Raw genomic sequence first — 144,179 nt, forward strand, 5'->3', positions numbered from 1 at the left:
GACCACTTTCTGATAATGTCACTGTTCAATGTATGAGCAGAATTTCTTGCCTTACGGTTTATACTGATGGAACAAGGTGCTGCCCATTCTTATTCAATATTCCCTTTGGTAGGGGTTTTCATTAAATAAATATTTATTTTCTTAATTACAAATTTCCAACTTTACCTAAGTAGGGGTCGAATAAATAAAAGATAAGAAAGATGGAAAAAAGATCTAGAAAAGTCCAGAAAAAGGTCAAAAATTCTGGATTTGCTATTTTGGTAGACACCCTGTTATTGAACTAGAAACTACCCAAGATGAAACTGCTCGAAGCATTTTAAATTACGGTAATTGCTGAGTATTTATTTGTCATTACAGGTCATAATTCAAATGTTGAGAGAGTACTTTCATTAACATCAGCACAACAGACTCACGAGAGAATTTTTTTTTCATAAAGTCTGTAAAATGTTTGTTTGGTACTGGTCCCTATAATTTCAAAGAGTTTGACTGTCCACTCTAACATAAACATAGTTTGTAGTTTGACTAAACCTGAAATTTTGATAAAAAGTGTCTCCTCTGAGAAGTACCACTTAAAACATGTAGTAAGAGGTGCATTGATTAGTATGATTGCAAGTTTTGAAATTTTGCATTTAAAAATTCATTAGGAATTCATTTTTTAAAACTGATAAAAAAAATGTAAAGTGTTCCCTTGTGCATAGCACCACGCCATGAAGGCGTATAGGGGGTGTGGGGGTAACGCCCCACACTTTCTTGATCCGGTCGTGAGTGGGGGTGATGTGATCAGCATCACGCCCCTGACCGCCTTTACCCCCCAGGGTTTCCCCCAGGTACCCATGTTATTCGACGCTGGGTAGGCGCCGGGGCCGCTTCCACCATTAAAAAAGTTCCCGGATTTGAACCGGCCGGGGATCGAACCCGGGACCTTGAGCATGGTAGTCAGACGCGTTACCGACTTTTTTTTTATTTACAATATAACTATTACATTCTACTACTTTTTAACAAGGTTTAACCATACTTCATTTGTGGTTACATTCACAAATGTTACATTATTGTTGAGTCATACAGTGTGTGTTGAATATAGTTTGCATATAACCTTTTTTTTTTACTAGGTAAAATTTTCCCATATTCACTTCGGTAATAGTCCCTCATATCGTTTCCTGTTTGTCCACTGAAAAAAATATATATCATGTACGTACCTATAATCCACTGTATCGCTCGATGCTTTGTAGCAGGGAAAAAATTAAATTCCGGAAAAATTATTACTTTCGGAGTAATACACTGAACTGATGATCGACTTATATGTGCTATCATTTTTTGGAGTACCGGCCAGTCTTGTTTTGCCTTTCCACAGTACGTCATCCTGTGTGCTATTGTATCTTCTAATAAACACTGCTCACAATTAGGGTCTAAACTAAACCCCAACCGATGTCGTTTTGCTTTATTATCATTAGTTCGTGAACAACTTGGTACCATTGACTGCATTGTCTATTGGATAAATGTTTTGCCGAGATATTGGTAAAAATTCTGTTCCAATTATATTGTGGGTGTTTCTTCACTATGTGCGGCGTATCCATATTTTGAGTAAGGTATTGATTATACAAATCTTTCACTGTTAGCTGATTATAGTCTATTTTCTTTATAAGTCCATATAAATATTCCATTATAGCTTCTTGATATACTTTTTGGGAAGTGGGAATTTTGATCTCATTCACTGGTGCTTCTAATGGAATATCTCTTATATATGTATACCCTGGAATGTCCTCGACATTTTCTTTAGATTGAATCATTGAAAAATATCGATGATTAAACAAAGCTTTTGTTTTTTTACCAACGTCCACCAAACTCATTCCTCCTTGCTGTTTTTGTAAGCTAAGTGTCTGCTGATTCACTCGGAAAACTTTTCCTGCCCAAAGGAACCGGTTTAAACTTTTCTTTATTCGTGCTAAGTTACGATTATCACATGGCCAAATTTGGGCTCCATACCACAGTTTTGATAAAATATATACATTTGCTATTTTGACTCGCGTACATAAAGTGAAGGGTCGTTGTATAAATTTGTGTATGGTATAATTAATATTCTGATATATATTATCATAACTAAGTTTTATGCTTTTTGTAGTGTCATTTGTAAAAAACACTCCTGGGATTTTAACTTGATCCACTTTTTTAAACGTCACGTCAGGTGGCTGTTCATGTTGTTTTCCTAATGTTAAGTAACACGTTTTAGTCTTATTCACTAAGGCACCAGATTCTATTTCATATTGTCGTATACATTCCATTAAGTTCTTAATCGCTGCCTGATTTTTACATATGACTGTGACATCGTCGATATAAGCTCCAATCGTAAATTCTGTTCCTGTAATGTTATCATTTACGGTCGTGCGACAGTGTTGAAGGAAAGGTGCCAAGGCCATTACAAAAAGGGGTAAGCTTAATGGGCTTCCTTGCGGAAGTCCTCTTTTGACTATGCATTTATTAGTTAAAAACCCATTGATTTTTGCCTTTAAGCTTATATTTGTCACTAATGTTTTAATATTTTCATACATTTGTCCATGAATACCCATCTTTTGTATTGTTTTTAACAAAAAACTATGTCCCACTCTATCAAATGCCTGTAAATAATCAATCGCTACGAGGTATTTATTTTGTTGGGAGTCTTGAGATTTTATTATTTCATCTCGTAATAGTGTCAATAAATGGTATATTTTTTTTTCTCCAACTACTCCATATTGATATGGTGTAGCCAGTTTTGTCAAAATCAACTTTAATCGATTTGCTACACATCTAGTCAGTATTTTATAATCTGTGTTAAATAAAGTTATTGGTCTGTAATCTTTCATCTCCTTGGGTTGACTATTTTTTGGTATTAAAATTATTATTCCTGTTGTCTCGTAATTTACTAAATTATTTTTGTTTAATACTGTATTAACCCATTTTGTTAAAGTATTACCCATTGTTGGCCATAAAACTTTATATGCATTAGTCGCTATTCCATCTTCCCCAGGTGCTGTTCCCCGTACCCCCTGTACTATTGCTTTATACACTTCTTCATTTGTGTATGGTTGGTTTAATCCAACCATTTCTTCTGATTTCAGGATTGGTATGTATTTGTCTAAAAATTGACTAGCCTTCTCATTATTTTGATATGCGTTTGAATATTTATTTTCCAAATATTTATACACTATTTGTTGTATTTGGTTCCCCTCATTATGGCCTACTCCATGATTATCCTGCATTTCTGTTATCAGACTCTGTTTTTGTCGCTGATATATATTTGTTACGTGAACTAAATTTATTTCTTCTTCAATATCTATATTGGGGAGCGCACTGTGTATACGTATTCCTTCTACATTTGTTGCCTGTAGGCGCAGTAGTTGTGCTTTTACTTTTTTAATTTTCGTTTGCGTGTCACTGTCATTTTTCTTTTTCTTATATAGGTCGTGTAATACTGCATAATGGAAATTAAATTTATTATACCATTCGTGTTGTTTTTCCCAGGAGTATTGTTTACAATATCTTTGGAAATTTGGCTTAAAAATTTCTGTCCACCATCTATTAATATTTTGTTCATATAATGATCTCTTAGTCCATTTTTCCCACTGTTTGTCAAAACCAAATCTAAAATCTTCTTCAATTAAATGTGATGTATTCATTTTCCAAGTTCCCCTCCCTATTCTAGTTAACCTTACCGGTGATGTCATTGTTGTAATTACAGCATGGTGATCACTAAAAACCACCGGTTCCATATGAACAGAGGTAATATTTGATTTTAGTTCACTTGAAACATATCCCCTATCTATTCTCGAGGCACTAGTTGCAGTGACGTATGTGTATCCGAGTTCATTGCCTCTTTTTTCTTGCCACACGTCCTTTAACTGCAAGTTGTGCACCAATTTTTGCAAAGCATTTGAAAAATTATAACCCGGTGTTTGGTCCACATTACATAATACGCAATTAAAATCCCCTGCTAAATACATTGAACCTGCACTACCTGCAATGTATTGTGGTACTGTATATGTATAAAAATTACTTCTTTCGTTCCGGTATCTTGATCCCGACGGGGCATAAACGTTAATTAATGTCAAGGTTCCCAATTTCCCCATGATTAGCCTTCCACTGGATTCTTTTTGTACTTGGATAAATGATAGTCCTTTACGAACTAAAATTGCAGTTCCTGTACCACTTGAATTATAATTATTATATTCTATGTAATTTTGATTACATTCTAGCGAATTTCGGCCTACTTCTTGCAACATCGCAACATCTATACTTTTTTGATGCAAGAAACTACGTAGTGATTTTAACTTTGTTTCATTTTGTATATTATTTATATTTATATTTGCAACTCGTATTACTGATGTTTCCATATTCCTATATAATACTATTAATAGTATTAAAATAATCCACACTTTTGTATAATACATATTTTCCATATAAATAAATTACTCTATGTACTATGTTCTTGAGCTGCCTTTTCGCTTTCTTTACTTCGATTACCAGTCCCCATCTTCACTACTGGAGAATTTAATCCAATAATTGGAGCACTATTTGAAAAGTTATTTCCTAATCGTCTGGTAGAACGCCGTTTTGCTATAGAGTTTTTTGTTTTTGTTTTTCGTTTAAGCTTAGTTTCACTTACCTTCATTTGATTACTATTCTCACTCCCACAAGTGGAAATAAGATCACTGTCTTCTTCTGATTCTTGTTTGTCACTCAGTGATTTAGTGGCGGATGCAGTTTCCTCTGGTGATAAGGTAGTGGGGGGGAGGGATGTGTCCATGAATTCTTCCTTTTTCTTCTCACTCTTCATTAATTCTCTTGATTCTTTTTCTTCCTTCGAGTGTTTTTTATCTTGAGGTTCTGACGTTTTTTTATTTGCTCCCTCCTCTTGTGTTCTTCCTATTTGTTTTCCCATCTCATTATTACCGGTTGGCTTCATTTGTGAGGTAACCTCATTTTTCTTCTGATTTGATGCACTAGCTAAACCCTCTGAGCTTACTATGTCGGTCTCATTGGGCAAAGCTGCCTTACTGTGGGTTGCCTTGACTTTCGGTGGGACCCGTAGGGTAGTCATTTGCCGCTGGTTACAACTGTATCTTAAATGTTCATCCGAACCACAGAACTCACACGTTGGAGTTTGTCCCGTATATATCACGTGTGCCTTATATTTGCCAATAGTTACAAATGATGCTATTGGCTTCTTTAATGACATTTTTACCGTACGTACGCCACTGGGCACAGGGTAACGAAACTTTTCACTCCACATTTCTTCTGTCACTTCATCCACTGTTCCATATTCACTGAATTTCCCGTGCACTTGTCTTAATTCAACTTCCATAGGTAAATTAAATACACGTACGTATTTCACTGTTCGACTTGCGTCGCTAATTTTTACTTTCACTACGTTCCCATTATCATACTTAAATTCTAATTCACCTGGGTACTGTTCTAGCAATTTTAACATAGTACGTTGTCGCACTAATTTCAAATAAACACCTCGCGCAGTTGTCGGTATTTGTATTGCTAAAATTTCATCAATACTAAGTTTAAACTTACTGTAAATGAACTCATGCACGTCCATTGCACTGGGTTTTGCTGCTCCATATGCGAAATTTATCAAAATGGTATTTTCACGTTCCATTTCTATCCTTTTTGTTCTTATTAACTATTGTCAAATACTATTACCGATCAGAGTCCTATTTTCCACTTGGCTCAACACTCGCACTCGGTTTTCCACGTCACGCGTTATCTAAGCCCGCACGACTGCTTAGCTTCGACCTGCCTCTCCCGTGGCCAAGCACGGACTGGTTACCTAAGTAGGGGTCGAATAAATAAAAGATAAGAAAGATGGAAAAAAGATCTAGAAAAGTCCAGAAAAAGGTCAAAAATTCTGGATTTGCTATTTTGGTAGACACCCTGTTATTGAACTAGAAACTACCCAAGATGAAACTGCTCGAAGCATTTTAAATTACGGTAATTGCTGAGTATTTATTTGTCATTACAGGTCATAATTCAAATGTTGAGAGAGTACTTTCATTAACATCAGCACAACAGACTCACGAGAGAATTTTTTTTTCATAAAGTCTGTAAAATGTTTGTTTGGTACTGGTCCCTATAATTTCAAAGAGTTTGACTGTCCACTCTAACATAAACATAGTTTGTAGTTTGACTAAACCTGAAATTTTGATAAAAAGTGTCTCCTCTGAGAAGTACCACTTAAAACATGTAGTAAGAGGTGCATTGATTAGTATGATTGCAAGTTTTGAAATTTTGCATTTAAAAATTCATTAGGAATTCATTTTTTAAAACTGATAAAAAAAATGTAAAGTGTTCCCTTGTGCATAGCACCACGCCATGAAGGCGTATAGGGGGTGTGGGGGTAACGCCCCACACTTTCTTGATCCGGTCGTGAGTGGGGGTGATGTGATCAGCATCACGCCCCTGACCGCCTTTACCCCCCAGGGTTTCCCCCAGGTACCCATGTTATTCGACGCTGGGTAGGCGCCGGGGCCGCTTCCACCGTTAGAAAAGTTCCCGGATTTGAACCGGCCGGGGATCGAACCCGGGACCTTGAGCATGGTAGTCAGACGCGTTACCGACTGAGCCACCGCGGCCACTGAAACTGAAAGGTGTCATTTTTCAACTACTTTCTAACGTGTTCTATAGAAATATATATTATTTATTGAGCATGTTTTGTGTCCTACATTTTGGGACAACATGTCCTACATTACCCTTATAGCGATCTGGTAACCCTAACCATGACCTCCCTAACATGATGTCAGTGACACCCCCTTAAATTTTTCTGCAAAGGCCCAACTTATTTATTATTACTCCAAACCCCTTCCCCTCCGATACGGAAAATTCTTTGTAAACAACTCCTGGTTGATTGATTCATCATAGTAACGGGAATTCTTCAGGGGCGCTGGTTGACGCTATGCGCTGAGGATAACTTTCTCCACCAGAAGCAAGCATTCCGTTTCCGTAGTTGACGTGGCATCTTGTGAAGTTGTGATACATGCGCTTGGTTTTCGAGTATTATGTGTAGTTGTATGCAGGTTTCACAAGAAGAGAAGAACTACAGATTATCGGAGTAAAAAAAGTAAGTATCTATGCATGTTTTTCTACAATTTTATTTTATGGTTTTCCTTTTCCGTTGAAGTTCTGATTTCACTGCCATATTCCAAACGCTTGAGTAAAAAAAACTACGTGATCAGCTCAAACTATTGAACTAAAATGGGAGATCAGTTTCAGGACCCAATATTTAACATAGCACAATAGTTTCACACTAAACTTCGCTGCCACTGTCCTCTAAAGTTACAAAAACTACAAGTCTTAGGCGTGAATTCAATGTTTCTTTGCTTTTGTTATCTGCCTATTTCATCATTTATTTTTGCAATTGAGGACAACTCTGGTGTCGTGAAGCATATACATGATTTCACTTGACACCCGCTAGTGTAATAAGGAAAAATTGCCTTCTCATTCCTCTCCCACTTTTCTTTTGTCTATTTCATTTCTTGTATATTCTCCTTTCTAGTTTCGGATCTTCTTTTCTCATTCTAGAATGTCTTCCTTCCTGTTTACTTCCTCTCTTCTCGATAATTTCTTCTTCTATATTTTCCCTCATACTTTCGGTCTGTTTCTTCTATATTCTTTCTCTCAATTAATATTTTACTATTCCTCTTCCTTCTGTCTCTCTTTCTGCCTGCGTTCCTTCTATATATCTCTTTCTCCCTCGCTCCCCTATTTCTTTCTCTGTTTCTTTATATTTCTATTTGCTCTTTTTAACTTCTTACTCTCTATCTCGCTTTTCATCTCTATGTCTTTCTTCTCTTCAAGATACATATATGAGAGAGTCTCTTTCAGAAAGACGAAGAAATAAATATATGTGTATGTGTCATCTCTATCTCTCAGCTTCCCTTTCTCTCTCTCTCTACCCCCACTCCCTTTTTCTCTCACTGCACTTCTTTCCTTTATCATTCTCTCCAAGAGAGAGAGAGAGAGAGAGAGAGAGAGAAATAGATTTCGAGAGAGGAGGGAGAAATGTGTGTATTTGAGAGAGGAAGTTCTCTCTCATTTTTCCAGGTTTAAGTGGGTGTCTCTCTCTCTCTCTCTCTCTCTCTCAACTTTCTTATCCTTCTTATTTGGGAGAAAGAGAGGTGGAGGGAAGAGAGAGATGAGTTATAAAGGGTTCCTGATTGTAATTCGTATACAGAATATATGCAAAGCTCCAAGTCATGTTCCTCTGTGATAAAGTGCGCACTGTTTCACATTCATATTATATGATACAACAGAAAAATTACTGTCTTGTATTTTTTTAATCAAATTTCTATATATTAAAGAGGATAAACGTTTATGAACAGAATTGAATGTTCTATTTGTTTCCTTGTTGTGATTTTCAATTGCTAATATTGTTCGTAACTGGCTGGATTTGGAAATTGATTTGAACAGGTTATCAATAAGAAAGTTTTGTATTATGTCACTTGGTTTTGACCAATAATCATGTAATAAGCATATAACAGAATCTGTCTCCCTTACAGTACAAAATTATTATTGCTATTATATTTACTCCACCTAAACGTGGTAATGTTTTCCCAGTGTCAATTGAAATGTGATGTTTTGTAATAACATTCAAGAAAAATATCATATTTATGAGTACTTCATTCATTTATTTTCAGGAAGTATCTCCATTTGCTAACAGAAGATTTTGAAAATGAAGCACCTTATCTGGCACTATTAGTGGTAGCTGAATGGTAGAGAGTGCAATGTGCCACTTTATAAACATTTATCTATGCACTTGTTGGCATGTGCTATATTTTTAAATTAGACTACCCCGAAATCTGTGCTACACGTATGGCAGTTGCCGAGTACATACTATTAGGCCACAAATACAGACTGTCGCCTCAAGATTAAGCACCAGTGTATCAGAGTCAAACAATAAATGTTCTGTCTCGGGATATTCTGTATCATTTGTTAGTACGGTATGCCCATGAATTGCACCTAAGTTTCTGGACAATGCTTTTTACTCTTGCATCACTTAATTTTTGTTCATAATTGAAATTTTTCGATTTTTCTGTGTTTGTTAATCTGCATGTACACGGTAAGACATAAACATGTAGATTAAATGGGAAGGAAAATCAATTTACTTCCTTTTCTCAGCCTAAAAATGATTATGATCTCATTTTATGCAAAAGTTATTTTCAGAATGTCCTGAAAGTTTTATTTTTATGTATTCAATATTCAATTTAATATTTGCACATATAACCATAAACTCACAAAGATACCACTTTGAAACAGAAAAGTGTGTGTATATGTGAACAAGAAAAGCCTTTTATTTATTTAAGTGCAGCTTCAAGTCGGTAGTCTTAAGTAGGAAGTAACTAACATCCACATTCCCCTGCGGTAGAGAAATTTACACTAGGTCTAGTAAGCATCCCTCCACCCAAAAATGTCCAGTTATCATGAATTCTCTCATTGTGTAGTAAGAAGTATTCTCAGCATGTAATAAATGTGTGAAATGTACCATAAATGATAAATAATAATTTCCAGAATGTACTTTACACACTTTAATATTGACAATACTCTTTTCCAACACTTTTTCAGCAATTCCAACACTTCTATAGCACATTAAATGTGAAGTGCTTCAAGAAAGTGTACGAAAAGTGAAATACTTTTAACAGTGGAGAAATGTATTGGAACGTTTCCTTTGCAGGTACGCAACCCCATGAGCAAGAAAAGGAAAAGAAAACTGACACACTTAAACGTGTCACCCTACACACTAAAAGTGCATCAAATTTTTTGACTCCAACGAAGTATAAAACGAAGTATCCACTTAAATGTGTAATTTGACACATTTATTTTGATGCATTTAGGTGCATCATTCAGTTTTATGCATTTTAGTGAATCATTTGACACATTTATTTTGATGCATTTAGGTGGATCTTTTTGTTTGAAGCATTTTTAATGTGTCGTTGGAGTAAAAAAAATCATGCACTTTTGTGTGTCAATTGACACACTTTGTGTGAGACTGTGTGAGACGATAGTGTAGAGTCACGGGCAGCTCTGGGTTGTAACGATCCCATTGAAAACCGATGGCGTTGCTACAACCCAGAAGTTGACTTGAATTGCATTGATTTGGTATTTTAAGTCCACTTTATGCAGAGTAAGGCTAATCAGGACTGTACCTACCGTTTAAAGTGAGATCCGAACCACTATGTGCCTCCGCTCCGGACCCCTTGATTACAAGACGACGACGCTACCACTACACATCTGGGAGGTCTCTTAACCCAGAAGTGTCCGTGACTGTACGGAGACTTGTCTCGTCTCTGTGCTCGCTCATTATACCGTGATAAATCAATTCCTAGATCTCTTGATTACCATGCAGCTAGACTAAGTAATGATGGAGAATTTAAGAATTTTACTTACCTTGTATCTCGATTCAAAGAATTTGCGTCCCATACGCCGAATCTATTTTTCCCATCTCGGTCCAGAATGAGCTTAACGAACCATGAGTAGAGGTGAATTACCGGATGGAATTCTGTCCTCTTTGCCTTCGCCACCATCTCAAATATCCTTGCAAGGATTGGAAATCACAAGGAACAAAAGAATCTTCCCCTCCTTTCTTTTAATCTTTGAATTCCAACGCCCTCATAGTTTCTCGAAGAACGCACCTAACGAGAAGGCAGCCCATGGCAAAGGTGATTGGAATTCCCTCAGGGAAAGATATGATAGAAGCCTCCATTTCTTGCAAAATTTGTCTGAGCTTCATTGTCATTCGACAAATGATCTTTTCCGCCATGCAAATTGTTTTGGTTATGACAAGGAATTCTACAAATCTGTAAGCTGTGCCTGGAATTTAATATTCTCTGCCTACTTCAAGATCGAATTAAACTAGAGTGCTTCAGTGAGAGCATTTCGTTCGAGCGCCAAATAGTTCGTAAGGACGACGCTAGATAGCGTACGGAATTGAGAGCTCCTCGCTCGGCATGACGTAACGAGCGAATAACGCTCGACCAGGCAAAACAGGCGGCATACACTCGAAGCTCTTACGTGTATATTATATAATCTGTACTCGAATCCAGGTAGTACGCGTATAATCCTAATTTGAGTGTGGTACTAGTGTGCCCTCAAATATGGATTGGATCGTGAAATGAAAGACGCATTGAAATTCAACCTGAAGTGAACAGAGTCATCATCTCCATACTAAAATGAAGTTTTATTCTTTCTTATCAATAAACAGTGAAAAATGAAAATGAAATAGGTGATTATGGGCTGAAACTAGCTAGACGGACATTTTACATATTTCTACGATTATTGCCACATTAACATGTCCAATTGCATACACTCGAGCGTAACACGCTTGAGGGTGGGAGACTCGAACATTACGAACTTCCCGGATGTCGTAGTGGTAACGTCGTCGCCTTGTAATCAAGGTGTCACGGGTTCTGTTCCCGGTGGAGGAACATTGCACAGTGGTTCGGATCCCAGTTTTTTTTAAAAAAAAAAACCTGTAGGTCCAGTCCCGATTAGCCTTTCGATGCATAAAGTGGACTTAAAACAACAATTCAATTCAATTCTAACATTGCGAGCGAGGGAAAGTGGTTCCATGCAGGGCAAACAAGTGACTTTTGAGAATTTTTATTGGCTAGTTCCGATGCCAAGTGTTGCCCAGAAATATTACGCGTGAGAATGTAGCTCGTATCATAAAGTCATTCCACTACAATCGTGAGGATGAACTGTGCAGCTGCAGTCACCATATATATATATATAGCCAAATTGCATTAAGAATTAACTAATTCGCGATTTTAATTACCACTGTGGCGTTAGTGTCGCTCGTCGCAGCCACTATGATCGCTGAAAATTAGATACAGCGTTTGTTTAAATTTGTCTTTAGAACGTGATGCGTGGAAAAGGGCTTTATTCAAAGGGATTCGAACTCTTTTCGTGTGTTGCGAAACCAATGTGAACTGTCGGAGGTATAAGGAGTTGGAAGCATTACTGGAGCATAGTTTTTAATTGCGACTATATTAAAAGTCTCCCCGATGGCGTAGTGGTAACGTCGTCACCTTGTAATCAAAGGGTCGCTGTTGGGCCATACAGTGATTCGGAATCCATTTTAAACTGTAGATCTAGTCCCGCTTAGCCAATCTCTGCATAAGTGCGGGTTAAGTGGTAGAGCAGCCACAGGCTGAACTTCGCCCATGAATAAAGAATTTCTAATAATAATAATAATAAATGGACTTGAATCAGCAACTGAAACTCATGATTGTGATCAGAAACGTAGAAAATTCAGTCACAATAAGTGCATATGAATTTGTATCTTAAAATAGTATTTTGTTTTTGTTATTTAGCGTCGCTTATCTGCCACTTTTGGCTAATCGCGAAGATGATGATATAATGAAATTGATGAAGAGCCAATGACAAAGAATACCCATGCCCATTCTGGGAATCAAATCCGGGACTCCTGGTGTCGTAGCCCGCTGTGATAACTACTCCACCTCGGAAGTCACTGATGAGAAGACTAGGATCCCACCGCAAAGGGAAGATAGACCCCCTGCTTTTGGATTTATTTGTTAAAGGGAATGAAGCAATATAATGACGCGTAATTTGCATTCATAATTGTTCAAAATGTTCTTTCAGCAATTGAAGCACAGCCTTAAAGACACTGGGGCGAATTTCAATACATTATGAATTCTTCAGCGATGCTGAGTTGCTTCTTTTTTTTGTTGTCTAATTCCGGATTGGACTGTCAGATACGTCGCTGACATTCAGTGAAGAATGTACCCATTTAGCTTGCCCAGTTAACTTGATAACAACACAAAGTTATACACGTCAGAGTTATTTATGTTATTAATTTCCGTCTGAAGTGCATTAATAACTGTCTTGGCGCTTCATAATTTGCCTATGTGTTTCATAAAGAGTTTCAAAACAAGAATATCAAGTTAATCCTCCACAGAAGATTGCTTTCTGGCAGGGGTGTCCAAATTTATTTGTTTGGAGGGTCAACCCACTACTTCCGCAATATGTCGCGGGTCCTTTCTATCATTTTACTTACACTGAAGATAATGTAAAGATAAAATCATAGGCTTTATGAGTTCTAAGGCGAACCATATATGCATTATGAAATCAACAGGACTTTCCTATAATAGGAAAATAATAGGTATAGTAAAATGAAGGCATATACTGTAAAGAACGTCACAAAATGACCATCCATTGTCGATCTAAATGTCATTAGAATGTCTCCAGCAAAAAAAGTTCACTGGAGAAACTAAGGCACAAGTCCATCAATTTCCGCTGCAATCCGACTACCGTAAAAAATAGCCATAACTGTTTTTAAAGTATTAACGACCATTAGTAACCATAATAAATGAAATTTTAATGATTCACTTTATAGAAATAAATTTACGGTTCGCGCAACAGTAATTTATGATAATTGCATGATAAAATATTCAGATTTAAATAAAAAACGGTTGCGTTCAGTTCTGATAAATTAACAGGTAAACTGTTATTTTTTTACGGATGAATATTGTCGATATTACGGTAACTACTAGCAGTGCAGGAGTAAAAACGTTTTTATAATACCCGCAACCCAACTTGTAATTGATATTTTGCACAATCTGATTTTTGGTACTTCGCCTCAACTAATAGTATATGCTGGTAATGAACATTATTATCCAAATCAAATATAATAGAGCATTATTTACTTAAACCTTAATCCAGGTCTCACTCTGTGGAAAGCCATCAACCATAGTCGAGCTCAAGCTCCTGATAATAAGTCGGGTGAACCATTAATATTTATTGTTTGCTTTATATATCTTAAGAGTAAACAATTCTAGCTACAAGTGCATTAGTGTTGTTCATGATCACAAGGGAACGGATTTTAAGGTGCAGCACATTTCCAAAAATATAGCTGTTTTCATACCGATCGCTTGAGATATGTATTTTAGGACGTGAAATCAAGTATAATGATCACACTTTGTTGCACCTTTTTGCACCTTTCCGTGCGATTATTATATTTATCCTCTTTTTACCCCTTCAACACCTTTTCCTTTCTTTTCTTTCATATTTTGTTGAAAAATTGGACAGAAAATAAATGACTTTTGTCTTTTACTTTTCTTGAGCATATACATAAAACCCTATAGTGTCATTTTGTAGAGCAGAATGAGAGCTATATAACGGTATAATTTAATCATTGCAGCCCCGATAATTCCGAAGATAATGTAACAAAACCTCAGAGAGAAAACATAAACTTCAACAAAACATATCTATTCGCAGAACCAAAGTTCTCTATGCGGTCCGCGCGCATTATATACAGAAGGTGCAGAAAGAAAAAGAGCATTGAATGAAGACATTTTATCAGCACCTTTTTTACACCTTTTTTGAAAACATTTTCAGAACCTTTCTTTCCCTTTCACGACCATAATTTTTCACCCTAAAACCTTTCCTTAGTGTTCACAAACATTGATAAATTTGAAAACTTTCACTACCACAGCTACTGAACTTTTAATTTAAAACATTTCATAATCCATTTGGAACCAATAAGACGAAGATTTTAATGGTTTTTAACCTTTAATTCGTTAAATCTCTGATATTATACGTTCCGTGATTAAACTGCAAATTAGAATGCGAGGAAAGCGGTTAACGAGCAAATGTACACTATTGCAGAGAAAAATATTTAAAATATTTCTTTGTGTTGGAGATTTTCATTACATAAATTTTAAAAGGTTACAGTAGATCGCGCTGTAAATTAAACGGGAATGATTACATTATTTACAAAATACAATTTTTTACTTTCTTGCGCTTTATAGTTAGCTCAAGAAATTTCACTTGAGTTCAGATTATTATCCATTTTAATTTTTGTATTAATTCTGATAGTTACTTTTAATTACTGTTACGCTTATTCCACAACCTATCTACTATATTTTCATCAATTTATATATTTTAAAGTATATTGAGTAATAGTTAACCTTTCTAATACATTCTGAATTTTGGGTAAAATTGGATGTTAGTGGGCATTACAATACAAAATAAAGCGTCATTAGGAATATGACATCTTTGGACGCTGACTACTTCAGGAATCTAAACAACCAACTAACTCGAATCTAATTCAAACTTTTTGGAGACTATCAACATTTTACAATATAATAATAATAATAATAATAACAAAAATGACAGAGAATTTTAGGCCTACAGAAATCCTGACAGCACATCCACAACTCTTAGAACAAACCCTTTACAAAACATATTTCTGATCACATAGAGCAGTGATATGAACGGTTCCAAATTGTATCACGTTGCAGTTGCACAGTAGTTCGGATCCCACTTTAAACTGTAGGTACAGTCCCAATTAGCCTATCTGTGCACAAGTGACCTTGAAATAAACTTTGACAGGTAGTGATCTCCACTAATGAACAAGGTATCTTGGATAAAAAGTATGTCTGTCCCAACCTGATCTTATTTAGCTACTCGTCTTCTTACAACTGCAGAGCATTGTAATAGTTGAAGTAGATGTAATATATGCGGATGTTTCGAAATCCTTCGATAATGAAAATCACAGTATCCTAAGAAAAAAATATGCCCTATAAAATCTATCGTTACCAATGCTAACGCTACACAAATTATTTGACTACGTTACGTCTCTCCCTAAAGAAAACACTAAAGCTATATCATATGGCTAGATCACGAGTTCTCCAGTGCTCCAACCTGGATGCTTTATTTTTAGTATCATTTAAACAATCTTCCTGAATATTGAGTAAATATTGATAGAGATTGTAAAAGAATGCATTGCTGAGCTGATGCTCTTCTTATCCTATGCCCTATATTTTTCTTGAGCCATAAGTTTCGGAGGAATTGTTATCGTAGTTTATTCTAAAGGAAAACCCAATATCTGCAGGATGAAACTTTATTGACTTAACCTCTTTTCAAACTCTTCCAAACTTCCTTTGTTGAAACAGAAGAAATTCATATCACGACTATTTTCTGAGTAGAAATATTACGCCAGTAGAGAATCTCTCTGTTAAGGTGATCCAGTGAAGAATTAACACTGTGCAGTGGAGTTCCGATAATTCGAGGTGGACGGGACCAAGACAACCTCGAATTTTAAAGAAACTCATCATGTACGGAATAAACTATGGGAAAATCAGAAGAGGCGAAAGAAGAAAACAATATAACAAAAACTGCAATATGTAAACAATGGAATATACAGCATTATTATGAACATTGCCCTTACATTCATCACTAACAATAATGTTAGGAAAAATCCTTTTAAAAATTGGTCAATTGTCTTCTGCTTCAAGACGTTTCATCATTTCCCTTCACAAACTCACTTATCAAAAGTATATTGGGATTTTTTTGCCATGGATTATGCGGAACTTTGGGTTATCGAGCCTCTACTTTATTCACATTTTGGATGTTCCCGTTCACGTACCTGTTCAGCAACTTTGCCAGTTACTTCCACTATATGCTCAGCTTCGTATTTCTCTGTAGTCTTAACCACCGTTTCGTATGGACAACGGATAGAAAAGCAAAGAAAGAGTTTCAAAGAATCATTCATTATCATGTATGTACCCTTTCAGATTATTCTTTTAAGTCTTACGCGCTTGTTTTGTAAACTGGTAACACTATTTCCTTAAAATAATCAACAGCTTTAGAGATTCACTGATATTTGGATCATCCCTGGATTACGTACCGCATAACGCAGTTCTAATTTGTTTCCTTACGTTATATTTCTCTTTTATATTCGAGCTAATTCCCTCATCCACATAGATTTGATTGTACCCCTGATATTGACACTGTCTCGTCTTGAGATAAACTGTCTCGTTCTCCAATACCTTAACTTCAGTCTCGTTCTCGTCGCGAGTCTCGGAAAAATAGATGTAAGAATGTAAAAACAAAATCTTATTCAAGAACTGAAAACATAAGTTTTCACATATTAAACAACACGAATAACCTTAATATAAGTAGTTATCCTCTGGTATGTTTAAGTAATTCGCAAAGTAAAGTAATTTTCTGATCCAGGTAAAATTTGCATATGCAGAGCGTTTCAAAGTCTCACAATGCTAACTTTCATCACTTATAGCTATAAAAAATGAAGCGAGATTCACCTCAGGTTTTGCCTTACAAAGCCTTGTCCGTATTTTTAAGTACTTTGATTGCCAGCTCATTTCATACCGGAAATTATAGAAATTAATTAAGGTTTGTTTCCTTGAGTTTGATTTTAAGTCCACTTTATGCACAGATAGGGTAATTGGGACTGGACCTACAGTTTAAAGTGTGATCCGAACCACTGTGCGAGCAATTAATTAATGACTGAAGGCATTGAATGAAGTCGGAATGATATTTTTTTCCCCAGAATGTCAACTTAGGGTGAGAAAAGAAGATAGTAAGCCTATGCAGTGTCACAAATTACAGCTGTCCCCATTGTAACCTGTGCTGTGTCAGGGGCGTGCCCTGATAAAAATTGGGGGGGGGGTTGTTTCGACAGGGTAGTTGTTTTCCACATAAGAGTAACGTTATTAAATAATAACTTGGTCCATTCCAAAATATTGTTCACTGTGGTAGCATACAGTAGCTCCATGAAACCTTGTGAATTCTATTAATTTGATCAATACATTCTCATCGTCGTGATTAAGCTAGAATTGTTGCCAAGCCTTGTAAGTAAAATGCAAATACGTTATGCAAAATATAGAAGGCTGGTCCAGGAGCATAGTAACAAGTGAATTACGTATTCGTTTATCTTTAGCCTGAGGCACGAAGCAAACATCTACCGGGCCGGTCGATTTTGTATTCGTGTTTGAAGAAATAAAAGCAGATAAGGTGAGCGAGCAAACAGAAACAAAACAAACTTTGGCTGTATAAAATTCAAAGATTTTGTCAAGCGTTTCTGTGTGCTTTTCTCTCGCTGGGAAGAGTAAATACTGTTAGGCCTATTGTAACTTGCAAGATGTAATCTTGAAATTTGCAAAATTCATAAAATGAACAAAGGTAGAGAAGAGAGCAGCTTCATGCTTACTCAAACTCTTGAGACTCTTCTAGCAAACCTTTACTCACATGGTATGGACCAACAAACATAACTGTAGCTATGAAGTTACAGGAGTGGCGCTAGTCACAGACAAACATGTCTCAGTTCCATTCCATTGCAAGTACCTCTGTCCATCCTATGAACTCCTCGTGACAAAGTAATTAGTGTTGACCGTTCCCAAGTTAAAGGTTCCAGCTTCGAATCCTTTGTAAGCCACGGGAGTTTCCCTGTGTTTCATACTTCATCTCTCTCATCATTTCACCGTGGTTAATGTAGAGATACGGAAAAGCTTCATAATTTTTTAAAAATTCTCTCTCTCTCCCTCTCACACATACCATATCTCTTTCATTTTTCTACACAATATAGCAGAAAAGGGGTACATTGTTTGCAGAACATTTTGTACCTGCCTTAAACAAGATTTGGTTGATTTGTTGTTTTAAGTCCATTTTATCGGGACTGGACTTACAGTTTAAAGTGGGATCCGAACCACTATGTGCCTCCACCGGGATCCCTTGATTACAAGGCGACGACGCTACCACTGTGCTATCGAGGAGGCCCCGCCTTAAACAAGAAAAGGGCCCCATGATACTCTCTCTCTCTCTCTCTGTGTGTGTGTGTGTGTGTGTGTGTGTGTGTGTGTGTGTGTGTGTGTGAATAAAGAGGTTTGAATGACGATGATGTAGGAATATACGGCAGCATTTTTCAGTAGCTCTGATGAATAACGCATCAATACTGTTCGTATCGCCATAGAAAACTAAATTATGAAGGATATCTGAACCTTTTCTCCCACAAAAAGCGCTCTGTGTGGAAAGAGGATAGAAAAAGAGAGAGAGTAGGGAATGTAATTCCAGAACCCAGCTTCTGCCGGCTTGAAATTCCGGGATTACAATATTCATAGTCCCGGATATTAGAGATTATTTGCATTACGCATTCCAAAGATATTTCCCGTCTATATCCATCATGCTTTACGCATGCTGCATTCCACTTCCTTGTGTTACTTTCTTCAATAATGTGCTTTTTATCCTACTCTCATCTCTCGCCAAAACTCGACTTATTTATTACTACGTCGGCATTACCATTGCCAATACAGGATGGTGCGCCCGTTATGCTCGCTTTTATATAGACCGATTTCTGAGAAATTTGCCTGTTATTGTTTACTGCGTACAATTTGCTTTAACTTCGTCTTCGTGAAAATCGACTTCTGCCGCACTATCAACGGCAACTAACGAACTGTAAGATGCCTCTTCGTAATAGTCTTTGAAAATGTTTGAAATGGCACGATTACAACACGCCTCACTGCCACGTGGGAGACCCGGGTACGGTTCCCAGGGTAGGTGATCTAATGTTGGAATTTTTCCGGCCTTGTCCCTACATAAAGCGACTCTGGGACTCACCCAGCTTCAAATCATGAGGGAAATCATGGTGGGTAAAGGCGGCCGGAAGGTGCTGTTAATCACAACACCTCCAGGATCGAGAATGTGTGGGGCCCTACACCCACATCCCCTAGACGTGCCGTCATGGCACAGTGCTACATTCACGAGGAACTTTACCTTACCTTAAATTCCAATAAAAAAAATAGAACAAGTGTCAATTATGTATTTGTAATAACAATATTATTGCATATTGAGTAGTGTTAATTTAAAATATTTTAGTGTCCATTTATTTCTATCAGTGGCGGCGATTAATGGGGACGAGGGGGGGGGTTGCCCCCACTTTTCGCCACTTCTTCTGCAGCGCTATGCAAAATCTTATGTTCAAAGGAAAATATACTGTCTTTGCCTCCTTAGTTTTAGTACCTTGCGCCCCCCCCCCCCCGGTTTTGGAATCCAATCGTCGTCGCCGCCACTGATTTCTGTAATTTCATTTCATTATGTTTTATGGCTGCCAACACATCTGTTACACGACTGCATATTGCCGCTTTCTGCACATATAGGCTAAACTCTATTTCGCTGACGTCATGACTTATCGAAAGGAATAAATGATTTGTCAGCATTCAAGATGGATTCCCGATCCCGGGATCCAGGCTTTCGAGTCCCCAGTCCCGAAACGGGATTATTCAATTTACTCGAGATGACAGAGATGGACAAAGAGGCACAGATAGATACAGACACACACACACACATACAAAAGAGAGGCATCTGCATAATCATGACACCCTCCTACTCCCTCTTCTCCTTTCTCTCTCTCTCTCTCTCTCTCTCTCTCTCTCTCTCTCTCTCTCTCTCTCTGATCTTTTCACCACGAAGTTCTACACATCTCACTTTCCGTCATCGGATTTTGTTTCCCAAAGAGGTCTTGAGCAAAAAAGATTTTGTAACACAACAAAGGTTTTCCATTTAAAAATTAAATATTGACGGGTTGCCCACTAGAACGTGACGAAGACCATTTAACGAAGAACGTTGAACTTGCTGAATGGGAACGAAAGTTCAACTCCCTGCTGCAGTTTCCATCGCAACAGAACTTGAATCTCAGCTAGAGACATTGTCATTAATTACGCCGAACAATCTGAGAAGATTTTTGAGCTTTGACTGGTCTGTCTGAAGATGAGTGGTCCTGAGGTTCCAGCAGAAATCCAATTACATTGAATTCCATCCGGAATTTCTTCTTTCGATATCGTCTGAGGAAATTGTCTATTTACGAAGCTCCATTCACTTCAAAGACTTACTGATACTTCAATTTAAAGTCAATAGATGGCTCTGGTGAGCATGATACTTTATTATGCTGCAATGTTATCAATGAAATAGACAGACTACTGTCTCATCGAAATAAAAAGAGGAAAATATTGAATTCCAGACAACGATAACAGAATTACAATTATCAATGCAGAAAGCATCTGTAGAAAAAAGAATACATATAGTACAAATGAAATAATATATATGTATTTCTTAGTAAAATTAGTTCAATTCCCTTAGTTTTTAGTTCTTTCCTTCTATTCATATCAAGCTCTAACAAAACATTATCGACACTTCTTTACGTTTAAGTCTTCATCTTACATTACATTAATTGCAATCCAGGTATTAGAAGATATACCTTCATTATGTTAATGACCGAAATGATAGTGGATATGCCGATACCGTTGTACTGCTATAATTGATTAACATTTATCGATAGATTATTAGTGACAATAAAATATATAAAGTAAATTATATGAAGGAATGTACATGGATATATTTTCCATGATTGGAGTTATCGCATCACTTTACTCTAACCACTTCGTCACAGAGGCTGGTGACAAAAGTTTTAAGATAGGCAGCACATGCTTGTTTCGTACGAAATATGCCGATCTTCATGTCGGAGTGATTAGCACAGTGCTCTACCACGCCAGGGGCCCCGGGTTCGAATCCCGACCTGGGCATGGGTATTCTTTGTGAGCGTCCTTTCATCAACGTCATCATCTCATCAAAATGTAATCTCATTTTTTTTCACCCGTGGTTCTTCATCGAGCGTGACCTGGAGTAAACCCTCCTAAATTTCCCCACTTAGTCTTCTTTGTCTAATTTGTAGATTGGGTGGTAATGACAAGCAATCTTCACCATCACGTACAGTTGTCCTCTCTTTGTGTCCGTGAGATGATTTCGTTATTTTCTTTTTTTTCCAAAGGATGAACGGAACAGGCGAGAGCAACGTGACGAGACTGCTTCTACCTACCCACCCCCACTGGACGCAGTACCCCCCTGCAAGCGCGGATGTTCATTATGCAGTGGGAGTCTTCCTGGTGTTCGTCGGGACCACGGGGGCGTTGGGGAACGGCCTGGTGCTCATCGTGTTTGCGAGGTAAGTAGTGTCAACCCATTGGAGGTGACCAAGGAGGGACAATTCACTTCCCACCCCCAAACCAGTTTGTACCGACTTCGTATGGATTCAGATACCGTATATATTTTTATTTTTTGTTCCTTCCCAGATTCATTATAGGCCTAACTTTGTTGTATTACATAATTTCTCCAATATCTTTTACTTCTCTTCTAGTTCCTCTTCCCACCAGTGGCGGTCGCTCCATGGAACAGAGGGAACAGGCTGTTCCCTTCTACTTATCGCCCTTTTTAGCTATTTAAATTATCTATAAAAACATAATAAGAACACTTCTTTCTTCCGAAATCAACACGCCGAAGAGAAACTTTCACACTGACTGGAAGTTTGTTTACTTCACCTACCCTCGTCGTCCCACCCTCTGCTCTGACGCCGAGTATTTCCGACCACGCGCGAAGGTAAACGATCCTCATGGAGCCACTTCCCACCGCGGAAGCTGAACTCTCAAGCTGTTCCCTACGAGAGACATAGCGAATTCGTTTTCCTTCGAGTTTTTGCTAAGTGCTAAATCATAATTGCATCGTAGTGATAGTTTGGAGTGTAGTAAGTCTATAGTTTCCTAATCTCATTGCAAAATTGCGTCTGCCAGTCATAACGAACTGGAAAAATCTTCTAGAGTCTAAGCGTCTGCTAAATGCCTTGGCTAAACGCTGCGAAATAGCTTCCAAGGGAACAGCTCGCATCCACCTGTTCCACCAGCAAGACAAGCGCAGCGCAGGACAAGAAAGCGAATGTTGCGAATGTTGTATGATCGACCGGCTGAAGACGAAAGCTTTTAGTACATTGAACTTTACAGAAAAGACAGCAGACATACACCTATCCTAACCTAATTAGAAACCAAAACGAAATCGTACACAAGGCATTTTCAAGCAAGTTTTACAACTCTGTAAAATGATTAACTGGATACTTTTCCAGTGGCAAATTTTTGTTGTCCTTGTTTGTTCCCGAGAGTTAGTTTGGAACAGTTCGGATTTTGTCACAATTTCTACAAATCTAGCGGACATCATGAAAAAACTTGGCCATCTGATTGCCATTATTGCATTAAGGACGTTTGAATTACAATGCTCAACTCTAGAAAAAATATGTCAACTTAATCTACAAATGGAGAGATGAAACCGGTTTCGACAAAACATTTTTTTTCTGATCAATCATAAATTGCTTTTATTAATTTTTCCTTTGTTGCGCATCAACAATTTTGTTTTTAATGTTTTGTTTACATTATATCATATTTGCTTTAACATTGGTATTTCCATAATTTTAACGTGCTTCATGTATGTCACTTCTGAAAATTTTTAACATATGTTTCGTATGTTTATTTGGTTCATTTCAACAAGGTTTGAACTTTACTTGGTTTACTGTATTATATTACAACAGGTATGGGAGGGGAGGGAGCAAGTGCAGGTCACCTGTTCCCCTGCCTGATTTAGCACCGCACGCCACTGCTTCCCACCTTTACTTACCTTTCTTCTTTCTACTTTCTCAACCCTTTGTCATTCTTTAATCACTCTCCAACACTGTTTTCTATCTCTTTACTCCAATCTGCCTTTCTTATATTTTCCTCTTCTTCCTCTTTATCCCCGATGGCGCAGTGGTAGCGTCGTTACCTTGTAATCAAGGAATGCCGAGTTCGATACCCGGTGGAGGCACACAGTGGTTCGGATCCCACTTTAAACTGTAGGTCCAGTCCGGATTAACCTTGCTGTGCATAAAGTGGACTTAAAACACCAACTCACCACCACCACTCTCATAGTAGTACGTTTCTTTCCTCTCTACGCTTTCCTTTCTTCATGTTCCTTTCTGCTCTCTCTTCTCCTTCCTATCCTTTTCATTACCTTCTCTTCTCTTCCTCCCCTCTTTGTATCTTCTGTTTCGTGCTGTTCTTCTATTTTCTTCTCTTCACCTCTATATTGCACTATTCTCTTCCCTTCTTCTCTCTTCTCTATTATTCTCTTCCTTTCTCTACTATTCTCTTATCTTTTCTTCACCTTTCTCCTTCCCTTCCCTCCTTTTGCAGCTTTTACCATTATGTTCACCTCTCTTCCCTTTTTATTTTATTTTCTGTACTTTTCTCCACTTACTCATCTTTTTTTTTTCTCTAAACTTCCATCATTCCCTGCCACTGTCACTAAAATAGCGTGCTTTACTAACCACCAAGGATCCTAAAATAGACATATAGGCTTCCATGCAAAGGAGTGAAATAAGTAACGACAAAAAGTATATGAGACTCGAGCCTAATAAAATATCTATCTAGGTAGTAAAATCTTAACTAATATTGAGTCTGATGTCATCAAATTTCCTTAACATTTTGATTTTTATCGAATCTTTCTTTTCTCCTTTCGCTTTAAATTCGCTGCAACCACAAACCTTCAGGTGTAAGAAGGCGAGAGAGAGAGTTAGTTAGTTAGTTAGCTTAAAATTCTGGGGTATGGATGGTGGACTACAATGTGATACTCCCAGTTAGATCCGAGGGATCCGCTGACCAACGACAAGTGCGGTCCTCCATTCATATTGGGGGTTAGGCGTAGAGCTGACAACTCTGCACTGTAAAAAGACATGTCAAGAAACAGCAACATGAGGCCATGGATGTTCCCAAGGTAAAATATTCCGGATGTAAAATAGTCCCCCATTCAAATCTCAGGGCGGGGACTACTATGGGAGGTCCCTGGAGTAAGGATAAGATCTACATTAGGAATGAGGATATTAAATTAGGCACCTGGAATGTTCTGAGCTTATACCGGCCTGGGGCATTTCAGTGTACAGTTAGTGAGATAGTTAAGTATAAATTAGATGTAGTAGCTGTCCAGGAAGTTAGGTGGCCAGGAGAAGGGAATTGTAAAACTAAAAATTATACTTTTTTCTATGGTGGTACTGAAAATCATAATTTTGGAACAGGCTTTTTCATAAATAATAGAATTATCTCGGCTCTTAAAACAGTAGAATTTATTAATGATAGGATATCATATGCAGTTTTACAGGGTAGGTGGTGTAAAATTATTTTAATAAACATACATGCACCAACGGAAGATAAAGATGATAATACTAAAGATAATTTTTATACAGAGTTAGAACAGGTCTTTGATAAATTTTCTCAGTATGATATGAAAATTCTGTTAGGTGACTGTAATGCACAGATTGGCAAAGAAGAGACATTTAAACCCACGATTGGTAAAGAAAATCTTCATGAATAAAGTAATGATAATGGTATAAGATTGATTACTTTTGCAACCTCAAAGAATTTAATTGTGAAAAGTACCACTTTTAAACATAAAGATATATATCCATAAATATACCTGGTCTTCTCCAGATGGTACAACTCATAATCAGATAAATTATATTCTCATTGATAAGAGGCATACTAGTATAATTGACGTTCGTACACATAGAGGTGCTGACTGTGCCAGTGACCATTATTTAGTAATTGCTAAATTAAGAGAAAGACTCGCAGTGATAAATCACAAACAACAAAATCTAAAAGTTTTAAAATTTAATACAGGAAAATTTGCTGATGAAAGAATTAAGAAAGATTACCAAATTAAACTGTCAAATAGATTTGTTGTTTTGGAGGATTTAAATGATTATGGAAATATAAATGAAACAGACGTAAGTAAGAATTTGGAGCACATACGTAATGCAATAGAATCAGCAGCTAAAGAAAGTATAGGATACCATAAACCAAGAAAAAGTAAGCCATGGTTTGATAATGAATGTCATAATCTAATAGAAATAAGAAATCAGGCTAGACTTAAGTGGTTAAATAACTCTGATGATACAAATCTAAGCAATTATAATAGAAAAAAGCGAGAAGTTAACCGCACGTTTAGAAGTAAAAAAAGAGATTACTTGAAAAGCAAAATTCACGAAATTGAAACAAACATCAAAAACAAAAATATCAGAGATTTATATAAAGGTGTAAATTAATTTAGAAATGGGTGGCAACCTAAAGTAAACTTGATAAAAGATAAAGACGCTGATTTTCTAGCTGATCCAAGCGATATTCTAAATAGATGGAAGAACTACTTTAATGACCTTTTAAATGTTCATGTAGGAGATAAATCAGAAGTAAATGAAGTACACACAGCAGAACCTTTAGTTCCAGAACGTAACTTGACTGAAGTTAAAGATGCTATTAAAATGCTAAAGAATAACAAAGCACCTGGCATTGATTTAATACCAGCTGAGTTAATTAATTATGGTGGAAATTCGTTAATGTGTCAAATTCATAAATTAATTAGTTTAATATGGAGTAAAGAAGAAATCCTCAACAGTGAAAAAAATCCATAATTGTTCCTGTGTTTAAAAAAGGTGATAAAATGAACTGCAATAATTACCGTGGCATTTCTCTACTCTCAACAACATATAAAATATTGTCTAACATTCTTTTAACAAGACTAACCCCATATGCTAATGAAATTATAGGTGATTATCAATGTGGATTTAAACGTAACAGAACAACTACAGATCAAATTTTTCACATCAGACAGGCACTTGAAAAAAAATGGGAATATAATCAAAATGTCCATCAGCTATTCATTGATTTCAAAAAAGCATATGATTCGGTCAAAAGAGATAAATTATATAACATATTAGTCGAGTTTGGAATACCTAAGAAGCTTGTTAGTATGATAAAAGTATGCACCAGTGAAACAGAAAGTAAAATTCGTGTGGGTATTAATGTGTCTGACAAATTTACAATTCATGATGGATTAAAACAAGGAGATGCATTATCTCCATTGCTCTTTAATTTTGCCTTAGAATATGCTGTTAGGAAGGTAAAAGAAACTAACGAAGGACTAAAATTAAATGGTGTGACTCAGTTGTTAGCATATGCAGATGATGTAGACTTATTAGGGGATGAGATAAATACAATTAAGAATAATGCTAAAATATTTTTCAAAACTGCTAAAGAGATAGGTTTGGAATTTGACAAAGAGAAAACTAAATATATGCTAACAGGCTTACAACTCGTTTGAAGCAGTTTCCAAATTCAAATACTTAGGAGTAATATTAACAAATGAAAATAATATTAAAGAGGAAACAAAAAGTAGGCTTAATTCAGGAAATGCATGTTACTTCTCTCTTCATAAACTTTTGTCTTCTCGTTTAATATCTAAGAAACTAAAAGTTAAAATATACAAAACAGTAATTTTGCCTGTAGTATTATATGGGTGTGAAACTTGGTCCCTTACATTGAAAGAGGAACTTAAATTGAGAGTATTTGAAAATAAGATCCTTAGGAAAATCTTTGGACCTAAAAGGGATGAGGAGACAGGTGAGTGGAGAAGGTTACATAATATAGAACTACATAATTTGTATTCATGTCCAGATATTATTAGAATAATTAAATCAAGAAAACTTAGGTGGACAGGCCATGTGGCACGAATGGGAGAGGAAAGAGGAGTTTACAGGATTCTTGTTGTGAAACCTGATGGTAAGAGACCTGTAGGAAGACCAAGACCAAGATGGAGGGCAACGTTGAGATGGACCTATAGGATATCGGTAGGGATGGAAAAGAGGATATAGATCTAGCTCAAGATAGGGACAGATGGAAGCCCTGTATTGCTGCAGCCATGAACCTTCGGGTTTAAGAAGGCGAGAGAGTTAGTTAGTTAGTTAGCTTAAAATTCGATCTGAAAGGCTTTCATGTAGCAACACTGCCCCATTCATACCTTAAACTCCCCCACAAGAACAGAAAATGCTCTCTCTCTCTCTCTCTCTCTCTCTCACTCTCTCTCTCTCTCCATACTGATAAACTAATAACGTGCATGTTCATGTTTACAGTTCGTTTAGTGAGTTCGTGAAGTTTCTTTTATGCAATATTTACATTAAACACACGAAATCACCGCCAGCTATGAAGATGATGGAGAGAGTTTACTGAAATATAAAGATGCTCATTAATGGGGATGTGTTTTATACATCGACCCGCCAGAAACCCGTAAAATAGATGCATATATGCCTCCTTGCACTACCAAGAAACGCTGTTTGAATCACATTTGCCTCTGTTCGAGCTTCAAAATGTTTACCTAACTCAACCCAAATTCATGTACGTATGCAAAGATAATTAATATGGAAAAGCGAGGAGGGGTACTGGAGAGAGATAGTATATTTTTTACGTATTTTGAAACTTTAATTTTATTGCATTCTTTTGAATTCCTGGATCAAAACATTCATTTCACTTGGATGACCTCTTAAAAGAAATGCATACTTCATGAGCTTGGTATAGAAAATAGAGATGAATTGAACGTCGGCTTAAGGATTCGGTTTGTGATCTTATCAGAGGAGAGGATGGACTTAGTGGGCTACTACCTTAATAATCTTGTACATGTTTGCAAATTTTTACTCGGAAAAAATAGCTCTCCATTAATATTGCAGTATGGTGCTTATGTTTGCTTATAATTGGACGTTATTTGCTTAAAATCTAATTTTAATACAGAACATTTATTTAACTTGTAACAGCATTACAAGTTAACTTCTGAAATCAATCTATAAGAAAATTAATATTTCTACTTGCATAAATATTCTAAGCATTAAATTTATCTTCACTGATAGTGTTCATGTAAGAATAATAATTCACATTAGTTAACATTAACATTAGTACCATTTGATTTGAATATGGCTTAAAATGTTAAACAACAATTTAAGTCCGTTGATTCAGATTGTATTCCTTAAGTTCAATACCACCTATAGTTGGCAACTCAGAAACAAAATAAGAATGAATGGAAACACAGCCTTGCCACCGTATAATGAGCAGCATTCTATCTTTTAAAAATGTTTAACAAATGTCGGCTATATTATTATTATACAACCAGGAAAAGGTGGGATGGTACACAGTCCTATCATGTATTATCTCCTTAACAATGCACTAGGGGGGAAAAGGCTACGATGAGCTTGAGCTTTTTTCAAACTGTACACGTCCTTCCACAGTGCGTATCTTGATGAAAGTGTTGTCTACCATGGGGTCTCGGAAGAAGGAATGGTTTGTGCCAATGCCCTCTTACAATGAGACCTGTGCAGATCCTGAGTCAATAGTACGAACAGCATGGGGCTAATGGTGACATTGCTTCCGCCTAAGGGCAGCAGAAGTAGTTTCACCAGCTCATTGAACACCAGCTGTAACACACACCGCAACAATAGTTAGTGTGCCATCGTTGCTGTTTAATACGAGAGCGAAAATTCCAAGACAAATCAATGGCGATAAAAACACTAATTTTAAAAGAAAATAAGAATTGTGAATTCAGTTGCTGTTTTAAGTCTACTTTATGCACACAAAAATCTAATCGGAACTGGACTTACAGTTTAAAGTTGAATCCGGACCAATATGTGTTTCCACCGGGTATTGAACCCGGGACCCCTTGATTACAAGGCGACGACGATACCACTATGCCATAGGGGAGACACTAAAAAATAAGACGAAATAGCAATATAATTAATCATAAATACATTTTTCGCCAAAATGTGGGACCAGCACGAACTGCCCTCTGTTCAATAACCGCTCGTCACACTGCCATCTAGTGACGTATCCGCATACTACGGGTGACGTATTCTCCAGGATATACGACCATGTTTTGATACTACCGTTTAACTTTGAGAAAAAATATACTCCCTCTGTCCCATAATTATTGTCCGGTACACTTTTGTTTGTTGTCCCATAATATTTGTCCGATAGGCAAACTGTGACATTGGTGTATACAGAAGAAGAAAATTAAACACGTGAATGAGTCATACAACGTTATTACTCAAGGATCAGTACAAATTTGCCGATCAAGTATCCAAAAGAACATAAATAAAAAGTCACCATTTTGGCATGCCGGACTATAATTATGGGACAGAGGGAGTAGTTGCCATGACTTATGCTCGTATAATCCTACTAAATTCTCATTCCAAACGAGAAACATCTCCCATTGACTCGTCGCAGCTTCAAGAACCACTCGAAACAAAGAAAGCTCACACAGACCTCTTGACACCACAAAAGAACTTTCACGGACTTTTTACCTCGACATTTCCCACTCCTTTAATATTTCCAACAAGTGTTTGAAGCAGGTGGCAACAGTTAGCAGGCTGTTGTATCCAGCCCTCCAATTTGCGGAAAACAAGAAACGAACACTTCTTTGTAAGATGATCTGAATTGTAAAAGAAAGGGTAGATATGGAAACCTTATGCATGTTGCATATTCATTATTTTTCTCTTTGACGTTAACGACTTTCCTCTGTGGCAAAAACACTCCTTATTTTGGGATGCTGATCTCAAAATGTGATCCCCTAAGGCCCCATAAGACTCTTGAAATCGCTTTTAGTAGGCTTAGATTGCAACATGATATCAGCATCAAAGAGATGCATTATGTAACTATATTGCAATCGTTATACTTTACCCATACACACGCTAGGGATACTACGTTTAAAATGTCAATTTTCCGCTTATTCAACACACATTTCGGACTGTTGCAATTCATGGCCTATCAATGATGACTGTGCGTGCAAGCAAAGCCTTTCCACCGGCCTTGTTTTAAGAAGGCACAGGCTGGGCACATTTGCGACTGTGATGTTCATGGCCTACCAATGATGACGCTGCATGTAAGCAAAGCCTTCGCACCGGCTATGTTTTAAGATGGTATTGTCAGTTTGCATATGTTCCTCTATTAGGTGCAAAATAACGTGACGTATACCATCTGCAAGCTTGAGATCACAATATTAAATTAAACTATTTATTCTTAGCCACGTAAAGAACGAACGTCAAAGTAATGTCTGGAACAGATGCCACGAGACACGTTCCATGAACTGAGCCTAAGTGGCCCTGCTCACAGTTTTTTGCCAATTTGGTCGATATTCCTTCTAGCGCTCAGAATAGCTACGAACAACAGACAAAGGATTTGCTCTAAGAACAGGACACTTCTCTTTCCTCATTTAATCTCGAGAGCGTCTTGAAAGCATGGAGAAGAGGATGTCCGTGGGCATGGAAACAAGCAGTCCGTTGCTATGTTACTGCCTGTTTTAACTCCTCAATATCTACCAATATAACTGGTGTCTTTCGGAACTGCAGTCTGTCGTCTGAAGAACTCTTCCAGTCGCATGCAATTTAGGAGAAGCACTTTCCTTTGTTTACATGCGAAGGCCGGTACCAGAAAGGGTAGGGTTACCAGACGTCCGGTTTCTTCCGGACATGTCCTACATTTTAGCCTAATGTCCGGCGTCCGGGAGAAATTTGAAGAATATCATAAATGTCCTACATTTTGAGCGTCATATAATATAATTAGAAAAATACATGTTTCAATTGAACAAAGATAAATCTTGCAAGTTACAAGTCTAGTCTAGTGAAATTTATTTTGGTACATCATTGTCCGAAAATAAAATTAAAGTTTGCTCTGCTAGAACAAAAATGGAAGCAATGAATGAACAAAGTTTTGGGTCCACATTCTGATGTCACTGTTCAGTGCCCGAGCGGGATTTCTTGCCTTGGGGTTTATACTAACGGAACAAGGTGTTTCCTATTTTATTCAATGAATTGTAAGCAGGGGGTATAGAGATCAAAGTTATTGAACTAAAAACTATCTCAGATGAAACTTCTGTAACCATTTCAAGGTCATAATGCAAATGTTGAGAGAGTACTTCCATTAGCATCTGCATAACTGACTCATGAGACAAATATTTTTTTCATAAAACTCTGTAAAAAGTTTGGAACTTTGTCAGTATAATTTCAAAAAGTTCTATTGTTCATCTCTCATAGATATATTTTGACTAAACCTGAAAGTTTGATAAAAATTGTCTCCCCTGAGAAGTACCATTTAAAACATGGGTTAAAGAGAGGGGTATTGTTTGGTATTGATTACAAGTTTGGAAATTTTGCATTTAAGAGTTAATTAAGAAATCATAGTGGCCGCGGTGGCTCAGTCGGTAACGCGTCTGACTACCATGCTCAAGGTCCCGGGTTCGATCCCCGGCCGGTTCAAATCCGGGAACTTTTCTAACGTTGGAAGCGGCCCCGGCGCCCACCCAGCGTCGAATAACATGGGTACCTGGGGGAAACCCTGGGGGGTAAAGGCGGTCAGGGGCGAGATGCTGATCACATCACACCCACTCACGACTGAATCAAGAAAGTATGGGGCGTTACCCCCACACCCCCTATACGCCTTCATGGCGTGGTGCTAAGCACAGGGGAACACTTTACCCTTTTTAACTTTTTTATTTATTTTTTAATGCCGAAAAGTGTCAATTTTAAATTACTTTCTTACATGTTCCAGAAATGTGTATTGTGTGTCCTACATTTTGGGACATTATGTCCTACTTTTCCCTTGTAGCAATCTGGTAATCCTAAGAAAGGGAGAGGAGGTGATAGGGGGAATAGCAAACATTGATTCATTGTGTGTATTTAACTACTTAACTTTTCTGCCACTTTTGGCTAATTGATGAAGGGACACTCACAAAGAACACTCATGCCCAGGCCTGGATTCGAACCAGGGGCCACTGACGCCGCAGGGCGCTGTGCTGACAACTCCGCCACTGAGGTAGACAGCAAGCATTCAACTGAAGCAGTGGTGTAGTACACAGTATGTTTACAAAGGGGGGGGAATATGAGGGTAGGGAGGGTTGGACTAAAAGGGGGTTATGAACCCTCAACTTCATGTGGGATCCTACTGCGCTTAAGTACCTATTGTATCAGGCTGTAATGTTTTACCTTGTAAGTGGGTGATTTTCTCAATAACGACCATCGTGTCGCCTCAAACTGTTGGTCGCGCACGTGTAGCGACGCTGGAGAGGAAAGTGCCTATTCCGGTGTGATCGTGTCGCTTGTCATCTCGGTGTGAAACCTCCCTAAGACTAACGGAGTAGACATTCCTCCTACTCCCATCTCTATTTAAAATTATCCGGTAATTTAATTCTCCTTCCGCTCTTTTTTTACTAATATTCCTAAATAAGCACACTGTATCACATATAAGTGTTGCATACTCCAACATGTAGTATTGGTGGAGGCGCATAGTGGTTCAGATACCACTTTAAAGTCTATGTCCAGTCCCGACTAGCTTTTCTGTGCATAAAGTTGACTTCAAGCGAAAAGCTCAGTCAATAAATCAATTTGTGGTATCATGGCACTCGTGAAAATATTTCGATACTAATTTCTTGTATCTTTCCAACAGATTTCGTCGGCTACGCAGTCCTGCCAACTGCTTCATAGTGAACCTGGCCATCGCAGATTTCTGCAACGCCCTTCTCCATACGATGCCTGCAGCATCTTCCTTCCACAAGAGATGGATCTTCGGGAGCGAAGGTGAGGGGACCATGGACAAAATCAACAGAACTCGTTGCCAATGACGTGTCAAGTAGGGAAAGATTTATGGCCGAAAGGGAAGGTTCTGTCTTCATATTATCTTCCTTTCTTGTATTCGCCCTTTTTTCCTCTGAAAGAAGTGTAAAATAGCTACAGTCCCCCCAAGCCTCCTCGGGTATGACACTGCCAATTACAGCAGAGACGTTGAACAGGCCGTCTGAGAAAATTGGGAAGAGGTATCATTATCTTTAATTACAATGTGTCGTAAGGTGCGTTACTTGTCTCGCATAACTATGCAATATTTTTTTTATAATGGCTCATAACCATGGGGTAATTTGTCTCCACAGACTTACGCGTGCACGAAAGCGCTGCACTAAATAATGCATCACTAGCCCAATTAAAGTCTGATCTATCAAGGTAATTTGAATGCAGTGGTGCCAACTTTTGAAATACACTTGGTGGACTGAACTCTGAGATATGATTCATAATTTTATTCAATTATGTATGTCATACGAGTAGGCTGAGGATTTGCCTAAAACGTATTTTTTTTATTTTTGGTTAGAAAATGTAGGCTTTTTACGTGAACAGCTTCAGGTCATTTCTGACAGAATGTCATGAGTTATATAGCGGCTGCTTTTCACATATTTTAGTCATAAATGCCTATTTCTAGAATAATTGTTTTTATTTTTGAATGCCAAATCCGGGTAAATTGTGAAAAATATGTCCATGTTTATTAATTTTTGTCCCGATTTTGTACTTTCGATACTTTTTAGTGCCTATAGATCCTTATTATGTTGTTCTTTTATCCTTTGTTGTTTTCCTATTTTATTTAGTAATAATCACGTCACCTTGTAATAATCAAGGGGTCCGTGGTTCGATACCCGGTGGAGGTACATGGCACAGTGGTTTGAATTCCACTTTAAAACTGTAGGTCCAGTCCAGATTAGCCTTTCTGTGCATAAAGTGGACTTAAAACAGCAATTCAACCAATCAAAGTCTTTAGTAATAACGATGTGAGCACGGATAGTGTAAGTAATATAGAATACTGAAAAGTATCATATTGGAGATGTAACAATTTTTTATGGAAAATTTTGATAACACTCAGTTAGTAATTAAGTTGCTGGAATTCATGATGAAACATTTTGGTTTCTTAAGCGCGGGAACTGTAATTCGAAACTAACAGACAAGTTATTGGGAAGGCTCGAGCACATATAAACTGACGTCAGTGAATATACGTAAGAAGAAGGGTAGGTTTCGAAATGTATACATAAACTGTACATGTGACGCACGCGTGTTGAATAATTTTCCAAACCAGAAGCCTAAATACAATACAGACATGTTTGTTTCATAAGAACGCAACGTATGCTTTGAAGTGTAGACGCTAGCCAACGAGTGGTGGTTAAGAACACATTGTCAATTGTTACTTAAAAAATCCAAACACGGTCTTACAATTTTTAATTTAATTTTAGTATTCTAAACATTTTGAGGCAAGTCCCCAGCTCTCCCATATATGTAGAATTTCTGATATCACGATATTGTGGTACTCTGCCTCACAAATGCAATATTCCTTTTTATTCCAGGTTGTGTGTTCTATGCATGCGGTGTGGGATATTTTGGCCTGCTGTCTATTATAACTCTGACAGTGATAGCAACTGAGCGCTATCTAGTGATCACGGCCAAACCTCTATCAGGAAGCTGGAAGGTCACCAAGTACAAAGCGAGGAAGGTGAGCATGTAGCCTGGTTAGGTTTTGGGGATGGAGGCAACATTTTATTGTTTTTAAGTTGACCACATTGCCAAATACACTCCTATGTCTTTGCTTTCTATTATTGTGAACTTTTTCCAATGTAGAAGTAGGTATGTGAAGTAGTCACCACAATAAACAATATAATAATGCTAACCATCAACTCTTACCCAAAATTTTCTCCATAAAATACGTATTGTTATTACGTTTGAATTAATGTATGCAACCTAGCCATAGGCGTAAGTTGTGGAGCAAGGGGGCCCTCGACCCCAATATTTCAGGTTTGTTAAAGTTTACAATTTGAGGGTATTTTTGTTTCTTTCTTGCAATTGTTCGCCATAGAATACCTTCCTTTCGACATGTATCCAAATCAGACACCATGGCTGCTCTGAATATTCACACTCCATCCTTTCGTCGTGATCTAGCTGACATGAAATTTTTATACAAAATAATAAATGGCAAAATCAGAACAGATCTCCTAATCAGTGAATTCTCACTTAGGGTACCCCAAAAGCTAACGCGCAACCTGCAACTCTTCCACAACCCAACCACTAGGCTATCCCTTCTACAACGCTCCTTGTTTTACAGGCTCCCAGAAATCTACAACAAACTTCCCCTGAATGTAGATATATTCCTTCCTGAACGTAATTTTTGTATATTACTGACGAAGAACGTGTAAATCTATCCCATCTTGTTATTGTTTTTATCTTTTGTTATTTTTTATTTCTACTTTATGTTCTTTCAGTGTAAAATGACCAAAATAGACTGTATCTGAAACTCTGAGTAAATACATAAATAAATTATCCTCCTGGAATATCAGCACCAAACAAATCCTTAACATATACAAGTCAATTTAGAAATTTTGGAAACACTAGTCAAACATATATATGATTTTGTTTGTTATATTTTATATTCATATTCTGTATATACTTTTCTTTTATTATATTTATTCCTCAAGTACAATAATCTTAGAAAACACAAACATATATATATACACACACACCTTGGTTTTATTAATAGGCACCAAGGTCTGGAACTTCTCCCTACAAATACTCGAATCCTCTTCCATATTCCAATCCTAAACGGGACACTACCGCTCTTGGTGAAATAGCAATGATAAACAATCTACGCAAAAGTATACCAAGAGAGAGAGTTGCGTAGTGTGAGTGGCGAGAGGGGGTTGGAGGACCTCGTCCCTGTGTCCCGATCCTAACCTTTTGGGACACGAGATTCATGTTCTGCCCCCAAGTATTAGCCTCCAACTCACGCTACCGTATATATGTCCTTTTTATACCTCACTGGGTATCATGTTGAGAATGGATGATAATAACCAATAACATGCACAAAACCACACACAAAGTGGCCTCCATGATTTACGCAGGATTCGAATCCAGAACAATCTACTAATTATTTAATTGCATTTGCCGTTGGTATTCTCATTAATACCACCAGTTTGCTAATCATTCCAATCCTCGTGAATAACAGGTGTGGTAATTGGAAGTAAGGTAACCAAAATTTTCTCTGGTGCTGTTGTCGAATTTTCATGCTTGTCACGAAATCCTGCCCTTGCGTTGCCAAAATGTGCAGCAGTCTTCAACATATCGTCGTCACCATTATTCAGTGCCAAGTGTAGTGTTCGGAAGGTTACTTTTTAAAAGTAACTAAGTTGCAGTTAAGGTTACTCGTTTTAACAAGTAACATAGTTACCGGCGTTTGAAAAGTAACTCTAAATTTCTTTAAAGTTACTCTCTGCTGGATTTTTTTTGCAAACAAATGACACACAGTTAGTTATAATAAAAGAGGACCTACGTGTGATTTTTCAATTTTCCAAGAATATATGTCCTCATATATTTAAATTATTACAACATATAAAAAATTATAGAACAAGGCTTTGCTTGAATGATTTTAATTTGAAAAATCGGGTGGTACTATTTCTACTTGAATCTGTATCCTTCTCTTAAATTCCGAACTCAACAACATTCACTCTTTCCACAATTAATTCTTTCTACCACCTTCCAAATGAGAAATTTACTCAAAAACAATGAAGCCTTCGCACATAATTAGAGATGTCAAACTGCAATAAAGCGCGGATATTCTAAATTTAGCACGCAATGAAGTCTAACTTCCTTGTCTTAACGCGATTCCACGAAAATGCTTTCAATTTAGCATCCAGGGAAGACACATTGTTGGAAACATAGTTGCCAAATTTAGCTCTTTTGCCATGTTACAAGTTATGAATTAAAGTGCAGTAAAGTAATTGAAAAGTAACTGCTGATAATGTTACTTTTATTGCAAGAAAGGAACTCTGTTATAGTTAGAACTACTTACTTTTGAAAGTAGCTAGTTACAGTTAGAATTCCTAAAAAGTAACTGTTACATTCAAACACTGAGTAAGTTTTTTGTAATATCATGAAGGGCAAAACCGTAAATAGCAAAAGTAGGGGCGAAATATTTAATATTGTTGAAGTTTTTGACAACGAAGCAAGAGAGGGAAGTTATACATGGCAACATGGGAAAAATTCAGCACAAGCGAAGGGGTTGTTCTTATCTTGGTTGAGTTGTTTTATCTCATAATGTTCATTTCAAATTAGCATATATAACAGCATTCTTATCTAACATAGGATGGATCTCATTCTTCACAGCATAGATTGCTATTCTTCTCCGATTTTTAATAATAAGTGCTCTCCTTTTTTAAATTGTATCTGGAGTGAGGATATAGTGTTTCATTCATAGTGCATAATGTTGGTCGTATAAATGGACAAATATTTTGACTGATACAATATTTTTGGAATGCAAAAATATAAACAATGTTTCACTCTTATGCTTTCCTTCCCAGTACAAGTTCCGATTCCTCTTTTCACCGAATCTTAACAGAGTGTAATTGAAGAAAATGTGAAAAGGCAAACACAATTCCTGTGCATTACTAGCAAAATAATGATTTCAAGAACGATCTGGTGGAATACTATTACAAAAAATGCCCTCAATTTAAAATATTGGTTTGTGTGACCAATATAACCATGTTGCCAAGAGTTAGAAACATGTTTAAATAAAAATTATGACTTTATAAAAACCTGAAGCATACTCATAATAAAATCAATAAAAATATTGATCTTGGAAATACCATTGCTTATCTACCAACTTTTCCCATAGATGGAACTCTTTGCTATTGATCACAAAGGAAAGAAAATTACTTTTTGGTAACGCATTCTGACAAAGCTACTTCCGTAAAATTTAGATAAATATGCTAGCTAATGACATAATGTACTTACCTATTCTAAGCAAGATAATGTAGCAAATATGTAGTTAGTTTTCTGTACAGTTGCAAAAGAATTCATAATTATACCTATTGTACGTTCCAAAGCTATAAAGATAATTATTGTCTTCGGTCGGTCGTTTTTATATTTGGGGATGTCTACAAATGATTTAGCCGTAGATAATATCTTTCATATTACGATATTTCCGTTCAAGCTTATATTTAGGATTTTTACAAGATGAACAAATTTTCAGATAAATACTTATATTCCAGGTTACTTCAGTGCTTACTGTTTCTTCAATTTTAATCTGCCATAGTGGATTCTTTTGAACATTAATAACAAGGAAATCTACAGTTTGGGAACTTCACAAAATCAGTCACCACATTCTTCTGTTGGGGCACTTAAGAAGTGAATCATACAGTTCAAATCAAGGAACTCCGAACTTGAGTGACAAATGTACTCAGACCACAGATTACTATTCTCAGATGGACTGCTTAGCTTATCAACTTAGGTAGGTGGCGTCTGTGAGGCAGCACACAGTAGAGCCCCAGGATCCTGATACATCCTGAGAGAACCCAGGCATTGGCAACATTGGTCCTGCTTCATAACTACGGCTGGATAGTTTAATAAACCAATTAAGTCTCCAACTATGCACTGGCAATGTATCAATTCGTATGAGCAATAGATAGGGGAAGGTTGCCGAAATTGGACCAGTTTTGGTTTTTCTTAATTCATTTCTCTATTAATGACTAATTCGAAATTTTTTCTATTTTAAAGTATAGAAGATTACATTCACTTTCATCGGATAGTAATAAATTTTAAAATATAGAGGAAAAGGTCTAAATATGGACCCCCCTTTTTATTTTGTCATTTTCGGAGGAAAAAAAATAATATATCAAGCACCTGCCTTTAAAATGCATATCTATGAAATATATACTTCTATATAAAAGTATAGAAGGTCTCCCTTTTTTTTTAAAAAAAAAAGCAATTTCCAAGAAATGGTAAAATGATGTATTTCAAAATTGTGATCTAAATATGGGCTACTAGTGGCAATATCACAAAAAGCAATTAAAATTTAAAAGAACAGTCATTTATTGCTAAAACATTATAGAATTCATATTTATGAATAATCTGTTGTTTTGAAAATCACGCGGAATGGGAAAAGTCGAAATTAAGAAAAACACGCAAACATTTGTTGAAAATGTGATCTCAGCATTAGACCTCATGTCATAGCCCATATTTAGAGCATCACGCTATTTTTCTTCTTCAATTTATTTTCACTCTCTGTGGTACATATTTCACAAACAAATCATGGCATTATAAAAGCCCACATTTGTTTTATGTATCGCTAATACCATAACCTATACAAAGCAGATGATAATTCAGAAAACGCTGAGTTAAAACATACCTGCAAAAAGTTTTCGGAGGTCGCAATTCTATAACAGCGTCCAAGTCCGAAACTAACCACCACTTTCTCTTGCGAATTGGTGCCGCAACCTTTGTCCTTGACAGATAACTAGTTCACATAGCCTCTGCCAGGCTGCAGCACCCGGGAGCGCTGATAACTCCAAAACCCATGTTTAAACCTTCGCCCATATTTAGATCTTCTCCTCTATAAGTACTAACATTTATAAAATAAGAAGAAAGAATTTGGATAAATGGTCCAAATTGTGAAACCGGTTGCCTTATTTGGACTGACAGTTGCCTAAGTTGGACCTGAGAAGTAAAACTGTAAATAACAATTGAATGGCTTATTGCAGAAAGGGACCTGAGTCACATTTTTGATGAATCAGAGTTCATGGTATTTTTGATTTTCCTAGTTACAGACACATCTTTTAGTGCAGAAAGGACGTCAGTCACACGAGACTATAGCGAAGAAAATGCACAGTGAAATGTGTTCTTTAATGCAGAAAGGTACCCGAGTCACTGACTCGGGTCCTTTTCTGCAATAAACCTAGCCGTATTTATACGTTGTGCGAACTGTGTACGCTAATCTGTAATGCAGCTCTGGGCGGTAAAAATACTGTCAAACTTATTGACACAAGTAACATTATTGGTCTCGCAACGTGGTGACCTCATGTCTACAAAAAAAATGTGCCATCTGTGAAAACTACCATGTGTTCCTACAAGAATAGGCAGTATTTTCAGATTTCCAAATATCATTACTTTGAATACTGTGTTGAACATAAGGGTAGTGTCAAGGTTTCCGAATTCATTAACGCTTTCACGTCTCACACCTTCTATCTGTCCAAAGGTGCACGAATTGTAATTCCTACGCCACATACGTTCTCAGTTGCACGTATGACGATCAAGCTTACTAAATTGAAGGACATATGAACTGCCTTGTCGCATGTACAGACGACGTCAAAGGATTTTATGAAGATATTCTTCAGTGGCTCACTACACACGGCAATGAAACAGATTCAGATGTAGAATAACACACGCATGTATGAGCTCGTACATTATTGTACTTCAAACACCGACAATAAAGTCCAGAAAGTGCAATGCACTGTAATGTTTTTCCGAATCTATAATTTTATGTTGCATATATAACATAACTTAACCTAACCTAGCTTATGTGGCAACGACAAACGGGCGTTTGTAGGATATTTCTCGTCTTATTTCTCAAAGTTTCCACTTTTATTGCAGAAAGGTACCGGAGTCACAACTTTTTCATCTCCACTGTCTCTAGCAGCATACTGCAGGGGGGTGCATTGAGGGTTGAAAAATTAACTGTTCATTATGCTGAATATTTGAGCCAACAGTGGTACATTTCTTTCTTACGCTATCAATATTATACGATTTTTCTTGTTTTTCTCAGAATTGTGCAAAAGTGACTCAGGTCCCTTTCTGCAATAAGCTTTCAATTATTATTAACATTTGAATGAATTAAAAGTTTTTTGCGTAAAACAACGCCTCTAGGTTTCTGCTATTTGTGGAGTGACCATCTAGTATGGTGAAGTTCAGGTAAATCTTTACTGAAATTCACTTGCAGAAGGTAAGTGGGTAAGTACAGTCACGGACACTTCTGGCTTGTAACGACCTTATTGAAGAAGCACTGAAGCAAGCCATCCATGTCTGACCACCAAGCGCCTTGTGACTAGACAACCCAACCAGCATTGAAATTCTGCGGCTTGTATACCAGTCACGGGTATACATCTCTGTAAATTGAGTAGTGATGCCAAAGAGAAATACGAGATGAAGACTGTCGATCGTAATGTCTCGTGTTCTCGACATGGAATAATACTCGGTCCACGTTACGTTCCATTATTTAATGTTGTTTGGGAACGAACCTGACGGACTGGGTTTATATTTTCACTCTTTGCATTACAGTAAATTCCATATTTTACAATTACATTAATGCTTTGAACGAAAATAATGCCCAGAAAAACATCGAACACACGTTCACACCATTCTTCTCACACACATGCACATGAAAACAAACGCACAAAGCTAAGTTTTAACTTCCAAGTGAATGTCGAAATAACAGTAAAGGGAGAAGCACGATGTGCGAAACATGGGATTTTTCACAGAAAGAATGCGTCTATTTGAGACATACGTGGTTTATATTAATAGACAATGAAACAATTATGAGAGAAATTAACATGCATTTTCGCTTCAGGTGATGAGGAAGGAAACAGACTGACTGGAAAAAAGAAAGCATGGTGCTATTGATAGGGTGTTGGTTAGCGTAGAGAGCTTTCATCAGTGAGGTCTAGGTTTGATCCCCACCAAGGACAATTTTTTTTATTCTTTTCTATTAGTGAAGAAGTATGTAATATTGTTTTCTAGGCATTTTGACGAAAGGATACGCATCAAATTTGTTCGTTTAATCTGTATTTTCATTCTTCTAATAAGTTCTCTATCGCAATGGGATATAGAGATTCTCTATCTAGGCGATGGATGTCTTCTCAATGGTTACGTAGCTGCGATTCTCCAGTCCCTTACACCCACTTGTCTTATTTATTTACTTCATTTCATATCTAACGAAAACACACAGATATAGTTAGAACAAGAAACACACCTCGCGTCGAAGGTTCCAGACTCGAGTTCTGGCTTTTTTTGCGAGGGTGATTATTCTTGTGTGTCTGTTTATCATCTTTGTCAAAAAAATATTCCTCATTATTGCCGTGATTAACCTAGGGAGAGACCAAAGCGACTGAAATAACAAAAGTACAGAAAATGCAAGACACATCTGCCTAGGCATGTTATACCTTGGGAATTAGCAATCTGAAAATTAACTTGTATTTCAGTCGACTACTTGCGAAAGAGTTTCGTGTTGTCTCGTTTGGGGTGTTGGTTATCGTGTCGGACTAGCATGCGGGCAACCCGAGTTCGAGCCCAGCGGAATGAAAGTTTTTTTTTGTCTAATTTCATCCAACCTTATTTATAAAACTGAGGTTTCTGCAAAACCTTTTGAATTGCATGCCACTTCGTATGTTGGTAATCAGCAAAGATGAAAATTTGATGTTCCGAAGCGACGATGTATTTGTGTATGTGTTGAAAAAACGCATTTATTTATTAGCGAAAAACATGCAGCCACGTGATCATTGAGAACGCTTCCTAGTTGTCAGTGCTAATATGGCAGTAGCTACAGTCTGTCAACACACACCAACTTTCACGTTTCCCGTAAAATGATTACCTTTCCACGTTTCAAAATCATGAGTGCTGTCTGAAGCAATGCTTTGATACTTGCGTTTGCATGTTCGAATCTAAAGTAATACGAAACTTCTTTCCCAACAAATGACATTGAAACCATTAATAACTGTTTGCAATGTGATATTGATATCATATATGGAAAGAATAAAAATGGAGAATTTCGCTTAATACAACTTATCAATAGGGAGCGGAAGTTGATGAAATGTCATCTTTTTTCTGACATCTCGGACACGATGCCCATTAAATATACACAATATTACACTTCATCTAGAACCCAAGAAAGGAAATTTTAAAGTGCATTTTTTTGCATTTGTTGCCATTTGTCAGGTTTAAGGTCATTTTCCCGGATTTTCGGCATTTAGCCGTCACTTTTTGCAATATTCGGTATATTGTTTCATCATATTTTGTCACTTCTTTAATTTTGGTAATATTCTTGAATCTTTTCACCTTGAATCTAACTATATCTGTGTGTTTTCGTTAGATATGAAATGAAGTAAATAAATAAGACAAGTGGGTGTAAGGGACTGGAGAATCGCAGCTACGTAACCATTGAGAAGACATCCATCGCCTAGATAGAGAATCTCTATATCCCATTGCGATAGAGAACTTATTAGAAGAATGAAAATACAGATTAAACGAACAAATTTGATGCGTATCCTTTCGTCAAAATGCCTAGAAAACAATATTACATACTTCTTCACTAATAGAAAAGAATAAAAAAAATTGTCCTTGGTGGGGATCAAACCTAGACCTCACTGATGAAAGCTCTCTACGCTAACCAACACCCTATCAATAGCACCATGCTTTCTTTTTTCCAGTCAGTCTGTTTCCTTCCTCATCACCTGAAGCGAAAATGCATGTTAATTTCTCTCATAATTGTTTCATTGTCTATTAATATAAACCACGTATGTCTCAAATAGACGCATTCTTTCTGTGAAAAATCCCATGTTTCGCACATCGTGCTTCTCCCTTTACTGTTATTTCGACATTCACTTGGAAGTTAAAACTTAGCTTTGTGCGTTTGTTTTCATGTGCATGTGTGTGAGAAGAATGGTGTGAACGTGTGTTCGATGTTTTTCTGGGCATTATTTTCGTTCAAAGCATTAATGTAATTGTAAAATATGGAATTTACTGTAATGCAAAGAGTGAAAATATAAACCCAGTCCGTCAGGTTCGTTCCCAAACAACATTAAATAATGGAACGTAACGTGGACCGAGTATTATTCCATGTCGAGAACACGAGACATTACGATCGACAGTCTTCATCTCGTATTTCTCTTTGGCATCACTACTCAATTTACAGAGATGTATACCCGTGACTGGTATACAAGCCGCAGAATTTCAATGCTGGTTGGGTTGTCTAGTCACAAGGCGCTTGGTGGTCAGACATGGATGGCTTGCTTCAGTGCTTCTTCAATAAGGTCGTTACAAGCCAGAAGTGTCAGTGACTGTACATTATGTTATTACCTAGCATATTTAGCTAAATTTTACGGAAGTAGCTTTTGTCAGAATGCGTTACCAAAAAGTAATTGCAAACACATGGTTCTTGAAGTGCTTGAGCGATGTCACAAACAACTCTGAATTTATGTACCCCGTGTCGGAAATTTCTACCATGCTCCCTGCCGGTTCACTAATCTCAAGTTCTTGCTGCTTTCTTTTTCGCTTAAAAATAATCATTGGTGGGATAAAGAAACCCGCCGCATTGACAGCGCAGACTACTGTCGTGTTTACTCCTCGATCTCCGTTTGTAATGGCTCCAACTTGGTGCTCACCTTTTCGAGCGATTATTTTTTGTTGTCTTATTTGTACAGTTGCGAATCCAGATTCTTCAATATTAAAAATAGTATTTGCTGTAATACAAGTCAACAGTTTTTTTCAAGTAGGTGATTTTTTTTTAACATTCTCCCTATTTAACCCTTTAGCTCGGGCTATTGATGTTGCTTCTGGTTGACGTAGGGATTCCGACTCATAAAAGAATAAAACCACTTTTACCGCCCATTCTTTCTTGTTTGTTAAAGGAGTGGGGTAATTCGTATTTCTCTGCAATATCAAAGGCTAGCTCAGGAACATCTTTGATTATGAAGCCGAAAAACCTTTCCTCAAATAACAGAATGTGGTCGGCGAGAATTTTTTCCATTTCTGCAGTAAAGGTTGCTTGGCTACAGAAGCACTTTATTGTTGACTTGTAGGTAAAATATTAGAAGGTGTACTTGAAAACGAAACATTACGGAGACAGGATGTTCTCTTCGGTTTGGAATGCAGACCTTACAAATTCCATTACTTGCCTCGTCCGTGGAAAGGTACCAGCCTGACAGACGGATATGAACATTATTGTATTCGAAAACGTATTTTTACTGTCTCTTTATTGTAGCTTTTGTCACTCGAAATACGCAGACACACTCATGGAGTCCATAGTCGCCGTTTCTGTAAGCAGCCACAACCATCTCTAAATCATCTTCGTTCCATTTCCCACACGTGCCTCTTTTCGACATCTTGGGAACCTAGAGAAAGACAGTCCTTCAATTACTTCCTGTCAAAATTTTTTAAAAAATATATATATTTCCTTACCTAACGTCTCCTAAATTAGACCGGTCCAATTTGAGAAACACGTGGTGGTCCAACTTAAGCAACTATTCCCCGTAAGTAAAAATTTGACGCTACATGAACATAAGCAACAAAATCCTAGTTTTACGATATGTAGCCTAGTTAGTGGTTAATGAATGGCACTTTTATAATATTCTACAGGACATTTGATTACTTACCCCTACACAATAGGCTAGGATCCGAAGCACAATAATTGCAACACGAAAAATGGAAACACAATAACAGCACACCTACTTCGTCGAACGTCTCTAGTTGGCTGCACACGGCACCTTCGCCAATCAGTAGTGCCACCTCACCTGATTCAAATCCTCGTCTATAGGCAAAAACAAAGGTGGTCCAACTTAGGCAACGGTCCAATTTCAGCAACCTTCCCCTACGAATTGGGCTATTGCCCGTGCATGATTATTGGATGAGGCGTAAAATTGTCTGTGAAAAGTCTGCCACTGTACACTAGTGCCCCAGTGCGCCATTTTATACAGCAATTTTGCTCAATCTGCAGTTCGACCGACATTGGACAAAAATGTTGTATAGAGATCGAATTACGAGACTAATACGAGTAAGTAGACTTCGGATTTTAGGTTTAATCTATTTTTTGCTTTGCAGGTATTTAAAAAATAATAAGTTATCTCAGCGTTTCGTTAAGAAACACAACAAGTGATGAAGTTTTATAGTGCCTAAAAACCTACTTTGTTTGTGAGAACTTATTTTACGTTTATGCGCCTAAATCAAGCCTTTTTTTAGGTTTTATATATATTTAAAGGTTTTACAGGATTTTTATGTCACACAGAGACATTTTCTTTGTTTGGTCATGAAAAAATTCAATGACGAACGTGTTTGAAACATACTCTCTGACGATTTCTCTGCCTCCAAGTACATGGTCATTTTTCAAAGCTCTAAACAAAGCAAAATGTTTGTGCCACTATTACCTGTACAATCCAAACTGGTCTGATCTGTGTGGTCTTGCTCACTTTCGCGGAACTTCAGTGCTATGTGGCATTCACGCCTTGCAAACTAACATTTTAGCATTGAAGTTTGCACCACTGACTATGTTTTTGTTGTAAGATTGTTTTCAGCATATAAGATGGTCCTGACAGACAAAATTGCGGAGTTTGACTGTGGTTAACATGAAAAAGGATTGTTGCCTAACTATAACGGTGAAGAGTCGATTTTAATAGCAAATTTCCAATGGTAAGTTCTGCCATCGCCGTAGGGTTAGGCAACACACATAACTTTATGCAAGATAGTGTATATTTCAGGATATAGGTGGTCATTTTCATTGCCGGTGACTATACCTAATCAGCATTTTTCAGAAATTTTAAACTATATTAAGTTTTTGAACCTAATTTTGAGTCTAACTTAAGATTTTTAGGACCTATTTTTGGATTTTTAGAACCTATTTTAGGGTTTTCGAACCTATTTTAGGATTATTAGAGCATATTTTAGGAACCTAAAAGCATACTTTTTAGAACCTAAATATCCTAGGTCTACTAATAAGTGAGTCGAGGGTTCTATATTAACGCAGCATAATTTATATTCATCATGCATCTGTCTAATAACTAAGTTATTTGTTGCAGAAGTTACTCATATGATTGATTTTCTTCCCTTATTTTGCAGATGTGCGCAATAGTTTGGATTTATTGTTGCTTCCTATCAGCGCCACCTCTTTTTGGTTGGAGCAGATATATCACGGAGGGAATTCTCACTTCCTGTTCCTGGGACTATCTCACAAGGTCACCTTCAAATCGAGCGTACTACATCTACCTGTTGACTCTAGGCTTTGTGATGCCTATCGGAGTGATCACATACTGTTACACATTCATCCTCGGTGTGATATTCAAACACGCCCGAGAGATGGCAGCACTGAAGAAGTGTGAAGAAAAGTGCTGCCGTGGCAAATGCCCAAGGAACTCTGCCCACAAGACAGCCAAGATAATCCTGGTGCTCATTCTGATGTTCTTGTTTTCCTGGACTCCGTACGCTGTGGTCAGCCTCATTGGCCAATTCGGCGACGTGAAATACGTCACTCCGTGGGTGGCCACGATGCCAGCGCTGTTCGCCAAAGCGTCGGTAGTGTACAATCCAATTGTGTATGGCGTATCGCACCCACAATTCCGTGCGTCGCTCAGACAGTATTTCGAATGGTGTGCTGGCAGAGGTGTCCCGTCTTCACAGACTATCCCTCCAAACACTCGTCGGTTGAAGACTTGCAACAGGACAAGCAGTCGGTCGTCCATGAAGCAAGATACTCATTTCCTCTGCTGCCGTACTGCTCTGCAGACCCCCCACAATGCTTGTTACATCGATTCGCCCCTGTCAGCTCCAGCTACTGGTAATAACTTACAGATTGTGCCGAATGGAAATGTCATGATAATGGATGTGAGGAAACGTATCAAGACGATTGATATCGGCAATGGAATGAAGTATATTTATGCAGACAAAAGACTGTGGATGTCTGAACCTGACAGACTATCAAGTAATCAGTTGCTCTGCGCAGCTAAAGATGGTAAGTTCATCAACTTGCGTTCGTACTGGAACTCGAGAGTTTAAGGTTTAGTTTAACACTAAGAAAAATGAATTTTCATAAATTTATAGTGATTTGTATGTTTATTGTCGTGTTTCTACCATTTTATGTTAGTGTAGAAGATGAGCATGGATGTCAATTAGCACAAACTGATGAAAGAACAAACTAAATGTAATATTCTTGAGTAAACCGGGACCCGATCCCTGAATCTTCCCTGGCGACATCGCCAGTTGATAACTCTACATGTTCAAACATGGGGCACCTTCGTATTTTCTGTACCTTGAAAATAACAAACTAAGTTTTCTCGGCAATGAAAAATGAGTTTTTAAGTCCAGTCTATGCACATCTAATCTAATCTGGACTGGACGTAAAGTTTCAAGTGGGATCCAAACCACTGTGTGGTTCCACTGGATATTGGACCATATGTGGCCCCAGGGTCTCTGAAAAAATATATTGACTATTCAGTTTTGAAAAATCTAGGAATATACTAGAAGTTACTGGAAAGCCAGAAACAGGATATGTGTGTGTGTGTGTGGGGGGGGGGGGTTGTGTTATATCTGTTTATATATACAGGGTGTTTCGTAAGTTCGTTTACAACGCTTGGGAGGTGATTGTACGAGTGAAAATAAGGTGGAAAGTTCATGTAACGAAATTCCGGAAACGGCTTTGTTGCCGAGGTATTGACGTTTGGAAACGTGGGAAAATGATTTTCCGAAGTGAATAATGGCAAAACGGGTGGAGAGAAGTCGTCGGTGTTGGGCGGTCCACTAGGAAATTGGGTACGCTCTTGTCAAAAAATCACGCGGCAATGTTGTGCAATGTCGGCGCAAGGGATTCCCCAAAGGACGCGAACGAAGATGTTGACGGGAGTGGGGTGGGTGTGCGTTCTGCGTGAGCTTGTATCGACGAAAATTGGCATGTGTTGAATGGCACCAAAAAACAAAGAAAATTTCCTGAGCGAAGGGCACCATGACGTAAAAACGAAAAAAATGAACTGTCATAGGTTGCATACCCTGAAGGGCATACAGTATGCTTAATGGAGATGTGAAGGGAACCTCATCACAGACAGTTTTCAAAGTGTCCACCATGTACTTCCAAGCAGAGGTGACAACGGCGAATCAAGGATTGTCTAGTGCGACCCAACAACCCCGGCGTTTCTGCTATCGATGCTGTAGCTACATTAATACGGGCAACGAGGTCCTCGGCTGACACGACAGGTGTTTCGTAAACGAGGCGTTTCATCTCTCCCCAGAGGAAGAAATCCCGGGGCGTAATATCAGGCGATCGAGGTGGCCATGGCACAGGCCCTCCCCTGCCAATGCACTGGTTGTGGAATACGGTATTGAGGAAAGGGCGCACATTCCGATCGAAATGTGGGGGTGCACAAGTAGTTGTATTTACAATATTATAAACTCAACTTATAAGTGTAGAAAAGAAGAGCTCAAATGATTGAACAACCCGATTTGCTTACACTTAAAACAATGCCAAGAGTGGCTTATACCCCAATTCCTCAAGTGTGATATGCTCTTAATTTATAAGAATTTTGAATTCTAGTGTAGAAAAGAAGAACCCTAACAATACGATTTGCCCACACTTAAAACAATGCCAAGAGGGGCTTATACCCCAATTCTTCAAGTGTGATATGCTCTTAATTTTAAGAATTTTGAATCCTAGTGTAGAAAAGAAGAATCCTCAACAGACAGATTTGCCTACACTTAAAACTATGCCAAGTTCCCATATGATCTTATTGTTTACAGTGTGTTTTTCTGTCAAAATCCCAGGAATTGAATTCTAGTGTAGAAATAATAAGCCCCCCCCCTCAGATTGATTCTGCCATGTGTACATTGATATAAAGCTCATAGCTCCTGGGTTCTGAGACCCAGTAGAGTATGGTGCATAGCCCCATGGTTTTTATTGTCTTGTAAACAAGAGGCTAGGGTTTGAATCCTGATAAAATGTGAAGCCTCCCCTGATGGCAAAGTGTTAATATTGTAGCTTTGTAAACAAGAGGCTCGGGTTTGAGTCCTGACAAAATGTGTAAGATTGAAATACATGTGGCAAAATAATATCTCCATACGTGAGATTTAGAGAATAATTATTGTTAGTTGATATATAATTGATAGCTCCCAGATCTGAAACCTGGTAAAAAGTGTTATACAACAGCATAAAAAAGCAAAATTATTTTATATTGGGGATCACCAGAGCCTAGTTATTGTTTTGGCATAGTTCTGTTTTTTTTTTGGACCAAGAAATTTTATATAAATAAACAACAAAAATGCCAAAACAAAAATATTGCAATCAGTGTAATAAAAATATATCTAGTTCTAATTGGTCTAGGCACCGGCATATTTGTGACTCTAAGAAATGCAGAAAAACCACAAAAATGTGTCCAAGATGCCATAAAATATTAAGCAAGGCATATTACAAATGGCACAAGTGTAATTCTTATGTACAGTCATCAACATTGCCCCCACAACCATCTACATCTGGTCTGAAAAGGAAGCATGAAGCACCTGTTAATGCTAGAGCAGCGAAGCAGCCACGCTATGCACCACCTATCCATAGCAGTTTTAATGGCCAATTAAGAGATTATCGGTTTGTATCAGAGCCAAGATGTGGTATTAATAATTTTTTGAACAGTGTAAATCCTGATGTGCAGGCAATTCTAAATGCACAAAATGGCTCTTATAAGCTGTCCCTCAAATTGTTTACACAATATAAGAAGCCAAATGGCACAAAATTTACACAGCCCCACATAACAGAAACTGTACCGGTATATTCAAATGCAAATTCAGACAAAATAATAAGCAGTTTGATAGATCAATTGAATATTAAATACTCTGAATTTGCAGCAAAAGAATCTGGATGGAGCCTATGCGGATCTCCACACAAGTTATATGTTAATATTTCTGAATTTAACCCATTACAAGGATCTACATATTTGCCATTACCTGCCAATATTAAAAACAAAAGAGCAGTGGTTAATATAGAAAATAATGACCAGAAATGCTTTTTGTGGTGTATTTTAGCTGCTTTGTATCCAGTTTTAAGGCATCCTGAGAGAATAACTTATTATAAACAATATGAGCATGATTTTGATGAAGCAATGGAGGGTTTAGAATATCCAATGTCTGTTCAGAATATTGATAAATTTGAAAAAAAGGCCAGGAACATCAATGGAAAACAATTATCTATTAATGTATTTATTTGTTCTACTGGCCGTGGCAATTGCTTGATAGCACCTCTCAGAATCAGTACATTTGATGATGATTCTGCTGTTCCGATTGATCTGCTCTTAATTGAAGGGGATGATACATATCATTACACTCTGATTCATAATCTTGAAGCTTTAGTCAGAAAACAACTAGACAAATCCAATACAATATTCAAGTTGTGCCGAAGATGTTTAACTGTATTTGATGGTCAAAAAATGGTGAATGGGGTTCGGGAAGTGAATGCAGAAATTGCTAAAAACAAGTTAATTGAACATTTAAAATACTGTGGCAACTATAAACCTGTTCATATGGTGATGCCAATGCCAAGTGAAAATGCAAAATTCAAAAAGTTTGAAGCCTTGTTGGAACACCCAGCATATATAGTCTGTGATTTTGAATCAAATCTCAAACCTCTTGCATTCTGTAGCCCAGACACTGATGAATCTTCAATTACACCATACCAGTTACATGAACCCTCCAGTTTTTGTTATATAGTTATAAGGGATGGTGTAGCTAGTGAACCACACTTATACATGGGACCAGATGCCATCAAACAATTTGCATATAGAATAGAAAATGAGTGCCATGACATAGCATCTAATATCTTATTAAAATCAAAACCTATGATGCCTTTAACAGAGAAACAGATTGAAGATTTCAACAATGCAGAAAAATGCCCGGTATGTGATTCTGAATTTTCAGATATAAATATCAAGGTGAAACACCATTCTCATGCAGATGGTAAATTCTTAATGGCCCTGTGCAATAGCTGTAATATTAAGATCCAGAGACCAAAATTTGTCCCCATATTTTGCCATGGAGCATCCAATTATGATTTTCATCATTTGATCAGGTATGAGGGGTTTGACAAGCAGAATTTAAATATTTTAGCTGAAAATGATGAGAAATATATAGCTATTAGCAAGAAAATTGAAGTTAATGGTGTTCCTATTCACTTAAGATTTCTTGATTCATACAGAATTTTATCGGCTAGCCTGGCCACACTGGCCACTCAATTATCTGATGATCAATTCAAAATCACATGTGCTTTGTTTCCAAATCAGGACCTGAAATTAATTAGGCGGAAGGGTGTATATCCATATGATTATGTTACAGATTTTTCTAAATTTGATGAATGTTCTCTGCCACCACAACAAGAGTTTTACAGCAAAATCAGAGGATCTGGAATCACTGATGATGATTATCACCATGCCCAATTGATGTGGAACAATTTAAAATGCCAGACATTTGGTGATTATCACAAGGCATATTTAAAACTTGATGTCACTCTCTTAGCTGATATACTGCAAGCATTCAGAAAATCTTCCATGCAAAATTATAAGCTGGATCCAATGTATTTTTACAGTGCTCCAAGCCTAGCATGGTCTGCAATGTTTTTAAACACTAAAATGCCATTGGATCTGATCCAGCATCAAGATAAGTGTCTGTTTATGGAACAAAATATAAGAGGGGGCATGGTGCAATGCTCTCAGAGATATGCCAGAGCAAATAACAAATATATTCCTGATTATGATCCAGCACTGCCATCAAATTATATACTGTATGTAGATGCAAACAGCCTGTATGGTTATGCCATGACGGATAAATTGTAATATTCAGGGCTTGAATGGGTTGAAGATTTCAATATTGAAGATCTTAAGGATTTTGATGACAGTGAATATGGCCTCTTCTTAGAGGTTGATCTGACAATTCCAGATAATTTACACAACAAATTTTCTGATCTGCCCCCAATTCCTGAGGTTAAGTGCTCACCTGGCTCTAAACAGAAGAAATTGATGATGACTCTGGAGCCAAAACAGGATTATGTCATATATTACAAAAACCTCCAGTTCCTCATGAAACATGGTGTTCAAGTGACCAAAGTTGGAAAAGTTTTGAGGTTCAGGCACTCAAAATGGTTGAAGTCATATATTGATACAAACACAGAGCTTCGAACATCTGCAAAGAGCCAATTTGATAAGACCTTGTTTAAATTGATGGTCAATTCAGTGTATGGCAAAACTATTGAAAATGTCAGAAAACATACCGATGTTAAAATAATTACTGACCCCAGCCTGAGCAAAAAATTGATTGCAAAGCCTAATTTCAATTATAGAAGAATTTATGATGAAAATATGGCACTTTTCAACATGAAAAAAACAAAGATTAAGTTTGATAAACCTATTTATGTAGGGGCTGTGATATTGGAATTGGCCAAATTACACATGTTAAAATTGTATTATGATGTGTTGAAACCTTTTTATGGTGATTGTGTAAAATTGATGTACATGGACACTGATAGTTTTGTTCTTGATATTCAAACAGAAGATGTTTATCAAGATATAGCACAGCCTGAATTGTTTCAATACTTTGATACCAGTGAACATACAAAGATTCAACCCCACAACAAAAAGGTGCCTGGCAAGTTAAAAGATGAGACACTTGGTGATGTTATTGTGGCATTTGCTGGGTTAAGGGCCAAGATGTACAGCTTTGAAACATGTAGAGGTGTTGTTGCCAAAAAAGCCAAGGGCATTGGCAGAGTGACTGTTGAAAAAGAGCTTGAATTTGAAGATTATAAAAATTGCCTCAAATCATGTAGCGCAATCAGAACATCAGAAAATAGAATTCAGAGTGTGAATCACTTATTGACTACAAATATTGCAAGAAAAGTGGCTCTGGACCCAGATGATGATAAGAGATGCATTTTGTCATGTGGCATACATACTCTACCATGGGGTCATTGTGATTTGAAAAATGGCAATCAATGCCCAATTACAGAGCATGATTTGAAATAAATAAACATGCCTATGAACTTATTTGGGTTCAAAAAACAGGCTATTATGGACCTGCCAACACCACAAGCCTCTTCTGATATGATATCTAAACTAAGTGCTTTGTTAATTATTCATCTGAACAGCATACTTACAGATGTTGATGAAGAAACAGGTAAAATATTGTACATATTTAACAATAATTTAAATCATTACCAATTACCTGTAGGTGGGCAATTACAATTTATTACAACCCCTGAGGGTGATGTCAAGATTTCAGTAGGGAGAAATATTTATAGAATTAAGCACTCAAACATGATTTCTGGCACTGTATATACTGTTTCTGCTGGTGACTGCTTATATATTGAGGTCCCTGGATCATATGACAAGCTTATACCTTTTTTTATAGAATTAAGAATCAGATATTCAATAATAAATAACCATTAAAACAAAAATGCCTAATGATATATTTGGCCATACAAGACATGAAGATCACAGTGATGAGATTCTGATGCTTGATGTCAGAGTCAAGAAATTAAGAAGTGATTTACAAGCTTTACAAACCACACTTAATGCCAGTCTTCAATTAGAAATTACAAATTTGCAATCACAATGCATGGACCCTCTTCTTAAAATTGACTCAGAACTCAAATTGCTGCTTCAGAAATATACTGATTTGGCCACATTAGATAATTTTCAAAGTTTAGAAGAAGCTGTAGCAGCTCTTCAAGCCAAATTTAAGACCCAGGCTAACAACTCTGAGCAATTGAAACAACAATTGGAAGAGCAGATTAATAATGTCCAGGCACAGCTCCAAACAATTGTCAAAAGCATAAAATCACAAGAAGATTTTGATCTAGTGATTTCCACTCTAAAAGAACAGATTCAATCACTCCAAATACCTAATCTGAACCCTCTGAACAATGCCATAGCCGAGGTTAAAGAAAAAATTGAGACACTTGAAAATTTTATGAACAATTTGCCATCTTCTGATGCTTTGAGTGCAATAACTCGGAGTGTTGCCAACATCAAGCTGCAACTTGAAACATATGAAGATTTTGGAAAAATTCAAAGTACCATAACCCATCTTGAGGGTACAATAGCAGCAGTGCAAAGTGATTTGACAAATGTACAAGAATCCCGCCTGCCTGGTATTGTAGACACACTTGTTAGTGTCCAGGAACAGATCACAAAGCTTGAAAACCTCAACACTGAATCTGAGCTATCTCATTTTCATCACTTGATCGATGATATCCAAACAAAACTTGAAATTTTACAACAATCAACACCCACTCAGGCAGATATAGCCCTGCTCCAAAATGCTATGCAAAATGTGGCTGATGCTTCTGAATTAAACAATGTAAAATTGGCACTTGAATCTTTGCAGAATACTGTATCAAATCTGCCTACATCACAGGAACTTAAAAATATTAAGAGAGCAGTGAATCGCATATTGAAATCAGAAGATATCAAGAATATCCAGACAGAGATCAAACAACTCACTCAGACAGTGGCCACTCTACCAACCAATCAACATATTAATGAACTGCATGCCCTGTTTGAGGATATCAGAAGACAGGTCCATGATCTTACTGCTCAAAATTCAAAATTGGCAGTTATTGAAAATTTGCAACAAATTGTAGCTAATATCAAGCAACATCTAGGGACCATGGAATCCAATCAAGCAAATGCCCTGTCTGTTTTTGCCACCCAGCTACAAGAAATTGTGCAACAATACAAGAAACTTGTTGTGGACATAAAGATCAAGCCAGGCCATGATGATGTTGTTAGAACCATCAATGAGCACCTTGAATCTGTAACAAGCAGATTGCTTACAGCAGAAAAAGAAATAACAGGCATAATCGAGAATCCAAAACATACAGTAATTCTTGAATTGTACAGCATCCCCAACAAAGAATATGATTCACCATTTACACAAGGTGGCAAAATATATATGCTGTCCCCTGCACAATTTTATTACCAATTTTTTGTTGGGGGCACACTTAGACCAATCAAGATCAAATATTGGCTTCAACCACAGGCACACCACTACCCTACCTTATCAATAACAAATGCTGATAACAAAGCAAAAATCACCAGTGTAGAGTTAGAGGATTTTACAGACCCCAATACATTAGAAACAGCCTATGTTGAAGATGATGGCTCTCTGGAATTTAAAATACAAATAGGGGACAAATTATATTTAGAAAATCCTGTAGTATCAGCTGCTGAACACCCCATAGTTGCAATATTCTTGTTTTCATATTATGTCTAGACAAATTATTGTTGATGAATTACACAGACAAGCCAGACATAATTATAAGAGACTGCCAGTAGTCACAAAAGGCATAGATGATTTATGGCAGAGCGACTTGATTGAGATGGCAAGTGGACAGCTGAAAAACTTAGACAAAATCAACAAGGGCTACAAGTATCTACTCACTGTAATAGACACATTTTCAAAATTTGCCTGGGCTGTGCCACTCAAATCCAAGACTGGAAAATGTGTTACAGAAGCCATCAGGACAATCATCAATGAGAGTGGAAGATCACCGCGCTATTTGCAAACAGATAATGGCAAAGAATTTTATAATTCTGTGTTCCAACAATTTATTAAAAGCCAGTCAATAAAACATTATTCGAGTTACAGTGATCTCAAAGCCTCAATTGTAGAGAGATTCAACAAACCCTAAAAAATCTTATGTATAAACAATTTACACTTCAAGGTAATTATAAATGGCTTAATATTCTCCCAGAACTTCTACATAAATATAACAACTCGGTCCATTCCACAATCAACATGAAACCCTCTGAAGTAACTCCATCTGATGAGCAAAAATTGATCAGGACTGTTTATTATCCTAGATACCAGCCAACAACAAGAAAGGCCAAATACAAGGTGGGTGATCAAGTAAGAATCAACAAATATAAGCACTTATTCAAAAGAGGCTTTACAAGAAACTGGAGCACTGAATTATTTACAGTGGTTCAAGTTAAACCTGGGACCCTTAACACATATATAATAAAAGACCACCGAGGAGAAATTCTCAAAGGCCGGTTCTATGAAGAAGAACTCAACAAAACTAAACAGCCTGACACATATCTCATAGAAAAAATCATCCGCAGAAAAGGCAGCAAGTTATTTGTCAAATGGCTAGGACTTCCAGAACACAGCCGGATCGATGCAGACAAAGTGATAATATGAGCACCTGGGATGTTATAAAAAGGCTGCCAGAACCTGAACAGCAGATTAAGAGAAATGGCAAGTTGCTGCCTGAAAATATTAGATGTCTTATTGTTGGACCATCGGCTTGTGGTAAAACTACACTAATGGTTGATAATTTTTTATTGGCACCCAACTGGTTAGACTGGAAAAACAGGCACTTGTATTTTTCTCTAAGAGCTTGGAACAATTAAAATATCAGCAGTTGATGAAGCTATATGATGGATTGGATATTGCCACTTTTGAATCAGATGTTAAGCCACTTCATGAATGTCTCGATAATTCTGTTGTTGTGTTTGATGACATTATACTGGATAATCAAAACAAGGTTAGAAATTTCTTTACACAGGGCCGACACAAAAACATTGATTGCTTCTACCTTGCACAGACTTTTTCAAAAATACCCAAGCAGCTGATCCGAGACAACAGCAATTTTATATGTGTGTTTCATCAAGATCATACCAACCTCAAACACATACATGATGAATATGTAGGTGGGGACTTGAGCTACAATGATTTTTCCAAGTTTTGCAGTAGGTGCTGGAACCAGGACAGTTATGGGTTTGTCACAATTGATATGACAAGAAAACCCAATAGTGGCAAATACAGAAATAAAATCAACAATTTTCTAGACATTGAAACATATATAAAAAACCATGAAAAGGCCAATCATTGATGATCTTAAATTAAGAGATTATCTTGTAAAAAGATTTAAGGGATGGAAATCACAGAACCGAGGAATTTATGATCAACACAAACAAACAGAACAGCCTATTATTGATGCTATTAGTGAATTAGGTAAAAATATCAAAACTGTTACAGAGCAAAATCAAAATTTGATCACAGAGCTTGTACCTGTAGCTGCAAGGAACATATTAGATTATCCAATCACCCCACTTTCCAGTATTCATACACCTAGTCCTATTGCTCCTCGAAGAATTGAAGCTACTCTGGATCCTATTGAATTGGGTCTTCTTGCTCAAAAATATTTAAGCACACCTAAAGACAACAAAGATGAGGTCTTTGGCTTATATGCTGACACAGAGCGTGATGGTAGCATCATACATAGAATTGGCAATTTCAGAGTAACATTTATGGGAGATGATATAATTGTATATTCAGAATCTCATCTTGGAGAAAGAGGTGCTTTTGTTAAGTATCTCGGAACACCTGGATTGTGGGAATTGATGACTAGGAAGAGCCCTGGCAGCTATACAGATCAAGATTATGAGCACTACAAAGAAATATTAATAAAATCAGATGCTCTATACCAGAACAATGATCCCACACAAAAAAGAGTCAAGTCTAGCAGTGGAGCAAAATATAACAACTTAATCAAGCCCATATGGTCACAAATTAAGACAGGTAGTGGAATCAAACAATACAACACCCTGCCTAAAGAATTTGTCTGGGTTGATGATGTCAGGAAACTTGTAGATAGGTTATTGGTGATAGCTGGGGAGGAAAATGCTGGCAACCACAATTTTTACAATGAAAAGGTTGGAATTATGGACATGATAAGCACAAAATTGTCTAATTTTATAGTGAATGACACTAAGGGGATTGGATATCTTATAAAAATTATTAATACTCTACCACCTAAATTATGGAATATTTCTGAGGGTCGGGGGTTGGTTAATGACATTATAAACAAGCTGCCATTTGAACTTAATATTCCAGGCTATCAGTATTGTGGTCCCGGCACAAAATTGGACCATAGATTAAACAGAGGTGATCCTGGTGTTAATCCCCTAGATGCTGCTTGTAGAGACCATGACATAGCATACAACACACATTCTGATCTTGACAAGAGACATGTTGCAGACAAGAAATTAGAAGAGGCTGCATTTGGTAGATTTGTAAGCAAAGATGCTTCTTTGAGTGAAAAAATAGCAGCATTGGGGACCACCATAGCTATGAACACCAAACAAAAACTGGGGTGGGGGCTGTGAATATGTATATAATAAACCTAGAATGAAGGCCAAGGGTGTTATGTATCAAATACCTTATGCAGGTCTTAAATCTCTTAAAACTATTGATAGCCTTTAAACCAAAAAGCAGCGCAAGAAAAAAAATTATTGTATTGCCAAGGGCCATGGTATGAAATTGTTGCTTAGTACCCCCCAATTAAAAAAATTACAACAATCCAGGAAAAAATCACATGTGGGGGGATTCATATTTACTATCCCGGCCATCTTAGCAGCACTTGGGGCTGTGGGGAGCTTGGCTGGGGGATCAGCTGCCATAGCAAAAACAGTAATAGATGCCAAGAAGAATAAGGCAGAATTAGATGAGCAGAGGCGCCATAACCTGGACATGGAGAAACAAGGCAAAGGTGTTAAGAGAGCCATGAATAAGTTTTAAAAAAACAAGAGCCGCTTACAAACCAAGATATTGAAGCTTTAATCAAATCACTGGGCATCAAAAATTTTAGAGGTGTGTACATGTCTGATTCTTTGCCAGAGCAACCACTCAACAAAGAGTGTGGCATTGTTAATTTGGATAAGTACAAAAATCAGGGCACTCACTGGATTTGTTATCTTAAATATTTAAAAGATGAGGCATTTGTGTTTGATTCATTTGGAGGTGTTCCACCTGAAAATTTAGTAAAATATTTAAAATCAGTTAATCTTTATTACAATAATGCCCGTGTTCAAAACTTCAAAGATGTTAATTGTGGACATTTGTGTTTATCTGTTCTTAGATATATGTCTCAAATAAATAAACCATCAATTGAAAATTTTCAAAAGGCCTTGTGGTATTTAAAACATCATGGGGGTATTCCATCTCACCAGCCAAAATTCAATATTGAAACTCAAATTACATGATGATATAGTGTATCCCAAAACAATAGCTCTCAGAACATTTTATGGCATGTACTTGATCCCTAATATTACACACCACAACAACAAAATTGCAGTAGGGGATCAAAAAATTGTCATCACTCCAGGGCAATATAATCTGTCCACTCTAAATGCTCAATTACCCAGAGGTATAGTATTAACTCAAAATTCTGTCACTCACAGAGTAGAGATTGTATCTGCTACAGAAACAGTGGATCTGGGTACTATAGGAGAGCTGTTAGATTTTGAGAACAACACAAAACTTGAAGCGGCCATCAAACACACTGCTATTAATATACCTAAATTCTTAGCCATAGAGACTCTAAATATTCACTGTAATGTGGCTGAGGGTATGATCACCAAATCAAATGGCATAGGCACTCACAAACAAACTGGCATCATTGCAACATTCAAACCTAATTCTGAATTTATGGAGCCAATCATCTACACTCCATCCCCAACATTATATTTTCCTGTGTGCCATAATAGAATAGATAATATTGAATTGATGGTCACTAATGAAAAAGAAGAATTAGTTGATTTTGCTGGAGCCACAACAACTGCTATCATAGAGATTAATATTTAAATAAAAATACATACAAAAAAAATGGAAAATATTGAGAGTTATGAGCTACAATCATTCCCCCCAAACAGGAGGACATTTGCAAATTTAAATCAACCCAACACAGAAATTGAGGTTGATCTTGATGTAGGGGATGGCTTTATACACCCCCACAGAGCAGATCTATACATCAAATTTGATGTTGTAAAGCTCGATGGAACAGATTATCCGGCAAATTCAAATATAAGATTGGTAGACAATTTTGTGCCGCATCTGTTCTCTGAAATTGAGATCAGAAAGCATGGTGTTGTTATAAACAGAGTGGATTATCCCGGCATTACCTCCACAGCTTTGGCCACACTAAAATTATCCAAAACCGAGGCTTCTTACTACAAAATAGGTGGATTTGAGGCTGGTGATAAAATTATATCTAAGAACCACACAGTGCTGTTCCCTATGCGCCTGTTGCCAGGATTCTTTTCAGAATACAAAGATATTATGTGGAAGGGTGGTTTAAGAATCACATTTAGAAGAGCTGCCAATGATAATAATGCTTTGATGAGGTACAGCACATTAAACTCTACAGGGGAAGCTTTGCCTACCCAGTTGTTGAATATGAAGCCAGTTATGCTCTTAAATACAAAGCAGATATAATAAAAAATCCACAGATTCCTTTACAATTTTATACATATCAATGTGTACAGAAGCCTGCAACTGGTACTTATTATGAGTTTGATGCTACAAATTCATTCCCCAGTATACAATATGACATGCCGGATTTTGTGGTGGTACTGTTTCAGACTGGAAGACACAATAATCAGGAAAAAAATTCAAGTAGTTTTGATAACTGCAACATCAAGAACATATATCTTAAAAATGGCAGAAATGAGGTATTGCCTAGAGAAAATTATAATTTAGACATGTCCAAGGATGATTTCCTTAAATTATATGAGGCATTTTCATCATACAAAAGGGTCACTACTGGCAATACTGACATGTATTACACACCAGATGAATTCAAAGCACAGAGACCCATGTTTGTCATCAACACTTCAAAAAGAAAACAAGTTGTGGTTAATGACAGGACAAATATTAAAATTATCTGTGAATTCCATGAGGCATTACCTGATGACACCATATGTAGTGTTATTCTCATAGGTGAAAAATCATATGTTTATGATGTAAGAAATGAGAGAGTCACAGAGCAATTCTAGAGAGCCGACTCAAACACAGAATCCCCTTGATTGCAAAGCAATAATACCAACACTTTGCAGTCAGAGAGGCTCAGACACTGCCAGGTTTCGAACCTGGGGCCTTTTGATTATAGAACATATAGGCCATGGAATTATGTCTACACCACCTCTGCATATAGCAGGCAAACTTATTGTCAGCACCTCTGCATATAGCAGGCAAGCTCATTGTCAGCACCTCTGCATATAGCAGGCAAGCTCAAATACAATTCAAAATTGGATTTTGAAATATGCAGTGAATATTCAGAGTCTCTCTCAGGTACATATTAACACAACTGAATCCAAACGGCCAACTAAGAATTTACCTTGGAGTTAATGACACTGATGGATGGCATGCAAGAGATATAATCTACACTGTGTCCTTTCAGGGAAAATTGCATGTCAGCAGATATAATCTCCCAGGCGTGCATAATTAATTGCTGGCCGGGACATGTGACTGATCAAAAGATTAGAAGAACATGCAGGCAATTAATTATGCATGCCTGCACATGTCCTATTGTATTGATCGGGAAGTTTTGCTATGAGAATATAAGTATTTTTCCGCTTAATTTCAAGTATAGCCAAAAACAATTATAACAGCAGTTAGTGGCTGAGCTGGTGTTTTTATACCCAACAGCAATAACTAGGCTCTGGTGATCCCCAATATAAAATAATTTTGCTTTTTTATGCTGTTGTATAACACTTTTTACCAGGTTTCAGATCTGGGAGCTATCAATTATATATCAACTAACAATAATTATTCTCTAAATCTCACGTATGGAGATATTATTTTGCCACATGTATTTCAATCTTACACATTTTGTCAGGACTCAAACCCGAGCCTCTTGTTTACAAAGCAACAATATTAACACTTTGCCATCAGGGGAGGCTTCACATTTTATCAGGATTCAAACCCTAGCCTCTTGTTTACAAGACAATAAAAACCATGGGGCTATGCACCATACTCTACTGGGTCTCAGAACCCAGGAGCTATGAGCTTTATATCAATGTACACATGGCAGAATCAATCTGAGGGGGGGGGCTTATTATTTCTACACTAGAATTCAATTCCTGGGATTTTGACAGAAAAACACACTGTAATCAATAAGATCATATGTGAACTTGGCATAGTTTTAAGTGTAGGCAAATCTGTCTGTTGAGGATTCTTCTTTTCTACACTAGGATTCAAAATTCTTAAAATTAAGAGCATATCACACTTGAAGAATTGGGGTATAAGCCCCTCTTGGCATTGTTTTAAGTGTGGGCAAATCGTATTGTTAGGGTTCTTCTTTTCTACACTAGAATTCAAAATTCTTAAAAATTCAGAGCATATCACACTTGAAGAATTGGGGTATAAGCCCCACTTGGCATTGTTTTAAGTGTAGGCAAATCGGATTGTTCAATCATTTGAGCTCTTCTTTTCTACACTTATAAGTTGAGTTTATAATATTGTAAATACAACTACTTGCACAGTCATGTTGAAACCACGGTCTTTGTCTAAGTGCCAAGGGCACGTCCTCTAGTAGTTCAGGCAAAACCTCACTGAGAAATGCTCGATAAGTGGGTCCACATAGGCGAACAGGGAGAATGTACGGTGCAATCATATGGTCATGCAGTATCCCGCACCACACATTCACTGCAAATCTGTGCTGATGATGTGCAGTGCATGTGGATTTTCATGTTCCCACACATGACTGTTTTCACTATTGAACACACCAGTTTTCGTGAAGATAGCCTCATCAGTCCATAGTACCGTATTCTGAAAATTGGGGATAGTTTCAATTTGATGAACAAACCATTGGCAGAAGTCCTCACGTGGGCCAATGTCCCGAGGTAAAAGATCTTGCACTTTCTTCAATTTGTAAGGGTGCATCCCCCCTTCTGCCAGGACTCGCCACACATTCACATGGGAGGTGTTTCGTTCGTGGGTTAGTGCGCGCGTACTGGTGCCTGGATGATCCATCACTGCAGTTAGCACATCTTCCACAAACCGTCGTGTTCGCACACTTCGCGGTCGTCCAACTACGCGACGAGGTGGCTACAAGTGTTTATGGCCGTTAACACTAGTACACTTCACAGAACATGATGGGCTGTGGCTAAGAATTAACACGTAACACTGCTAGGTCAAATGTTTGCCCAACACTACTGTCCAAGAACCTCACGTCTTTCCATTCAACAGTGAATGTTTAACAACCTGTTGCTGGCACAGCACCTGAAGCACAAATGGCACAGACGCGTTCGCTCCTTCATGAGGAAACCTACACTGTTGGCGCCCCTAGCGGAAAATGTGGTACTTAACGTCAGATCACACGGACACCCATCTGCCCTTCAGCGTATGCAACCTATGACAGTTCATTTTTTCGTTTTTACGTCATGGTGCCCTTCGCTCAGGAAATTTTCTTTGTTTTTTGGTGCCATTCAACACATGCCAATTTTCGTCGATACCAGCTCACGCAGAACGCACACCCACCCCACTCCCGTCAACATCTTCGTTCGCGTCCTTTGGGGAATCCCTTGCGCCGACATTGCACAACATTGCCGCGTGATTTTTTGACAAGAGCGTACCCAATTTCCTAGTGGACCGCCCAACACCGACGACTTCTCTCCAGCCGTTTTGCCATTATTCACTTCGGAAAATCATTTTCCCACGTTTTCAAACGTCAATAACTCGGCAACAAAGCCGTTTCCGGAATTTCGTTACATGAACTTTCTACCTTATTTTCACTCGTACAATCACCTCCCAAGCGTTGTAAACCAACTTACGAAACACCCTGTATATAAAGAGAGCAATAATGAGGACACCCACCCACAGAGAGAGAGAGAGAGAGAGAGAGAAAGGCAAAAATAGAGATAGAAGTAGTAGGCTAATATCGAAATAACTACAATGGCAGCTAACCGAAGTACAGCGAATTGATTGTTATTCCAATTTGTGCAAGACTGTCAATATTTGCAGATCCGACAACTATCCTGCAATGAAGTCTAAAAATTCCGTCATTTGTCGATTTTTTTGTATTTCTGTTCGAGTAAATTCTGTGTGCTTCTTCTAATAAACATTTCTGTATCTTGTCACAGGCAAGACGCTCTCTGAGACAGCGGCTGTGAACACGCCAGAATCGGTAAGTATATCGCTGTTAGTTCTGTTAGAAGCAACGCCATTTCCTTGCCAAACTAATAGATTATCTCTGATTGGTTGGTACTACAGCATCGAGCACAAAAGCAATTTGCAACTGGAATACGGTCTAGTCGCCAAAAGCAGCCTAGCAGCCTGGCAGCGAAGGTATCTATTATAGCAGCAAGTCCAGCGCAAGCAAGGGTATTCAAGTAGTAAATTCAGTTCGGCCTTTAAGTTCATAGAAACTCTTTTCGAGATATTTGGTCTTTAAGTTCATAGAAACTCTTTTCGAGATATTTGGTCTCAAAGTTGCCTGAGACAACAGGAACTGTTTCAGTTGGTCTACAAAATGGTGCCATCTAGAGCCCAAAAACTCAACTGTGGACCTCTTTTTCTAGCCCTGTAAAACGTGGCGAACATCTTCAACTGTGTGGAAGCAAGGCTGGCTTTTGGCTGCCTTCAGCGAAGGTGACTCCTTATATCCTTTCTTGAATTAGTGTCGTTAACCAAACACGTGTGTTCCCAGTAGAGAATGCATTGTTCGCATCGAAGTGATATAATGAGGGAAAGGGGGAAGAAACATAGAGAAAGGGATATAGAGTACAGGGAAGGAGGAGTAGAGTGAGCTAAAAGAGCTAGAGAAGAAGGGAAATCAGTGAGAGGCGAATAGAATGAAAGAGGGAAAGATTTAGATTTAATAAGTAACAAAGATAAACAGGCAAAGGAAGATAGACAGAGAGAAAATAATGTGGAAAAGTGAAGAGAAAGGAGCAGGGGAAGAAAAAGAGGGAAGAAGGAAAACAGAGAGAGAAAATAAAGAAAAATAATGGAGAAGTAAAGAAAAAGGATCAGGGATAGAAAAAGAGGGAAGAACGAAAACAGAGAGAGAGAAAAAGAAAAACAATGGAGAAGTAAAGAAAAAGGAGCAGGGAAAGAAAAATAGGGAAGAAGGAAAACAGAGAGAGATTGAGGAATAGAATGAACGAGGACAAAATATGAAAAAGACGTGGGATGTGATTTATGGAGGGAAAGCGAGTAAATATTGCGAGAAGGTAGTGAGAGAGAGGGGAAGGGAAACAGAGAGTTAGCAAGAGAAGAGAAAAGCATAAAGAGAAACGAAATATGAGAATGGAAAGGGAGAGAGAGGAAGATGGTGAGAGAAGAAGAGAATATGAAACAAGAAACACAGAGTGTGAGGAAAATAAGGGCAGAGGGAGGGGGACCAGAGAGACAGTAAAGAAGGTGGACAGTAAGAGGAAGGGGAGAGATAAAAGTAAGGTGGAGTGAAGAGGAAGAATGGATAAATATATCAGAAATTATGCCCACCCTTGATAATCAGATTTGCATTTGGAAAACAAAAGAGATAAATGAAAATCGCACAGCTCCAAAAAAAAAAAAAAAGAGGCATGAAGTGAATATTAACAAGGTTCTGTTCTCATTCTTTACAGATCGGAGACCTTAAGAGGAAAACGAAACTTGTGACGTGTGAGAACAGCCTACACGGACCCGAAACTCTCTCTGCGTCTCGAAAAAGCTCAACGAAAAATGAGTGAGTCACCGAGGTATCAATACTGACGTATCAAACATTTTTTTATCCGTCCAGTTGATGCTGTGCGTAAACTTTCTTGATGTGCCAAAAGAAGTGTCAACAGTTAATAGGTCATGAAATGTCAAGTCGTGCTGAAATTATATGTACCTTTGTCTCTCTTCTTGTTGATATGTAAATTCTCTGTTGTTATTTTGATGAAATATAAATTTTTCTCTTTCAAACTTACAGCATTTTTTTATTATTTCACTGGTAGAACTTACTTACTCTGTGTTACAGATTTAGCAGCCAGAGTAAACAAAAATCTACGAGAATACCATAACAGGGGGAGGTGACAAAACACAATGGCGTGTCCAAAGGAGGTTTGGGCACATTCCCCTTATGGATGAACTTCCCTAAAAAAATAAAATACTTTGAAAAATGATAAAATTGGGCATTGAATAAATAATCATAACAACCCTCATCCTTTTTCTAATGTTTACTAAGCATCATAGCAATCTTGACATACATTTCACTATGTACTCTATTGAAAACATACTTCATAAATTTCCTGGGCATGTGACTAATATTAATGCAGAAGTTTTATACATCATATCAGTACATTGGGTCAAGCAATGACCCAAGTTCCTTTGTTTAATTGCGACTTCACTTATAACTATAATTAGATCAAGGGGAAAGACAGATGTATTACTCCCGCGAACATTAACATGGTAACTGACAATCACTACATTACGTATGGAAATTGATAGTGTTACACTCATAGGCGTTGCTACAGGGTGTGCTAATGGGCTGCTTTATCAAAGAGAATTAAAGACAGATATTTCAATAAGAGAGAAAATAAGCGGCAGTTTGTAAGAAGTTGAAAATGTCATTACTTGGTACAAACGTGTGCATTATCGCTGATGAAACGAGGGTCTATAGTTTTTCGATTTTATGATGTCATTGGAGAAAGAAGATATTTACTGCATTCTACTCTGTACTACAGCACTTTTCTTCTATACCTGCCAAAAGCTGCACGTGTGAGAGAGCTTTCTCCAAGCTTAAACAAGTTAAAACTAAATTAAGAGCAACTCAGAAGCAGGATAGATCGGAAGCCCTGCTCTTGCTATTTGAGGAACAGGAAAAAGCTTAGTCTATTGATAAATGAAGTTATTGATGAGTTTAAGAACATTGTACCTTTTGACAGACGTCTCTTGTTATAGATGACGTGTATTTTGATGTATTTGTTTTTAACATTTATGAACATTTTGCGTGTGTGTAATTTCTATGCAATTTGATATTTTCTACTACATATATTCAGAAATTTTCAACACTGTCATTTAGTGAATTTATATTCCTGTACAAACATCAGTGCAGTTAAAGAGCCACGTGATTGTGTTGCAAAATATGCTATTAAAAAGGTACAAGACCTCATATTTTTTTCTTTGTGCACACCCAAATATAAGTTCTAGCTACGCCTATGGTTACACTCGTTTCCCACAGAATAGCAAGAAGAGAACTAAAAATATATCATGTATCACTTACCCCGTAAGGATATTTTGGACACACTTTTGAAACATATATACACCACTTGATTTCATTAGTGGTTGTTTAACAAAATACTCTCGACATCAACTTGAAGTGCACACATCCTTAACTGACTGATCTCTATGCTTATCACTTGGTCAGTCGTTACTATCAACGTGTCGCGTATCGAGTAATGCTGTTCAATTCTAGAGTTTTTGCGCACTACAGTATTAAAACTCAACTGCAAGGTATTCTTCGTTGCACCATTTGACCCCCTTATCGTAATCCAATGCACCCAGACGAAGTTTAGCGTCGTCTTGTACGGAAGACTAATTCACGCGTCGTTCGCACAAGGAAGAACACACAACCTTCCACGATCGCGTCTCGCGCTAGACTTCACTGACTGAAACACTGGTTCCTCGATGTTAGATCTATACTGTACGTAATTTTACACCAATTACACCCCAGAAACTGTATACAATCCAAATGCAATTCATTAAAAGCTAATGTATTTATCGTACCCTCTTTCAGTGCGTACTACGAATAATTCTAGTCAAAGTTCGCGCGTATAGGAAAAGCATTTTTCTAATCTCACTACTACATAATACGCACATAAGAATAAATATATAGTACTGTAATTTTAAGAAAAATCAAAATTATTTCTATTTTAATTACCACCTGGATGATCAAGCACGTGTATGTGGTTGACTTACGATTTCGTTACCGAAAGCTCTGGGTTCGAGTCTCAGTTTGGGCAGAATCGACCTCCGTGACGGAGTGGTTAGAAGATCGCGCTACGACGCCAGGGGTCCCGGGTTCGAATCCAGGCCTAGACATGGATGTTTGTGAGTGTCCATTTATCAATTTCATCGTATCATCACTCATATCCATCTTCGCGATCAGCCAAAACTGGCAGAAAAGCGAAGTAAAATAAATCAAATCAATCAATCAGTTTGGGCAGCTGTCATCATTAATTTAATGTAATCATTATTCATACTCATTGTCACAATTGACTTAAAAGGAGATAGGACACAAAATCAGAAGAATACAAAACATAAAAATTCATTACAATTACAGTATTATTATTACCAACTTATATCGAATATTATACAGAGGTACTACGTGGGATGTACTGCTTGGAAACATTTTTCAGTGCTGCTCATTTTAAACCAGCATAAATAAAATAGGAAATGTCACACTAGAGTGAGTTGCATATGCTACTTGAATGGAATTCAACAGTTACCTCAGCATTACATAAGCAGCTCTTCTCTTGATCAAAAAAGGCGACAAACAATTACTTCAAAAAACATCTGTTTTACGACCAAAAGGTTTGAAAGCAATGTTATCTTGAATATATTGCTGTTCGGTTGTTTGTAAATCTCGCTGTAAAAGTAGTTTGTAGAAGCTGTTATCTTCTTCTTTTGTTGTTGTAAAGTGTTGAAGACAATGGGCATTCCAGATTAGACATTCAATTCGAGTCATTATACTATCCCCGACACAATATGGAAGAAACGCATGATAGAACCATTAGACCGACAATGACTTTACAAGCTATTATTCGTCATTAATACACTTAACACTTAGTTTGGCTGCCTCATCTTTTTTAAAAAATAAGTTAATAGGTTAACTTTGCCGGAGCGGATACTTAGAAGCATTCGTCGTGGTTTTACATAATGAGAAAGTCGTAGAAAGAAGTCGAGAGTTATTGTCAGCATGTATTCTTGTAGACATGCAAGATTGTCTTTGGTGTGGGAGCGTTTCTGGATTTTTCTTTTCTTTTCTTTTGTGCTTCAGGTGAATACAATTTCTGATTATCTCTTCTCCCCTTCTAATTACTTAAACTGTATTGGAAGCTGTATTCAAATCGAGCATCATAGATTCCACAAACCATATGCGTCATTGATTCATAAGTTTGGAAGAATCGATACATTACATTGATGTTCTTTAAGAATAATTTTAAACATAAGGACCTGTCCTCGTTGATTGTTTTGCTTAACTGTTCTTCGCTTTTCTGGCGCTTATGCCTAACCGAGAAGATGATGATGAATGATGATATTACGAAATTGATGAATGGACACTCATAAAGAACATCCATCCATACCCAGGCCGGGATTCGAATCCGGGACCCCTGGCATCGTAGTTGACTATAATAATCACTCTACAACGTAGATCGGCGTATCTTTTATCGAGGCAAGTCCAATTTTGTAAAGCAACAATTTGGTATTAATTCCATTTTCCAGACAACTTCTGCACTAGTATTCGTAAAAATCTATTCCATAAAATCACATAAGAAGATAGAGAAAAATTAATGAAAATAACTGTGGACAATTTGACAAGCAATACTTGTGGATCCCAATGTACTATACTAGAAAGAATGTGGTTTAATGTGTAATTGGGATATTTACATAATAGAGCAGAAATATATAAATGTTTCTCATTACAAGAAATGACTCTTGAATATAACAAAAACTCAAATCATGGTCTTAGATTTTGGTATCACGCAGGTTCAATTAACAAATAAGTTAAACGGGTTTTATTGTTAATAATGGACTTATTATGATTATATTGAAGTCTGCTCTATTCATATTTGATGCCTTAGTTTATGATGCGTGTTTTTGTGATTTAGGTGAAATGTGCAAATATCTTATAACTTATGTTGTTATAAATAAGTAGTAAACTTGTTCTTTATAGCAAGACACAGGGTGTATTATAGGCTATGTATTATATATATGTGGGGGGAGCGTGTGTGTGAGAGAGGGAGAGAGAGGGAGGGAGGCAGTAAGGAGAGATGGTTAGAAAAGGCAGGGTGTGTGTGTTAGGTGTGTGTATTTGTGTACAATCACCGGCAATAGAAATGGGACACCTAGATCCTAAAATACTCGCTTCACTGCAAGGCGTTATGTGTGTTGCCTAACTCTACGGCGGTAAGTGAATACGATTGTTGTAAATATGATGATGTCATCTTTTGAAATTTGAGACTGAATAAATAAATAAACAATGAACAATGCATATCATATAGAATTACTTCCGAGACGTGGATATTTCTTGTCACTTTAATCATTAGGTATAATTAATTATGCTTTTCTTGTACAGGAGTACTTTGGGGTCGTGACAAGCGGAAAAACAGTGATAACGCATCAAGAAATTTTGCCGAAATGTAACGAAAGCTCAACGTTTTGTGAAAACGTCGAAAATTATCCCAGGTGAGTGAGATGCATAGGTTTCTCACTTATTAGTATCATAGTCGCTTCGACATGTAAGAAATATTGTTTTACACTCTGCTGCGACTCTTACGTCAAATTTTCTTTCTTTTTAAATTCTTTCCATTATTTAACTCCACTTCATATTTTTCATCGGGCTCTTCTATTACCATTACACTTTTTTTGTGGCGGTTGGAAAGAAAAATATCGCTATAGGTTTTGTAATTTTAATACAATCGTAATATCATTTTGTGTACTACGTGTACGTACATCATGGTATAGGGTTAGATAATTACATTAGAATTTCAGAAGACGTTCAAAAGCGACTGTGTGGTATGTGATGACGGCCACTAGAACCATCGGACACCATGCATGCCAACCGCAACCTTCAGAAATTGGAAGATCGTATTCGGCTGGCGAACCGTCAAACTTTGCACACTCAGACACGACTTGCCACCCTGTCCACGGTGAGCTGGCTGCCTCTTGCTAACCACATTTGTATTTTTGTTATTTTACGTTGCATTTTTGCCTATTTTGGCTGATCGCGACGATGAACGATGATTAGATGAAATTTGTGAACATAGCCTACACCCAATAATGGCTCCATGCTTATGACGGGGTTCGAACCATGTGGCGATATCGAACGTCGACCAAATAACGCACTCGGCTACTGGGCCAACTGTTAACTGAACACTTTATTGCACGCTCGATACATCTTATGAAGTTTCTACTTTCTTTTCTTGTACCTTTTTCATTCGTCTTCATGCCTCTTCTCCTTCTTCTTGCTTAATTCCACTATTCTTTACTCTCTCTCTCTCTCTCTCTCTCTCTCTCTGGACTCCCCGATGGCGCAGTGGTAGCGTCGTCGCCTTGTAATCATCCCGGTGGAGGCACATAGTGGTTCGAATACTACTTTGAACTCTATGCACAGTATGGCTGATTGGGACTGAACCTAAAGTGGACTTAAAACACCAACTCAATCAACTTTCTCTCTCTTACGGTTATTGAATTTTCATTTCTCTCTCTCTCCCTCTCTCTCTCATTGTCCCTCGTTTATTCCATGTCTCTTCTTTGCTCTCCTCTACATAAAGATATCGTTAATATATATATATATATATATATATATATTACAACTTCAGGGTCCTCTCTGATGGCGTACTGGTAAATTCGTCGCCTTGTAATCAAGAGGTCCGTGGTAAAATACCCGGTCGAGTCTGGAGATAATGAGTGGTTCAGATCCCACTTTAAGCTGCAGGTTTAGCCGAATAGCCGATTCGCCAGTCTGTGCATAAAGTTGACTTGAAACAACAAATTCAGAAATACTTCTTTACTTTTTCGATTCTTGACTCCTTCGCACTCCAGAAGATTTTATGCGGCCACTAATGTTCTTAAATATATATTAAACTAATTAAAGTCAAGGTCAGAAGTTTCTCGACACATGATTCTGAACATTATCCAATTTTACCATCAAGCTCAAATTATTGTATTAATTTCAGTTCTCTGCTGAACCACGTTTTACAACAGAACAAGGATTTTATTGGAAAACTTCAAAGCGATCGAGAGGTAAGTTGTTTTGCCTTTGTTTTAGTTGTTTTTAGTGTTATTTATCACCTAGTTGTACAGTCATGGAAATTTCTGGGTTGTAATGATCTCATTGGGAGTCAATGGGATTGTTACAACGCAGAAGTATCCAGGACCGCACAAGCTTTTAGCTTAGTTCCTGGCGCGAGCCTCAAATTATCCGAGTTGGCCGGGCGTTGTTGAGAGAAATTGGAAGCTCCTGCTACCATTTAGAAATCCAAATAACAGAGGCAAAGGGACTAAAAGCCCTAATCACTCGTCAGTCAATGAAAACGGTAGGACATTTTTGTGCTCGAAGAGACTTTGTGAGACAGGGTATAATTTTTCATGATCCTGGATTCTATCAGAACACTAGGAGATGCGAGTACCATGCAACAAGGATAACATAATAAAACAAGCAAACAAACCAACAAAATGTTTTCAGCTGAATTCGAGGTGTGTTTAATACATTGATTGATTCAATTTGATTGTCATAAATTATTGAAAAATATTCACAATACAGATGCTCCGCAGTGTTCTGGGACGTAGTATAGTTGATTGATTTATTTGATTTATTCTACTTTACGTTTCTGCCATTTTTAGCTAATCGCGACCATAAAGATGAATGGATTAAAACCCGGGATCCCTGGCGTCTTTGTCGAATCGGCCGGAAAGAACGAACATCGTAACAATCAAGATAGTCTGGATCTTCAAATGTGAAGCCAGCGATTCCAGCCAAGAATCAAAATTGTTACGTTTAGGCTCGTGACAAAATAGTCCATTACTGCGACAGTTGTGGGAAGAACATCTAGAGATGCAACTAATTTAACCCAATATACAATTTGAAAATATTACATAACTCTGAGTCAGATTCATAATAAAAGGACTAACACTCATTAACAGACTAAACCTTCGACTTTCGGCAGTTAATACTTTAAAAGTGGCCATGGTATTTTTACGGTAGTTGAATGCCAGTGTAAATTAACGGTTTTAGACCGTAATTTTTTCTGTCAACTTTTTACAGTGTGTTTACAGTGTGACGTTCCTTTCTGGTGTTCGCCACTGGATCACGGATCACTACGTCACGGTAGCTAACCAATCTCATTGTGCGGCGGAGTTATGAGACTCTCCTTAATGTTATGCTACAATGAGCATTCTCAGGACGTAACGATTTGAAAAAAGAAATAGTTTCTTGCTATTTTACAAATTTAATAACCCATTTTACCTTTAAACAATCACTGCAAAATAACAACAATATTCACAAACGCAATCACATATCAATTAAGTTGCGGCTTTTCCTTTAAAACAGTGTTTTTCACAAAATTAACATCATCTCACGCAACTCAACTTACTTTTTCCTTTTCACGCACTGTTGTCCCGGCAACGGAATCAATAAAAGATTGGACAGTTCTACAAATGTTTATAAACCGGAAATGACTTCCGCTTCCGATATTGCGTGTAACAAATATACAGCAAAAATTACAAATTTAAATCAACACAAACAACAGTATTGAAATTAACAAATAAATCAAACAGATTTCTGTGAAATTAACAGAAAACAAATAAAATATTTCATATGGCCAAAATAAACAAGGCGTATCAACAGTTACAGTTATTTCCAAACAATGCCTGTAACGAATACTGAACGAAGAAACTTGTAGTCTCTCAATTCGGCTTTCACTGATCTTTTGACTTCAAAGGCTTAGATATGAGATTGCCTCTACTCTGCTTGCTCTGTTGCGGCAAACTTTGTCTTCTCGTTCGAGAGCTTAGTGCCTGGGGGCTTCAATGCTCCCTTTGTTGAGTCTCTTGATGTATCTTAATGCACGACCATCTGACAAGTAAGATCTCACTGGAAGTTTTGTTTTAACCTCTCCAACTTACAACGATTCTCGACACAAATCCTGAATTGAAAGCACCCATGTTGCTAGTTCATTAATGGCAGGAAGTTAAACATTTCCATTTTCAAGTCTGGTAATCAAATGGGTTACTAAGTGCAATTCCCCATGGGTAGATACATTTCAGCACAAAAAGAAACAGCTAAGTTACTACGTAACTGATTGGCATACTTAAAACCACTTAAATGCAGCCATCTGTTAAAATCATATTTCGACTATATGAGAATAAATATTTTAGAATTATTACGTAGGATTCACATTTGACTCGATGCATTACAGCAGCAACGTGTAAAATATAATTTATATCCATGTAAATGTTAATTACTCATGGTGTACTTAATGTCAATAACACCTTTTTTTCGAAATGCTGAAGGCACGGGAAATCGCGTTTGGAATATCCGAGAACGACTAATATGGCTAACAACCCCCTAACCCCTCCCAAAATTTCCATAATACCTCCTATTTTTTTTTACAAAGACCCAAGCCCAAGTTATGGTCATTTTGGTTCTAATATCTCCCTAAATACAAACTTACACCCCCTCCCAGATGGAAAATTTTGGATAAAGTCCACATTTTATAGTACCCCGTTGACAATTCGCATTCTTCCCTTTCACAATAGTACTGTTATCTACTAATCCACAACCATAGTTGAAGCTCTGGCCTGGTGTTACAATATCATTCCCTAGATAATATAGCAATTCTAGCGACACGAAATTTTACCTTGTTTCAATTCCTGTACTTCTCCTTTTGATATTATTCTTTCAATATTCCACTTTTTTTCTTAAATTCCTTATTATGTATAGGAATATCTACTTTGTCCTTTCAGCCTACCTTAACAATGGCTTCCCGATTCCTGGACAGAGCCGGAGAAAACATGTGTCGCAACAAGGTAAGAAATATTTGTTTCTTAGACAGTGATAAAGTGTGTAGAAATGAGACACCGTGATTTTCAGTATACTTTTACACAGCTTCATACAACCCAGGCGCATCGGTGGCTGAGTGTGTTGAGCTCTCGACTGACTGACTACCAAAAGCTTGTGGTTCAAGTTCTGATCTGTGCATGTTTTTTTTTCTGAGTGTCTCTTCATCAACTCATCCTTATTGTTGCTATTAGTCAATATTCGTAGGAAAGGGAGGTAAAATAAGAACTATAAGAAAGTATTATGATAAAAATGTGTCCATGGAGTCTAGACTCCTCCGAAAGGTTTTGCAAGATTTAAAATTAAATACACGAAATATTTGTTTTATAACATGGTGTTTATATTTTCTTCCGTACTAATGAACCTAGTGACGTAACGTGTTTTCTTTTTGGAAGCGGACACACATTTTAACCTACATATCTATATATCCCTCTAACTTTATACATCTGAAGAGATGAAATAACAGGGGAGTGAAGTAGGTTACATACAATTGAATGCATAACCTGTATTAATTCACTGTCCTTATTAGAATAATTAAATCAAGAAGACTTCGGTAGCCAGGACATGTAGCACACATGAAAGAGGATAGAATAGTTTACAGGGTTTACAGGGAAGCCTATGACGGTAGGAGACCTCTGTAAAGGTCAAGCCGAAGAATGTGTGAAAAAATTAAGACAGAACTGAAAGAAATTGGAAAGGCAGTCAAGAGTTGATTGATTTGGGCCTCCCGATGAAGTATGGTGTAGGACAAACATCGTCGTCTGGTAATCAAGGGGTCCCGGGTTCGGATCCCACTTGAAACTGTAAGTCCAGCCACGATTACCTTATATCCGCATCCAGTGGCGGCGATTAGGAGGTGGCGAGGAGGGATACTTGCCCCCCCCCACACGTTTTGCCACCTTTGCCTCCGCACTATGCTAAACCTTATCTACCAAGTAAACTGTCCTTGCCCCCCAGTTTGGCACCTGCCTCCCCCAAGTTCTGGAAGCCAATCTCCGCCACTGTCCGTATCATATTGACTTAAACAAATTTCAAGATTAGATTGATCTTACCCAAGATAGGGACAGGTACACAATTTCTAGACCAAGAAAAATCTAAAGGTTATCAGTCAAGTTTTGTGACTGGGGGTGTAATACTTATTGTTCTCTCTTCTCTGTGTACAGCCCTTGGTGGGCCTTGGCTTCATAGGCCTCCAGTCCTCTCTGTTTCTTGCTTTCCATCTCCAATTCCTAACCCCCACTTGTCTTAGATTAGATCCACCATTATATCATCCATCCAAACTAACATCTACGTGGTGCATTATCCTTATAGCGTGGCTGTTGTTTCAGGAGAAAATGGTGTATCCTCAGGCAGCAAAGAACAAAGAGGGCAAGTGGTTATGGGTTGTCAACAATGATCAACATCAACAGGGGATCCTGGTGAATATTTGCATGTAAGTGTCAACAGTACATGTTAGTATTAAGTATTCTTCCTCCTCTGTTCTTCTCTGCTTTCCTCCTCCCTATCTCTCTCGTCTTTTCGTTTGTGTAGACTTATCTACAATGAAATAGTGAGAACTCTATTTCTTTCATGAAGTTATGTCATTTGCGACATAATTCTTTATTATTTGTATGTTTAAGTAGATAATACTTCTTTCTTTTAAATTATTTCTTTCACACATCATGTTCCTGTGGCAACCCTGAATTTGTGCCTAAGTGTAATGCAACCCACGAACGACATCTGTGTAAGCTTGGATACCTAGTATAAAATGTCGTCTTGAATCTTTTGTTGAACGATATACAGTCGACGGCAATAAAACTGCGACACGTAGATCCTGAAATACTCGCTTCCCTGCAAGGTGTTATGTGTGTTGCCTAACTCTACGGCGATGGTAAAGGTTCCCATTGAAAATTTGCTATTAAAATACGCTTATCGCCGTAGAATTATGCAACACACATAACGTATTGCAGGGAAGCGAGTATTTAAGGGTCAAGGTGTCCCATTTTTATTGCCGCTGACCGCATAGCGTTAGCTAACTGCGGTGGATTCCCGGTAAAACTTGCCACCTGACATGTGCTGTTGTACGGTAGAGAATGGTAACATATAAGCGTTGGGTTTTTTTTACCGCTGTTGTCGGGGTGGAGAACAACTCTCGAAATAAATCTGCACCACACTTGATAAAATTAGGGCATGCCGTGTCACTTTTTCTGAACAATTTTGAACTGAAGTTAGGAAAGGAAAACGAACTTGTAGTTCAGTTTGAAAATAATTTCTTCACGTCTTTTTCAGAGACGAAGGTGAAGAGTGCCGAGGTGAAATTGGTATCCAGAACACTTACTGCCACCAGCAACATCTTCAGCGGCGCTTGGTGGCCCTCAACGCAGCCGGAAGTCTCATTATGGACTATTTCAAAATGCCATCCGCTTGTTCCTGTTATTACTGGTAAAACGTGGCTTGCCATTAAGTATCAAAAAAGTCAATGCATACAAGAGATGTCTGCCCTATCTTCAGCTTCATTGCTCATCTAATATGAAAACTCCATGTTCATGTACATTTCATATTTTTGGTGAAGAAATAAATTTAAAATCACCTTACGTACTATTGTAAATTTGCATGTCAAAAGTTGTATGATAAATATTGTCACGAATTTGATATCTACATCACACTTCAAAAATAGGTACGTTGAATAAAAGATTTTCATGTTATGAAAAACACCCTGTTACAATTTTCTCATTAACTAACTAATTTATCTTATATATATATATATATGCCATAATTCTTGTAAATATTGCAATCTAATGTATGTATCGTTTAAAGGTTTCCGTGCAAGAATACTGGAAAACATTTCAAGCTTTTGAGAGCAAAGCCACTTAATGTTCATCTTCAGTGGCTGAAGTATGTCACGCCAGTCCCTGAAGATGAAGACGAGAGTAGAACATGATATCGGAAACTGCATCGAACTGATACTAACGACTGGAATGTAAATCCGAAACAAAAACCACTCAATAGCTTCAAGCTGGCTGTCGTTTTAGGATTTCAACGATTTCAACTGAAATTCTACTTTCATTTTTTATTTTAAGCCTTCTGGCTTACCGAATAGTTTTAGGTAAAGTTAATTAAATTCAGCGCAACACTATATACAGATCAAGGACATGCCCAACAACAATGGCAAATAACGAAAATCACAAGCTAACAAAAGAATAGCACATGGGCAAGTGAAGGAGTTTCATCACATGCTTGATAGGTCCAAAAATAAAGGAATGAAAATTCATCACATGCTTGGGTTATTACTAGGGCTCGAAAGTTGAGGAAAAATCCTCTTTTTCCTTAGTGTCAGAGGACGAGGCCCAACATAATATAGTATGTTCATTTTGGGTCATTGTAGGCCAGAAAAAGGTGGTTTTTATTTTCGTTTTTTGCCTTTTTTGGCTTATTGGTCCTTTTTTAGCCTTTTTTTAGGTTTTAACGGCTCTTTTTTTGCAACTTCACCTTCTTTCGACTACGTTTTTACTGCCCATTCTCAATTCGAATCAACATCAGTTCATCACCACCTCTTAAACATCCTTTCTGTAGTAAAGAAATATAAAAGAAAGAAATGGGAGGTTATTTCAGTCGTTCACCGCCAGAGTGACGGCCGTTCGGCGGACTCTTCATGCAACAGGTCCCGGCAAATTGCATTACAGGAAGTCCGTAACAGAAACCGCTTGTTTTCTAATGTTTCCACTTTTCACAATTACAGTTACAATTACAATTGAAATAAGCACGTACCTTGTCGCAAGTATGCTGGAAAAGGTGTCCTCTCAAATACAAATATTTCTGGCACCATATTTCTGACATCTAATCTTAGATTAGTCATCGCTACTTTATCCTCAGTTGTCACGACAGCGCCGGCAGCTTATCGGGGGTTGGGTGAGTTGTCAGCCGCGAGAGGGCGCTTCATACTGCACGTGTCGGCAGTGATGCCAACCGTAGGGACATGTCCCTAAGCATAGGGACTTTTCACTAAATTTCGCCCGCGTAGGAACGTAGGGACAGATTTTGCCAAATGAGGGAAAACGTAGGTACTTTTTTCAATCTTGGTAAATGACATTTTATGAATTAGTTTATCTGGATACTTTAGCGAAGAGGAGAAAAAAGAACTAACTAACAAATCTCCATCAGAATTTTGGAACATGTTATCGGTTACCAAAAACTTTCAAGGCAAGTTCCTTTTTGAAAACATTTCCACTCTCGCGAAAATAGTGCTAACATTGCCACATTCTAAAGCGGAAACGGAAAGAATATTTTCAATGTTAAGTGATACAAAAACAAAAAAGGGAAATAAAATGGGACCAGAATTGTTAAAGACTGCAGGAAATACAGCATCACCAACCAACATCTATCTCTGCACAGCAGCAGCATGTATGACTTCAAATAACATAATCAACAGTAAACGACTCAACGTTATTCATTAGGGGTGTGCGGGATCCTTTACTTTAAAAAGTCGTTAATTCTCGACGTTTTCTGCCTTGTAAGTTTCTGGAACTTATCGAAAATTGTAAGTTTTTATTCTAGAAATGCAAAAACAATCACTTAAAGTGAAAATGACTTGTAAAATTCGAGATTTCCAATGCTTCGGGAAATTTCGAACATTTCCCGTCCCGAAAATTTTCCGACTTGGTCGGGAAATTGCAAATTTTTCAGTCCCGAATGTCGGGATTTAAAAAAATTACCGTCCCGATCCCGTCCCGACCCAAAAAATTCTGTCCCGCACACCCCTATTATTCATTAAGGCAAGAATTTACAATACCGGACCCTTCTGTAATTTCTATGCTACGTCTTATACTCACGAAATAATTATTCGTGATGATTTATCTCAAGTTAACATGTTGGGGTGAGGGGGAAAAAATGTTAATTAACGTGTAGAAGTTGTAAAATAAGCATTTCAATTCTCGCAATGATTCTCCGTATACAAGTATGGTAGCCATATTTGTTGATATGAACAAATTACAATTAGTTACGCTGTCTACAGCGTTGCCACACTGTTGATTTCATACTTGGAGAGCATGGATTGTGTAAGAATAGCGGAAGAGAACAGTAAAAAAGTTGTTAATGTTATACAGATTGTTAGGTGGAGTGTGCAGGAGGGCTAATTAATAAACTTATTCATTTCAGTATATTGCCCAAAGAACGTGCTTACATGTGACAGCGACAATCACGATGTAGAAGAACTGATTTGATTACAGGTAAATTTGGCAACATTACATCAATCATAAAATTGCAGGATACTAAAATGGCGTCTTCGATGATGTTAAAGTGCTACGAAAAAAATATTTTTTATCGGTTCGTAATCACAATTACCGCAAAACCATTCAGGAATAGCCCCACTGAGCATTCTCGGTAAGGTTAGGTTAAGTTAGGTTAGGCAAGGCAAACATAGTTAAAATTTGGGCTCGAAAAACGGGTAGCCCAACAAACCATTGACGGATAGCCCCACGAACCATTCAGGTACAAAAAAGGTAAAGTGTTCCCCTGTGCATAGCACCACGCCATGAAGGCGTATAGGGGGTGTGGGGGTAACGCCCCACACTTTCTTGATCCGGTCGTGAGTGGGGGTGATGTGATCAGCATCACGCCCCTGACCGCCTTTACCCCCCAGGGTTTCCCCCAGGTACCCATGTTATTCGACGCTGGGTAGGCGCCGGGGCCGCTTCCAGGTACGGTTAGGTTAAGTTAGGATAGGCAAATGTAAATTCGCTCCTTCATTAATTGTGGAAGCACCGAGCAGAAAGACTTGGTAAGTAAATGTGTATATTTTATCTTCTGTTTTGCATGCTCATGAGGTGATAATTTTTTTAGTCGCTTTACTTGGCGTAGGGACATTTGGTCAGTTGTAGGGACATTTTGACACGTCTGTAGGGACATTGCCGAAAAATGGTTAGCAACACTGTCGGCTACCAGACGTCAGTGTACGTTCATGTTCACTTCTGTTTGCGTTTATCAGTACACGTGTTGCTTATACTGTGTTATTGTAATGTGCTACTCATGGCCAGTGCTTTATTGTGTGTTAATTGTTATTCATTCATTAGTTATGTCGTTAAACAAATATAGTCTTGAACAGAGAGTTTTATGTACGATAATTACGTGAAAACGAATTCTTGCAGAAAAGTGGTCAGGGAATTACGATAGACAGGATCTCTTGAACCTAAGAAACGTGTTGTATTGCTGTTAAAGGAGGTCATTTTCAACATCTCTTATAACACAGGAGGTTAGTGATCATCATTATTATTACTTTTAAATATCATTTTACGCTTTCGGTTTGCTTTATGCGCCGGGATGCTGTCTTCCCTTTCTGACAACTGACGATAAAGTAACGATGTCTAATCTAAGATTTTCTGTCAGAAATAAGGTGCCAGAAATATTTGTATTTGGGAGGACACCTTTTCCACACACACACAGTATCCTTGCGACAAGGTACGTGCTTATTTCAATTGTAATTGTAACTGTAATTGTGAAAAGTGGAAACATTACAAAACAAGCGGTTTCTGTTACGGACTTCCTGAACGCAATTTGCCGGGACCTGTTGCATGAAGAGTCCGCCGAACGGCCGTCACTCTGGCGGTGAACGACTGAAATAACCTCCCTGTATATTTGAACCATCCCTGAAACGGGAGAAAAAACATTTTTGGACTGAAAGAAGATGCATTTCATTCATATAGTTTTTTCGCACTGTGTGTTCAATATCACCAGAATTTTGTATTTTTTTTATTCATTAAATATGTAATTAAAACTGAAGTTATTAATTAATTCGGATCACATTTATACGTTCTTTTTTCCGTTTTTAGGTCCTTTTCTTGATATTTTTAGGTCTTTTAATAGGTCTTTTTTTTGGCAATTTATAGGTCTTTAACTTCCGATACAAATAATGATTATTTGAATTTTAATCAATAACTTTCTGTGAATAGTGACAGTGAGTTATCGAAATCAATAGGTGAATAAAGTACTTTTTTTTCGCAAAAGGTGTCACAGAGCTGTAAGTAGAGTTAATTCTAATAATTAAGGCTTTCTTTTCTACTGGAAAGTTGGTAAAGAATGGCTGACTGGAGAGGAGAGTTGAGCGTCCATCTTGTCCTCCATCTGGTATCATCTAACTGAAGCAATGCTTAAATCACCTGAAAATCATTACACAGTCTTAATAAACCAGATTAAATTGAGAAAAAGAAATAAAGATTTTCAGAGAACGAAAAAACAATATTGCTCTACGTATTGACCTTTATTGCACAAGCACATTAAAAAATATTTTTGAAAGTTAACAATTTCATAAATCAATTACATCGGATTGGTAATGGGATTTTCGGCTTCTTTTTCTCTCCATGAAATCAGGCTAGATAGACGAGTACTGTGGCAATTTCCATGGGGTTTACAGTCACCTGAGTACCATCGACAACTGTCTTCGTCTTCTCCTCTCCCTTACTCGCGCCCTTCGCTTTCCACTCGAACCTCTTGAGTGAGCCCTTGAGCTGATTGGCCCCTAGAGTCAGTTCTTCAACGGATGCAATCTCAGCCGAACCGAATATGTCCTGAAAATCAATGGAAAGATATATCGAAGGAAGTTCCGGAAATGGAACTCTTATTATTTCATACACTCGCATAACCCCCCCCCCCCACACACACACACACACACAGTGAGAGAGGTTAATACACCTTAAATACATCACTGGATGAATTGGATTAGATCATTACGAAAATAAAACAGTATTATTGTTTAAGCTTCAACACTTACTTCAGTATTATTGCAGTCAGAATATTATGACACTAATGTAGACTAAACTGCTTCTGTTTAAATTGAGGTGACAGAAATCGGTATTTGATATATCATGGTCCTAGTAATTCATAGATTTTATTCATACATTGTGATAATTTGAAAAAGGAATCAACATATACTTGATTCAGTGAACTTCATCTCGATTCAAATAGAAGGTAAATAGGAGAGAAGTAAATTGTTCCATAAGCCACTGAAAGTACTCTCATGTTTTCTTTGGTTTGAGTTTTTGTTTCAAGACCGCTTTATGCACGAATAAGCTAATTGAGACTGGACCTACAATTTAAAGTGGGACCCGCATCACTATGTCTTGACGTGTAATGCGAGGGAGGAGATGGTACTGCTTTCTTTGAAGCGATACAATAAGCTAAACAGACTCATAACCATTTATTTGTTGTCTTTAAGGTAGTCATCAAGTGTGGCCTTTTTTCGACTATGTTGTCCTACCTGAATATGAGAGTGACGTTAGCTCTCGAGAGCTTGGAATATTTTCCACTACTCACCTTGTCGATAGCCAGAGAGAATCTTTTTATCATTCGTCCCCAGGAAAGCTTCAAGACTTACTTTTATGTTATCCAAGTCTTGGCGACGGGTCAAGAGATGAGCATGATCCGTATTGAATTATCTTGTAATAGTTGCATCGTAATAAGGAACTACTGTACTTCCGTGAAAAGCTGAAACTTTCGTAACAGGAAGGACACCTCAATTCACCCGTTGGGAATCACAGGTATAATACAATAATAAAGAAACCCGAGTGACTGCCAACTTACCTGCAAGTCGACGGTTGCTGGTTGAGAAAGTTCCTCGTCCTCGCCGATTTCGAACAAGTGTTCCAGCCTCACGAGAACCTGGCTTGGTTCGCTCCACTGCTCCAAAGTCAGAAGGTGGACGTTAGATGGCAGGACTGCTGCACTTACTTCTTGAGCCTAAATGTGGAGACAATAAAATTCTTATTTAACATATTTTATAGCCTTTAACTTTCAGTGAAGAGTTTCTTCACAGTAGTATAGTATTTTATTTATTTCCGTTAAACATATTATATCATACACCGTAAGGACTAACCTTCTTTCACGTAACGTCTTAATGCTATGTAATGTTAACAAGCTGCATTGGTCATGACTTGCACAACTTTCTCACAATTTATTTGATTAATACTTGCATTAGCCAAGTGTATGTTCGAGTCTTGGGGTGGGCAAAAAAGATGTAAAAGGCTAATTTTTGCAGACAGTAAAATTAAAACATTCTGTTTTTATCTGGCTTTAAATTCTAGTTAAACGTTACAATACGTCAAATCAGGGGTGTAACATACAGGCGGGCGGGCTCTAAGCCTAAGGGAGCCCTGATAAAGTAAAAATTATTGTCATATTTCTCATGTGAAATATTTACGCAAAACTTCACGATATCTTGCGTGGACATTTTTACCCATTCTCGAATAAAGAGCAATTTGTCTTGTCCTTCATTCTTTCTCTCGACCATGCACTCCTGATTTTAATATGTTTACAATAAAGTACGTCCAACTGCTATGAAGCAAGTGCGAGGCATTTAGATGCTTGGGTTGTTTGCAACTCAAGAAACAATGGATACTATAAGCAGTTCTTACTTCCTTTCTACAGCTTCATATTTCAGCACCCGGAAAACAAAGAAAGACATTTTAGGGTGAATGGAATTATAAAATAATATTTTCTCCAGTAATTTATTATTATTTAAATATGATACTTTGCTGACGTATCCCTGAAGATTTTCTATCGATTCGCATTGAGATTTCAAATTTAAAAACAGATGGGAGCCTCGCATCCTAATCTCGCCCAGGGCCTCGTGATGTGTTGCTACGCCACTGCATATCAATGCACGTCGTATGCTTTCCATTTGCAGCGACCTTATTTCTTTCTTTCTCTCACATTTAGCAATTTGTCTGAGCAGCCCAGAAATCTAGTCCTTATATTTATTCATCATGATATGAATGAATATATAGCAATGCTTTTTCCAACTCCCATTAAACGTATCAGAATTGCGCTCTGTCATAATATTTCTGCATTTCTTTGAAACCACCACTTCCTTTAGTTCATAAGAAAATAATTCTGTAGCAACATAATGAATTAGAACTAACCAATGTATTGAACTGAGAAGAACAATTTAAACTTCTGTCAGGTAGTCAGCTTTAACTTTCACACTCTCAAAGTTAACTTTTTGAATATCAACCTCATGGAATTTCATGCACATAGATTTTTAATCAAGGCGTGATTTCAATATCAAACAGGCCTAATACCGTTCTGTTAAATAAAGAAGAAATAAAAAGAAATGATATTTTTAAGCGCGGAAGCATACACTTTCATTATGGTATCATTGTTAATAAAAGTACAGCACAACTGGAGAGAACCACAATTCTTATGTTCTGAAATTGCTTAGAACATAAGAAAAAATAAACAAGACAATGAAAAGGCTGTTATGTAGAATATGAAGTGTATCCAGGCATAAGCAAATCGAATGCATCACAGGGTTCCGTTGCAGTTTATGCATGACGACATGTTGAGGGGTAGAACAAAAGAACAATAAAAAAAAACTATAGCATTGTATCGCACAAATTGACTTCAAGGAATGTCTATTGCGCTATCGTTGCCTGCCTGGCAATAATTAAATTTGTTGACAGTCGTGGATGTTAAAAGTCACAATGGACAGAGACACACGCACAGAGAGATAGCGAGAGAGAGAGAGAGAGAGAGAGAGAGAATGCTCAATAACAAACATTTCACACACTTGTATTCCTATCTGTGATGAAATAGACGCTAGAACAGAGATACAAACCCAAAACGTAAAGTTTCATAACGCTTTGTGCTGATCATACACGATGCACAATACACTGCTGTAATTCAAGTTCATAAGCCATTTTTCTACATTTTTTAGGAGTATGCGTCCTCACTTGCACCGTTGCCCCTCCGCTTCTGACACCTCTAGTGCTAACCGCTAGACCATGAAGATCCGGCGAGAATGATTTCTTCATGCCAAGGATGTATTAATATTGAGTTTCAAATTGGATACTATTCCTCGAACAATTAATCAATTATTAGAATATGACAAACAAAATTTCGTTGAATAGCATAGCGCTAATATTCCTGAACTCGATTCGAATGCTTGATTGATTGATTTGGTTTATTTTTCTTCGCTTTTCTGCCACTTTTGGCTAATTACAAAGATGAGGATGACATTGATGACTGGATACTTCCAAAGTGCACCATGCTGGACCGGGATTCTAACCATGACGTCGCGGCTTCGTAGCTTGCTGTGCTAACCATTCCGCTACAAAGGTCGGCTCGATTCGAATGCGCCAGTCCCTGTTGCGGAGTGGTTAGCACAGCGTGCTACGAGCCAGGGATCCTGGGTTCGAATTCCGGCTTGGAAATGGGTGTACTTTGTGAGGAGTGTCCATCAATTTGATATCATCACTCATCCCCATAGTCGCGATTTGCCAAAAGTGGTAGAAAAAACACGATAAATAAAAAATCAAATCGATTCGAATGTAGGTTATTCAAGTAGTGCCATAACTATTAAGATACGTACGAAACGTTAATTGATTGTAAACGACATGTCGACACGAAAAACCGATAATAATGTGCCGAGGGAAGAGGTATTGGGGGTGGATCACAAACCTGCTGCCCCCTATTGGCTCATATATTCTAGATAGAGAATATATTGTAACCTTTCCAGCAAGCAATTCCGCTTTTAGGGAGAAAAACAATGCCCTTAGGCCTAAACCTTATCTAGTTTAATGGAGTCTTGTGTTCTGTGTCACGCTCATGTATGTTTGTGACTGTCCTTTCATCAAATTATCTAATCAATTGTTCTCATCATCGCTATTAGCCCCTTGCAAAATTCCCGAGAAGAGATATTTACATGACATTTTTCCAATAAATTATATTTTATGAAATGTTGTATTTAATATAGAATATATTAACGAAGAAGATATTTTTTTGGTTATTGTTCGCCATAATTTGACATGGTGTATTAACTGTAATGAGTTAAATAACCTACTTTGTTCAAAGTTGATTTTATCGAGTGTTCTAGTTATACTCCAAGCTTGCTCATGTACTTGTAGCTCAAGGGTAAATTAACGACAGTACATCTTTATTATTGATCTTTAAATAAGGTAAAAATAATTAGCAAAGGCACCTTCCATATACGTTTAAACAAATAAATACTGGAAAATAAATTTCTCAGAAAGCGATAGCGAGATTTATAAAATGACATTTGGGTACATGGAAGCACAAGTAACTTTTCAAGTGAGTATATACGTTAAAAAATGGCAAACCCTGGCCTAATACAAGGAATATACAGTAACAAGCACTTCCTCGAATATACTACAGGGTGATCCGTTTCAGATGTCAGAAAAGTAAACCTTTATACGCAAGAGGTTAATGTACGTATCTATGAGCAGTTTGTTGTAATATAAGCACAAAAGGATGTAAGTTTCGAGTGAGTGGAGGTTTACAGCCTTCAGCCGCGTCGTGGCAGTAGCATGCATTAATACTCGAAAATTTTGCATACCAAACGACATACTGTGTGCGCTGTTGTGACGTGGTCACCACCTTTGTTACCATGCACATTAGCGCCGCCATGTGGCTGAAGTCTGTAAACCTCCACTCATTCGAAACTTACATCCTGTCTGCTTATATTACAACAAATGCTCACAGATACGTACGTACATTAATCTCTTGTGTATAAAGGTTTACTTTTCTGACATCTCAAACGGATCATCCGGTAATATGGCTACGAGCACCAGATGGCAGTGCTAGTAATTTAATCAATTCCTTCAAAACAACAGAATTAAATACAATGTTTCATTTCTTGCTAGGGAAAACAATTACTACAAAAAATATTAAAAAGTGTATGTGTATAATGTACATTGTTTACTCAAATTTACAGTAATAATACTCAAACATTACGGACACACAAGGCCTTAGTTCTTGCAGTAGAGACAAGTACTTAATACGTCGCCTTATACTTTTTAGGTAACAAATAATTATACATTATTAATAAATGAATGTATTGTTTCATTACTACTGTTTAAGACAGACGAAATCGTTTAATACACAAGCGCCTCTGGCGGATTTTTTCCGAAATCGAACACTTGTGCTCGTGCAAAAACTTTGAGTGTTTTGAATGTGACTGCCATGGTCTGTAAAGAAAGCTTTGGTCGATCACTTTGTAACGGTCAAATAGGATTTTGTGGAAAGCTCCCATCGATAAACTACCCCGATGAAAGCTCCACTGGCCTCATTTTAGTTACAACTTGAACTGCGTGATGTGCATCGAGGTAACGTACATTTTTTATTTCTACATCTTCCTTCCTATTGTACTCATGTTATAATGAACATACATATGTATATATAAAAGTTCTAGCTTTACATTGATATAGTAACATAATTACCCTTTATGAAATGGCTAAAGTGTACAGGAACAAGATGGTGGACTGTGGAAAATATTATTTTTAATATTTTTGTTCGAATTTGTGACACAAAAAGAGATAAACCCTTTCAGTTAAAAATGTGAAGTGTATTTGTAAAGTAAATATAGTCTGATGATTGAATGGTTTTGCGTCTATAATAGAGACACATAATGTTTACTTTAACTCTTGCTGAAGTTTTTGTTTGGAACGTTTTAAAATAATCTCATTTAGTATTAACATTATCCAAAATAAACGAGCATGTAGTCACCCGTTGTTTCATACAAAAGTATCAACTATTGAAGTTTATATTCTTACATAAAACCCTGGAGAATGCCATACTATTTTAAGATAATCTTGTAGTTTTGAAATATGCTGATTGTAACCTTATCGCGTGTCATATGCATTCATATTTTATATTCAAAACTTCTGTCTGCTGTAGTAGAATATACATTTTTAAATTAATAACCAAAAACAGGATTCGGCTGTTTTGAAATGACGAATTGCGATAGAGAATGGATATTCTAAATTGAACATGCAAAGAAACTTAGCTTCCTTGCCGTTTGCGATTCCGGGAATATTATTTAATCTTAGCATCCAGTGAAGCCACATAGTTTGAAATAGAATTGGCAGTTAGCTCTTCCTCCCGTGTAACACATTTTAAACTTAACGATTTAAGTGCCGTAAAATAACTGTAAAAGTAACTGTTTTATAATATTACTTCTGCAATAAAGTATCTGTTACAACTAGAGTTGACGAGCTGTAACTTTGCGGGTGGCCTTGGCTACTCCGCGCAGAGTGAGAGAGAGATACGTTTATGTAGTTGCCACCTACTCGCTCTTTGGGTGGTCGACAGCAAGGACAGATCGCAAGGATAATGACGCGCAGCCGGTAGCTCCTCCCCCATGTTACTGCGCAGCGGGGCTTGGGCAGGGTTCACCCGCAAAGATACAGCTCGTCAACTCTAGTTACTATTTATATAATATCGTTTCGAACTCAAACATTTTATTTGAAGTTGAAGCTGGTGCTATTGGAGTCTTGTAATTTACAGGGAGTCTACCCACCTGTGTATTATAAGCGTCTGACCACTCAGCCTGGGTCATGTCGGTGGCAACAAAAGAAGGCCAAGGTCTACGGACATTCTCCTGGTTACGCAGTCTGTATCTTGTGGTCGGGTTGACTGCGTCGTCCGTGGATCCCACCTGCACGATGTGCTTCCCTCGCACGATGAGGCCGTCTCCAAAAGCCTCCTCGTTCAGTGCTTCTCCCACTCCGAACCCATCGTCGTGGAGAAGGCGACGATGAAGCTGGAAGCAAAAAATAGTTTGTTTTAATTGCATTATTTTTGTTGTTGTTTGTTGGGTAAATAATGTAATGTCATGTAAACCATCATACGTTAAGATCACTAATATTACTACTACGATTATCATCATTATTATCAATGGTGGAGATAGTCAGTGGCGCAGGAAAAATTATGATTCGGGGTCTACAAATTTCACCTTCCAAAATAAATAGATATGTGCGTGTGTGCGAGTTATTTGGTTATTTATCATCACTTTACTATTTAATTGCAACGGCGAGGCCTAATATTTTAAAGTATATACTATAACGTTAGATTTGTAAAAGTGTAACGTCATGGATGATTCGGTATTTGCAGACGTGGAATACAGATAAATAAATTCAGCTTTCGTGCTAAATTATCAGTCATTGAAATGGGTTAATTGCCTCGTCTGCAACACTGCAATCTATGCATTTGTGTGTTGAGAGGGGGCGGGGTGCACGATGCTTTAACTATAATCAGTGCTACCGCAGTGCTGAGGACACCGTACGTTACTGAATAGCAGATGTCTAAAACTCCCCCACCCATCTCTGCAGTATCTTAATATTAAGCTTCATCCGCTCGGGCGGTTTGCCAACCCACTTGCGTTCGCGCTACGGCTATCCGCCGTTCGTTACTTACTTGTTTAATTTCATGGATTTTTCGCACATAGGATTTTTTATGCCTGCCGCTAGATTTTGTGGTTTCGAAAGTAATTTCAAAAGGACATTTTTCAACAAAAAACTTTATTATATATACTCCAAAGCAGTTTAAAGTAGAAGAAGTATACAAATTCACTTTGGCACAAAGAAAACTAGAAAAACTTCGAAAGATGACTAGGAAAATCACATCACTTGGCACTAAGGAAACGAAATGCATTTTGGAATGAAATGTACGTACTCGTAATTGAGATCTCATGAGATGATTGAAATCATAATTGAGATCTATTCCGTATCTGTACATTCTTCATCAGGATCGGAACACTCCGTGTAGTATGTTAATTGGAGGTGGATAAATCTTGTACTTGTACTATGTACTTAATTCATTTCCTTTCTCTTAGATATTAAATTTACAAAATTTGATTTATCTCTAGTCTTGACAATGAATTAAACTTATAACTTGCAAGTTCTTACACTTCTCATATATATTAATCAACTGAGTTCAGATTGAAACAAAATACGATATTTCAGGCGCTTAACTCCACTAGAATAGGATGAAAAGAAGCAACCGTGAGTCAAAAATAAGCAATTGTATAGTGCATTAATATATTGTATAATATAATTATATATGCTTTATAATTATAATTAATAATATGCTTAATGCATGACGTATAATTTTCTTGTCCCTTGGATATTTCTCCCTTTTTTTTCTTTCCTGTAATTTTCGGCTCCAAAATTTCCCGTTCACATGGAAATCTAAACATTACCTGCTTAACTTCCGATTCTTACCAGTAGACAGTGGCGGTGATCAGGTGTGGAAACAGTTGCCCCCACTTTTTTGTCACTTTTTCACCGGCACTATGCTAAATCTTATCTACCACAGGAATGGAAACTGCCATTGCCCCCCCCCCCCCTCACCAGTTTTGGCCCCTTGACCCCTCAGTTTGGAATTCAATCACCGCCACTGCCAGTAGAGTTCGCTGCATAATACAACTTAAAGTAAGACCATTGTATACACACAGGAGGTGCTTTTAAAGAGCATTATATTCTAATCCTATACGGGTTGAGTATCCCCATAGCTAGATTTAACCATCAAGTTCTCAGGTTTTATATTGTCATCCTCATAGGAGCTTATTTGTTCCGACTAATTTTACCGGCACTTCAGGAAAATCTGACAAAGTGACACCGACAGAAGGTCCCTTTAGGATTCTGACTTGCAATATAACTCGCGCTAAAGTTGGACACGGCTGTCCATACGGATTAGCGGCGAGATCAAAGCACTCACCATCAGCTCCACCTCTCCGTCGTTGAGGCTCGTAGCTCCTTCCGGGCGATCGATGATGACGTTCAGCTGGCGTCCGGACTCTTCCCGGATTATGGCTCCGGTGGTGGAAGGGTAGTAGTTTCCGGAGGCCGGTTCGTTCACCGTCAGGTTCCATGTGGGTCTGTAGTCTCTCTTCCGGAGCAGCAGCTCTCTCCCGTTCGAGTCGGTCAGGAATTCTCCGTCCGTTGCGAGGTCTGACGTGTATCGGGTAACAACTTCTTTGCCTATGTTGTCACTGCAAGGGAAAATTATGGAATATTCATTACAGTTGTTTATAGAAATGGGTTGCTTCAAAACCGACGCCTGTGAAATGATTTTTTCTGGAATATGTTTATTAAGTATTGTATGAGAATTGTTCAAAAAATAAATTTCACAAACAGAAGTGCACTTGAGCCATTGGTAAAGAGGAAAAACAGTAGCATACATTCATTGAGATTTAGTAATTTTTGAACACTGTTCAAATTTCAAGTTGGAACAGCTCAAAGACACCCGTATTGATTTTTCTCATTTTCGGATATTTTTAAGAACCACCATTCTTCTTTAGACTGTGAAAGTCTTACCGCTTTGTTTTTCCCTATGAGGAAGAGAAATGACATTGAAATCTGTCCTGCGCCGATAATGAACTGTGTCCCAAGTGAGACTTTTAATTTGTGTGGTGCTAAAGTAAGTATATATTTACTATGCAGGGATAAAATGATATTCCACTTGATTTATTTGCTTATGAACATAATCCACTACTTTGCCCATTCCTAATACAATTTCAAAATGGTGACACTTGGATAATATAATTATCTCCCATCGTGCTCCTTGCAGCCAAGATTGGAGAAGTATCAAATAGTGGATTAAGCGCAATAATGATAGTAATAGTCCCTTTCATCAACTTTACGCCTGACAAACCTTATTAGTAGAATAAATAAACGTAACCTTCATTAGCATCTAATGCAGAATATGCATATGCCAATAATATTTTTCAAATTATGTCATTAATTTTTGATAGCAAAGCCTGGACGGCAGAAGCAGATAACAAACCACTAAAATTTCATTATAATTAAATCTCAAAGAAGGAAATGTAGCTCTATGCTACCACAGTACCCTCTATTGGTCAAGATACTACCTTACAGGAATTGGTCCAACCAGCCATTCAAATTCGATTTCATCTTGTCCTTGGTAAAGTCTCACAATTTGGCTAACCCATTCGTTGAACACTTGATGTACTTCGGTCACGACGTCGCCTGAAATAAAATTGTATGACGACACAATATTATCTCAGTTATCTTAATACAATGGAGTATAGTACTCTCGTGGGCATTAGAAAAGTCTTGCTAAGTATTTTTTTTAACTAACCAGCGACGGACGACATGTGGCTTACATGGACCCTTTGTTTCAAAATGGCACAATTTTAACTTTGATCGCTTAAAACATGAAAACCAGGAGATATTCACACCAGATTTCCTGAATTATGAATTTACTCTATTCAGAACACTCTAGACATTAATTAATGGATTAAGTCATTTTACGGAATGTCAGTTTGGGGAAGTAAAAGTAATTATGCGTGAAGAAGTGAAATTTTAGAGGTATATAATTTTGGTTAGCAACACTATCAGCCCCAGTATGTAATCAACATACGCAGGCAACATCTATCCAAGTAGTGACCAAACAGAAGCATGTAAAGTTGTAATCCAAAATTTTACTCTGAATGAGACTAATTACCCCTTTAGCACGAACAGAACTGACATAAAACACTAAATAAAAAGAATAAATATTTTGGCTATTATGAAAAGTTAATTTCAAGTAACAATAAATCAGAAAGCTTTCCATTTTTATTGTTTATAACAGAAATGAAACAAAATTCAGTTAGTTAGTATTCGAACAGAAAAACGAATTTAAAAAGGGTAAAATCCCCAAAGAATGATTGTAAAATGCAGGAACAGGTTATGTTTTCATATTCTACCATTTAAACAAATAACAAATGGTTTCACAGTTTTCAAAATTTCAAAAATTCGAGATTTATATGAGAGGTCACACAACATAAGTACTATGACTAAAATTTCCCCCTAACTCTTGCATACTTTTTTAACGAGATGTGTAAAAGTTAATAACAAAATAAAATAACTATGCATTTCAGTACATTAACTGCACTGAATGTAAAAAAAATATTGGATATTCTCTCATCTGGTTGATTGACTACAAAATCTACAAAAGGTGTAGTAGTAGTAGTAATAATAATAATTGTGAATAAAATTTATTATAATTATTTCTAAATGTTATTTTATGTTATAATCATAACCACCATAACAATAATAATTATAATATTATTTCTACTATTAAGTTTTATCAATGGCCTGACCTCTCATGTATTCCTGCATAAAAGGTTTAAGTAAATTTAAGAAAAAGTTACTTCTGTTACTTAAAGTTTATTTCTGCATCTTTGGTTTTGCTTTCCCCAGTGGCGTAGGAACAGTGGGATGCATGAGTGAGAAAGGGTTTGTGGGTGAAGGCGACCATACACTCACCTGGGAAAACGTCCACGGTAGCTTTCTCGGCTATCGCCAGAGGCGTGCTGGACACGGGGATGAAAGCGTACGCCCCCGAGGCTCTTGTCTCGCTGCCATTGTTACCTTCGTACCAGAAGAAGTTCTGTGCCAGAGGCCACGTGGTCTCTCCTCTCGTCACGGATTTCAGGAGACCTGTTGTCTCGTCGAATGCCAATTGGAGAACCTGCAAAGCAAAATAAGTCTTCAGTTATATAAAAGTGTTGTTTGTATGCTGCACATTCAGTTACCATCAGTACAAACGTGTCAGAGAAAACTATTTATTTGTGACGAATTCCTAGAAATTTCCTTGTTTATGTATCCTGAAGATTTTGTGAAAGAAAGATTGCGTTTATTATAAGCAGTGGGGTCGTTACAGGATTTTCATCGAAGTGTACTTTGCTTCCGTGGCCACGACTGTCAATGTTCGATTTTCCCCTTTCCTCTCTCTCTTTCTCTCTCTCTATCTCTCCATATCTTGTTCCATTTCTTTCAATATCGTGCTCTCTCTCTTTCTACATTGTTTGCTATTTCTATTTCTCCTCACTCTCCTTACATGTTACCCTCTCTTTCTTTCAGTTTCCTCACTATCTATACTTTGCTCTCATTCTCTCTTTTTCTTGATATATTTCTCACACTCTATTTTTCCCGTTTTCCACATCTTGTTCCCTTTCTTTGATAATATATATTGCTCTTTTAAATTCTACATCACTTTTCCTACATTTTGGTCTAACCCTTTTCAACTTCCCTCTTTTTCTTTACACTTCCGCATCTCTCTTTTCTTATCTTAGCAGCACAGCGCGATACAATGCCAGGGATTCCGGGTTAGAATCTCAGACGGAGCATGGATGTTCTTTGCGAATGTTGTTCATGAATTTCATCATATCAACACTCATCGCCATCTTCGCAATTTTCTAAAAGTGGAAGAAATGCGAATTAAAATAAACCAACTCAATCATTTTTTTTATTTTCCTCTCACTCTTTCTATTCCTTTCTTTTCCTTTATATTTTCTCTTCTTTTTCTCTTTCCATATCTTATTCCTGTACATTTTTACTGTATATTGCTCTTTCTTTCTGCTTTCCCTCTGACTTTTTGTTGTCTCATTCTTTCTATTTTTCTCTCTTTATATTTTTATCCCTTCATTCTCTATTATGTCTATCTTTTTCCATATCTTATTCCTTTTCTTTCTATATATTGCTCTCCCCCTGCTATATATATATATATATATATATATATCTTCATTTATTCATGATTTCAATATACCATCGTGCACTATAAAAATAATATTTCTGAAAGCTACCTGGATGTAATTTTATGAACTTACACGTTGATTTGATTGATTCTGATGTAAAGGATCACAAAATTAGCCCCTGCTTGTTCCTATCATGCTGTAATTGAAGAGTATTTGGGACTGACAAACTTCATTAAAATCTTGTACGTACATTTCTGGGAAATTTCTGATCCGAAAGGGGATGCTTTTCACAGCCTAAAACAAGAGACTGCCTGAGGGCAATTCAAAACAATTTTTCATAACTTGAAAAAACACGAATTAAAAAAATAAATCTGTGGAATTAAATGTTGCGAGAAGGAATTTGGCAAATTCAGCTATTCTGAAATTAAATCGAAATGCAATCCGTTCCCTAGTGAGATCTCTATAACAAATTGCAAATGCCAGGATTGTGCAAATCCCACGGTGAGCGTGCAGCAGAGCGAGGGTTGGGGTAATTCCGATCCCACAATTATTTTAAAACAGAATCTTGCTTCCCCATTTCATTCATTGATTTCTTGTAATTAAAAAGAAAACGTACCGCAGACTTAAAAAAAATTGCTGTAGTTTATACAAGGAGAGTTACAAGTTGCACCACAATCACGATCTTAGATTTTTTCGCCGAGAATATGAATTTTGAAGAGTAGTTCACGTTAATTAACAGCAAATCACGCTGAAGTTTACTACTCAAGAATTAAGGACGGATTATATTTTAAAATTTACTTTCGTCTCTACGTCATCGCCTTGTAATCAAGGAGTCCCGGGTTCAAAACCTCGTGGATGCACACAGTTATTCCGATCCCACTTTAAAGTGTAAGTCCAGCCCCGATAGGACATGGGGTTGCCATTTGGCTACACTTAATTTACTGCATCGTAGTTATATCAACTAATCGTTAGATGGCAGTTGTATGGACTCATTTTATTCTCTGAAATATGAGTTTGCCATTTATAGCATTAGATGCCATTAATTGAACTTAGCGGCTCATTAATGTTAAATAACTACAACAAACTCAAGCAAAGGTCTGTATCTTCCAATCAGTTAATTGTTAATAACAAATAAATATAATATAAAGGATTAATATACATGAGAAGAAGACAAAAGCTTAATTCTGCAATAAAAAAGTATGGAACATAAGGTTGTTATTCTATCAAACTCCCGCAAACAGAAATTTGCGTGTTAGTACTACAGAGTAGTTGTTAAGCAGATTCTTGAGAAACTCTTGTTAATCATGATTTTGAAGCTTGATTTCCACCTGGCGTAGACTTCGGTTGTTCATGTTCCACGTGCAAATGAGATTTCGATCTTTAAAAATTTTGAACCACAAAACAAGGTTTTCTGAATCTTTGACTGAATGTTGAACGGCTTTTAAAACAATACCATTCGGTAATGTGTTTATGCATATAAATTGTCGCGTCACAGCCTATTCAAACAAACAGTCCTGGAAACAATAAAAGGGTTATTTTATTTGTTTGTTTCAGTCAAACGAACCACTATCGGTATTTTCGAGAGCAATCAGCTGGAGTGTTTGAGAAAAATTAAAACTTCTTTTTTCGTTTGTCCAAAGGCACTGTCTGGTGAGGAATATGAATCTTTCTCAACAGATTCAACAAGCATCTTCTGTGTAATTGAGTTTTTATGTTTGTATCTCCTCGCCTTGATATCTTTTGTTCTCAGAAGGCAATGCAAGCGAGGGTTCCCTCAGAGTCCAGAAGACATGAAGCAGAGGGGGAGGGAGAGGTTGCGGCTTGTAGGTGAGGATTAATTTATGTCGCGAGGATGATGGAGCATGAAGGGTGTATGATGGGTCAATCGCACCGTGAGGGTGTATAAAGGGCAAACGGAGCCGTGAAGGTAATAACCCGTGAGGGTTACGGGGTAGGGACGAGTTTAAACCATGAGCGTGAGATATGAGGGTGAAGAAGATGACGGGTTAGGAAGAAATTGAAGATGCGATGCCATGCACTTAGATCGTGTCATGGCAAAATGGGGACGGGAAGGTGAAGGTTTATGAGGAGGAGGCGATGAGGATAAGGGAAGTTGATCAAAAAATTAATACAAATTCTCAGTGCTGCTAGTGTTGCAATTTACGCTTCGTTAACTTTGAATCAGCGCTTATAGAGTGACGCCCACTTACCCCGTTGTCAACAATCGTGTCTCCTTCCTTGTTCCAGCTAGCCTTGGTGGATCGCCTCCATCTCTTCCAGCCTCCAGCAAACCTCTTCCTCCTGGCAGAAGTCTTCTCGACAAAGAAGGACTGGACAGCGAGCGAAGGCAGTTCGGGAACCGTGAACACCAGCTCCTGGGTGGAGGTGGCTGTCCTTCCTGGGATATTGAGCACAGGGTCGGGGACTGGGATCACTTGGGAGGGAATCACCGTGCCTGGAAAAGAAAGACACATGGCATCTAAATATGCATTGTGAACGTCCTTCAAGGATAAGTGAAAAGTCAGTCTTATACGTGCTACATAGCTCAGCTCTGACTTCTGGATACACCCAGTAAGGGCATAGCAGTTCGAATCTCACTTTTAAACTGTAGGCCCAGTCCCGATTAGACTATAAAACAAAACTCAAGCTCAAGCTGAAGTCACGATAAATCTACAACTTTCTTTCTTCAGGATCGTGTGAGAATTCTCTAGTTCTCGGGCAAGTAAGGATCTAGAACCAATTCTTAAAACTCAACTTCAAGTCAATTAAACTACACACTACAATTGAGGAGCGCAGTTATCAACTGAAGAGAAGAAAACGAAGAAAAGGCGAACTAGAGTTTATTTTACAATAGAGCCATGTGATTACATACTCACATTTCATTGCAACAAGCTACGCATGCTGCATTTTTCAGCAACGTCATTGTTATTATTTTCCCTTTTCTACAACACTTACTTGCATCTACATTTGTGAAGTGATATATTGTGTTTTTGCAGCAGCCATTTTTAAGACTGCGATTTTAAGGATCCTCGTGTTGTCTTTCTGAAATGAGGATGCAAAAAATATATATCGAAGATTCCAGCAAATATTCTGCCCTCAATATTAAGGACTGATTTAAGTACCCTGTAAGAGTAGCAGATATTCAGGTGAATATTCCTGGTCATTATCCTGCCATAAAAGCATTTCTTCCAGGTTTGTCATCCAATAGGGCAGGTGCTGTTGCTCATTTAAGTTTTATGCATTATGTTACTGTGATTTGTTGCCAATTAATAACAATAATAAATTCGATAATAATACTACTGGCATATGCTTACCGTCTGGTCCTGTGACTTCATACTCGGATTCTTCAATTGGTAGCCTCACCTGGACGTTTTGCACAGCACGGGCAAGAGGATTGTAAAGGTTAGCTACGAAGCGTTCACTGGACGCTGTCGTGTCGCAAGCGCTGATGTTTAGGAGAGGGCAGAAAGTCTGGTCGGGCACAGCATCTGTCTTGCTCAACCATTTTCTGAAAATAAAGTTTTGAGATAATTCATCGTACATAGCTAGGGAAAGGGAGGGACATTAGTATTCGTCGCGGACAAGGGCATTCTCCTCACCAGGTGGGTTGTAGAAGAAGAATCACGCGTACAGATGGAGGATTAGACAGAGAGAGAGAGAGAGAGAGAGAGAGACATAAATCAAGCGGAACTGCCTGAGAGAGAGAAATATACAAGAATGTACAGGGTTAGGGAAAGAAAGATATAGACAAAGAAAGCAAGAACGAGAGAGAGAGATAGCGAGGCAAAAATCAAAGAAGATCAAGAAAGTGAGAGACATAAATCAAGTGAACTTGCCAGAGAAACAATGAGAAAGAAATAGAAAGAATACAAGAAACAGATAGAGAAATAGATGAGAAAGAGAAATAGAAAGAAAGTGAAGAGAAAGAGACAGATAAAAAGAATGAGAGACATGAACCAAGCGAAATTGCCAGAGAAACAGGAAGAAAGATTGCAAGAAACAGAGAGACGGGTTATTATTATTAATAAATACATACATAAATAAGTTAATAAAGAACTACATGTCGATTGGTATGCTTCAAGAAAGGTCATAGTAAAGTAAATTTGATGTAGGAGAGAGGATTTTTAAACATTTGTTCAATGCTTTAATTTATCCAAAAAAATCTCGAACAGGACGACTGTCTCTTACAAAGCAATACAAGTCTACTTACGAATATCCTTTGGTAAGTATTTAACCACAGAGAAGATAAAATTATCTTATCTGTGATTTAACTAACATTTATTCTTTGGTCCACAAACTGGGAATGTGACATATATTTGCATGTTTTCGCCGCGTCGAGAAACTTTCGTCGAGGTAGCTTCCGTAATTCCCTCAGAGGATATTTTGATTCGCGTAGTCTTTGATGCAACACGCATTTGCTTGTAATTGGGTAAACAGGAAGAACTCTTGCGGAAATAGATGAAGCCACCATCTCCCTGGTCTCTCCGTTAAATCCATTTGATTAGCTAGTAACGAGTTGGTTTGAAACAGGTGGAGAAAGATAAACAGAATGTGAAAGAGTGAAATAGGGGAATGAAGAGAGTTATGGAAAGAAAGAGATAGAGAAACTAAGGAAGGACGAAAGAGAGATATTGAAGGGGTTTCTTCTAGATTCGTGTATGGATATGCAGGCCATGGTTAGGAAAACAAGACGAAGGCCATAGAGTACATTTAATAGAAAACATTAACTTCGCACAGAAAGTCAAGAACAGAATATATCTGTCTGTAGGTTTCTTGTTTCCCAGAACCCAATCCAATAACCATGTACTAATATCTGGGCCATGTCAGGTAGAAAGAAATAAAGGAAAACAGAAATACATAGACAAAGTAACAAGAGAAAGATATATATATATATATAAAATAGAAGAAACAAATCAAGCGGAATTGCAAGATAAATATGAAGAAAGAAAGAGTAAGGAACACAGAGAGGAACAGGTGAAAGAAGTTAGATAAAAGAAAATGAGCGAGAAAAAGAGAGAGAAATAGAAGAATCAAGAGAGTGAGGGAGAGAAAGAGATAGAGAAACAAAGATAAGTCGAAAGAGAGAGAGAATGAAAAAGAAAGACAAGAAACCAAATACGAAGAACAGACATAGAGGAAGAGAGAAGGAGACAAAGAAGCAAAATCAATTCTATGTTCTCCTCGGGCACAGGAATCTCTAGCTGCCGCTCCGATATGGAGATTAATTCCACCATGCATGTTCACGACACAACTCATCAGAAACTAAAACGAGGCCAGCCCAGAAAATTTCGAGGAGCTGAACATGATAGGGATAGTAATAAATGAAGGTAGGAAAATATGAAGGCAGACATTATGCAAGTTCAATGCATATGGGGGGAGGGGATACTGAAGGAAACTCACCCGTAAGCTGCATTGACCACCTTCTCGCAGGCTGCCATTCCTTCTGCCAGATAGAGGGCGTAGTCGTTGGCGACATGCTGCTTCTCCGTCCCTGAAACAGCGTCGTGGTGCTGTAGGATGCCCATGGCTTGCTTCAGGGTGAATTCCTCTTCTGCTAGATCAGTGCCCATGGTGGTTCTCAACTGCTTGCAGACCTGGAAGTATTGTCAGATAGTTAGCTTCACATTTGCTAAGACCTCTTGCCTTCTCGACAACCTAATAGTTGATGTAGCTATATATGTTTATTGAATTGTTGTTTTAAGTTCACTTTATGCACAGAAAGGCTAAAAGACATACAGTTTAAAGTGGGATCCGAACCACTATACAATGTGCCTCCACTGGGAATCGAACCCGGGATCCCTTGTAGCTTTGTACTTGTTCGTTTCCAGATGGATTCGCAATGCTTAGTGCAGTGGTTCTCAACCTTTGAGCCCGCGGCCAGATAAATTCGTTTCTTTTTTTCAAAAGTCGATGCCCCGATGACAACAATTTTACTCGTAATTAGCTTTCATATATTTTTAAACTTAATGCATTCTTTAATAATGTACCCTTGAAATGTAATACTAATAAATAAATTATGGCATAATCATGGAGAGTATTACTAGTTCGATTATTTCTAGGCTTGTTGTCAAATATAAAATTTAGTTTATATTAGTTGACAACGACTTGGTCTAATTGAATCCTTTAGTTTCCAATATCATTAAACTAATTCATGAGTATAATCCTGGCCTGGGCGTGGATGTTTGTGAGTGTCCATTCTTCAATTTCATCATATCATCACTCATTCCCCCCTCCCCGGTCTTCGCATATTAGCCAAAAGTGGCACAAGAAGCGAAGTAAAATGAAGCAAATCAATCAATCATTAAACTAATTTGGTAAGTGCTGATTTTCATTGGCGTGTTCCATTTCGGGTACCGAAAAATTCCAATTAATCAGAATATTTCCACTTTAATATATTTGTTAATGAAAATTGCTGCCCAAATTAAATTAACCGCGGTGTCCGTCCATCAACCTCCAAATTTGGAGGCGGAGGAAACAACGTGCTACCCGGTTAGATCGTTTTATCGCTCAGCACCACTATCACGAAATTATTTTCTGCTATCGCAGTGGAAAATTAACGAAAGGCCATCTTTCCAGATGGTGGTCCATCGGGCTGTAAATTGCAAACTTCAAAACCTCTCGCTGTCCGATATAATTGACACCAAGTCCTGGTTCAGATCCCACTTTAAACTATAGGTTAGCTCTTAGAGCCGCACTTGTGGAGGAATTTCAAATTTACAAGATTATTTTAAGTGGTTCTGACGTTCAAAATACGAAGCTACGCAACCGTAAAAAAACACATCTAAGCTGAATTTTTCGCATTCGAAGATAGAATTGACTAAAACCTTTCTGCTCATAGCCTCTATTTTCTGTAGTATTAGCTCCTAATCTCTTGGTACACTACCTCTCATAAAACAGACCATACATCAAAAGTGTTATACCTAATTTGTAGTGGAATTGTAAGTCCTAACATTCTGTTTAGTTTCGTTCGATAAATTCCAAAAAACGCCGCTCTCCATATCGAAGTGGTTAGCACAGCGCGCCACGACGCCAGGGATCCCGGGTTCGGATCCAGACCTGGGCATGGGTGTTCTCTATTAGTGTCTCTTCATCATTTTTATCGTATCATCACGCATCCTCATCTTTGCGATAAGCCAAAATTGGCAGAAATGCGAATTAAAATAAACCAAATCAACCAATCAATTAACAATCAGTTAAATTCCGCAAATGTACTCTGTAGAGTTTTGTAAATGTTCAAAATTGGCAAGAGATTGATATCGCTATTTAGGATATTTTGAGCGTTATACGAACATATTTGTGTGTTTACATCCAGTTCCCAGCATGAGGTCTTCACATGTGTTTGTGCATTTTCCAAACACAAAGATAAGACAGAAGTATGAAATGTAAATTCATATTAATTAAGCTAACGATAAGTAGGTGGACTTTGAAGGTTGGCAAAGTGACTCCTGCATTTCTAGCACGTAGTATAAATCAGGCTTAGGTACTTAAGGAATATAGCTCCCCGATGACGTAGTGGTAAACTTCGTCGCCCTGTAATCAAGCATTCCCAACTTCTATACCCATTAACGGCATAGAGTGCTTCGGATCCCACTTTAAATTGAAGGCCCAGTCATGCATAAAGTGGACTTAAGGCAAAACTCAAACTCTTCGAACAAAATTCTTGCGTACCTGCAGGAAATTGTTGGCCTGGTATGTGTAATACTTGAGAGATGCCCTGGATGTGAAGTAGCCAGTCCAGTATGAGTGTGGGTCATTCGCGTAGGGGAAGAAGTCATCTCCTTTGGTCGGCCATTCAAGGTTTGCTTCATTCACTGCCGCCAGATAGCACGAGGGTGTTGAGTAGAAGACATTTATTTCTCCTCCTTCTTCCTGTCTTTGGTTGACGTATCTGGAATTTGAATATAAACGGAATTAGTGAAAACTGGAATTATATAGTTCTATCTAAATAATTATAATTTGAATATAAACGGAATTAGTGATAACTGGAATTATATAGTTCTATCTAAATAATTATAATTTGAATATAAACGGAATTAGTGAAAACTGGAATTATATAGTTCTATCTAAATAATTATAATTTGAATATAAACGGAATTAGTGATAACTGGAATTATATAGTTCTATCTAAATAATTATAATTAGAATATAAACGGAATTAGTGTCAACTAGAATTATAGTTCTATCTAAATAATTATAATTTGAATATAAACGGAATTAGTAATAACTGAGATTATAGTTCTATAAAAATAATTATAATTTGAATGTAAACGGAATTAGTGACAACTGGAATTATAGTTCTATCTAAATAATTATAAATTGAATATAAACGGAATTAGTGGTAACTGGAATTATTAGTTCTATCTAAATAATTATAATTTGAATATAAACGGAATTAGTGATAACTAGAATTAAAGTTCTATCTGAATAATTATAATTTGAATATAAACGGAATTAGTGATAAATAGAATTGAAGTTCTATCTAAATAATTATAATTTGAATATAAACGGAATTAGTGATAACCAGAATTAAAGTTCTATCTTAATAATCATAATTTGAATATAAACGGAATTAGTGATAACTGGAATTACAGTTCTAACTAAATAATTATAATTTGAATATAAACGGAATTAGTGATAACTGGAATTATAGCTCTATCTAAATAATTATAATTTGAATATAAACGGAATTAGTGATAACTGGAATTATTAGTTCTATCTAAATACTACTTTTTGAATGCCTGCTCTTGGAAAATGTTGAAAAATGTGTCGATATTCATCACTTTTAGTGTCTTAAGTTAAAAGAGGAACATAAATTGAGAGCATTTGAAAATAAAATCCTAAGGAAAATATTTGGACCCAAAAGGGATGAGGAGAGACATGTGAGTGGAGAAGGTTTCATAATGTAGAACTGGGCAAATTGTATTCCTGTCCAAATATTCTTAGAATAATTAAATCAAGAACACTTAGATGGGCAGGCCATTTTTCACTGACTCATCCACGTACAACCCAAACCCATAAACTAAATAACCTGAAAGTTTAGGTGTCTTTTTTCTCTTATGACGTAATCGCCCACTAAGAAGGGAGTTTCCGAAATTCAACCCTCAAAGGGCGAAAAGAAGGTGTTGTTAGACTAAGTTGTGTTTTTGTTTATATTTTGATACGTTTGCAACGTAAACCCATTGAACCTAGAAACATGTAAAAAAACATTATAAACAAAAGTTCTCAATAGATGACATTGTGTGCATTATGTATCTCGGCATACAAAAACACGGGCAAGTAGCTACTTAGCAATTACGTAGGATATTTTTGTATTCTGATTGTTACCAATGAAACATATGGCGGTTATGTAGTAAATGTTTGTTTTTTTGTTTGTCAGTATTCTGGTTATTATTTACATCAAACTTCCATCTGTTCTATATAGTTTTGGGCTGATAGTTTATTTTGTTAGGGACTGACTACTTATTTTACATAAAAGCAAAAATATAATAAACATTTTTTTTAGCTCACTGTTATAATTAATATACTTTGAATAATAAATAGAGAATGGATTTTAAGGTGCAAAATTATGGCCGGGATAGGGTAAAAAATGTTTTGAAAATGTTTTCAAAAAGGTGCAAAAAAAAGGTGCTGATAAAAAGCTCTTATTCAGGTCCCAACTAGTTATATTAACATTCTTTATTCAAGACTGTAGCAAATAACATAATTTATGGTAAACATGGCATAATCTATATTACACTATTTTATGGCTCTTGTTCTGCTCTACAAAATTAGATTATTGGATTTTATGTAGCTGCTCAAGAAGATTGAAAATCTTTTTTTTCTGTCCAATTTTCAACAAAACATGAAAGAAAAGGAAGGAAAAAGGTGCTGAAACATCAAAGAGGGGGTAAAAAGGGGATAAATGTGCTAATCTCACGAAAAGGTGCAACAAAGTGTGTTCATTTTACTTGATTTCATGTCCTAAAATACATATCTCAAACGATTGGTATGGAAACAGCTATATTTTTAGAAAGGTGCTCCATAATAATCAATCTATCTGTTGGGAAAACCCATACATCGCAGTGCAACGTAGATATAGTATCTCGATTGGTTTGTCTTATGCCTGCAGGAGCCAACAGTCGAGCATCACTTGACCTTACCATATCACAAAACTTTCAAGAACTTGGAGCATCAACATCAATGGTTAAGAATACTTAATCTTACTCACAAACTTCTTGAAAACGTGCGTAATGATATCATGATAATACGTGTTTGTACTTATTTATTTTATTGTGTAATTTCGTTAACTATTAAGTGGTAGGTTGATACTAGTGACAGAAATAAAAGAGACAATGAGATAGGCACACCCCTTATCACCCTCCACCTAACAAACATGAAAAAGTTCGTAATTGAAAGTATTTTGACGCTAAAGATGCCTTTTACATGCGATATTTAGGATATTTATAAACAGACATCGTTGTCAAAAAACCTTCTACAAAATGCTATCTTACTTCTTGCGCCAATTCCAATTAATTTTGAGTCTTTATTGAAGTATTGTGATAAAATTTCCATAATTAACCTTTCAATCTTCTTGGTTTATTTAATATCGCTCTCAGCTGCTTTGTCTTCAGAAGACTCTCGGCTGTGCTGTGTCAACATCTCGACTTAGATTACAATGAAACTTTATCTGCTGGCTTATTGTCCCAGTTTTCAATACAACAGCGTTTATTAAAATTTTCCAGCTCTATGCTGTATAATACCATATAATCCAGCTTCTTCCCCCCTTGTAAATATCTTCAGCAGCTTTTTAGCAGTGGCTTTGGATAAGTCAGTGTTATAAAAAGTAATACCCCCGAGATGTTAGTTTTGCACGCAGTGTACAGTAAAGTCTCGGTTTGACGATACGAATTACTTACAGTATTCACTTTTGAAAGAGATTGCACAATATTATAGAAATATTTTATATGTAGAAGGTCCATGTGGTCTAACAAAATCGTAGCGCATTACAAAACCAAGTTTCTGGAGATTGAAGTAAGAGTCTAAATTCTGACCTAAAGTTCATCGAATTTACGGTGAAATACAGGCGCTTAGTTTAAAGTTTTTATTTTTTACTGTTATTTTTATATTTCGAAACAAAACATCCTGTTGATTTCGGTTTTAATATATATGTTGGGACGTTATAAAGTTAAAGTATACAGAGATTATATAAATGAGTTATTTTGTAAATATTGGTCCCACGGTCTTTCATATGCAGTCATAGGTTTGTGGGTCTCCTCGATTGTGTAATGGGAAAGCTGTCTGTCACCTTGTAATCAAGCAGTCCTTTGTTTGAACCCCGTGGAGACATTGTGCAGAGGGTCAGATTATTAAACTTTAAACTGAAGGCTTGATTAACTTATCTGAGCATAAAGTGAACTTAAAACAAACTTTAACCTAACAAATTAATTGGTTTGTAATAAGTTGATTGATTGATATCGTTAAGTTCCGTTGCTTTTCATCCGATTTTAATTTATTGCAACCATGAGGATGAATGGTGATAAAATTAAATTGATGATGAAAGAACAATCACAGAAAAAAACCTGGACAGTACACAACACAAGGCCCACAAAGTCTGTGAGTCAAGACGCCAGAGCCTCGCTAGTCTGCAAGAATGCGGTCCAGTAAAGAGGCGTTGACAAGTAAAAGTCACTCCTTACACCCCGATTTGTAATAAGTCAGCACTTGTATTACGTGAAAGCATTCGATCATCACGTCTAATAATTAATCAAATACTTACTTGATGATCTTGTCAAGGTTTCGGTACCAGTGTTGGGCCCCCTGGTAGAGGAAGTCTGTTCCCATGGTCATCAGGATGTGGTTGGTGTTGTAGGGTTCAGCCCACCTTTGAGCTGCTCCGACAAAATCGTCGATCTGCAAACAGAAACGTGGAAACCAAAATTAATATGAGTTCTTAAGCTTCTCTGTTCTTGGTGTGAGACACAGTAATAGGAGTTCAAGTAAATTTATCCCACCAATCTGACTATAAGGCTCCCGTTTAGAAAAATACTGCTAATGGTGTAAGCGATAGGAGATCCAAAATTTTGGTGTTGCTGGGACTTGATGAACTGACCACACATCGTCCAATTAAAAGGAATTTTGGCAGAACCTGGCCCTCAAAGGGCTATCGCTTAGTGGAGTTTAGTTCTTTTTTACTTTTAAAGCACCTATAAATTAAGTATTTAAGGGCAGATTCATGGTAGTTACAAAATTGTTGAGAATGGGATGCAAGCTCACAGTGAAGGAGGATCAATTGATTGATTGATTTGTTGTTTTAAGTCCACGTTATGCGCAGAAAGACTAATCGGGACGGGACCTACAGTTTAAAGTGGGATCTGAACCACCATGTGCTTCCACCGGGTATCGAACCCGGGACCCCTTGATTACAAGGCGACGATGTTACCACTGCGCCATCGAGGAGGCTGAAGGAGGATCAATCGGGGCACTTAAATGTTCTTGTGAATTTGAAAAAAAATCCTTACTATTAATTTAATCTTATATTTTGTATTTCACCCTTCTGCTTTTCTGTCTATATTTTCATATTTCCTTTTATATCTAAGAATGTATATATGTTTGCTTACTCTCTCTCTCTTGATTATTTCATTACTTCTTCTTCTCCCACACTTCATCCTTCATTTTAGACTTTACTCTTCACCCCTCTCTCATTCTTATATTAATTACTTTCTCTCTTTTATTTGTACTATTTCACTGAGTTTCTTTCATTTCTCTCCACCGCTTTCTTTCCTTATTTCTTCCCCTCACTTTCTTTCTTTTACTCTCTCCTTCCATTTTTTCTTTCTTTCTTCCTCTCATTCATTCGTTCACTTTTGTTTATGTTACTTTTCCTCAGTATTTGTTTACATTTATCTCTCCTCTCTCTTCTCCCCTTCTCATTCTCTGATTTTTTACGGATGTCAATGGGAATGTGTAAAAAGTGTTGTGAGTGAATGTCAACAACTTACGGTAAAACGTAAACCTTATCGTTACTGAATTGAAAAGTGAATTACAAAAAGCAAATTTCATTCTTTAATAGTGAAAAGTGTAAATATAATAGTGTTCAACGAGTTGTTGAACACTATTTAGTTGAAATTTTAGTTTATTATTTAGTTGAAATTTAATATATTTAGTGCGCAGTGAAAACATATCAAAATCAAAGATATTTGTTCGCTTCTCACAGAGATGAGCTTAAATTTATAAGTATATTTTGTTATACGTACAATTTTGACTTGTTGAAAGTTCACAGCCCACTATTCAATTCCAAAATTTACTCAGATTTTAAATAACACGGGTTTTTGCACTAAACTGCGAAAAATTCTGAATCACAGTGCAAAAATAACATGGATTTTAAGGCAGAATAACGAAACGTTTCCGACCCTTCTAGAAAACGTTCTAAAGTATCAGGCACAGCATACCCTTTGATCGACGTTGTAACCGTGAAGCTTGGGGTTGTCCATGATTGGTTCGTCACCGCACAGCACATCAAAGCAAAAGCCGCCTGGAGGGCCGTATCCGTTCCTCAGGACTCCAGTGAAGAGATCCGACTCTGCACCTGAAGGTAGAAATCGTGTCAGACAGTTGTTTCATGCATCCAGATGAATTCTCTCTCAAAATATCCATATACTAGGTATCCTTGTAGAATTTAATGTGGGTGTCGAGGGAAATATGAGAAGGTGCTAGCGAGGTCAAAATTGCTGACCTGTGGATAATACATACACAGGATGTCACTGTAGAACACCAACAATCTTTCACTGTTACAAGTAACCGCAAATTGACGCCAACACCATTTCTTTAAAAAAACGTTTTGTTTCTTTGAGATTTCTTTTAGACGTAAAAACCACTCTAAACATAGCATTTCTCTCCTGGCAGTGCAGATTCGTGGTTGACACTGACGTCTACTTCCCTCTGTCGGGTAACATTCCAAAACCACTACTATGCACGCAAATAGTAGTGTCGAACCAGTAGAGTCGCTTGCAGAATATAGTCAAAAGGGTTTAACCCTTAACCTCTTGGGATTCCCAGCGCTTGTAATAAACCGACAATGCTTACCGATATTGGGGCTCCCGTTCCAAATCATTTCCATGGTCTTGGAGTCCACTCTGGTGGTCATGTCCTCGTAGTCGATTCGGCCGAAGAACAGGGCGTCGAATCCCATCAGGGCAAATTCTGACGCCACTTCTCGGGAATGGCCGAAAGGATCTATCTGCCAGGCCACCGTGGGCCGTCCGCACTGGCCGAAAGTGTCGTTTAGGAACCTGTGAAAATAAATTAAGGCAGTAGGGTTCAGGATATGATCGTCTTGTCCCAAAGCAATGTACGCACTGGCGTACACAGCGTTATATTTCGCAGGGGGTTGACATTGTAAAAGTGGAAAATTACATAGCTGCTTTCTTGAGGGAGGGTGCAGAATACACAACAAAATATTTCATTATTAGCATTTTAACCTTCATTTTTTAAAAAATATTCAGACAAAAATGATAATCGGGGGTCATTTTAAAGGGGGTTCATTTATCACTGTTTTTTTCTGAATTCTTTACTGCTTAAATTTGAAAATTTTAATTTTCTTAAAGTTTCGGGAGGTGCTGTATCCCCATCAGCTCCCCCGGTGTACGAATTAACGGGGACGATGTCGGGGATTTTCCCACACAAAAATTTTTATCCCCCGCATAAGGAAATTATTTTTATCCTACCAGGGAAGTTTTTTTTATTCCCCTCAAAGAAAATTCAATGCATATCGTATACCATTTAACTATGTAACAAACAACTGAAAAATCATTTCGTGTCACTTAATGGTTTCGTCATCAAATTTTCCCAGCCGAAGATTATGCAGCCTTTTGTATTAAAGAAATTCACCATTCTGGAACTGACCAACCTTATTGAGCCGCGACAACGCAGGTTCTTTTCAGCTTAAGTTTACGTGGCTTAGTGCTGATATTTTACATGTATTAAGGTGTTCACATGAAACTTGTAGGTAGGTTAAATCGACGTTAAGTTTGAACTTGGCAATAGAAATTTGGTCAAGTTTTCGATGTTACAATTTCGTTAGCTCTTTTTGTGTATGAGTTTGGGTTTTCTTAGAATGCTAATATACTGGCGATTCAAGTATTACCATAGGTTTTCTGACTGGTACCATATAATTTTGCATGCCCAAACAAATTCCTCCCAAAATGAAATCACAAATGCACGATTGAATGGGCATACTCCCCAAAGCAAAAAGCTTAATTCGCACATAACAGTGGCTGTAAGAGCTTACTTGAGGCCCAAAGTCATCTGGTCGATCATGGCGCTGTAGTGTGGAGTGGCTTCGTCGCTCATGGCCCATCCTCCGAGGATGAACTCCAGCCTCCCTTCTTCCACCAATTGCTTCACCGCCTCCTTCATGGTGTCGTCCTGGTCTAGCCACCAGCGCCAGAAGAACGCCGTCTCCACGTAAATGAACCTGAACGGGAAACGAAAAAGAATTAGAAATTACGTTATCTGAACAGCATGCCGGATTTTGGGGACGGTAAGTACAGCTCCAGGCCTCCATGTATAAAGGTGCCTCAACCGGGGAAATATTGAAAATTTACTTGAAAAGGGCCACAAAATCGAATGAAACAAGACATTTGAAATACGGTAGATATATTTAAAAATAAAACATCAAACATTAATTTGGCATTGTATATTGAAAAGGGAGGGGGTATCACGATGTTGTGAGCCCTGGGCCTGTTGAACAGCATGAGAATTACCAACGAAAGAAGATAAATTAATAGATTAAGAATTTGTGTATCTTACTCATGGCGACAGTATTTTTCTCAAAGAACATACTAATTTATTAATGCATATGTGTGTAGAATATACTTCTGTTCATAAATTTCCTCACCTCGACAAATTTTCGCTTCATGCTAAATGAATGCATTCATCTTTTTAGCGCAACCATTCATCCTTGTCCACCATCTTTGGCGTCATGTATGATTTGTGGTTAGGTTTCTAGTGTCAGGCCATGTTCCATTAAAATTATATAATTATTTTATTCAAGTAACAAAAATGGTACAAAATATGAGTCTTACGTAAGTACGAGTTAAATCGAACACATGCAAATAATAATATGAATAGCTTAATTTTCGTTCAATGCAAATTTAAACTCCAACATATTTCTGAGAAATGTGGGTTGGTTTTTTGTTGTTTTAAGTCCACTTTATGCACAGTAAGGCTAATCGGGACTGGACCTACAGTTTAAAGTGGGATCCGAACCACTTGTGCTTCCACTGGGTATCGAACCCGGGACATGAGAACTGTCGAGAACTAATTTGGGAAGTTCCATATATCTTCCATTCGTTTCTTTGATTCTTAATCTACATTTTTGAATAAGCATAGCGCTAATACTTTTCACTATTCATGATGGGTTATAATTATAAAATAATAAAAAAAATAATACCTTCGACTTGGATCCTTCTGCAATTCTGCAACAACAGAATCCAGCACATATTGCACCCCGGCATTCTGGTAATTGTTCGCCGCTGAAAGACAAGTTTCTTCCTATCAGCTATGTTCATTATTGTTGTACTACATGTCAAATGTATTAAGATAATCGGATGGTTACACATGGGGCAAGAAGAGAACAAATAGAATTCAATCCTAGCGGCTCACAGTAATTGTTGAAGTTTTGAGTGTGCATCATCACTTTGACATTATATTTGCATTGTTCAACAAGAAATCTTGGTACTAAAAACTGACAGGCATTTAGTCAAATAAAATAATTTAGTTCAGTTCAAATATTAGAGCCACCATACATACCAGGCCTATTGGGAAACTAAAGGATGTTAATGTTAGTAGCTAAGGGGGTAAATTGCATTGGTATTAAAAAAATGAACAGTGCGAATGGAAAACTGAATAAAATGTCGGAATTACACTATATTATATAGTCCAGAGATTTCGCCGCCTAACGGGGAGGAGGCAAGGGGCAGGACGTCAGTCTTCTAACCAAAATATGAATTTTATGTGGAAATTATGGATATTTTAAATGTAATTGCCTTCTGTCTCTGTAGCGTCACTTATTTTTCTTCTTGCTTCATTACTCTCCCTTAGTCCTGAATTATTGCAATTCCCTTATCCACTATAATATTTCAAATTATTTAGTGTTTTAAAAATGACCTGCTTGCTCATTTATTCTCCTTGGAAAGTAAGACAAAGTTATATCCAGCTTTTCTCTTCCAACTTGTTCATTGTTAACTACATATGATCCTGAAATATACCATCTGATAGTACATAAAAACTTGGCGAGATAGACATTCATACTTCTATTTTTGTATAATTTAAAATTCATAAAAAATTAAATCAATACATATAAAAATATTTTCTTGTGAAAAACTAGACCTATCCATTTTTTTAAAGGAATGTGTTAGCAATTAATAGCAGAAAGCCCTACTTACCACCGTAGTAATACTGATCAACAGTTTTCAGCCAACCGACGTCGTCATGAGTGTGTGGGACTAAATGAACGTTCAGCATGTCCGGTTTCCATGTTGGGCAGGACTGGAAAGGAAAGAGAATTCCTCAAATTTCTGTCTTCTATTGTTTCTCGTCACAGAACTTGCCAAGATTGCATTCACACTAATAATAAATTTGTGTTTAAACCTTTGCGAGTTAACATTAACCAGTTTCTCCACGATGTTATGTAAATTTTACTTGTTTTTAATATTAAACCCCAAGTAAGCACTTAAGAATTACACATAGTTCCTTTCACCTTTCATAACTTTCGTGTCAACATAGCTAAAATATTTTCTCAACAGAATCAAATTCTCTGATTAAATTGTGCACATACTATTTTTCAAATATTATAGGTGGCAAACAAAATACATAATTATTTTTAAGCTTTTATACTATGTAGGAGCTTTGTTCTACACATGTTAATATTGAGGTTATATATTACCTATGTGCATTAAACTGTTTAACAAGAATATGGATAATGAAAAAAGACAGTTTCACAGACAAGAATATAAGCAGTTACGTAACTAATTTATGTAGAAGTCTAGATAAATAAAATAGAAATAAATTGCTTGTGACCGCTTTAAAGTGAATTTTTGGAATTCCAGTTAATCAACAATAGTGCGGTTGGAAAGCAAGGAGAACGTGCCCTTTGGGGGCAAACCTAAAACGTCCTAGACCCAAAGTTTTTAAGCCCTCGTTTGTCTGTAATGGCGTCTTCAAAATGGCGGTCATGACGAAAATTCATTGCAGTTATTTATCATTCATAACATCTTATTTTCACCTAATTTGCAGTTTATAACCGTATTATGATAATAATAAATTAAAAAGATCCACATTATCAAATAATATTAAATATGGTGGCCAATATGGCCGCGAAAAGTCTAAAAATAAACGTTTCAGCTAGTTGATCATGTTTGGGATCAAACCTTATAACTTGGAGGTGCCAGAACTCAACGGCATCCAAAATAGTGCCAGACTAAACTCATGAAATAATAATAATAGTTCAGTGTTGACAATCTGTATATATACACAGGGTGTTTCAAAAGTCTGACACCATAGGACAACTGCATTATTAGTGCAGATGACGAAAAATGGAAAGAGGGGAAAGTTGGAAATATGAAGTTTTCAATATAATGTGCTTGAATTTTAAACGTAGCATGCACCGTTGAAGGTGTACTCTGGTACGAGCCTCAATGAGAACTGACATTACCTTCTTGCCACAATGTTATCGCAACACCTTATTGTACTCGGTAAATTGAGAATGATGACGCAAAATTAGAGGCAAAGTAAGAAGTGTGTGGGTGTACATTAACACACGCACAAGCACAAAACCTTTAATTGTGGCTAATATGTTCTGAAATAGAGGTTGTTCATTAAGGCATAGTGAAATGAACAAAGGATAAAATTTCGAAACGAAAGGGGTCTTAATTTTTCCTCCTTCTTTATTGTAATATGTACTGCAATTGGTTTGCTATATCTTCATTAATAATTTTTGTTCAAACTCTCCTTTTGATACCATATCGCTCCTTCAGACATTTCTCAGCATTCCCTTTCATTGCGTGTAGTCTATATATATTAATATATTTGTAATTTCTGCTCTTGAGATTACATTTTTTGTTGATGGTAAGTACGCAACAAATAGGCCTAAAGAGATAAATAAAACTATGTGTAAATGCTTCTTCACTCTTTGCAGCGTTAAATTGCGTTTGTAGTCCACAGTCATTATCGCAAATATACCAGGATCCTGTTTTACAAAAGAAAATATCGCATTGAAGGTCATTGTCAGAAGACAAGTGACTGATTTGACACTTTTTTCATTCCCGGGCAGACTTATGTGGAACGTCTTACTTCAGATTAGATTAAATAATACCGTTGATTTATATTAGGTCAGCAAGATATACAGAAATAATGTGTATACAAGGAAACTCAATCGGAATTTCAGCACACTCAAAATGTGTATGTAACACGAAACTAATTTAATCGCCTGTAGATTGACAAGGAATATGATGAATTATGCATATTTATTCAGTTTTATTGGATATTTTATCTTTCCTGACAACAAAACTAGGAAATAATACCAAATTATAATAATAACTAATTATATATAATAAGCTATAATATTATTAAGTTATGTTTTAGAAGATTGGATTAGTTAAAGTGGAGTACTATTCTGCAGTAACTATCTGAAAGTGTATCCAACCTCTTAGTGGCTAATCCTGGCGCCTTGTGTTCAATAGTTGCCCCGTTCGATCCTCGGTGGGGACACAATGCAGTGGTGCGGCTTCCGCTTTAAGACGTAGATCCAGTCCCAATTAGCATCTCTGTGCACATAATAGATTTAAAATCTTAAACAACCAAAATAGGCTCCAATTTCACTTCTACCTCTAGGTTTATTCGGGGCGGTAATGGTTATAAATGGATAATTAAGACTATGATAGAAGGAAGAAATGAAATGATACGAAAAGTTCATGTTCGATTCTGCACTATTGCTCTCTCCACGAAAATAGACCAGTCAAAGTCTGAGCTTCCCCTTGCCTCCTCCACACCCCTGGCCCTCCAGGGTTCTCACACTTCTTCTAAGTTGATCAGTCGGCACTGGGCGCGTTGTACTGTGTGGTTGATTTTGTCGTCTGAAATTGTTGCTTATTGGCAACACTGTAGGCGGAGGCGTTACCTTGACTGGACAATTGTCATGGCTTTAGATTTATGAAAATTGGAGTTACAGTGACGCAGACAATGGTCCTAGAAGGTCCACATCACATTTTGGTCAACGTATAACCTCAGCGGCGACAATATAACACAGATGAATGCTTGTAATCAACACCATATTAACACCACTGAGGTTAAACTTTAACCAAAATGTGTGGTTCTTCCACTACCATTGTCTATGTCGCTTAACACCAGTGTTTTCTCAGTGTAGGATCTCTGGCTTCACACTAACCACTACGCCACGGAGTCTGGTAATTTTCAATTATAAAAAGATATGGCAATGTACTTACACCGCACGCACCAGCTTCAACGTTGGCGCCCGCAAAGGCTGCCACAAGGACAACACACAGTGCAATCATGGTGTCGAGTCCTGCACTTCGCAACGACATTTCATATAAATACACTTGTTTATTATCTCCATGAAAGATTACTCAACTGACAAGCCTTTACTGTTGGCGAACAATGTCTCGGAGATAGGAGATGTCAGAGATTAACTGGCAGTAAATAATTTTGAAGGAGGCAGCATTACCGGCAAGTTCTGCCTGATTGAAAATATGCAACATGCTGCTCTTGTAGTTAGCGAATGGCCACTTGCATAGCCTCCTGTAACAAAGACTGTCATTGCTGACAAAACAGTTGTACGAAAACTGGCGATTGATTGACTGATTGATTAACTGATTACGTCACATTTCTGCCACTTTTGGCTAATCGCGACAATGGAGATAAATGGTGATCAGATAAGTTAGATGAAGGTACAATCACGAACATACGTATATGATCGACACAACACGAGCCCCACACAGGATTATACTGGTCGCGTGTCCAAACGTCAGACCCTCTTTGGTCTGCAAAATGCAGTCCAGGACTGAAAGTGGAAGCGTGACATTTGGGCGTCTTTAGAAAGGACCACCCCTTACACTTCAGATTTAGATATACTATAGAAGAGATGTTAACTTCTCATCGTTGGTGTCGTTGACCACACCTCTCCACAGCATACAAGGAAATTAAATTAGTAAATATGAAGTCCAAATACGCATTTTTGTATGGTTTTCAGGGTATATTAAGTGCGACTACCTCTAAAATTATTCCCAACCGGCCTGAATGGTCCCCTCACTCGTTTTTCCTGGCACCGTTACTGGTCAAGTTTCATGTATTTTCGAGTCACGCAGAGTTGTACGTATTAGCTTGTTTGGACAATACTAGAACTAAACTCCATGGTGCAAGAGCATGTACAGGGCCAGTACATACCAAGCGTAGGTTTTTTCGTTGGGTGACGCGTGGTCAGTGTATCGTATCCGAGGATTGCCATCGAGGATTGAACGCGGGGCCGTTCACTCCAAAGGCATGAGCGGTAACCATTGTGATAAGCGGGAATTCATATGGACATGACATCATGACGCTGTGTTTGCAGTACAAAAAAGTTCGTGTTTTTCTTACTTGATAATACACGACCTTCAAACAATTATTGTCTTTGTCTATACTTCAGACTCCTTGTTATTGTGGATATTGCAGCATGTATCAAAATAAGTGGCACCCATTCGAATTCAGGTACATTTTTATCTCGTCCGGTTTGCTGTCAGGTGTTTTCTTGAGGCGGATATTGCAGACTATCTTCCTAAATACGGTTGTATCCGAAGCTCCTGTAACTTAACTACAAAGATTGCAATATGACTATTTTTGCAGGCTGTTTGAAATTGTTGCACTCATTTACAAAATAGATTATCTAGAGATGTTAATGGTACCTTTGATGATAAAAATTTACTTGAATGTTCAACTACGGCACCTGAGCGATCCCCCCCTCCCCCTGCAGCTGCGTATGATATGTCTCATACAACAATAGTAATATTGAATATAAATCAATATCACAAGGCGTCTCAACGTACTACGTATACGCATTCAGACACATACATGCACATAACTTTTTGTTTTTACTTCTGCAAAACTTTGTACCCTCATGAGGTTTCAAGCATATTACAATTTACGAATTGAGAGAGAAAAAATATGTGTATTAAATTTCAAACTCCATAAGGAAAGAAACATGGTATGAAAAATTAATTTCCTCTTTGACATTTTCGTTTGGCAAATCCCCTACCCCGTAATTACTACCTTTCCCTTGCAACCGTGACCAATTGTTAACGATATGGGTATTTTCTAGGAATGTGGATTTACTCAATTCAATCACCATAGGCTTACGGAATTATTCATGTCAAATATTGTTCTGCGTGTCTTTGATGTATGCTTGCATGGCATCACCTATTGATTGATTGAGTGATTTGGATTATTTTTCTTAGCTTTTCTGCCACTTTTAGATAATCGCGAAGATGAGGGGATGAGTGATGATATGACGAAATTGATAAAGGTGCACTGACAAAGAACACCCATATTTTAGGTGGGTATAACGGGACCAACCCCCCCATCCCCCTTTGGTTCAGTAAAATTACCAGATTACCAGTTCTATCCGGTTGTTCTTAAAAATTTCTTCGGACTAACAAGGGAGGAGTCATTCCATGTGAAATCAACACAGCCCCCAACCTGACCACCTCCGATTTTCATGAAATTTGGGGAGTTCAAACTATGCATGGAACTTAGTAACTACGAAAATATTTAGTTTCATTTGTCTTGTAATTGTTAAATTATTCAAGGTCAAAGTTAGCAGAAATTGCCCATTTTGAGCCCGCTTAGCTATACTAAATGTGCTGTAACTCCGCCCCTATTTCGCCTACAAAGCTCAAATAAAGTTTATTGTACAGGGAATTGAACTAGCTTTCCAGTGATATATAACAAACCTACCTTTGGATAAAAATATAATTTTGTCACGTGACCTTGACCTTTGACCTTAAATATCTCAAAACATGTCATCACCAAAAATCGTGAAAAAAATATATTTGATCCCACATTTCATACTATAAAACATATCAAAAAATCATTCTGGGACTGCAATGGGATCAGAAGATACAAAATAATATGTGTAACTGTGTGACTGATTAAAGCCTCATTACATGAACTCTGACGAGTCAAAAGTCCTTTAAAACCCCCTACAAAATGCAAAGGAGTTATCCTGGTCATGAAAGAAATAGGTTATGCACAGGGAGATCTTTAGCTGTGTGTGTCAAACGCAGGTCCGGCATAGTGTTGACGACCATATTCAATTCAACGCAAACATTTCAAAGGAAAGGGGGTGATGTGATATATCAAATCAGGCTAGAATTTCACGAGAAATGAAGCAGCGAAGGTTTTTCCAACTTATCCTTAGCTAAAAAAAAGTTATTACTGCATGCTTGTAACCATTTTCTCCTTTTCGAGGTGTTAAAAACAAAGCATTAGAATGATCCTAACGTGTTAGGAACTCATTCAGATCACGCTGACATCTTGGGAGAGAAAGAAGTATACGCACCATTGCATATGATTTTAATCAGCGACATTCACTAAATAGTTGATTGATTGATTGATTTGTTGTTTTAAGTCCACTTTATGCACAGAAAGGCTAATCCGGACTGGACCTACAGTTTGAAGTGGGATCCGAACAACTATGTGCCTCCACCGGGTGTCGAACCCTTGATTACAAGGGACGACGCTACCACTGCGCCATCGAGGAGGCCCACTAAATAGTTGAATAGTGAAGAATATTGGGAAAAATATCTGAAACAATTACGTGACACTTCCTTTGGATTGAAAAATTTTTCAATGCCGAGGCTAATTTTTATGTTCACGGTGAAGTTAATAAAAATAATATGCAATACCTGTGATTTCATAATCTACAGTAGACACATCCCAGATGAATGGTCGTTGCTGGTAAGCTAATGATGTGGTATAGTGTATGGAGAACGGGAAGGGTTGGTCCATATTCAACAACGGAACCTTAAATAGCAAGGGCTTTTTGGATTTGTTAAGTGAACAGGTTTTTCATCCTTACTTACGATATATGGCACTTTTACAGAGTTTTGAAACAGGACAGAGTGTGACCACACTATGTGGACATTCTTGCAATTTCTTCATCGTAAATTTCTAGGTAGATTGATGGGCAAACATTGATCTATTAAAAGGCCTGCACATTCCCCAGATTTAACATCTTAGGAGGACTTTTACTTTCAGAAAAAATTGAAGAGAATGGTGCATGCACTAAAAGTCCGTGATATTGACCATCTGAGAGAAGGCATAGTTGCTGATTGCGATGATGTTGCACCTGCTACATTGTCAAATGTTCTATGTGAGTGTGAGAGACGTCAACGAATGTGCTCACAGGAACATTAACAACATTATAATGTGCTATATCGTAAGTGAAAGATATGCGTATAACTTTTTGCTGGCTAAAGATACGTTGGAAAAACCTTCGCTGCTTCATTTCTCGTGAAATTCTAGCCTGATTTGATATATCACATCACCCCCTTTCCTTTGAAATGTTTGCGTTGAATTGAATATGGTCGTCAACACTATGCCGGACCTGCGTTTGACACACACAGCTAAAGATCTCCCTGTGCATAACCTATTTCTTTCATGACCAGGATAACTCCTTTACATTTTGTAGGGGGTTTTAAAGGACTTTTGACTCGTCAGAGTTCATGTAATGAGGCTTTAATCAGTCACACAGTTACACATATTATTTTGTATCTTCTGATCCCATTGCAGTCCCAGAATGATTTTTTGATATGTTTTATAGTATGAAATGTGGGATCAAATATATTTTTTTCACGATTTTTGGTGATGACATGTTTTGAGATATTTAAGGTCAAAGGTCAAGGTCACGTGACAAAATTATATTTTTATCCAAAGGTAGGTTTGTTATATATCACTGGAAAGCTAGTTCAATTCGCTGTACAATAAACTTTATTTGAGATTCCTAGGCGAAATAGGGGCGGAGTTACAGCACATTTAGTATAGCTAAGCGGGCTCAAAATGGGCAATTTCTGCTAACTTTGACCTTGAATAAGTTAACAATTACAAGACCAACGAAACTAAAAATTTTCGTAGTTACTAAGTTCCATGCATAGTTTGAACTCCCCAAATTTCATGAAAATCGGAGATGGTCAGGTTGGAAATTGCACAAATGAGTCATTCCATGCCAAATCAACACAGATATGTGCAATTTTTAACCTGACCATCTCCGATTTTCATGAAATTTGGGGAGTTGAAACTATGCATAGAACTTAGTAATTATGAAAATTTTTAGTCTCGTGCGTCTTGTAATTGTTAAATTATTCAAGGTCAAAGTTTGCAGAAATTGCCCTTTTTGAGCCCGCTTAGCTATACTAAATCTGCTTTAACTCCGCCCCTATTTCGCCTAGGAAGCTCAAATAAAGCTTATTGTACAGGGAATTGAACAGGCTTTCCAGTGATATATAACAAGCCTACATTTGGATAAAAATATAATTTTGTCACGTGACCTTGACTTTTGACCTTGAATATCTCAAAACATGTCATCACCAAGAATCGTGAAAAAAATATATTTGGTCCCTCATTCCATACTCTAAAACATATCAAAAAATCATTCTGGGACTGCAATGGGATCAGAAGATACAAAATAATATGTGTAACTATGTGACTGATAAAAGCCCGATTACATGAACTATGAAGAGTCAAATGTCCCTTAACACTCCCTACAAAATGTGAAGGAGTTATCCTGGGTATAATTGGTCATGAAAGAAATAGGTTAGGCACAGGGAGATCCCTAGCCGTGTGTGTCAAGCGCAGATCCGGCATATTGTTGACCGACCGCCATATTGAATTCAACGCAAAAATTTCAGAGGAAAGGGGGTGATGTGATATATCAAATGAGGCTAGAATTTCACGAGAAATGAAGTGACGAAGGTTTATCCAAAATATATTTAACCACCAAAAATTTATTACTGCATGCTTGTAACCATTTTCTCCTTCACGAGGTGTTAAAAACAAATAATTAAGAATGCTCCTAACGTGTTAGGAACTCATCGAGAACACACTGACATCTCGGGAGAGAAAGAAGTATACGCACCATTGCATATGATTTTAATCAGCTACATTCACCAAATAGTTGAATAGTGAATAATATTGGGAAAAGTATCTCAAACAATTACGTGACACTTCCTTTGGAATGAAAAATTCTTCAGTGACGAGGCAAATTTTTATGTTCACGTTAAATTAATAAAAATAATATGCAATACCTGTGATTTGCTCAGTCGAATGGTTGTTGCTGGTAAGCTAATTATGTGGTATAATGTATGGCGAACGGAAATGGTTGGTCCATATTCAACAACGGAACCTTAAATGATATTGATATTGATATATTTATTGATATTTATTGATATTGATACGAGCCCTTCGGCTGTGCGTATCTTACAATATTGTTACATAAACACCCCGACCTTAAACATGCACCCCATTTATCATACATTCAGAAACATTTATAAACAGAAACATTTGGAAAATAATTACATACTATGTACATATATAAATAGCAATGTGGTCCTCTTCTTGCATTTGAGATTGTTCACTTTCACAACACTACATTACACTCTTCACCTATGCTTGAGCCCCTGCTGTTCCGTACCCTTCACTTTCACTGACTCCTTGCAGCAGTTTCCTGCGCTCCCTCCAAACTGCATGAAAATAGGAGCCCAGGGCTTTGATATTTACATTCGTTATACCACTCCACTCCTCCCTACATATAGCCTGGATGGTCTGCTCAATGCTGTCCCTTGCACTGTCCCCCCCATTTGCGTTGTCTCAGGGGTGCCGACCAAACACACTCGTGTAGGATGTGAGCCCTCGTCTCCTCTCCGCCGCATAACGTGCAGATGGCACGACCGTCCGGCCCCTTGAGTTTGTGTTGCCTCCACCCCCCTAGCAGGAACCAGGCGAATCCACGTCTTTGCTGGTACGTACACGTATCAATATATCGTTTTCTCCCCCATTCCACCCACACCCCTGGCGGTTGTGCGGCGACGAGCGTTACCTTCTCCCTACATTCTGCCATGATGTCTTGCCTGCTACCGTCCACCAACCTCTCCCTTATGATTTGCAACATCCCAGTTTCGCACCTCCCGCCCCTCACCTCTTCCCAAAGTTCCCCCAGACCCATTCTGTACAAGTCGTCCTTAATTCCACTTGCCCAGTGGCGTGCGAACCCTTCCTCAATCTGAACTCGCAGACACTGTTCTTTCAGCGAGTCTCCGGCCCCTTGTTCGAGCTTCATCCAGTACTTGAAACATCTCATCCTCGCTTCGACATCCTCCCTATGTTTTCCCATATCCCTCAGGACGCCACACGTGCTTGCACTCGTGCTGGTTCCCAGTATTTGTTTTAAAAACCGCGCTTGTATCTGATTTGCTACTCGCCCCCCTACCCTCCCCCATAGTTCCGCGCCGTAAAGTAGGGTTGCTTTCACCGTTGCTTCATAAATTTGGTCCAGCAATCTCACACTGACTGTAGGGACTTTCCGTTGCAGTCGCTCTACCTTGCCCAGCCCATAACAAGCTTTTCCCTTTCTGCCTTCGATGTGCTTTGTTCACTCCCCTGCCATACTCAGCGTGATGCCTAGATAGGTGAAACGTTTGACCCTTTCAAGCTCGGAATCCCCATAGGTCCACCGCTCCTTTGCTGCGAAAACATAACCTTTCTTGAACGCCATTATTTTAGTTTTTCGTGTATTTACCTTCAACTTCCATGTTGTGCAATATTGTTTAAGTCTGTTCAATCCCCGCTGTAACCCCTGTACTTCGTTTGATATTAAAACGAGATCATCCGCATAGAGAAGGATTGGTATCGGTGTCCCGACTATCTCCGGTGTTTCAGCTCCTTCTTCTCCCACGAAGCTAGCAACATCATTAATAAAAAGAATGAAAAGTAAAGGTGAAAGTATGCATCCCTGCTTGACGCCTACCGTGCTCTCGTGATGCCCAGACACCACCCCCTGCCCACATTTGACACAAAATTTGACCCCTCTGTACATATTCATTAGCGTATTAATCATTCTAGCCGAAACCCCCATGTCCCATAACTTCCCCCACAGCATTTGCCTATTGATAGAGTCAAACGCCTTTTCAAAATCAATAAAACAACAATATAATTTTCCCCTTTTCTCGTTTAACTTGCTTTGGATCAATGTGTTCAGGACAAAAACATTATCTATAGTGCTATAATTGGACCTGAAATCAGCCTGCAGGGGGGTCAGTTTGTCAAAAATATCGGCCCATTTTCTCAATCTGTTGTACAGAATACTACAATATACTTTCCCTAACACGGGCAGGAGAGAAATACCTCTGTAATTATTAGTGTCATTTACATCCCCTTTCCCCTTGTAAAGAGGACAAATAACGCTCGTTTTCCATATTTTTGGGAAGGTTCCACTATTGAATATGTTGTTGAGCAGAGACCTTCCCGTTTCTGCCAATCGCTCGTTACAATTCAGCACCTTCACGAGATCTGGTCCGATTCCATCGATACCCGCCGCCTTGCCGGTCTTCAGCGAGCGAACAGCCGCATCATATTCCAGCCTCGACACACTTTCGTCAAGGATTGGAACAAAAGTACCCAGGAACCTGCCCTCGTTTGGAATAGCCCCTGACCCCCCCTCCCCTTCCAGCAGATTGAGAAAATGATCCTCCCAGCTCCGTGCAGAGATACTGCCTATTGTATACCGACTCCCTTGCAGGTTGCGAATAATCCGCCACAAGTTCCTCGTATCCCGGCCCTGGATGGCCTCCTGAAGAGCCCTCACTTTCCTCTCCCCCCACTGCTCCCTCTCCCTTTCCAAAACTTGCGCGTAACGCCGGCGTTCTTCTAAGTAATTTAATCTAGAATGCTCAGTTTTGCGAGCACGGAATTGCCTTAGAGATCGATCCAATATTCGTTTGTGCATCTTACATACGTCATTATACCACGTGTCAGCCTTGCTGGGAACTTGTTGACGTGTGTCCCGCAACATGTGCCTCGCTGCTCGCATTATGATGTGGTAGTATAAAGAGACCCCTCTTTCCACCTCGCCTTCGCCCAACGCTCTTTCCATTTCCCTCGTAAGCATAACCGCTATATCATCTTGCAACCCTTGTTGGAACCACTCTAGCCCCTCCTCTGAAATCTTATATTGCCTCAGAATCGAGGTTTTCTGTTCTTTCTGCCAAGGAATCGCCACTGCATTAAAATTAACCGCGATCGGACACTCCACTTCCAGCACCAACGGGAAGTGCCGACTCTCTGTCCGCTCGTCAACATAGAACTCCGCCACCCTATTGGCCAATCCGCAAGTTGAAAAAATATAGTCAATCACAGACATCCCGGCCTCGCACACAAATGTGAAATCTCCCTCGAAATCCCTCCCGTATTTCCCGTTCATGACCTCTAGTTCAAAACTCTCCGCCAGGTTGAGCAACTTTCTCTCTTCCGCATTTATTTGTTGATCTAGGCTTCGTCTAACCCTCCCTCCCCCCTCTTCCTGAGGGCTTCTTGGATTTGTTAAGTGAACAGGTTTTTTCACCCTTGCTTACGGGATATGGCACTTTTCGTGAGTTTTGAAACAGGGCAGAGTGTGACCACACTATGTAGACATTTTCGCAATTTCTTCATGGTAATTTTCTAGGTAGATTGATGGGCAAACGGGGATCTATTAAAAGGCCTGCACATTCCCCAAATCTAACATCTTAGGAGGACTTTTACCTTCAGAAACATTTGAAGAGAATGGTGCATGCACTAAAAGTCCCTGATATTGACCCTCTGAGAGAAGGCATAGTTGCTGCTTGCGATGTTGTTGCACATGCTACATTACCAAATGTTCTATGCGAGTGTGAGAGACGTCAACGAGTGTGCTCACAGGAACATTGACAACATTATAATGTGCATATATCGTAAGTGAAAGCCATGTGTATAACTTTTTGCTGGCGTAAGATACGTTGGAAAATCCTTCGTCACTTCATTTCTCGTGAAATTCTAGCCTCATTTGATATATCACATCACCCCCTTTCCTTTGAAATTTTTGCGTTGAATTCAATATGGCGGTCGGTCAACAATATGCCGGATCTGCGCTTGACACACACGGCTACGGATCTCCCTGTGCCTAACCTATTTCTTTCATGACCAATTATACCCAGGATAACTCCTTCACATTTTGTAGGGGGTGTTAAGGGACATTTGACTCTTCATAGTTCATGTAATCGGGCTTTTATCAGTCACATAGTTACACATATTATTTTGTATCTTCTGATCCCATTGCAGTCCCAGAATGATTTTTTGATATGTTTTAGACTATGAAATGAGGGACCAAATATATTTTTTTCACGATTCTTGGTGATGACATGTTTTGAGATATTCAAGGTCAAAAGTCAAGGTCACGTGACAAAATTATATTTTTATCCAAAGGTAGGCTTGTTATATATCACTGGAAAGCCTGTTCAATTCCCTGTACAATAAGCTTTATTTAAGCTTCCTAGGGAAAATAGGGGCCGAGTTACAGCAGATTTAGTATAGCTAAGCGGGCTCAAAAAGGGCAATTTATGCTAACTTTGACCTTGAATAATTTAACAATTACAAGGCCCACGAAACTAAAAATTTCCATAGTTACTAAGTTCCATGCATAGTTTCAATAACCCAAATTTCATGAAAATCGGAGATGTTCAGGTCAAAGGCTGTGTTGATTTCGCATGGAATGACTCAAATCTGTGTTGATTTGGCATGGAATGACTCGGAAGTCATCTAAATGTCCCCCTCCGATATCCATGAAACTTGGCAGGTGTATAGAGGGGCCCAAAGGAAGAAATACGTGTTTTTTATTTCGGCTAAAAAACTGTTTGGAGGGGGGCAAAACCTTCCCTCTAATGTCAAGATGAGGACAAATTGAAGTGGGGATCTGACCCCTGTGTCCCCTCCGATTTCCATGAAACGTGGAAGGTATATAGAGAGGCCCAAAGGAAGAAATACGTGTTTTTTGTTTCGGCTAAAAAACTGTTTTGGGGGGGCAAAACCTTCCCTCTAATGTGAAGATAAGGACAATAATGTCAAGATAAGGACAAATTGGAGTGGGAATCTGCCCTCTGTGTTCCCCTCCGATTTCCATGAAACTTGAAGGTGTATAGAGGGGCCCAAAGGAAGAAATACGTGTTTTTTGTTTCGGCTAAAAAACTGTTTTAGGGGGCAAAACCCTCCCTCAAATGTCAAAATGAAGTGGGGATCTGACCCCTGTGTCCCGCTCCGATTTCTATGAAACGTGGCAGGTGTATAGAGGGGGCCAAAGGAAGAAATACCTTTTTTTTGTTTCGGCTAAAAAATTGTTTTAGGGGTTAAAATGTCAAATGTTAAGATGAGGACAGATTGAAGTGGGGATCTGACTCCGAAACCAATGTAAATCTGGCATAAGAACAACACGCTCATATAATTGGAACACATACAGCACAGAACTGTACACTATCTTGCCATTCGTCACCGGACACCCCTCAAAAAGTGCTTCGGATCGTCTGTACACATCTTACAACCTATAAAAGGCATTACCGGTTGAGAATACACTCATACCAGCTACAGCAGTCAATATGGACAGACGATGCGAACTGAGTGAGGCAGAACGAGAGATGATCGTTGGAGCCCACAGGTTTGGGCATTCGACCTGCGAGATTCCCAACAAATTTCAGATACCCCGGTCGACAGTGAGTGATGTTATCATGAAGTGGATGCGAGAGGAGGTCATGACATGCCGACCCAGATCTAAAAAACCGAAAATATTAACAGATCATGACCGTAGATGCTTGAAACATGTGGTGAAGTCAAACCGGAAGGCGTCGTTACAGATGGTGGCACAGGAGTTTCGATCGGCTTCTAGTAGTGCTGCAAGTGATCGTACTGTCTGCCGGGAGATCGTCGCACTTGGTTTTCATGGTCGCGCAGCAGTTCACAAGCTGCATATCAAAGCCCGCAATGCGGCCCGTCGGTTACAGTGGTGCAAGAACGTCGCCATTGGACTCTCGAACAATGGAAATCCCTCCTATGGAGTGATGAATCGCCTACCAGATGTGGCGGTCTGATGGACATGTGTGGGTGTGGAGTATGTCCGCTGAACGCTGTTTACAGGACTATCGTACCCACAGTGAAATTCGGTGGAGGTGGCATCATGGTGTGGTCCTGCTTTTCGTGGTATGGTCTTTGCCCTCTTGTTTTAGTTCGGGGAAAAATGAATGCCGATGCGTACCAAAGAGTTCTGGACAATTCTGCGCTACCGACATTGTGGGAACAATTCGGTATTGGCCCATACCTGTTTCAGCACGACAATGCTCCATGTCGTACGGCAGGCATTATCAACACTGGTTCGAGGACGTGGGTGTGAAAAAATTTGATTGGCCAGCCCAAAGTCCAGATATCAACCCCATTGAACACCTTTGGGACAGCTTGGAGCACCGCTTGAGAGCCAGGCTATGCCACCCAAAAAACACCACTGAGCTGTTTGCCGCTTTGCAGGAGGAATGGGGCAAGATTCCCGTCGACACGTATTGCAAATTGGTGGACAGTCTTCTTCGAAGGGTTGCGGACATCATTGCGGCTAAAGGTGACCCTACATGATACTGATGTGGTGCTGCAACCGAATTAATGTACTGGTATGGGGTGTCCGGTGACGAATGGCACCATAGTGTAGGATTGTCGGTACCAAACGCAGTGCAATTGTAGAGAGATGCCGAATTCATAGACACCGTTGTTCCCGGATAGGCACGGGCATAACAATAGACGGATTAAGGCAGGGTAACGTAACATCAAAATAGCCGCACATGGGTACCATAACCCTATCAAGCATCACCTAGATATCATATAGGTGATATCCATAGCCAAGGACACAAGAAGGGGACACAGTGGTCAGATCCCCACTTCAATCTGTCCTCATCTTGACATTTGAGGGGGTTTTTGCCCCCTAAAACAGTTGTTTAGACGAAACAAAAAACACGTATTTCTTCCTTTGGGCCCCTCTATACACCTGCCAAGTTTCATGGAAATCGGAGGGGACACAGGGGTCAGATCCCCACTTCAATTTGTCCTCATCTTGACATTAGAGGGGAGGTTTTGCCTCCTAAAACAGTTTTTTAGCCGAAACAAAAAACACGTATTTCTTCCTTTGGGCCCCTCTATACACCTGCCAAGTTTCATGGAAATCGGAGGGGGACACTTATATAACCTCCCTTGTAAGTTTATTCTCCTAAATTAGAGACGTATAGGATAGGATACGGATGGGAAGAAATTATGTAATTCCACACACCAGATGAGACTGCAGACCAAATGTCTGCAAATTCCTGATAGTTTCGGAATTTCTGCGATAAGAAACTGCATTGGGACTGTCAAATCAGTTATAATTTTTTCCCCTCGAGACTTCTTAAAGGAATTTGGTTTTTAAAAACGCAGTCCAAGAAAACCAGGGAAACACCGTAACATTCTAAAGTTGTTTGACGCAAAATGAACAGAAAGTTTAAAAACTAAGTAACGTGACTTCCGGAATTGTATTCAATTGTAGAAACTTTACAATTTACTAGTATAAGAGAAATATTTCAGCAAACACTTCAGTTTCTTCGCTGTGTAACCTGTGGAGAGTTTGAAATACCTCCACTTGTTTTTTCTAACCAAATAGTTTTCATGCAATGCAAGATTATGTTGGGCACCTCAAAAGGTAGACTGTTCTGTACTGTGAACATGGCAGTATTCTAATAGAGATATTAAAAAAAAGAGAGAGTTCTGAGAACTTTAAATTGAAATTTATTCCAAAGCAGAGAAACTACAAAGAGACTATGATGAAGAAATGAACACTCAGCTGTCAAATAGGAGTAATAATGCGCCAGCTGAGAGCAGAAAATAATATTACAAAGTATACCATTATCATCCATTATCGTATATTTTTGTAGTAGAATTGAACTCACATTTCTCTTAACACAGTCAACACATTGCAAAATTGCAACAACTTATTCCAAAAATGTGAAATAGCTATCCCTCATTCATTGGAACAGTGTATCAAAATGTTGGATGGCCTGGTTGATAAATTGGATTTCGATAGCCTGATCATACCTAGGCCTGCTATACGTCCCGGATTTTCCGGGACAATCCCGGAATGATATAATTTGTTCTGGTGTCTCGAATAGTTTCTTAGGGATGCACAAATATCCTGGAATCTGGTGGGAAAGAAGAAATTATTAAGACTATACTTTCCTCAATATTATTTATATTTAAATGCGTAATATTAAAATGCTCATTTTACTAAACAAGCTAACTGTACATTGAACCACTCCCTCTCGATAATACAAGGGTTATCGAGTTACAAGAAGATGCTGGAAATATATTTGACTTGACGATGGCGCCGCCGTCTGCTAGCAGCACAATTTCAGTTGCACATCTCTTCTATTGCATAATAAGCTGTTTACTGTAAAGAGTCAGTGCTTGGGTGCCCGCACTGTTCAGTCCGCAGTTCTCAGATAAAGTTTTGACATTGTGAGATAGCAGCTTAATTCATTATTGCACCTAAGTGGATTTCTGTTTTTTTTTGTTTTTTTTTTAAATTTTTTTAAGAAGTGTAAAGAATATGATAATGGATATGTACATACACAAAACTTTGTCGGGTCCAGCAACCCCCCCCCCCCTCCGCTCCGCAAGAACCTGCCGGTCAGTAGTGTCCCGGATTTTCAATTATGAAATATAGCAACCATAATTATATCAAAAGTGAACCTCCCTCCTTACGTGAACTACCCACCCATGCCCAAGCCGGTATTGGACCCCAGAGCTGCTGACGTCGTAGCGGGCTGTGATAATCACTCAGCCACAGAGATAGACAGGCATCACCTATTGTTTATTCCATATCTTTACTCTCTTTAAGGAGGGCTTGGCAACAGCTTGGGAGTATTAAACTGCTTCAATATCTAACACTGCAGCCTCTGTTATTTCTTCACTAAGATAAGGCTTTAGTTTGTTTTCGTCATGAATCATGATAAGAACTGAAGGGGTTTTGGTAAGAGATACCGTAAATAATGGACTATCATGAAAGAAACAAAGTTATCATTGTACAAAGTGTCCTTTGTACATATCTTATTGTAAAATGAATTTGGATGTACAATTGATGTTTCATTTCAGTTTCGATTTGTAGGTATGTTCACAGAAGGTGAAATAGGGTCAAGAAATATTAAGAAATAGTTCATCTTGTTTAACATGTCACATTAATGGATTCCAATAACTCTTCTGTACATAAATCTTTTGGTCATATCTCTGTTTTATTTTATCAGTTTTTCTCCATAAAACAGCATATATTTTGTAGATTTCATTGTCGAAAATCTCTCCTTCATTTTCTGTTTCATTCATTTACAGTTATAGTAGTCTAGTAAAAAATGTTTAGCCATTGGCATGCCCAACCTTTAGCAGTCAGTTGTTTTACTACCTTTTCCTACATTTTGCATTCTTTCTATTAAGAAAGTTAAACCAAAAAGGCCCCTGCCAGCACCTGTCTCCTCTTTCTGGGCACGTTACTATACGTACGTACAATAGCAATATTATGTAACATAAAGAAACTTATCAGTCTCAGATTATTTTCATGTTATGTGTGCGAATACGAAGATAAATGTAGAAAAAAATAAAACATTCAGCAATAATGATCTTAAAATGTCCATAGTGTGTATTTTATGACTTATTCTGTAAACAGAATTCTATGATTTCTTTCTTCACCAATGCAACCAAGGCTAACCATATGGTTGGTGACTCGTCTCATTCGTAAGCACATGATAGAAAGAGAAACAATTGAAAATTTATATTAGTTGTAGAAGCACGAATGGCTATAGTTATCGCAATTTAAGTAAGCCCTGGATCGTCATTGAATCCAATAACTTAATAGGCATCTTTTGTTTAGTATCACGTTTTGAGTCTTGACAATGTTTCCCTTGCTTCAGAAAAGTTGCAATGCTAAATCGATGATATATTGCACACCTAATTCAAGGTACGTGATCAGTGCCGGATCTACAAATCTTGGGCCCCCCGCAAAATATTGCGAAAGGTCCACTCTATCTACCTACCTACCCTTACACACAAACACACACACACACACTACACAGCCAGAGAGAGATGGGGAGAAATAAATTAAATAGGAAAATCAATGCAATCACGTACACAGAGATAGATGGAAGAATGCATATACAGAGATTGGCGCGAGGGAGAAAGAAAGAAATAGAGAAGTGAGACAGAGAGAGAGAGAGAGAATGAGAGAAGAGAAATATAGAATAAGAGAGAGAGAGAGAAAGGATACGAAAAATAGACAAACTAGAGAGAAGAGATAAAGAAAGGCAGAAATAGAGATGCGAGGTAGATACATAGATAGAGTAAGAAAGAAATGGAGAAACCAGAGAGAAAAGGTAAATAAATAGAGAAGAAGGAAAAGAAAATACAAAAGAAATAGAGAAAAAAAGAGAAGAGATGCGAGAGAGACAGAGAATAATAATGAAATAAAGAAGCAAAAGAGAGAGAGAGAAAGAAAAATAGAAAAGCTTAAGAAAGATATAGAGGTGCGAAAGATAGAGAGAAAGACAGAATACGAAATAAATAGAGAAGTGAGAGAATGAGAAAGAAATAGCCAAGTGAGAGACAAGAGAGAAAGAAAGAAAAATAGCAAGTTATACTAGAAAAGAAGGAAAGAAAGAAAGAAAGAGATAAGAGAGAGAGAGAGAGAGAGAGAGAGAGAGAGAGAAAGAAATAGAGATGTGTGAGAGAGAAGGGGAAGAAATAGGGAAGCGAGAGAGAGAGAGAGAGAAGCAAGGCAGGTGGAAAGAAGCAGAGAAGAAAGAAGAACATCAGATAAGAGAGAGAAAGAAGAGACCGAAAATATTAGGGAAACATAAAAAAAGGAATGCTCAAGAAGACAGTAAGTAAACAAGAACGAAAAAGTACTAAAATAGAAAAGGTCGAGATTAGAAAGATTGATTGATTTGGTGTATTTTACTTTTGCCACTTTTGGCTAATCGCGAAGATGAGGATGAGTGATGATACGATGAAATTGATGAAAGGACACATTTCAAGTTTTCTAATGACAGCGTTACCCAATGTCTTTCGTATACTGATTTCATTGTGTCTTTAATGTTATTTTTTCAATCTACAAGATTGAATCCTGTTCTGAGGTAGTCATACCCGCCAAAGGAAAGAGATCTCTATAAATAAGTTGTGTTTGATGTAACGGAATGTTAAATTGGATTACAAAATAAGAGGGTAGGAATGAGATGCCCAGAGGCTCGAATGGAAACGATGACACGGATGCCTCTGAATCTTTACAAGACGAAGAACGGGACCATCCTTGATCAACATTTATTATATTTAAAGCATTCTTGTTGATGCATCAGGCATCACTTCTAACAATGCGAGGTGCAAGTAACAATGTTTCCACTGTTGTAACGTTGCGTGAAAGCGCAGAAAGCTTTCGATTGAGATCCAGAACAGTTAGATTTTTAACGATCGCAGTTTTCTAAATGGAAAAACTCCATTCAACGATGCAGTGCCCAGTGACAGCACGCAGGCAGACCCCAGGTCTCTTGCGATCTATGATGAGAGGACGACTGCTAAGCCCTGTGATGCAGGAAGCTATGAAAACAACCCCTCGATCCCTCGTACGAAGATCAGTGCGTAGGATGATATTCATCGAGGCGTATGAATCTTCGTGCAGCCTTCAGTTGTACAGGATTAAGTTTTTAGATATAGTAGAATTAGCAGCAGAGTATTATCTCTCGCATGGTGGTGATATTACTCGTATCACCGAGAGCCAGGATCTTACTATGTGGACAGAGCAAGAAGCATGTGATAGACTTCTTCAAATTTCAAGTGATGAGTTTCACCAGCCAATACAAATTGTAGAGAAGCAGTTGGTAGTTAGAGAACATTTGGACGAAACAAACTAGTGGTGAAACGTCTAAATCTTAGGGAGTTGGATAAAAGATTTCACAGTCTTAGTTTCTGCAAGTTGACACACTGGTACATGAGAGAGATTTTCCCAGGATACGGTACTTATAAGTTAAAGTATGTTGGAGTACTGGTTATGTACTTTTTCAAGTGTCCCGAGCAAGGTATTAGTAAGCAAAGAGTACATTGCGTGCAGGATTAAACAACAGGAAAGATTCGTTATTTTCCTGCTAGGCAGACAGCTCAAAAGAACAAACGTCATTCGTATTCCCAGAAAGCCGACAAAATGCAATATGCGCGAGAGCAGAACTTGAGAGTTTCAACACAAAAACTCAGAGAAACGAGTTGCAATGTAGAACTGTATGCAATGTCGTTGAGCCCAATCGACCATTTCATTGGACAATGTGAGTGACCCAAAGATGTTCGTTTATTTCATTTATTATGTTTTGTTTAATTTTGTGCTTAATACGCACCATGATATATCTATGTTATCAATTTCTGTTTTGTTATATTTTGGAAAACGTTGTTGCATTAATATGATGTATAATTAATTATTATCACATTCTTGATAATGTAAAATTACGATGTATACATTTATATATACATTTTTGACCATAGCAACGATAAAGAAACAAAACACAGTTGATCAATAAGTGATAAAATATATGGACATTTTAAAATAGTGACGTCCGAGTTTCATTGAATTTATCAAATTCCTAATTGCAACTTCGAAAAGTGAATACTAGGATGCTTCGTTGAAGTTCAAGTAAAAGGCTTGCTTCAATAATTTGACGCCTACAGCCAGGATTGAAAGAAAAGGACAATCTTCTGATGCGTGGTGAGAAGTTTGCGCAATGGTAGTTATAGACTTTTAAAATTTTATTTTGTCTTCGAGATGCAATTTGTTGAACATGTTGCGAAGGCAAAATTGGCTACCCTAAATATTTTATTTATGTTTATTATTGTCCTCTGCAGTCATGGCAGATAAAACTAAAGAAACTAAGTCTAGACATTCACGTAGGCTAAAGTCTAATGTTGCATATGAAGGAACCTACTTAAATAGTAGTAATTCTCACGATGGTGACATTTGTGATGTACAGTCAGGTAAGATTGAAGGAGTGGCTTGTTGTGATAAAATCGATAATGACCTGAGGCATGTGCAATGTTTTGATTGTCATTCGTGGTATCATGTATCTTGTTTGAAGCTTTCCGTTACACATTGGACAATTTATTCTACCACGAAGGAAAGATACTGTTGCAACAAATGTGATCCCAGTTACGATCCTTATCAATTACCAGCTTATTTGGAAAGCATAAATCCTAATTTAAATGATATACTAAACAGCATTAGAAGCATACAATTAGCTGTTGTAAATTCTAACCAAGAACTTAAGCAGTCTAATCAAGAACTTAGGACTCAGTTTGAGCAGTCTAATCAAGAACTTAGGACTCAGTTTGAGCAGTCTAATCAAGAACTTAGGACTCAGTTTGAGAAGTCTAACCAAGAGCTTAAGCAGTCTAATCAAGAACTTAGCACTCAGTTTGAGCAGTCTAATCAAGAACTTAGGACTCAGTTTGAGCAGTCTAATCAAGAACTTAGGACTCAGTTTGAGCAGTCTAACCAAGAACTTAAGCAGTCTAATCAAGAACTTAGGACTCAGTTTGAACAGTCTAACCAAGAACTTAAGCAGTCTAATCAAGAACTTAGGACACAGTTTGAACAGTCTAACCAAGATCAGAATTAAACCTGTCGAATGAAAATATTCAGGTTAAACTCAACGTTATATCTTTAAAACAAGCTGAATTATCTAGTGCACATGCACAGTTATCTTCACAGCTTGATGTTAAATTTGAAGCTGTTAATCATGATATTAGTCATGTTAACAATCGGCTCAATATTTTAATGTTTGAATTTAAGGACAAAATAGATGCGGTAAGTATGGCGTGTTTACAATCAACTACACGTCTTGAATCTGTATTAGATAATAAATGTAGTAATGTTGATGACAAACTATCTGAATTTGAAAATGTACCAGGATTATTGAAAGAACACGTTGTTGATTGTGACGAACGTCTAAAGGATGTTAATAACAAGTTTAATGATTATGATCAAAGTTTAGATAATATCAAATCAAATTATAATTCTAACATTGTTGATCTTAGGTCTAGAGTCACTATTTTAGAAAGTAAAAGCAATGTTAATGATGGTGTACATAAGCATATTTCTGATTGTATAGAAAAGTTCCAACAGTTTAATTCCCGAATTGAATGTATGGAACAAGGTAGCAAAAACTTGCAATCTGATGGGAAATATTTAACAGCCAAAGTTAATTCCTCTGCTCGTAATTCTGTTGTTACAAATATTAATAGTAGAACAAAATCAAATGTTGTAGATAATACAGAATCTAATACATGTCGGAATGGAAGAACCCAGTGTGATATTGGACTCAGTACTTCGTCTAGTGATGTATCAGATGATTCTTCTAAGAAAGTTTCCGGTAACAAGAATGTTACTAATACTCGTACTCGTAAACATGTCCGTTGGAAGCACAAGAATAATAAATCTGTAAGATCTAGCTCTGACGAAACTTCCGTAAAGAAATTCCGAAGTAACGACGCAGAAGGTCCATTCCCAAAACGAGAGTTAGGTGCTGAGAAATATAACTACACTGATGCTTGCTATCAACTTTTTGGTACAAATACACATCCTACTTCTAGTTCTGTGTTTACTAAGAATAATGACAATGTTAGTAATGTACATAATAATCCACATTGTCATCTGGATCAAAGCGTTAATTCTCCTTGTATGTGGTGTGATTTTAACCCACAAATATCAGAACCTAACCCACAAAATGATTATGTTAGTAATATATATCGTGATGCAAGTGTACCATGTTCAGTTTCGAACAATCACGATGATCTTCATTCTTCTGTAAATGGTTCGAGATTGCATAACTGTAGTAACACAGGGTTAAACGGAGCAAATCATATTTGCTATAATCAACCGTATAGTTCGAGAGGAAGAAGTGATCATCCTATAACTAGAAATACATGTAGTGGAGAAGGAAATGCAAGAAGTGGACGTTTAAAATTAAGTGAACTGTCTCAATTGCCTAAGTTCTCGGGAAAGATAGAGCAACAATCAGCGAGAGAATATATTGAACAGCTGGATAACATATTAAATGTTGTAGGAGTGCCAACAGAAATGAAACTGCAAAGTATTCAACAATGCTTCATTGGGAGAGCTGGTTATTGGTTTCGGACTCATAAATATTACTTTAATTCTTATGATCAGTTTGTACAAGAATTCATTAATCAATTTGCTTCGCGGAAGTTATCCAATCACAACTCTCCGTATTCAGGAATCGCAAATACGATCCCAGTGTACATGGCAGTTTAGAGACTTTTGTTTTAAAAACTCACTCTAGTTATTGCAATTTGGTTGAAAATCCTCAAGATATAGATGTTGTGCAGTTAATACTTAGCCAATTACCTGATAATATTGCCAATCACATTACTTGTCACGAAATTCGTTCAGTAGATCAACTAACTAGCATGTTAAGAAGAATAGATGTAATAAAATTTAGTAGAAAGGGGCTTGTTGTTCTTCCTAATGAAGACAACGAACGTGAAAATATTCCAAAGGTTTTTAAGAATTCGGAACAAAATACAGGCAAGTTAAATGTGCGGCAAGTTAATGTTCGACGTTCGAAGACCACTAGTGTTTGTACTCAGACTCCAACTAGTAGTGAGGTAGATGCCAATGCTGTTATCATTCAAGGTTACGAAAATCGGCAGGGAAACAATCTTCGAGGCCGATCTTTCAACAATTTTAGGCGAACCTCTAATAATTATGGATATCATGGAAATTTTATTGCTCGAAACAATTATAATGGTTTAAGATCTAGAAACGGAGGACAATTCCGAAATAATTACAGGCAAAATAATTATCGTTCACCTACAGGACAATTTAGTGATGAAAATTTGCTCAATCAATCGCGATTCTATTACAGGAATGAAAATTGCAGTGCTGGTAATAATACAATGCCCTATCAGTGTTTTCCTGCAAATTCAAATTCATTAAATTCTCAACCTGAATCAGCAGGTTTGGTGTCACAAACTAATTCTGATTCTACAAGAATGGCAAATCGTGAACAAAATTCTTCGCGAATAGATCAAGTACAAGGATCGATACAGCAATAAATTCCTAACTCTGCATCTTTAAATTAGTTGCGCAGAAGGAAGTGCCTCAGTCCCTCTGCTGTCCTGTTAAGAGGCAACGTTCAATTGATGATAGTGTAAGCGAAGAAGGTCATAACAATGTTGTAAATAATGCGAGTTCATCTTTCAAAACGTTTGAAATAAACTTTCTGTTAGAATGGTTCGACGATGAACCCGACTGGACTTTTAATGAGGATGGTGTTCCTATTCCTGTAACGGAAGTTCCAATCGTACATGGACTCATAGGTAAACTATCTATTACTTGTATAATAGACTCTGGAAGTCAAGCAAATGTTTTAAATTACGAAGTTTGGTGCAAAATAACATCATTGATTGGTAATCTTAGATTAGACAAGGTTGAAGATATTAGATTGTCTGGATTTGTTGGAAGTAAAAGGTGCAAGATTGTAAATAATGCGAGTTCATCTTTCAAAACGTTTGAAATAAACTTTCTGTTAGAATGGTTCGACGATGAACCCGACTGGACTTTTAATGAGGATGGTGTTCCTATTCCTGTAACGGAAGTTCCAATCGTACATGGACTCATAGGTAAACTATCTATTACTTGTATAATAGACTCTGGAAGTCAAGCAAATGTTTTAAATTACGAAGTTTGGTGCAAAATAACATCATTGATTGGTAATCTTAGATTAGACAAGGTTGAAGATATTAGATTGTCTGGATTTGTTGGAAGTAAAAGGTGCAAGATTGCTGGTTGCAAAACGATAAGCCTTCAAATTGATGATGAATATTTTCCTATGGAATTCTTTATTCTAAAGGAACTTAACGCTGATGTTATTTTGGGAGTTCCATTTTTACGAAAGTATAAGGCTATAGTAGATCTCAGGACACAGCACATAAGTTTAGTAAGCTCTTCAGGTAAGGAAATTTGTGCGACATTAAACAATGAAGATTCTAATTTGTTACACTCTAAATGTGACGAACAATGTACCTCTATGATTAAGAATGAACCTCAATCCAAAGAAAATAAATTGAAATCTTGTGGATTGTTAAACAAGTTATCAGATATCGACTCTAAATACATGCCTTCTAAGAGTGATATTCACAAGAAAGTTTTTGAAATAAACGACATAATTGAAGTTCAAAAACAAGATTTACTTTCACTTTTATGGATGTACCATAACCAATTTTCCGATAGACCAAGACATGCAAATGTAGAGGCATATAAAATACAGTTGGATACTGAAATTCCTGTATCTACTGCACCATATCCCATACCGATTGCTAGAAGAAAAGCTTTGGAAGAAGAACTCGCCAAATGGGAAAGTTGGGGCATAATTTACCAGGAATCTTCGCCATATTTAAATCCTTTGCACATAGTCCCGAAACAAGGGGGTCTGTGGAGGCCAGTTGTGGATTTTAGGAATTTAAATAAGAATGTTATTAGTCCGCAAGTTAGAGTGGAGCCAATCAATGAAATGTTGCAACGCTTTTTAGGAGCGCAGTATTTTTCTTCTATTGACTTATCTTGTGGATATTTTCAGATCCCGTTAAGTCCGGATTCATATATTTATACTGCTTTCTCATATCGTGGAAGACAGTATCTTTTTCGATATCTTCCTTTTGGTATAAAGTCTGCAGTTTCTGTTTTCCAAGACAGAATGAATAAGATATTCACAAGGGAATTCAATGATTATGTTGTTTGCTACTTGGATGACCTCTTGATCTTTGTAAAACTTGGCAGGAACATTTACGGCATATAGAAGTTGTTATTCAGAAACTCAAGGAGGCTAATATGTCAATTAAGTTTTCGAAGTGCAAATTTTCATGTAAGGAAATTTCCTTTCTTGGCTATATAGTTTCTGGAAGCCAAATTAAAGTTGATTCAAGCAAGAATTCTGCAATAATAAATTTTCCGACACCTAATAACAAAAGAGCTCTTCGTAAATTCCTTGGCTTGGTCAACTGGAGACGAAAATTTATAAATAAATTTGCCGAAACAGCTCAACCACTTTATGAACTTCTGAAATCTGATGTTCCTTGGATGTGGAAGGAATTGCATTCACAGGCATTTGAGAAGTTACGTGAGTTAGTTATATCTCCCGAGGGTTTAGCACAACCTGATTTTTCAAAACCTTTCAACATAAATGTAGATGGCTCTAAGAAGGGGATCGGTGCGGTTTTATGGCAAAATGGCGACACTTCAGGAGAGGATCTCAAGATTATACAATATGCAAGTAGAGTTCTTCGTGGTAATGAGGTGACTTACCCACGAGATCGAATGTTTGGCAATTCAATTTGCTTTTGAAAAATTTTATATATATGTCGCTGGAACAAAAGTTCATTTGTATACTGATCACAAATCATTATCATGGCTGGAGTCTGCGAAGTCATTAAATCAGAGACTAAACAGATGGTCGTTAAAACTACAAGGATTTGATTATTCCGTTCATCATATACCTGGAACTTCTAACCAAGCTGCCGATACTCTTAGTAGGTATCCTGATTTATCTACAGGCGTTCCTCTCATCAATGAATTATACATTAATTATTTGAATGTAGATATTGTTGATGAAGACACAGTTGACTTTTGGAAGGAGAGTCAAAGACTGGATCAATGCTGTTCTGAAATTATATGGCATTTAAAGGAAGGCAATACTCCGAAAGGATCCAAAGAGATTTACACATTCCATGACGGTCTTCTGTTTCTGAAGCACTTTCCAGACGATAAGTGGAAACTGGTAGTTCCAAGGGAGTTGGTACCTAAAATTCTACATCGACTTCACGATAAGCAAGGACATTTTGGATATTTTAAGGTTCATAATAAATGCAAAGATTGTTTTTATTGGCCAAAAATGAAAGATACTATTAAGGAATATCTCAGAAACTGCTTAACATGTGCAAGGACTAAGCAGGCAGTCTTAAAAATTGATAAAGAAATTTTGCATGTACATACTACAACCCCTCATAGTATGCTTTCTATAGACCTTATTGGACCTTTACCGAAATCACAAGGTTATAGCTTTATTATAACAATAGTGGACGTTATGTCGAAATTTATAATGGCCTACCCTTTGAGAAAAGCTACAACCAAGGAAATTATAAATAAGTTCCAACTGCAATATTTTTATCACTATCCACTTTCTAAAGTAATTTTGTCTGACAATGGATCTCAATTTCGATCAGCTGAGTGGAAGAGTTTTGTAGAATCGAATGGAATAAAACATGTTACAACATCAGTGTATTCACCTTTTGCTAACCCAATTGAGCGATACAATAAGGAAATAATCAGGCTACTAAGACTATACACAAAGGATAATCATCAGCAGTGGTTTAAACACTTAAGTGTAATTATTGGACTTTTAAACAGTTCGGTATCTGAGGTTACAGGATTTACGCCGAATGAATTGTTTCTTCATGATAATGTCAAGAATACAGTATTTCATCAAATTAATTGGCCATCTGAACTGGAGAACGTGACATGGCAGAATAAATGTCTAATGGCAAAAACAAGAATGAAGAAAAGGGCTATAACCAAAACGCAGAAAGGGGATGGAAGGAGTATCACAATCGCAGTCAACGATATTGTTCTTGTTAAAAACCACGAGAAGAGCAGCTTTCTTAATAAGAAAATTCACAAATTTCTGGATTTATGGTTAGGTCCTTATTTAGTTAAAAATGTTAAGAACAATTATGTGGAACTTATGTCTCTAGATGGGAAGAAATCTGTAAATAAGCAAAATTTGTCTAATGTAAAGAAGTTTAATTGTTCAGCCGACAGGAAAACAGAGTTGCTTAAATTTGCTTAAATAATTCTTGAATGTAGTTAGGTTAAGGTAACTACGGACACTTCTACAATGAAAAATGTGGGATATTTGCATAGTCAATAATATTGTTTATTCATTTAATGTACTGAATTCATGCAACTAAAACAAAATGAAGAATATGTCAGTCAAGTTTGATTCACGGAGTTCATAGTGAACTGAATTAATATTGTTTGAAAAAAAAAGTAAGTTATGTTGGAATTTAAAAATGTTCATAAGTTTGGAACTAAATGTGGTAAAATTTTCGATATTTACAGAACTGATATAAATCGAAAATTTTCACCCGGAAGGGGTGCGTATTGTGAGTGACCCAAAGATGTTCGTTTATATCATTTATTATGTTTTGTTTAATTTTGTGCTTAATACGCACCATGATATATCTATGTTATCAATTTCTGTTTTGTTATATTTTGGAAAACGTCGTTGCATTAATATGATGTATAATTAATTATTATCACATTCTTGATAATGTAAAATTACGATGTATACATTTATATATACATTTTTGACCATAGCAACGATAAAGAAACAAAACACAGTTGATCAATAAGTGATAAAATATATGGACATTTTAAAATAGTGACGTCCGAGTTTCATTGAATTTATCAAAATCCTAATTGCAATTTCGAAAAGTGAATACTAGGATGCTTCGTTGAAGTTCAAGTAAAAGGCTTGCTTCAACAATTTACCTCTGCCTTGAAATATTTTGGAATGAATGCTATCCACTGCAGAGAACGATAGCAGAGGAAGTTGAGTGAGTATAAATTCGAGAAAATGCGAGGCAAGCATTAAGAACAAATATCGTAAAAGAAGAGAATTTTGAAAGATTGGATACTTTCATGCTAAAAGGCCTTGATAGAGAATCCGAGGACAAATATCAGGCAGACGATGAACTAGAACGTACAGGAATGTGGGATGCAATGACGAAAGAAAGAAAAGCTGATTGCAGAAGTGAAGGAAACATCCCCATGCCAAACTACATAACTACCCAAACGGACTTCACAAAACGAGAGAAATTTTTCTTGGAATGTGACTACCTGAGCACAAACTTTAAAAGCATGAAAAGGACGGCACATAACTTAAATGTTACGGAGGAATTAGGATCGAAGGAAAGGTGGGATCTGGTGCAGAAGTTGGACAGTGAACACCAGACTAAGGAGCCAAGACTGAAGAAGATAAGGGAAATGGCGGCGGAACTGATCGGGGAGTCTGAAAGCATCAAAGACACGGTAACAATTTTTGGGAAGATAGTCGAAGATCAGTTTCACATGATTGGGGCAAAGATCGAACAAAGCACCGAAGATGTCAGGTGGTCAGATCTTCCAGGCGATGAAGGGCTCAAGTGGAATTTCTCTAGACTCGAACACCAGAGAGACATTTCTGAACGCTCGAGAAGCTTTGTAGAGATACGCAAAGATCTGCCATTATTTTACCACCTCAGATCCGAAGGAGAAAAACGAGATATGACAGTACAGGCTGAAGTTATATCGCAAGATGACCTTTGGGACTTCTATACCTGGACCATAGGAACGCTCAGAAATATGGAGGACAGCGTAAATAAAAGTTGAGGCCCATGAGATAACGCCCGGCGAAAAATTAAGAATAATGTACGACGCACGAGACCAGTACGGCAACGTTATGATGACTGTTGTGTTGAAATTCAAGAAGGCCGTGTCGGACAAAGTGAAAGAAAAGGAACTTCTTTGTCGAAAAGTCAGTAAGCTTCTTGACGAGGCAGAAGAGGAGTATAATGAAATAAGAAGGCAAATAAACATCAGATACGAACAAAACCGGCTAGCAAAGAAGAAGGCTGAGGCTCGGAAACGTTCAAAGGTTAAGAGAGACTCATTTGAGAGGCAGCAAGAAGTAAAGGGTGGAAATTGTCCGAAAGATGACAAGCCTTGCAAGATAAGGGGAAACCAATTATACCGGATTCATGATGACGGTCAGGAAGAAGCAACATTTTCCAATGTGAAGAGAGACTCATTTGAGAGGCAACAAGAAGTTAAGGATGGAAATTGCCCGAAATATGACAAGTCTTGCAAAATAAGGGGAAACCTATTAGACCGGAAGCATGTTGAAGCTCAGGTGGATGAGGCCTTTTCCGATGCGAAGAGGTACTCTTTTGATAGGCAGCAGGAAGTAAAGAATGAAAATAGCCCGAAAGATCACAAGACATGGAATATAAGGGGAAACCCATTATACCGGATTCATGATGACGCTCAGGAAGAAGCGACATTTTCCATTGTGAAGAGAGACTCATTTGAGAGGCAACAAGAAATTAAGGATGGAAATCGCCAGAAATATAACAAGTCTTGCAAGATAAGGGGAAACCCATTATACCGGAAGCATGATGACGCTCAGGTCGATGAGACATTTTTCATTGAATACAGTTATCTGAGCAAATACTTCCAAAGCATGAAGGAAAATGCGCCCAACTTATATAGT

The 144,179-nt window shown here is 37.6% G+C and overlaps 3 protein-coding genes across 3 annotated transcripts; 2 read left to right on the top strand and 1 right to left on the bottom strand.

The window, feature by feature from the left end:
• The first annotated feature begins 9,700 nt into the window (after window positions 1-9,700).
• Window positions 9,701-66,472, top strand: LOC145995264 (rhodopsin-like). Its single transcript, XM_083131845.1, has 7 exons — window positions 9,701-9,709; window positions 21,617-21,790; window positions 32,949-33,079; window positions 34,660-34,805; window positions 46,955-47,843; window positions 64,780-64,823; window positions 66,268-66,472. The coding sequence occupies exons 2-7, from the start codon at window positions 21,618-21,620 to the stop codon at window positions 66,370-66,372; spliced, it is 1,488 nt and encodes a 495-aa protein (XP_082987971.1). The 5' UTR covers window positions 9,701-9,709; window position 21,617; the 3' UTR covers window positions 66,373-66,472.
• A 3,023-nt stretch (window positions 66,473-69,495) lies between these two features.
• On the top strand, window positions 69,496-78,136 carry LOC145995265 (neurotrophin 1-like). The gene is made up of 6 exons (XM_083131846.1): window positions 69,496-69,665; window positions 70,965-71,074; window positions 72,568-72,634; window positions 75,356-75,418; window positions 76,778-76,881; window positions 77,718-78,136. The coding sequence occupies exons 1-6, from the start codon at window positions 69,585-69,587 to the stop codon at window positions 77,872-77,874; spliced, it is 582 nt and encodes a 193-aa protein (XP_082987972.1). The 5' UTR covers window positions 69,496-69,584; the 3' UTR covers window positions 77,875-78,136.
• Window positions 78,137-82,661: 4,525 nt separating this feature from the next.
• On the bottom strand, window positions 82,662-116,265 carry LOC145994816 (lysosomal alpha-mannosidase-like). The gene is made up of 17 exons (XM_083131134.1): window positions 116,172-116,265; window positions 113,115-113,217; window positions 112,121-112,202; window positions 110,957-111,142; window positions 109,753-109,958; window positions 109,119-109,255; window positions 107,447-107,580; window positions 103,360-103,579; window positions 101,092-101,285; window positions 99,006-99,199; window positions 97,902-98,146; window positions 94,481-94,685; window positions 93,082-93,199; window positions 91,929-92,202; window positions 89,731-89,973; window positions 84,000-84,155; window positions 82,662-82,987 (listed from the first exon to the last, which is right to left on the bottom strand). The coding sequence occupies exons 1-17, from the start codon at window positions 116,238-116,240 to the stop codon at window positions 82,787-82,789; spliced, it is 2,967 nt and encodes a 988-aa protein (XP_082987260.1). The 5' UTR covers window positions 116,241-116,265; the 3' UTR covers window positions 82,662-82,786.
• Window positions 116,266-144,179: the final 27,914 nt, after the last annotated feature.

Source organism: Lepisma saccharinum, chromosome 11 (genome assembly GCF_977018435.1).
Source record: "Lepisma saccharinum chromosome 11, izLepSacc3.1, whole genome shotgun sequence".
In the NCBI taxonomy this organism is placed as follows: Eukaryota; Metazoa; Arthropoda; class Insecta; order Zygentoma; family Lepismatidae; genus Lepisma; species Lepisma saccharinum.

What these genes read in the sequence shown, in the direction of transcription:
- LOC145994816 (XM_083131134.1), bottom strand. Translation starts at nt 116,240, where the DNA reads ATGATTGCACTGTGTGTTGTCCTTGTGGCAGCCTTTGCGGGCGCCAAC. An exon ending in AACCTTGACAAGATCATCAA is followed by an intron (nt 103,580 to 107,446) that starts GTAAGTATTTGA and finishes TTCAAATTCCAG; the next exon opens with ATACGTCAACCAAAGACAGG. An exon ending in ACGGAGAGGTGGAGCTGATG is followed by an intron (nt 89,974 to 91,928) that starts GTGAGTGCTTTG and finishes TTTTGCTTCCAG; the next exon opens with CTTCATCGTCGCCTTCTCCA.
- LOC145995264 (XM_083131845.1), top strand. Translation starts at nt 21,618, where the DNA reads ATGAACGGAACAGGCGAGAGCAACGTGACGAGACTGCTTCTACCTACC. An exon ending in ATGGATCTTCGGGAGCGAAG is followed by an intron (nt 33,080 to 34,659) that starts GTGAGGGGACCA and finishes TTTTTATTCCAG; the next exon opens with GTTGTGTGTTCTATGCATGC. An exon ending in GCTCTGCGCAGCTAAAGATG is followed by an intron (nt 47,844 to 64,779) that starts GTAAGTTCATCA and finishes ATCTTGTCACAG; the next exon opens with GCAAGACGCTCTCTGAGACA.
- LOC145995265 (XM_083131846.1), top strand. Translation starts at nt 69,585, where the DNA reads ATGTATTCTTGTAGACATGCAAGATTGTCTTTGGTGTGGGAGCGTTTC. An exon ending in TCTTTTCTTTTGTGCTTCAG is followed by an intron (nt 69,666 to 70,964) that starts GTGAATACAATT and finishes TTTCTTGTACAG; the next exon opens with GAGTACTTTGGGGTCGTGAC. An exon ending in AAAACATGTGTCGCAACAAG is followed by an intron (nt 75,419 to 76,777) that starts GTAAGAAATATT and finishes CTGTTGTTTCAG; the next exon opens with GAGAAAATGGTGTATCCTCA.